The sequence below is a fragment of the Galleria mellonella genome, unplaced genomic scaffold (genome assembly GCF_026898425.1).
Source record: "Galleria mellonella isolate WM207_F2 unplaced genomic scaffold, CSIRO_AGI_GalMel_v1 utg57, whole genome shotgun sequence".
NCBI classification, from domain to species: Eukaryota; Metazoa; Arthropoda; class Insecta; order Lepidoptera; family Pyralidae; genus Galleria; species Galleria mellonella.
Window position 1 is genome coordinate 2,784,575 of NW_026442119.1, and position 144,179 is coordinate 2,928,753.

At 32.2% G+C, this 144,179-nt stretch overlaps 8 protein-coding genes across 14 annotated transcripts in view; 5 read left to right on the plus strand and 3 right to left on the minus strand.

Moving 5' to 3' along the window:
- Positions 1-1,207: 1,207 nt before the first annotated feature.
- Positions 1,208-5,806, plus strand: LOC113509685 (sialomucin core protein 24). The gene is made up of 3 exons (XM_026893080.3): positions 1,208-1,437; positions 3,069-3,543; positions 4,174-5,806. Exons 1-3 carry the CDS (start codon positions 1,368-1,370, stop codon positions 4,289-4,291), a joined length of 663 nt encoding a protein of 220 aa, XP_026748881.1. The 5' UTR covers positions 1,208-1,367; the 3' UTR covers positions 4,292-5,806.
- Positions 5,807-6,153: 347 nt separating this feature from the next.
- LOC113509661 (crossover junction endonuclease MUS81) lies at positions 6,154-9,657 on the minus strand. The gene is made up of 3 exons (XM_026893045.3): positions 8,357-9,657; positions 7,565-7,991; positions 6,154-7,017 (listed from the first exon to the last, which is right to left on the minus strand). The coding sequence occupies exons 1-3, from the start codon at positions 9,394-9,396 to the stop codon at positions 6,679-6,681; spliced, it is 1,806 nt and encodes a 601-aa protein (XP_026748846.2). The 5' UTR covers positions 9,397-9,657; the 3' UTR covers positions 6,154-6,678.
- A 985-nt stretch (positions 9,658-10,642) lies between these two features.
- LOC113509666 (RNA polymerase-associated protein CTR9 homolog) lies at positions 10,643-27,868 on the plus strand. The gene is made up of 17 exons (XM_026893056.3): positions 10,643-10,808; positions 10,889-10,987; positions 12,533-12,772; positions 13,333-13,601; positions 13,700-13,895; positions 14,071-14,298; positions 14,524-14,730; positions 16,103-16,257; positions 16,437-16,607; positions 17,160-17,374; positions 20,525-20,682; positions 21,224-21,352; positions 23,480-23,998; positions 25,762-25,967; positions 26,332-26,449; positions 26,650-26,945; positions 27,267-27,868. Exons 1-17 carry the CDS (start codon positions 10,773-10,775, stop codon positions 27,751-27,753), a joined length of 3,729 nt encoding a protein of 1,242 aa, XP_026748857.2. The 5' UTR covers positions 10,643-10,772; the 3' UTR covers positions 27,754-27,868.
- Positions 27,869-30,492: 2,624 nt separating this feature from the next.
- LOC113509763 (solute carrier family 35 member F1-like) lies at positions 30,493-36,862 on the minus strand. The gene is made up of 5 exons (XM_026893175.3): positions 36,671-36,862; positions 35,937-36,184; positions 35,344-35,711; positions 34,832-34,986; positions 30,493-34,335 (listed from the first exon to the last, which is right to left on the minus strand). Exons 2-5 carry the CDS (start codon positions 35,986-35,988, stop codon positions 34,164-34,166), a joined length of 747 nt encoding a protein of 248 aa, XP_026748976.2. The 5' UTR covers positions 35,989-36,184; positions 36,671-36,862; the 3' UTR covers positions 30,493-34,163.
- Positions 36,863-38,324: 1,462 nt separating this feature from the next.
- Positions 38,325-40,433, plus strand: LOC113509758 (THO complex subunit 7 homolog). The gene is made up of 3 exons (XM_026893170.3): positions 38,325-38,495; positions 38,576-38,699; positions 39,896-40,433. The coding sequence occupies exons 1-3, from the start codon at positions 38,486-38,488 to the stop codon at positions 40,368-40,370; spliced, it is 609 nt and encodes a 202-aa protein (XP_026748971.1). The 5' UTR covers positions 38,325-38,485; the 3' UTR covers positions 40,371-40,433.
- A 1,092-nt stretch (positions 40,434-41,525) lies between these two features.
- Positions 41,526-95,095, plus strand: LOC113509640 (5'-3' exonuclease PLD3-like). Of its 7 annotated transcripts, none has more exons than XM_052899292.1 (11): positions 41,526-41,870; positions 68,550-68,662; positions 69,303-69,464; positions 70,163-70,340; positions 70,778-70,912; positions 70,991-71,113; positions 71,643-71,711; positions 77,766-77,897; positions 90,340-90,479; positions 92,324-92,489; positions 93,159-95,095. In XM_052899292.1, exons 1-11 carry the CDS (start codon positions 41,604-41,606, stop codon positions 93,432-93,434), a joined length of 1,761 nt encoding a protein of 586 aa, XP_052755252.1. In that variant the 5' UTR covers positions 41,526-41,603; the 3' UTR covers positions 93,435-95,095. The 7 variants fall into 7 exon arrangements, with proteins under 7 accessions (XP_052755252.1, XP_026748813.1, XP_052755256.1 ...); XM_026893012.3 differs by having other exon boundaries at positions 41,527-41,870; positions 69,300-69,464; XM_052899296.1 differs by lacking the exon at positions 41,526-41,870 and adding an exon at positions 43,291-43,422 and having other exon boundaries at positions 69,300-69,464.
- A 214-nt stretch (positions 95,096-95,309) lies between these two features.
- Positions 95,310-120,167, minus strand: LOC113509580 (structural maintenance of chromosomes protein 3). The gene is made up of 23 exons (XM_026892924.3): positions 120,035-120,167; positions 119,789-119,903; positions 119,145-119,284; positions 118,277-118,435; positions 117,901-118,026; positions 117,402-117,569; positions 117,027-117,118; positions 116,787-116,940; positions 116,399-116,628; positions 115,750-115,959; positions 114,546-114,645; positions 114,297-114,443; positions 113,670-113,828; positions 112,772-112,930; positions 112,109-112,320; positions 111,093-111,255; positions 110,189-110,352; positions 109,432-109,639; positions 108,832-109,008; positions 108,119-108,255; positions 102,420-102,600; positions 97,557-97,739; positions 95,310-96,983 (listed from the first exon to the last, which is right to left on the minus strand). The coding sequence occupies exons 1-23, from the start codon at positions 120,047-120,049 to the stop codon at positions 96,771-96,773; spliced, it is 3,612 nt and encodes a 1,203-aa protein (XP_026748725.1). The 5' UTR covers positions 120,050-120,167; the 3' UTR covers positions 95,310-96,770.
- Positions 120,168-130,006: 9,839 nt separating this feature from the next.
- The window catches only part of LOC113509658 (organic cation transporter protein-like), a 17,420-nt gene continuing 3,247 nt past the window's right edge, over positions 130,007-144,179 (plus strand). Inside the window, exons 1-5 of the mRNA XM_026893041.3 lie at positions 130,007-130,312; positions 139,224-139,434; positions 141,929-142,029; positions 143,410-143,561; positions 144,129-144,179. The exon at positions 144,129-144,179 is cut by the window's right edge and continues 576 nt beyond it. Coding sequence (XP_026748842.1) covers positions 130,149-130,312; positions 139,224-139,434; positions 141,929-142,029; positions 143,410-143,561; positions 144,129-144,179 — 679 coding nt within the window. The 5' untranslated portion in view covers positions 130,007-130,148. The remainder of the gene's footprint in view (positions 130,313-139,223; positions 139,435-141,928; positions 142,030-143,409; positions 143,562-144,128) is intronic.

The window sequence follows — 144,179 nt, forward strand, 5'->3', positions numbered from 1 at the left end:
CTGAGGCGATTGGAATACAAAACAAAATATGATATCAAGATTATGGTCACGTTACGTGGCTGAAAGACACCCTGGCGAGAGGTGTATTACCACTCACCGGCAAGACCGATTTCTGCAAATTGCCGCGAGAATGCAACCAAATGTTACGGCCATGCACTTAGTTAAAAAAAGAATTATAGAATCTTTTATAGAAGCATTTGTATGGAGATACTCTATCTATATAATCTAAACTTAAAGTATATTTTTTAATTTGTAATTTACGCCACTTCAGTTGTTTAATTGTCATTTTATGTTTATTTAATGTTTCTGGTGCAATAAAGCGTTAAATGAATATGTGTTATTATTCATACTGTTAATATCTTTACTCATTTAATGCCATTTAATAATTTAATTCTATTTTAATATTTATCAAACTCAAGGCATGCTGTGGTTGCCTATAAATGTAAGAACAGTTAGATCTAATCTACCAGTGTATTGTATTGCAATGATTTGCTGTGTCTTATGTTAGTAATCCTATAAAGAAATAATTAAATCACTATCATTGATCCAATCCATGACATATTTAGGGGGGAAAGGGATTGTTAGTAATGGAGACTAAGAATCCCATTGCTAGCAATATACCCAACCAGGTCGACCTCCTCGCGATTCCCCCTGGAAACTATCATGATTAATTCCGGATGAATTCATCGTGATAGGCTAACTGGCCTGTTTTCATCCTCATAGATCACCTGTCACTGGTGGCCGGCAGCGTATCCCGTTAGCGCAGGCGGGGTTACCACTCCATTTTCATCCAATAAAAAAAAATCCATGACATATTATAATGCAAATAGGTAGGTAAGTAAATAGCTAGCAAAGATTTCTTGTTCTTAGGTAGATAGATACATGTAGATACAATATTCTTAATCTATGGTAAATACCAAGTCAATGTTTTTAATTTACCACAATATAGATTACAGTTACAATATTAAATTGAATACTTCCAATTGGATTGGATTGGAAAAAAAGATTTCGGAATAGAATTGGGAATCTTTGGTTCTTAGGGGATACCTTACTCACCACAGTCTAAAAAGAAAGTAACTGTCAATGTCAAAACGTCATTATTCCAGACAAATTATCTTTTTGAAGACTAGGCAGCATGGTCTCCGACCTTAGCCTGTTCCAAACGGAACAAACGTACTAAAAAAAAAAAAAGAAAAACAAAACGTCACTATTTTTCAATTTGCAATAGTCGAGTCGTTCGTTCTTAGTCGATTTTTATTCTACGTTTGTTTGCTTCCTTTTGTCTTGTAGATTATTGAAAAAATAATTAAAATTATTCTATAATATTTTAATTTTTTGCTATAAGATACACAAAGAATCGACCAAACATGAAGAAAGTTTTATTTGTCTGTTTGATATCTTTAGCAATATGTCTGAGCCAAGCGGAAGTTCAAGAAGGTACGTAGCTAAAAACAATCGAGCATCCATGAATTTATTGCGTTTAAATAGAATTTTCTTACCATTGCTTATACTTCTTTCAATATATCTGTAATAAAAGTATAATGCAGTACTTGAAATTAAAGATCGTAATTATAATTTTCTAATATTGCTCTGAAATATGTAATATTACAATCATATTTTAATTAAAAAGCCCTTGTCGCGAAGCTGACCTCGGGTCAACATTGCATCGCATTATCTCGTCAATATATGACACGTTCAAGATATATGGACTTTATAAAGCATCCATTTCATCCAATTCAGTTTTCAAATTAATCATATACCTACTTAACTGTATGGGAAAGTACCTAACAGAAAAGAAAATTACATTATCCAACAGTATGTTTGATTAACATACCTGACACCTGTTCTTGATTTTTAAGTAATTTCAAAAAGGAACAGGTTCTCTGTTTGAAAGTTTCTTGTGTAAATGTGTGCACATTGATCCCATATCAATTTAGTCACAATTATAACTAAATACTTGTTAATAAACATTTTTTTAGATAGGAATTTTATTTGTTACTATTTTATACCTTAGCAATTGAACTAATGGTCATGAAATTTAATATGCTCATAGTATTATGATGAAAAAAGACATAGAATACTTTATCTACTTATTACTTTATCTTGGTTACACATGTATAACTTCAAATAAAATTTGCATCTTTAATATTAGTTATATTTTCTTTGGAAAACATATATTATTCTTAAATCTAAAAAAAATATACATACATTATACACATCTCTTTGATACAGATATTAATAACTATTTTGATGAATTAATTTATTATAGACATAGTTCATGTCTACAGGCGGGGCTTCCCATCATTCAAAATATAAATAAAAAATGTGTATAATGCATTCTATAATCATATTATATTTATACAAAACATATTTTATTCATGCCTATATGAAACTTTTAAACTGTTTAAGACATTTTAGTAAGGCTGTGATTTTGGCGTGTGTGAAAGTACTGCAATAATATTCTTTAAAATTTTAAAATTAACAAATAGCTTGTAAACTTTATTTTATTTTTAATATACTTTTGGCTGAGATATTTATATTAATAATAATTTTGCTATAGATTTTATTCCATACTATTCATGCCATATTATTGAATTTATGCCAACTTCCATTACATTTATTGTGATTAATTTTAAAAAATATATTTTTACCAAAATAAAAAGTAGTTTCTCAGGGATCATATACCATTCTAAAAAAATTTTCAAAATCAGATCAATAGTACCGGAGATTATCCCCAAACATTAAAACTTATAAACTACCTCTTTATAATATTAGTATAGATATTAAAGGTTTAATTGAGATGGTACAGTTAGGAACTATTGGAAGAAAACACTGCCCAGGGCCTCTGGACAAATAGCAATAGATAGAATTTGTCTATGGAATTAACATTACTAGTTAGTTCATAGGTTGGAATGAGACATCCGATGCTGCTTCCTCATTCTATCTCACAAACTCGCTAGCAATGTCGATTCCATCGGTGAATTCGCTTGCCACTTGTCTAGAGGGTGAGGAGCAAGATAGCATGAATTATAGAATATTTCTAAACATTATATTGTACCTGCTTACAGGGACTCAGGCAAAACCAGTAAGTGACACAACCACAGGTTCTAATGTTGTGATACCTAAAAATCAGACTGTACAAACTCCAGTACCTGCAACCAATGAGACAACTACCCAAATTAGCACTGATAAGAGTCAGATAGCACCAGCCCAAACACCACAGGGTGTACCACAAAACCCACCATCAGCTACGAACAAAACAGAGGAGAAACCTGCAAAATCAGGCGATATAGAAAATAATACATCTCCAGACAAAAAGAAAATTGACCAAAATGTACCACAGACTGAAACTAAATCAAGTGACATTAATAAACCTAATAATGAGACGACACCAAACAAAATACCAACCAGTGAGACCACAAACAAGACTGTAAGCAGTAGCACCCCTGTTCCTGAACATACATCTACCAAAAAAAATGACACCCAACCCGAAATTACGACAAAGCCTACTAGCACTGATAACCATGTTCTTCAAGCCAGAGGGTAAGTAACTAATTTACATATTTGAATAGACAATAGGGCCTATTGTACAGAAGTTACAGAAGTGACATTTTTTATGATAAACATGTATAAAATACTATTGCTGACACCATGATAGTAGGGTCATAACAATAGCGTTCATTTCTATAGGCCTTCCTTATATGTGTAAATGAAACACTAAGAATTTCCTGGAATTCCAATTCAAGAATGGAGATTGAAGAAAACGGTTTTTATATGAATATAAATAATACAGGAAATAACATATACCTACAGGGGAGTATGTTTTGAGAATAAATACATATAACTGCCTGATAAAATAAGTAAGCGCTAGTATATTCAAGACTTGTTTCTTACAAGGTCAATCTCCATTATTACAAAAACAATCGAATTTTTAACTTGTGCTTACAAAAGTACTTCTTATGATCTATTAAAATCTTAATATCTTTATTTATAACATTAGGAAATCCAGCGTTATCTCTTCATGCTCATGGAATTTCCAAAAACCAATGCTTATAATTTATTCTGTGTGTGATTTATCAGTGAAATATTTACTAAATATTTTAGGTTAAAGAATTTAAAAGCAACATTTATATGTAATACAAAAATTTGTAATTTTAACCCTTATTTTTCTAGCTTTGACGGCCCCAGCTTCTTTGGAGGCATCATACTAACCCTCGGACTGCTAGCCATCGGCTTCATGGGATTCAAGTACTATAAAAATCAAACTGAAAGAAATTATCATACTCTGTAAGAATATTTTAAGTTTCACTTCAACCCTCTAATTACATGCAACTTGAGTTAAAATTGATTTCTCTTTTCTTCAGTGCACTTAGATCTGAATTTTTATTTTGATTTGTTTTTTTTTTTGTGCACTTAGATCTGAATTTTTACTATTTTAAAATAAGGACAGGGTTTACAAGATACTCTAGTTGAGACAACTTGATATAAATCCATTTTAATATGGTGACGGCTGATATAGTTTGTAAATTTACTATCTACACGAATTTATTCTCATTTTTTAATATTTGGTAGATTTTATGTTAGTATAATCGAGCATTTATATCACAGATTTCACGTGTTTTAATGTTATCTCTGTACTATAAGATCTTAAGATGGTTCCACTCACCAAGTCAAGCTAGGATGTCTCACATGGACTCAGATAAATTGACAACATCTTATACTCCGCTTGAATAACGAGGGTCCAGATTTATGTTATTGGCACCTATGGTAAAATATATTAAAAATTGTGATCTGTAAATTATGATTGACTTTATAATTAATTGTAGAGCAACTATTTAGTTTTTCTTTTTTTCTATTATGGCAATTGTGCAATTTAGTTTTTAGTGTTGCAGATTAAAAACTGTGCCATCTATTGATTTCAATATTTCTGTCTTTCGTTTTGATGTTATAACACTAGACAGTTTGAATGCGCACTGAATCTTTAAAACAATGTATGTAGTCATAAGTATATATAATAATTATTAAGTGTTAATATATAAGGCAACGCAATGTGATGATGAAAATAAGGGTCTAAAAATAATAGTACCTACATTGTTGTGGCACAATTAAGAAAATTAATTAACAGTAATCTTATCATTGCTTGCATATAACATGCAAGATTTAAATATTTATTATGGCAACATTTTTACATATGCCAGCCAAAATTAAAAGAAATTATTATTAATAGAATAAAATTATTATAAAATGAGTGATGGAACAAATAACAATGCTAAAGAAATAAATAGTTATATTCAATATTTCTTCAGGAATAAATTATAATGCCATTATATCCAATGCTGCAAACTGACAACTCAAGTGTTAATGTTATACCTTTATATGAAAACTCATAAGTTTTTATACAAAAAAGTCCAAAATTAAATCACTCGATAAGATACAATTTTTATCACCTTTTAATTTGACGCTGGCAGAAATGATCGCAAAAATAACTAATATATTGGTATATGACGGCATATGTGTAAAATGTTGTTTGAAAATCACGAAATTTTCGATATACAAACATACTGTTACTTTTTTGTGCTACAACAATGCTTTATGTTTTGTTTTATTTTCTTTTGTATAGTAAATTTGCATGCCAATTTGTAAACTGGGGAAAGTTGATTCCATCCTAAAGTGCTCTTAAATCTGAACTATATAATGGATAAGTATTCAAAAGGGTTTACAAGCCACTATTAAGATTTTCCTGTCATCTATAGTTACTGCTGCTCTTATGTCACTCGATGGTTATGTTAATAAAGGTAAATACCGAGACATTCTTTTATTTATCCAATTACCTACTAAAAAGAATACAAATTAAGGGGCCTGCAAAGCAAGCGAAAATTCTAGGCGTACTTTTTTCTTCACACGTTACATGACCCATAGACTTAGTGACGAGGGCATTATACTATGGTACTACAGACCACACCTGTGCTGCACAAACATATTTAAAATATATATAACGAAACTAGAGGTATGAATTTCGTGCAACTTAGGTTCTTTTGCTTTAATAGTGAAATTGGAAATTTTGAATCAAAATAAAATCGATTTTCGTCATATTAGGTAATAGATGTAGGTATTCATTCTATCAACTATATGATCATTAAATAAAAAATAATGACAAACCAATATAATTATTATACTTGTTACTTATATATAACATTAAATAATATACAGCATTAATTGTCTATTATCAAACATAATATAGGAATATTATTAAAACATGAAAAACATATTTCTCAAATTATTGAATGATAAAAAATTTTTGAAGTGAACGGAACTTCACCTGCACTTTTTATATCATGCCGAAACCAATGCTCTAAAGGTACCACTTAGTCTTCACTCAATATTTGGCCCAGAACCATTCCTTGGTAATCAATGGGGAAGGACTATGTTCAGCAGTGGACAGATATTAGCTGATATGATGATGATTATGACGTTAATTTTTACTATTTTTGCAACTTTAATGCCATACAAATTCAGAATATGTAGTGTACACATTCATAAAACATGCTACTAGTGTAACCATTTCCTTGTCTTGTTTTTGTGATTTCATTGGCAGTCTACAATATGTAGTATATATATACATCATGATCTAAATAGACACTAATATTACAGATCAAATAATACTATCACCCATAATTACTATAATGTAAATTTGTCAGAAAACAATTGATAAATAGACTTGCTCACTACAGGTCCCACTTTTCGACCTTGATCACCATATTTCAAATCGGCAAGTAAAATTTCTGCCTCCTTCTCTTCATAATTCTGATAGGTCTTCATCAGTAATGCAGGTGTACTATAAACATTAGTTATAGCTATTGCTTTCTCCACAGAAATCCCTTTTAACTGTAATAGTAACTTTATAAACGTTTCTTTTACAGTAAGTGGTTTTGTTTTTGATGAGGTGACATTGAAATATTGATATGTCATCAGATTTTCATTTGAAGGTTCATTGCTGCTTCCTTTTAAATGTTTATTCTGAAATTAAAGTGATAATTTTGTAGCTTATCTTTTATTTACTAATATAATAAAATTATGACTAGACAATGTCTTAAACCTTTCAGAGAAAAGGGATTGTTAGTAATGAATTCTAACAATCCCATTCTAGCAATATACTCTATCAGGTCGACCTCCGTATGGTTCCCTCTGGAAACCATAGTGATATATTTCTGTTAGATTCATCACAATAGACTACCTGACCTGCTGTCATCTTCACCTGTCATCTCTCACTGGTGCCCTATCAGTATATACTGATAACGCAGGCAGGGTTAGTATTCCATTTTCATCCATTAAAAAAAAACTTAAATCTATGTGATATCACTTATCTTGATAAGCCATGTAGAAGCATATGAAGTACGAGGCAAGAAGCTAGTCTAAATTATACCTGTTTAATTGTATGTAAGCAATAATTTATAGAACTTGTAAAACATTTTAGAGCAAGTTATAATAATTTTACTATTAATATGTAAGTGGAATCAATATGAAATATTCTAGGTATAAAACTATACAACTCTCAAATGATTACCTTATACTCTATAGTCAATCTTTTAGTCATCATAGCTAAGAATCTAGCTGAATTGCTTAATGAATCAGTAATGTGAACTTTGAAATCATCCTGCACCCTTGTGTTTGACAAAGCCTGCATCAAAGAGTGTATTGGTAGACCTACATGTTTGTTTTTGCCATAATTCTCCACCATATAAACTACATTCTTTATGCCACATTTTCTTAATCTAAATTTCTGTTCATGGAACCTTCCATCCTTTATACTTGCTCCCAGATCATCCATTCTTTTCCGTTCTATGACATATGGAAGCACAAGTTCATGTTCTTTATTAATGTTACTCCTGGCTATCCATGTAAAGTCACCTACTTTCAAACTTCTATATTCATGTTTAAGATCTGGATATTTATTAAACTGGGCCACTGTAGGATCATTTTTCTTTGTCACCCTGAAAATATTTTCTTTTATTTGGTATTTTCATATGAGTTTTAAATATAGACAAAAGTACTATTGTTTTTAACATGTTTTAACTTCTTAAAAGCTTTCTTCAAAGCCATACAAAGTACTTATATAAAATAAGAATGCTATTGTGAATCACACAGAAAAAGTCACTATCCACCTTAATTTAATTTTCTGCTGCAATACAGCAAAAACTCTATCGATCTCTTGTTAAGCTCTTAATCTTTGATATATCAGAGATCTTATAATGAATATTTAGAAGCAAAACACCTTATGGACTTAGACACGCATGAGCATAATTATGAATATTACAATATATTTATAATGACATTATTAAGAAACTAAAATACATACCCTCCAGTTTCATTTTTATCAATTAACAATATAATATCAAAAGTTCCTGGTAGCATCTCAATATACACAGTGTCATTTACATCTGTGTTATTGTCTGGGGATTTATTATTCAATAGTCCTTGACTTGACTGACAATTAGTTAAGGATGGTTCATCAACTGTATCTAGATCTATGATCCTAGATTCAATATCAGTATTAGAACTAGTGACCATATCATTAAAAATTATATCATTCACTGTAGGCTTGTCTACTGAATCCTTCAATAACTCTTCAGCTAAAGAAATTCCCTCCTTAGTTAACATGTACTCCATTTTTTTATTCGTACTTTTCAACACATAACCCTTACTAACCAATCTCCTAATGTTCGTCCAAGCTGTGTAAAATGTGTCTGGCTTTGGTCTAATAAATGATTCTTCACTATATTTTTGGGCCTTATCAATTAGCATCTCCTTTGTTAGTGATGGTTTCTCAGGATTTTCTTGACTATTTTCTAATAATGCTAACAAAATAGCATAACCTCCTGATCTGTAAGCTGGTTTATACACCTTTTGTTTACACTTTTTTAATGCATTTGTGGGTGCTAATAAATTGCTTGATACTTTATTTGACAACAAATCAGTTGAAGAACAATTTCCTTTTTTGATAGAATTTACTTGTAAACATATTGGAATTTTATTTTGTATGTGACTATTCAGTGGTTGATTTTTATTGATAAATACAGAACTATGCTTAGACTGATTACTTTGTATTCTTCCTGGCGCACTTTCCGCGTTTTCGCTATTATTACTCAGATAAACTGCTAATCGTCTATCTAAAAATATACACAGCTTTTTTTCGAAACCTTTTAGAATAGCACATTCTGCTCCAGTTTGCAGCGGCAAAGGGTACTTTGATATTGAGTCTAAAGCTTCCTTTAGCATAGGTTCTAATTTGCTTTTCTTTTCTTTTGCTTCTTCATACAGTTCTTCAAGCCAATGTTGAAACAGGGGATTTGGTCGTGTACGCTTATATGTAATCCTTTTACCTGTTATATTGTTCATATTTTTTATATTTATACAAATATTTTTATAAACTGTAATATATGCCGCCGACTGATAACTCAGAGTACTCGCTGAAAACTATCTATCACTATTTATTTAGTGGTGGTAGTATAGTGGTGACAAGTAAGAACCTACTTCAAAGCAATTACGTCGTATTATCTAATACTAAAATTTAGTAAAAATCTGAAAAATAAATGTTTGTAAACATAATTTAAAAACTTCAATATCCCGTGACATTTTCACTGTAACATTTTTTTTTAAGTACGTTTGTTCCGTTGTGTGACAGGCTAAGGTCGGAGACCATGCTGCCTAGTCTTCAATATGATAATTTGTCTGAAATTGAGTTTTTCTAATGTTTTTTTAAATTTTGAACGCTTCAATTATTCAGTCATAGTTTTCAATATTTCATTTGTCAGATCCGGTAAGTACATTTTCATAAATTTCTTTTTTGAATTTTATTAAACCAGTGGATTTAAGTTGTAAATGTAAGTAAGAAAATCGAATAAAAAATAAGTAATTAAAAAAATTCATTGTCTTGCTTTCAATAAAAGTATTCTTATAACTCTTTGAATGTTGTAGTAATATAAGTGAAAATAGCTTTGAAACATAAAGGAAATCTTAAGAGATGCGGGATTGAGCGCAGGATATTCTCGAGTTTTTTGATGATAATTTGAAGTTCGTCAAACTTCGTTGGATAACACATTCAGAGCAATAAAAAAATAGGTGATGTAGTTTCACTGTAACATTATGTGCCAGTTACAGACAGTCGTTGTCTAAATCTAAGAACAAGGAATTACATAGAAGGAATGATAAAATAAAAGCTTTAAATCATGTGGTTGCCTCCTTTCTTCTTATGCAAATATACAAGCTAGTGTATAGAAAATGTTTGATATGTCAATTATTTGTCAATAACAAATTTTACATTACTAGATTATATATTCGACACTGTTTATGTAGAAAGTATGCAAGCAGGTTGTCTCTGAATTTGATAGGGTTATACGATCAATAAAAAAAAAAAAAAAAAAAAAAAAAAAAATACAAAAAAAAAAGAAAAAGAAACTGACATATCTTGATGAAATTTTACTTCTACGGACTACTCAAAATGAATGTGTTTATGTCTATCCCTCTCTAACTCATTGGTAATGACGTAAATCCAAAGAGCAACACACTATGTGAATTATGCATTACATCTATTCTATTCTGAAATCTTTGGTCTATTTTCTTTAGTCTCTGTAATCTGTACTTATACTATATTTCTCTTTGATATTAGCGTTGCTCGTGGTCGGTTGTTTTTATTTTGTGCTTTATTTAATTTCATTAAAATGACTTATAATTTGAACTTATGATATAATTGTTGAAGTGAATAAACTATCAAAATGTCGCTCGAAATTCCGTTAATGAGTACAGATGAGGTAATTACTTTTTGCGTTGAAGAATTATGTCCATAGTGATAGACTGTCTTAGTGGAATTATAATTTAATTTTTTTCCTAGGTGATTGAGCTAGATCCTGATCAATTGCCCTCTGGAGATGAAGTCCTCGGCATATTACAACAGGAAAGATCTCAACTTAATGTTTGGATCAATGTCGCGGTAAGTATACTAACTATTCATTTTATGATATAATCTCTAGTCGTAATTTCACTGGCTCAATGGCCATAGGTTTACGATTTCAAATCATAAATTAATGGACATTTATACTAATCAAGTAACGTAAAATAATAATCTGGCTGATAATTGTAGGTAATGACCAATGAATCTGAAACTAGGTGGTTCTATATGTAACTATTCAATATTCTTTTTTTTTGTTTTATATCACTGAGGTGGCAAACAAGTATATGGCCCACTTGATCGTAAGCAGTTACCATAGCCTATGAATGCCTTCAATACCAGGGCTACACATATTGACGACATATTGAACAATTCCTCTGAGCTAAATCTTTCTTAAGACTTAAGGGTTCGATACCACTTGTAAGCCTGGGATCATCAACAATTCTCATAGCTTGTTGTTGCACTGTGTTTTCTTCTTCATATCGTGGCTGAGGCATGTGATTACGATTTGTAGTCTGTGCCACCACCTATACTATTTTGTGCTTTGTAGATTGAATTTCATTTGACAATGTGTCTGAAGAACTTTAAGTATCTGTCTACAAACTGTAGACAACTAATATGTCCTAAATATATGATATTACAAAATAAAATATGCTAGGTAGGTTAAATCAGTTTATGTTATATTAATGTGTTATAACTGTATGTAATGTACTTTTACTTAAAGTACTTTTGTACCAGTCATTTTTTTTTTGTAATGTGGTCAATAAAGCATAAATAAAATAAAAATAAAATAAAATGTAAAGTCTACCTATATTAGTACACTTTATAATTTAACAAAGTCTTCTTCTGTTGATTCTTACGACACCCACAGGAAAGGAAAGGGTGGTCTATTCTATGCCGGGATCACACAACTGGTTTGATTTTTGGGGGAAAGGATTGTTAATAATAGATTCTATCAGCCCCATTGCCAACAATATACCCTGTAGGTTGACCTCCAGGCAGTTCCCCCTGGAAACCATCGTAGTTAACTCTTGTTGTAACTTCACGATGGGTCAATTGACCTGCCTTCATCCTCACCTATCATCTATCACTGGTGCCCTGCACATAACGATAGCGCAGTTAGAGTTGCCACTCCATTTTCACTCATTATAAAAAATTGTTTTAATTTGTGTATTAGTTGCTACCAGATTATACATATCCATTTTTTTAAACATGATTATGATGATTAAGAAATACCTCAATACTGTAATAATTTATCTCCAATAAATATATTTTTTATAGTTATTTTATATTCTCTTATATTATATATTGTCTTATTATATATTGTCGATAGGTTTTATTCCTTTAGATATTTTGTTATATCGTCATAATCGTAGAATACTGACGAATCTAACAAATATTACATATATAGATCCGTCAGTATTTTTCGACTATGACGATATATTCTAGGAGCCATTTCGAAAATACTGACTCCATCTCAGTCAGACTTTCTCAAAATTTTCTATAAATGATCAATTATAAAAGAATTAAGACCCATTTACAAGACCCATAAATACTAATGGTGTTCGTGTATAAATTTTATTTTAGCTTGCATATTATAAACAAAAGAAAATCGATGACTTTCTTAAAATATTGGAGGCGTCCCGAGTGGACGCCAACATCGACTATCGAGACTTTGAAAGGGATCAAATGCGAGCCCTCGACATGCTGGCCGCATATTATGTTCAGGAGGCGAACAAAGAGAAATCAAAAGATAAAAAGAAGGAATTGTTTACAAAAGCTACACTCTTATATACAATGGCAGACAAAATCATCATGTATGATCAGGTAATTTGTTTTTTTTTTTATATTTATAGTATAACTAAAGGCATTACACATATTGTATTCCAGATCAAATGTACTTTTTATTTACATAAATTACCATAACTGCTCAACTAATTTTAATGTAATATTGTAAATTTGTATTGTTCAACTTGAGAGATTGGATAATATTAATCTCATTGTATTGACTGTAAATGACACTCATTATTTTTGATAGAGTATAACATTGTTACCTGGTTCAGCTAGTTAATAGTACATGTTTATTATATGTATTATTAACTGATTTACAAATATTAAATATTGTACAAATAGTATATAACTAAAATATATGTCTAAATAAAATATTTTATTTGTACAGGACAAGATAAAATAAATATTATAAAAAACCAAGATACGCTAGTTTGTTGTCTCACAATGTAATTTTGTGTAATCTTATTATAAATATAATAATAATAAATAAATTCTTTAATAAAGGCAACCAGGGCCCACAAAATTTTAACAATATTAATTTGTTTTATGTTTAAAACATGCCAGACACTGACCTAAATAATTCCAATATGTTTTAGAACCATCTTCTCGGTCGAGCATATTTTTGTTTACTTGAAGGTGACAAAATGGAACAGGCAGATGCACAGTTCAACTTTGTGCTCAATCAGTCGCCAAATAATGTCCCCTCATTGCTTGGAAAAGCGTGCATAGCCTTTAATCGCAAAGATTACAGAGGTGCCCTCGCTTTCTACAAGAAGGCTCTTCGAACAAATCCCGATAGCCCTGCCGCTCTCAGATTAGGCATGGGACATTGTTTTATGAAATTAAACAACCAAGAAAAAGCTAGGTAAGTTAATCCTGTATTTGATAGTTTTTTAGCCTTTATAATTCTTACATGTATACTTATTTATACAAAGCAAAATATATTTTTATTTATTTTTTCAGAATGGCATTTGAGAGAGCCCTGCAGTTAGATCCACAATGTGTTGGAGCCCTTGTAGGCCTCTCAATTTTAAAACTCAATCTACAAGAAAATGAGTCAAACAAGATAGCAGTTATCATGTTGTCGAAAGCATATGCTATCGATCCCAAGAATCCTATGGTTTTAAATCACTTAGCTAATCATTTCTTCTTCAAAAAGGTGAGTTGAATTTTGAGTTGGTTTTAATTCCATTTAAGATGTTTTGTAAACAAATTTGGCATGTCATTATTAGAAATTATTTTTTCTACTAATATACAGAAAAATCCATAATATTAAATAATAATGCTTAATCGATTGTACATATAATGAGGAAATTGTTTTTTTGTGTTACTAGGACTACAGCAAAGTTCAACATCTCGCTTTACACGCGTTCCACAACACGGAAAACGAGGCGATGCGCGCCGAGAGTTGTCACCACCTCGCGCGAGCGTTTCACGCGCAGGGCGATTGCGATCAGGCTTTCCAGTATTACTATCAGGCCACACAGTTTGCGCCGCCCAACTTCGTGCTGCCACACTATGGGCTCGGCCAGATGTATATTTATAGAGGAGATACAGAAAATGTAAGGACATTAAATATCTTTGTTCACAAAAATCACAGATTTTTTTTGACTTGTAACAAGTTTTTGACAGTCCATAAATCTCCTTCTTACACATGCATGACTAATTCGATATTCGCAAAATTTTATGCAAGGGTTGCTTTCTATTTGTAAAACGGAAAAAAACAAACAACATATTGGTTATACACCATTATACTGTGTTAATATTTAAATTTTATATATTTGTAGGCCGCGCAGTGCTTCGAAAAGGTTCTAAAAGCCCAGCCCGGTAACTATGAGACCATGAAGATCCTTGGCTCTCTATACGCCAATTCACCGTCTCAGTCGAAACGAGATATTGCTCGGCAACATCTTAAGAAAGTAACCGAACAGTTTCCTGACGACGTAGAAGCGTGGATCGAGTTAGCCCAGATATTAGAACAGAATGATTTACAGGTATTACAAGTTGTATTTATTTATTGTAGCATAATAATTACTTATTTATTTGAAAAAAAAAAATCCATCTATGAATTTGATTAATATTTGGTCAGAGAATAGTAGCAGTTTTGATCGAACAGAACTATTAGCCGTTTTTATACTTTTCTGTGGAACTTCATTATATCGTACGTTTTTATCGTCACGATACAATGGGGTAGCAAAATGTATCTATTTGTATAGAGACGTTTTTAAGTATTCCATACAATATAAATGTAGTCGTGCACAATCACGGCACTGCCGTAATCTATCCGTGGCGGACGTAGGCCCTCCTATAAGATTGTCGCAGCAATTCTGCGCGTGTATTTTTTTTTTTATGGGTGAAAATGGTATGGTAACTCCGCCTGCGCTAACGGGATACGCTGGCGGAGCACCAGTGAAGGGTGATAGATGAGAATGAAAACAGGCCAGTTAGCCCATCATGATGAATTCATCAGGAATTAACCATGATAGTTTCCAGGGAGAACCGCGAGGAGGTCGACCTGGTTGGGTATATTGCTAGCAATGGGATTCTCAGTCTCCATTACTAACAATCCCTTTCCCCCCTCTGCGCGTGTATTATGTCTATGTGTGTATGCATGTGCCTGACTGCGCTGCTCTTCAGATTATAATTTTTAACGTGCACGTTTTACGGCGATATCTTAAAACATCTAGGCTCCCTGTAAGGTCGTGGCGGCAATTGCGCGACTAGTATATATGTACAAAAACATTAAGTATGTGTAACTGAGGCGATGTTCCCAGGTACGTGTTCACACTGCTTCCTCCTAGGGGGATTCCCATAAATTTAAACACAGCTATATGGTTAATTTTAAGGCAAAATTACAGCAAAATCGGTTAAGATGAATTAGTTTTAATTTAGATTGCAAGATTTTTATCTAAACAAATAAACAAATATACATGAAAATTAAATCAACATATAATAATAAAAAAAAAGGCTGAAATATCGTGGAACTGCATGATAATAACTTGGACGTTGACGATAAATCGTGCACGATAAAGAATAAAAACGCCCATTGTACCGTGACGATAAAAACGTACGATATCGTGAAGTTCCACGGAAAAGTATAAAAACGCCCAATAAATGCATTGTCATGTTGTGGTTAATAAAATATGATCAACTTGAGAATTTCATATACCTGAACGATCTCATCCTGTTGTGAATCAATTCGGATAATAATTTTTAATCGAAAGAGTTACTCCCAATGCTTTTTCTAGCATAAAATATTAATCAGTTGACTCATGAAAAATTTGTCAAATTGCCTCTTTTTTTTAATTTTATGATTATTTTATAAGTTTGATAAGTTCTTAAAATAACAAATTTGTACAATTCTAGGGTTCCTTAAATGCTTATAGTACTGCAATGAAGATATTGAAAGAAAAAGTAAACGCTGATATTCCAGCGGAAATTTTGAACAATGTCGCCGCCTTGCATTATCGGCTCGGGAATCTGCATGAAGCTAAAAAATATCTGGAGGAGGCTTTAGAAAGGTATGGTTATAATGAATTATGAATATCTTTTTATATATATTATATATGTATTTTAACATTTATATATATTATTTGTAGCCAATAAACCATTGTTAGCCATTTATGTTGACAAACACACATTCATACATCTCTAAAAAGAGTCTTAAGTTATATTTTTCATTATTGAAACTTATTTGCAGAGAAAAAGCTGATGCGGAAACACTTGACGCCCAGTATTACAACTCTATAGCAGTTACAACCATGTATAATTTGGCACGATTGAATGAAGCACTCTGTGTATACAATAAAGCTGAGAAGCTATATAAGGATATATTAAAAGAGCATCCGAACTACGTCGACTGTTATTTAAGGTATTTTCAGATTCTTGTCTAACATTTAATTATTTTAGATCTTTAACTTAAACTTAAAAAATATAATATTAAAGCGTAGTGTTATAGTAATTAAAATAGAAATTTACTGTGAAAGTGTTGCATTATTTTTTCCGCTATTTTTGGCTATTTGAAAGGATATCTGGTTGATATTATATATTGAAGGACAGTCATGCTGACACAGAGTAATACGATAAATAGTTAACAACGAAATTATAAAACTATTATTCTAAAATCTTAGTTTATGTCGCCGCATAGATAAGAATAAAAAAATAATTAATGAGTTAATCGGGAGTAGCAATTGTACACAAAATGTAATCAAATTTCAATCAACCATCTTGGCATTATTTAGTAATAAATTTCCAACCTTTATAAATTTTCGTATAAAAGCAAATTATACTATTATCTATTGTAGCTTGTTTACATAATTAAAATTTTTAAGGAGGTAATTTAAACCTATGCGAGGAGAGACATAAAACTTTTATTATTAATATCTATATTTACATATACTATATTACCTTCTTATCGTTAAAGGCTAGGTTGTATGGCTCGTGATAAGGGTCAGATATATGAAGCGTCTGACTGGTTCAAAGAAGCACTCAAAGTGAACACAGAACATCCAGATACTTGGTCACTCTTAGGGAATCTCCATCTGGCTCAGCAGGAATGGGGACCAGGGCAGAAGAAATTTGAAAGAATTCTCCAAATATCCTCTACATCAAACGACGCCTACTCACTGATCGCTCTCGGTAAGTAATTCATTGAAATCTTAAATGGGCTTACCATATTTACTACTGGTACATATTTACTACTGGGTACTATTTTCCAACGACTTAAGTCATATAGGAATGTTAATTTGGTTGGTGATCTTAATATAGACATATCTCCATCGAGTAAGGATCAATTTTCGACTGATTATTTAGAACTAATTTCTTATTATGGCCTTCTTCCAGGATATTCTTCACCTACTCATAAACTAACCTGTATAGATCATTTCTTGATAAAATCAAGATATCCAGTAAAAACACTTATTATTCAGTCTACTATAACAGACCATTTTGCAATTTTAGGTTCTGTTTGTATGGAGAAACTAATATACAAACAGAATTATTTTTATAAAACTAATGAAGAAGGGCTTGCTAGTGCTCTAAAAAAAATAGATTTTACTCTAATTTATTCCACTAATGATCCAAATACAGCAGCTTCATATTTAATTAAACAAATCCAGTTAGCCTTATCTAATAATACCAAACTAAGTATCTCTTCTCGTAGACGAAGTGTTATTAAACCTGGGATTACTCCTGGCATGTTAAAATGCATGTGCAATAGGGATCGGCTACATAAAAAACTAAGAAAAGCGCCTGATGATGCTATATTACAGGTCACTTATAAAAGGTACCGTAATTTTTGTAACACTATAATAAAAAAGGCTAAAATATTATATGAAAAACAAGAGCTTCGGAAGGCTGGAAACAACGTCAAGCAAGTATGGAATGTCATGAAAAATATCGTCAATATCAATAAAACCAATTCTATAGCAACTGACCTACTTTGCTCTCAAAACAATCCTCAAGAGAGCATAGATAATATTAACCAATTCTTTGCTAACACTGGAAAGAAATTAGCAGAAACATCTTGCACTTCAAGTAAAGCAAATAGAAATAGACATGAATCGTCTACTCTAGATTCCTTTGTACTGGTTGAAACTGATGAGCTTGAGGTGGCTCGACTCATTGACTCTCTTCGTAATAACTGTGCAACTGGATGGGATGGTATTTCTGTAGGACTACTAAAAAAATATAAAGATATTATCATTTCACCGCTTACTCATATTTGCAACCTCAGCTTAAAATCCGGTATATTTCCCGACGTTTTCAAAAAAGCTATTGTTCATCCAATACATAAAACGGGAGATCGTAGTTGTGTAAATAATTATAGACCAATTTCGATACTTAGTTCCATGTCCAAAATTTTAGAACGTATTATAAATTATAGATTAACAAGTTATCTTGTGTCTAAAAATATCTTATCTCCGAACCAATTTGGTTTCAGAAAAAATGTTTCTTCCAGTGATGCCATTCATGAATTGGTTGATTATGTGGTTGCAGGTCTTGACGATAATAAAAAATGTTTAGCAATATACCTTGATTTGGCTAAAGCATTTGATACCGTTTCGATACCTTTATTAGTTGATAAACTCGAAAATATTGGTATACGGGATGCGCAACTATCCTTATTTAGATCCTACCTTATAGGTCGTTCTCAATGTGTAAAAATTGGCACTCTTACTAGTTCCTACCAACCTGTCACTTATGGAGTTCCTCAGGGGAGCATACTGGGTCCAAGTTTATTTTTGATTTACATTAATAATTTGTGTGACCTAGAACTCGAATATGGTAGAATTTTATCTTATGCAGATGATACTGTATTAGTGTTTACATCTAATAACTGGTCCGCTGCCTTTGAGATAGCTCAGAAAGGATTTAACTGTGTTTGTGGGTGGCTTAATGATAATTTGTTAACTCTTAACCTTAATAAAACTAAATTCATGACTTTTACAATACGTAATTCTACTCAACCACCACCAAATAAATATAAAATTGTTTTCAACGAGGGGTATGACGGGTCTTCTTCGGTTCCCAGGGTATTTTGCTTGGATAGCACGAGTTCAATTAGATATCTTGGTATAACCTTAGATCAAAATCTATCTTTTAAACCTTATATTGAAATCTTATCTACTAGATTACGTAAACTTATCTATATATTTAAACAATTGCGTCTTTCTGCTGATACACACATAATCCGGTTGGTTTATTTTACATTATGTCAATCCATTTTGAACTATGGCATCTCTATTTGGGGTGGTGCTACCAAATCGCACTTCATAAAAATTGAACGCGCACAAAGAGCGGTACTTAAAGTCTGTTATTTTAAACCACTATTATATCCCACAAAAGAATTGTATAAAATCTCAAATGTTCTTACTGTTAGACAATTATTTATTCTATCAGTAGTTTTGAAGCAACACAAACTGACTAATTTCGATCCTTTTATGATAAAGCGTAATCATCTTGTAATTAAAAGTACTGTTTGTAAGAAATCCTTCTGCCAAAGATTTTTCTCTTATCTTGCCCCCTTTCTGTATAATAAATTGCATAATGTAATTTCTATATATGCTCTAACTTATTACAAGTGCAAAACTTCAGTTAAAAATTGGCTCCAAAAACAAAATTATGATAAAACAGAAGATCTTTTAAAACAGATAATCTAAGATATATGAATATAAAACCACTTACATACACGCACACGCACACAATCACACATGCGCACATACACATATACATACATTGACTCACACACCGAACAAACTCATATATAGTCACACGTTCAGATACAAATACACATACATAACATACACTCTATAACATAAACTCGTGTCACACTTTTTTACTTATATTTTAATGCATTCTTATTTACCCTAGCATATAATTTGTTTTTGTTTTAATGTTATACATACCGAAAGCTATTTATTTTGTATACGCGCTGTATCTGAATTTTTTATGTACTCACCATCACCTTTTTTTTTTGTGAAAGTTTTTATTTGTATAATTTGTACTGTTCGAGGTAAGGGTCCTGGTGACTTGTAATACAGGTTTAATACCTAGTACAGGCACCAGCTCCCACAAATAATATTGTTAAAATGTTTTGCAAGTTATAGATGTTAAGTCCTTAATTGTTTGTGGTGAGAAATATAATAAATAATAAATAAATAAATATTTGGAAATCTGTTGGGAATCAAAATGCAGTGGTATCAAAGTGCTGGGATTTAATGATTAAGTATATTAAAAATATGTTATTAAAATATTATCTTTCCATTTTGATATATTTAAAATCTGTAGGTAATGTTTGGCTTCAAACGCTACACCAGCCATGCCGCGAGAAAGATAGAGAAAAGAGGCATCAAGAACGTGCACTGGCCATGTACAAACAAGTGCTCAAAAATGACCCGAAAAATATATGGGCAGCTAATGGCATTGGTTGTGTTTTAGCTCACAAGGTATGTGTACTTTCCAAGCAATCGAAGTGTAATGTGTTGTGAGAATTGAGACATTTCTAAAAATAGGAAAACATATTTCCATCATTATGTCAGTGAACATTATTAACAAGATGCAAGTATGGATGCTAATCCAAAATTTATTCAAATTGAAGAAAAAATGTCTTCGAATTTTGTCTTTATTGTTGAAACAAAATAGTTTCAGAATTCAATATTTGTAATTCAAAGTCAGATTTGGAAATATTGAATATTTATTCATAGACAACTTTAATTAAAAAGTTACATATTTTTTACGCAAGTTGTGTGAACACCTCAATAACCTAAACTTGAGAATTCCATTTACACAAGAATATGTACACAAAAAAACTGCATTATCGCAATATTATAATCTTATATATTCCACGAATATAACCCACTATGAATATAATAATCCTGTATTATACAATCACTTTCCTATTTTAAAATTTTCATCCTTAGAATTTAAGATTTAGTAATTTACTAACATCATTGCAAATTAATTTTTTATGAAATGTGTCTTATACAGGGTTGTATAAATGAAGCTCGCGATATATTTGCGCAAGTACGCGAGGCCACGGCCGACTTCCCCGAAGTTTGGATGAACATCGCGCACATCTACGTCGAGCAGAAACAGTACATCAACGCAATACAAATGGTGAGCTAATTAATAACACTATATTGTCATATACCTATGTTGCACAATCCATTTTGCGCCAATGAAATGTGTAATTAATTCAGTGAAGGGGTTTCATCTGTTATATTTTGTAACACTAAATAGTTGCTAACTTGACTTACATTAACTATTTTATTTTTTATCATATAATTTGAATTGGTAATCAAGTTCGTCAACTTATTTGTTGGTCTGATGATAAATGTTTAGTCGCTATAGATATAATAGGTATATATATATATATATATATATATATATATATATATATATATATACACCTCTTAGAATGGCAAACAAGCTGACGACCCACCTGATGGAAAGTGGTAACCGTCGCCTATAGACATGAGTAATACCATGGACATAACAGAGTATACTGTTTCGCCCATGAATTGCCATTCCTGAGACGTGGTTGCCGCGATCCGTCGGGCCCCAAACTGGAAAAATCCGGTGATCGACAGATTGCAGCACTACTGGTTAAAGACGTTCTCGGCCAGCCATGCGACCTTAACCGTGCAATTCCAAAGTGCCCTCGAAAACAGGGCGCTCCCGAACTTCCTTACAACCGGAATCACTCATTTAGCTCCCAAGACGGACGATACCGCGGATCCATCTAAATATCGCCCCATCACTTGTCTTACAACAATATACGACGTTAATATCCATTCTAAGCGTTAAGATCTCTCGTCATGCGTACGAAAATAAGTTCCTATCTAACGCTTAGAACGGATGCAGTGGCGGTAGCCGCGGATCGAAAGAGCTGCTCCTCATTGATGCTGTCTCTGGCCACGTGGTTAAGCAGAACCGTCGAAATTTCTCCGCCGCCTGGATAGATTATAAAAAGGTGTTCGATTCCGTGCCCATTCATGGCTCCGGAGGATACTCGATCTGTACAAGATCGACGATACAGTTCGAGTGTTCTTGGAGGCATGCATGGGGCAGTGGACGACGATCCTGACTATCCAAAGTGAGCGATTGACGGATACCGCTGACCGGATTGAGATCAAGAGGGTAATATTCCAGGGCGATTGTTTGAGTCCACTTAAGTTTTGCCTGTCTCTGAATTCTCTCACTGGAGAATTCAGGGACTGAATTTCAATATCGGAGAGGAGGTACACGAGTATCTCACCTTCTGTACATGGATGACTTGAAACTACTAGCTCCGAGCGTCGAACGCCTGACGGAGCTGCTAAATATCGTAAATTATTATAGAAGCTCTGTTAGGATGGCTCTCGGAATAGACAAGTGCGCGGTTCTCCATTTGCAGAGGGAACGGGTCACTCAAACTGAAGTGACCGTCACAGATCCCTCTAATATCAAAACCCTCTCCGAGGCTAAAACATACCGGTATCTGGGCATGTCACAAAACATCGGTGTGAGGGAGACGGATATGAAACCGTCAGTCCGCGAAGAATTTTTTACGCGCATTACAAGAATACTGAAAAGTTCCTTGTCGGGCGCCAATAAAATCCGAGCTTATAACGGCTGGGTCATACTCGTACTCCTTTACACTTTTGGCGTGCTCAGATGGTCTCAAACCGATCTCGAAACCCTGGATTGGATATTCCCTTTATAGAATGCATCACTCAAAATCGTCAGTCATGAGGCTGTATATATTGCGAAAGGCTGGTGGTTGAGGCTTATTAAGCGTTAAAACCATGCACAACCGTGAGATTGACAACTTCAGGAAATATTTTCTACAAAAAAGAGACGAGGGTTTGCATAGAGAGGTCATAGAATGTGACAAAGGATTCACCCTTCTTTCTCTGGCTAAAGAGGACTGGCAAAAACCCGAAGTCCAGGGTACCTCTCAGTGAGAGGGCGTATGGAAAGAGAAGGAGTTGTACGGAAGGTTCTTCAAAGCCCTTCACGGGCCATACGTCAACACGAAGACCTCCGTCCACTGGCTACAGTCCGGTGATCTCTTCGAAGAGACCGAGGGTTTTGTCTGTGCAATACAGGATCAGGTGGTTAAGAAGAGCAATTACCGAAAGCACATTCTGAAGGATGGCATTGAGGACATCTGTTGGGCATGTCGCCATCCCGGAAAGTCACTCCAGACATGTGCTTTCTGGTTGAGTGAGCGAGTAGTAACGCTTGACGGTGGTATTGCAGTACGAGAACTGCATCCGCAAGTTCCGCATGCACCATGACGTGGAGTGGCTGACGTGGGTGGCGCGCGCGCAGGCGCTGGCGGGGCGCGCGCGCGCAGCGCGGGCGGCGCTGCTGCGCGCGCGCCGCGTGGCGCCGCACGACTCCGCGCTGCTGTACAACGCCGCGCTGGCGCTGCGCCGCCTCGCCGCGCACGTGCTCAAGGACGAGCGCGCCGAGCTGCGCGCCGTGCTGCGCGCCGTGCACGAGCTGCAGCTCTCGCACAAGTACTTCCTGCGCCTGGCCGCCGCCGACGCGGCCGCGTCCGCGCCCGGCGCCGCGCCGCCGCCCGCCGGCGCGCCCGCCGACGGCGCCGAGCGCGCGCGCTACGAGCCGGCGGCGGCGGCGGCCGAGGCGCGCACGTGCGCCGACCTGCTGTCGCAGGCGCAGTGGCACGTGGCGCGCGCGCGCCGCCAACACGACGAGGAGCTCACGCTGCGCGACCGCCAGCGCGAGCAGCGCGAGGCCTTCCGCCGCCAACAGGTACGTTTTGTGTTACACCACTACAGCGGCCCATCTCAATACAACCACTTGAAAAATATATTAGGTACATTGCATTTTAATATTATTATAATCGTGTTGGGTAAAGAGAAGGGAGAAGGACAACCCTGGTTCCCGTAGTCCTCGCGTGTAGGTCTTCTTATACGGGTCATTCTTTTTTTAACCTACATGTTGTTAAAATTTTTACTTAAATTTCCAAAAAAATTATAACGCTTTCTAATCAAATGTTATATGTTTTGTGATAGCTGAATATCTATTCTATCTGAAAAAGTTGTTGGCCGCGAAGTTTACAAATTTTTGTAAGATTTTCAAGGCCTTAAAGATGGATTGGACTAATAATTGTACACCTTCGTCACAATATCTTTTATTTTTTATTTTTTTGTATCAAATAGTTTAACTCAGATAGCTTGCAAATTATTTGTTATAATAATAATCAAATGGTTCTTTTAGAAAACTTACAAAGCAATACTTCCGTATGTAATAATAAATAATAATATATTTTTAATCTTATACCACTCTGTCACAATTGCAACTAGTTTGAAGTATATTTTTGCTATAATTCAATTTTAACCACTTCTAGCACAGAAATATTAATGTCGTAGACTATATTATAGTTAACTATTTTTAATGTAATTTTTCCGAAATTGTACTATTCATAACAAAATATAAAAATGGCCATATAAATTTTAAAACCAGGAGACATTGTCGTGACAGAGTGGTAGAATATCTGACAGAGTTGTTATTCTATCAAATATCAGGTTGTATTTTGGAATAAAACTAGTTTTAAATGTATTTATTTAGAATCTTTTATTACTTCTTTAGCATAATTAAATATTTAACAGTCTTCAGCTTTCTTAAAACCAAAATACATACTAATTAGTATAATTAAATTATAAGACTTTTAACTGTTTGTCTGTCTGTTTGTTTCCTTTCTTCTTTTATTTCCTTGTTGTCATTTTCTCTTCATCTTACGATGTTCTCTCACGGTTATGTCAGCCACAAGTTTCTTACGAGTATGATATCTCGAGATGGTTCTGGCTCTGGGGGTTTTGCTTAGAATTTCACACGTTCTCTCTGTAATATTTTGATTTTATAGTCACCAGTTGCTACATTTTAGTAAGGGGCTGGATATTGTTTACCCTGTCAAAAAAAAGGTAAAGGTCTAATTACATTTTGTGGTTTGTACTCTGTGGTTTTCGATTGGTTAGTATTTTCCAGTTTTTATTAAAAGCTATTTGAAGTTGATATCGGACTTGAAAGTCAATAATTACCAAGCTTCATTTGTTTTTTATTCCGTGTCATTGCTTCAGGACTAGCCTTTTGCCATATATGCCAGTTTTGTGTGTCAAGTTATTATAACTATTTGTTCCGTATGAATTTATGTTTTCTCAAATTTTTTGGTTGTAGGGTTATTTCGATTACCTCAGCTTCAGGTAAAGTCAAAAGCTCTCTGAATGAGTATGATCTGGGTCTGTTTAAGAACATTCCTCTGTGAAATATTTCCTGAGCGACGTTAGGTTTTGGGTCACTCGTTTCCTTATTTTGTGTAGTTAATACATTAGTGCGAGACTCCTCCGCATCCGTGGGGCAGCGTGAGCTCTGTTCCGAAAAACATTGTTCAGAGAAGGATTTTCCACAAAGTTTAGTACCCTCCTGGGGTATGTTTGTTTTGAATTCCTTCGATTAAGATTATATTTACTAAATCGCATAAATGTTTAGAATTCATACGGGTATGGTTTTTATAGGAAGAAGAGAGGCGTCGCCGCGAAGAGGAACAGCAAAAGAGCACAGTGGAAATGCTGCAAAAACGGCAGGAATACAAGGAGAAGACGAAGAACGCCCTCCTATTCGCGGAAATGCCATCAGAACCGAAGCCCAAGGGCCGCGGCCGCCGTCGCGACGAGTACGTCTCTGACTCGCCCAGCGACAGCGAAGCGCCCAGGGAGGAAGGGTACGTACGAGTATCTATTTTTTTTTTTTAATTGGCAAATGCTGTGTCCTTTATGCCACCAATAAACAGGAATATTTGATTGAATAGTTTGAATTGGCAGCCCTTGTTGTTCTTAACAGTTTGTATGGGAAACAGAAAAACGGAGATTTACTTTTTTTGGGCAATTTTGCAATTTTTTTAGGAACCTTCCTCTAACTGAAACAAATATTTAAAAAAAAATTAGCTGAATTGGTCCAGTTATTCTCAAGTTTTATGCTTAGGTAAATGAAAAAATAAAAATTTTAATTAAACTTATGACTGAAATTTTATTAGATTTTTGTAGTAAAACAAAGTTTTAACATAATTTTATTATGAAAATTTCCAGAGAATCGAAAGTTCGAAAACGAAAACGCGAGCCCAAAGAAAACAGGAAGGGACGATCGCGTAAACGTCGAACCTCAGGCAGCGAAAGTGACCCGCCGCGGAAGAAGGGCCGCAAAAAGGTAACTAGTGTTCTAATACTTACTAACAACTTATTAACGTTTCACTGCTACCTCTCTCTTTATTAGAAAATATAGCCTACTAAAGCCATACTAGTAGTCCGCGTCGGCTCTTTCTTTTTCCGTAAGACCATGTTTCCATGTGATATTTGAGTTACCATGATTCCTAGTAGCGGATAATATATAAACATCTAATATTTCAGGGCGAAAAAGGTATTGGACGTCGCGAAAAAGCCAAAGCGGCCGAGGAGAAGCTTAGCGCGAAACAACGCGCCAAGATCGTCTCGAAGGAGACCATATCAACGTCGGAGTCTGACTCAGATCACGATCGCAAAAACCGCAGCCGCAGCCGTAGCCGTAGCCGCAGCCGTAGCCGTAGCGGTAGTCGCAGCCGCAGCCGCAGCCACAGCCGCAGTCGCAGCGGCAGTGGTAGCCGCAGTCGCAGTCCGCCCACTAACAAAGGCCGCAAGAGGATCATTTCGGCTTCAGACAGCGATGGGTAAATATCATTCAATATAAGAACTGTATTTTATATATTAAAAAAATATATCCAGGACTGATGGATCACAATGAAAATAACATATAATTGTTAACTGAACACTTTCATTTTTAAAAATGAGCACAACAAAATATACATTTGCACTCAGTTGGTTGATATTCAGTAAGAGAGCAAACTTCATTCAGTGATCCGTTCCACTCTGTCTCCATCCAGAAATCCTACATACATACAAAAATTGTATAATTAATATGAATTAAATTTATATGAGTAAATAAATAGTTTATTGTATTACATTAACTAAGCATAACTTTAACATTTCAGGGCAAACCGGAAGTCGCTATCCAAAAGCCGTTCCCGGTCTCGTTCTAAAAGTGGATCTCGAGCTGGCTCGCGATCCAAAAGTGGGTCTCGGGCTCGTTCCCGTTCTAAAAGCGGTTCTCCTGCTAGATCACGATCCAAAAGCGGATCTCGATCCCGGTCGCGCTCAAAGAGCAAATCTCGATCCCGGTCGCGCTCAAAGAGCAAATCTCGATCCCGGTCGCGCTCAAAGAGCAAATCTCGATCCCGGTCGCGCTCAAAGAGCAAATCTCGATCCCGGTCGCGCTCAAAGAGCAAATCTCGTTCCCGCTCTCGCTCTAAATCGGATTCTCGATCACGCTCTCGATCCAAAAGCGGATCACGTTCCAAAAGCCGCTCGCGCAGCAAGTCAGGTTCTCGATCCCGATCTGGCTCAAGATCTCGCTCCGGTTCCCGGCCTGACACACCTGTCTCAGCAAAATCAGTATCCGCCAGCGAAGACGAAGCATAAGTTCTGTATATTAATTATCTACTCATGTAGTTTCTTTTAATTTTTATTTAAGGTACATTAATATTGTAATAATATTTTATCTAGCCTGCAATTATTAATAAATATATAAAGTGCATTTTCATTTTTTATTTTTACGGTGTAATCTCCTAATTTGTATTATCGCTGTATTATACAGTCACAACATTAAAGCAGCTATTCTATGCTCCTTATGAACATCTTTTTATGTATAGATTACATTTTTTCAGGAGAGGCAGAACTGTAGTAGAGGTCACGCCGGTCACGTTTGCATATGACGTTTCCTATATATTTGTATGGGGAGAAGTGCTTTTATATTTCGTCGTATGTTTAAATTGTCACGTTCTCTATTCAGTCGGTCGTATTCGTGGACCATGTCGTCCTTGTTTTCACTCGGGTCGCTGTGGTCACATGTAACACAATAAAGTAAAAAAAAAAAATTACGCCCCGGGCAAATTGTCTGCTATCCGTAGACGAGGCTCATATTACAACGAGCATAATTTATATTTAATTGACATTTTGTCCGCTACCGTCATCTACTGGGACCTTTTTTCTTATCGAAATTAAACTATTCCATGTATATATAGGAGCTAACGATACATATAAAGAAAATATTAAAATCGGTTTTAAATATTGGCAAGAATTAACATTGTGTCATGGGATTTTTATACAGGTTGTCCGGTAATGAATGGATAGCCTTGAAGCGTCTTATAGTTAAACTTATGACCGTCCTAAAAAAAATATGAAACAAAATAAGTAAGTAGTACCTTTGTTATCTTTATTTTGAAGAAAAGTAATTTTTTTCTATCTTATTTTACTGTCCTGATCACTATGACCAGAAATGAATGAATCCTATTGGTTTTTTATTGTTTTATTATAATACAATAACTGTGCTGATAGATAAAAAGTGAATAGTATGACTAGCTATTGCAGTTTTTTTTTTTTTAATATGAAAGCTAATTTATTTTTGAAAAATATGCAAAAAAAAATATTTTTTAAAGTTCAAACCTCTAGGGTATAAAAAAATTTATGATTACATGGGTGACCAATAATTTTAAAATAATGTCTGTTTCAAGTAGATTTTACAATGGTACAATTCATGACTGTATCTATCATAAATAATGACTTATTGCTATTAATGTAGAAAAGGAGAAAATTTGACTAAATAACAAAATTTGTAATATGGGAACATTTTTTAAATTGAAATGTATCTCATCATTGGGGAATAATAAAAAACAACATTTAATATTCAAAATAATTTATTTTACATAAATTTACAATAAATGCTCAAATTGTTTTCCTCTCACTCATGCATGCCCTGCATCTTCGGATAAATGCTCTTCTGAGCAGTCTTGTGTACCGTCGCTCGTTTATTTTCGATGCGGCTGCTCTGACACGACTGCGTAATTCGTCCAAAGACTGTATAGGCTTACGGTACACTTCTTCTTTGAGGCAGCCCCAGTAAAAAAAATCAAATGGATTTAAATCCGATGAACGTGGAGACCATTTTTTACGCTTTAGGTATTAGCATAAAAATGGAGTTATTTTTTTTACAATAACAGAGCATTCTGAAGACGTTAAAATTTTTTTTAATAATATTGATTTTTTTCAAATTTCTCTTAAAATCAACCTCTTTGATGGCAAAAAAAAATTTTTTAGATATTTTTTTTCATTAAAAAAAATTAATAAAAATCGAAATACTGTTGTGAAAAACAAAGAATTTGAAGCTTCGAGGAACTATGAAAAACAAATTGCAGTGCTTTTAATTTTTCAGGGATTTTAGGGGACACTTTGGGATTGAAAAAAAAAACCGATGATATCCTAAGGTCATCAATTTTATACAGGTATACCAAGTTATCCAAATATCCTTAATTATGCAAATTTTTGTCTTTTTTAAGTCGGTTTACAATTAAAAAAAATTGTTTTTCGTCAAAAGCCATTCGCAGCATCTTTTAAAGAATCGTGTTTCTAAAACCCTCCTTCGATTTCCTATACGATCATTATTTCCAGAGTTATTTATTGTTAAAGTTAAAAACTACTTTTTTGTTTTGGCTGACGTTAACTCAGCGGCATATTATATATTATTGTACAGGCTTTTTGATTACGTTAAAAAGTATTAAATTTTCTAAAAGAGCTATTGTAAGAAACAATGAAAAAAAAATTTTTAAGTCCGTAGTCCTTTTTTTAGATTAAAAAAAAATTGAAAATTTTGATTAGGTAGTTTTCTTAGAATTACTCCAGACCCAAACATGATAAAAAATATTCACGGTCATGTTTGAAAACTAGACACTTGGAGCTACAATTTGCTTTTTTTTTGCTGTACGATCATTTTCCTCGGAGCTATATATATATATATATAGCTATATAGCTCGTTGAAAATCACTCAAAAATTTTATTTTTTTTATATCCCCTAATTTTCGTGACTAGTGTATACCGTTAGCGCTGGCTGGGTTATCATTCCATTATTATCTATTAAAAAAAAGACAAGTTATAATCGTATTTTAGTTGATCGGGTATTAAAAAAAATGTAACAGTAATAAAAACTAAATTGTTAAAATGTTGTATATTTACCAAATTTTAAAATACATGTTAGATAAATTTTCGAAGACACTCATTATTCAGTAGATATACGTAACTGAATTGCGGTACAGTTAGATATATTCATAAACGACATAAATATTTCGTTAACAAACTTGACCTCGTGTACAAACAACAACACAAATGTTTTTTGTATTTGTTGTTTGTTTATTTATGTATTTTGACTTTTTTACAATTCATTAGTTAATAGTGTTATTGTTTGTAGGTCGAATGAAAAAAAATCACGATTTAGTAGTTATAAAATTTATGTTGCTTGTATGAGTATATATATCTGTACCATTTATTTATTACGAGCTCACTGCAACATCAAAAACAGAAATATAAAAAAGGTCCAAAAATCGCAACTATTTCAAATAATGATAGATGTTAGCATTTTTTAACCCATTTAGAGAATATTTAGGTACGCTTCCAACTTTATAGATATATTTCAAAATTATTATAAAATTGTTCGATTTATCTATTAAGCTTTAGCACTAAATATATATTTTTTTCTATTAATAAATTTTAAAATGGGAGTTTATTCTCGTAATAACGTATATATTTATATAAACGAGCCTCGTGAAAAAATTTATCGACTTTCATAATATGTATATTATAAAAATGTAATAGGCCTTATTGAAAATCAGCTTTTCATAGAAATGCAACGTTTCTATAATAATTATAATACCACCTAACATATCTTTATCATTATAACACAAATTAACACAACCTTATCACATTTATAAAACAAATCATTTTCTACTATGCGGAATATTAGCTTCCTGTAAAACAAAATATAAAATATATGTTACATATTTAGTTTTAACAATTAAAATTGGGGGGTTCATCTAATGGACTGTCAAATATATTATTTCAAATATCTTATTATTAATAATTGAGCATTTTAAATGTAAAATCTCTGCATTAAATTAACGAAAGCTAGAGATATCAACTTGAGATCAATAAATTCTTGGTAAAGCAAATAACAACAGTATTTGATGAGGAACGAAATCACAGCTTTAAAAATAACTATTATATAGTATTTATGAGATTGACCTGAAGAATAAAAACTAGTAGAGTGGTCTGTACAAATGATCAATACTAAGTAATTAAATCTATTTTCTAAGTTGTCATGCATTTTTAATGACAGAAAAAATTTAGCAATCGGTTCGATTTTTGGATTGCTATTCTTTAAACCTATAATCTTTAAAATATGGTACTTTAACGTACTAGTAATATAGTTTCAGTCGGCCTAAGGAACTATTGATAACAGGGGGCGCCACCATCACATGAGTAGTAGTAGTAGTAATAGTGTAGTGATCTAGTAAACTTGAATACGACGCCACTATTTTCACCCTACGATAAATTTGCCAATTCTGGATAGATTTTATTCGCAATCAATAAAGTTACTAGTACTTCCGTTTTGATACGGTATAAATTTTTAACAAGACAAATGTAGCTATTTAATTTAATAAAAGTTTATCAGTCCTCAGGTCAATGTCATTAATATTAATATTATATATAAATTTACAAAGCTATAATAGGTAAACGTTCTAAGTCTTTATAACTAATTCTTAAACAATTCCAATACATTTCTCTCATAGATACTATTTTAAAATTTCATACAAATCTTGCTAAACCGTATTATTATTTTGTTAAAAATTTCGAGTAAAAATTCGAGTATGTGGCAGTTTCCGTTATAGCAATTAATCAGTTATAATAATGGGATACATAATCAATCATTCGATTATCAGTGATTATTTATGTGGCCGTGTGGCAACGACTGGCAAACCCCCTCCCCTCGCCCCTAGAGAGGTTTATGTTCAGCAGTGGACAGTTAGTCTGATAATGATGATGATGATGATGATTTACGTTGGTGTATTATTAGAATATTATGGTAGACCGCTTCCAGTCCTCTTCCACTCCATTTTGACATGTACTTTCAGTTGGAAATAGACAAGAAAATCATATAATGTTTATGAAATATAGTTATTATTTACAAAATTGAAATTTTGAATGAAAGCAATGACCATCAACATACGAGTTCAGAATAAACAACCAATCCTTGACATTACCATAAAACAGCACATGTCTAGTAATTAATTGTTATTTTATTTTATGTTCACTAAGAATAATTTGTTAGTGTCACGTTCATTTATAAAAATTAATGTCCAACACTTTTATATTAACTAACAGTGCCCATTTTATCATGTTCGATTCTGTGAAATTGACTTACTCATCTATATAACATTGTCTTGGTAACTCCTTATGGACTTCCACAATACGGGTTCGCCTAGTGTGGGGTCCAATATACTCATATTATGTGTTCCTTTTTTAAATAAATAAATTTATTTTATTTAGTATTTTGTCCTTTTTCTCTTTTCGTTTAAGAGTTACCTCTTGTCGGTGCAACTAATTCATGCATCTTCTTCCAGCCAGTTCTATCCCAGGCCATATCCTTGACCTCTCTATACGACATGACACCTAGTGTCCTTATTAAATTAAATTTTCAATTCGTAAAAAAGTAACAGTTTTGAGCAAGTTTTATACCAGTCAATTTTACAAACTTACCATTTTCTTTAATTGCACCCAGTATTATAACTGATCAATTAGTTACAAGACCTAAAGGTCGATTATTATCTAAATATATATCAGATAGTTATATTGAACAATGTTATCATTTAGAATGGTAAAAAATTATTGCAACGTACGCTGTGAATTGTGCACTATTAATATGAAATACCGATTACTATTAATGACTAGAATTCATTTAGTTTTTACATGTAAACATGATAAAACATGCCGTAGTGTACTTAGTACCTATATACTTTTATATGTATACAGAATGGAATCGAAATCCTCAGCATCTTTTACGGTAACGTTTTACTAGAGAAATGGAACTTTTTTTTTAAAAAAAACTAAGGTCGTAAAATGACCAAAAATTTTTGTGCTTCCCATACGAATTTAACAGCCAATCGTGCTGTATTAGTATAGAAAAAATATTTTAGTTCATTGATAGTGTTTTATAAATTTCCTTTAAAAAGATGGTGATGGCTTCGATTTCATCCCGAACCACCTTACGATTTTATATCTATTTTCAATATAATTTTACTAACAACCATAAAACCTATTCAACTAAAAACATTTTACTATGTTTAATTCGCTATATTTTTTAATAAATCTTATTTATTAGTTTTTTGCCTACTTATTAATGATTCTATTCATTCCTAACAAGAGTGCAAGTGATGTTATTACATAATAATATTTATTCAATTCATATAATTTTATATACATTCGTCACTTTTGTACAAGTTAGTAAAGTAACTTTTTTAATTATAGATGAGTATCGGGTATTTGAAAACTCGTTTTTTCATTGAATAATTAAATTTTAGCAGCACCTAATATCTTTAAAAAGATGTTACAACAAAAATATTTTAAATACATATTCTATATGCAATTTTCGATAAACAATGTTATTATATCTAAAAGCCACTACTGTATTGTGACGTTAATTTGCTTGTTTATTATTTTTCATTAATTTTATTAACGAATAAAAACAACTGACTTACAAAATGAAATTTTTAGAACAAAATACAAATACCTGATAATACAATATTACTAATAACATTTATTTCCCACAGTAATCAAATACCCTAAGGTTGGGTGTAAATGCTAGTGTGTTGATCATGTATGGCCACCATAATGAATCATATACAAATTCAGTGTTTAGAAACAATAACCTAATTACTTGTTAATAAGTCTTATAATAATGTATAAACAAGTGTATAATAGAGTAGCTTAAGCGAAACTGTGTTACACTAACAAGGGTCCTTAATATTTTGCGTACCATTCGAGTGACCATATGCAATTGTACCATTGGGAACATTGTTCTGTGGTCCACCTAAGAATGATGTGAATGTTGTGTCCCTACTCATTGGTGGTTCTAGGCCCTCTATAGGTATGCAGTCCAGTGTGGGGACTGTGTACTCCCTGTGAAATAAAAATATTTCCATTAGAGTAAAATAAATATGTTCACGATTGTAATGCCTTATGGGGTAATACAGAAGCATTAATTCTAGATTATTAATAGTATTTAATGTTAACACATTTCTACTCTCAATGTCACCATTGTTTGAAAGAAGAATAGAGGGTAACTCTATTTGATTAATCCATCCTTAAGTAGTGTAAGCGAGATGGAAGATACGTAAAAAGTTAACAGTGCAAATTTATTGGCAATTGAACAGTGTTAATGACGCAATTTCTACGTTAAAAATATAAAAATCACGATGTTCCTTTACACTGATTCCTGATATCACTCAATCGATTTTAATGAAGTTTTTTTTTAAATGTGTGTTGTTTGTTTCAACTTGAGAGAGGGGACAGTTTTATCACAATAACAGAAAATAGACCCGGTAGGTGGCAGTATGGGACAAAATAACATTTTCCGGGTCAGTCAGTTTAAATATTAGTTTCTTATTTGACTCACATCGAAACATTGTCTTGTGACTGCACAGAGTCGTTGACAAGTTGTGGCAATCTTTCCGGCTGCTGCAGCGGCGGCGGCGGGGTCGTTGGCCGCGCGCTGAATAAGAACACGCCTACCATTGCCAGTAGGTAGGACAAGAAGTATAGCGCGTGGAACTGTAAACAAAAAAAAATATTTGAAAATACTTTTATAACGATAATCCTGTAATTGGGAATCTTTAAATATACTTAAATGTTCATGGAAATCTTAAAATATTTGAGAAAAGTAATAAATTTTTGGAACTTGGTTGAAACCAAACATTATCAATTTAAATTTACAACTCTTTAGTGATGGTGAAAACCACTAATAGACCAAAATTCATCCAACTGACAGTGGTAGGCTATTAGGAATTATTCTTCTCTGTATTATGTTTAAGCTCTTTTGTTACTGTACTTATTTTTAGCTATATGTCTAGATACTTATTACAGATACATTATTTTACATTTAATATACAAGAGTATTAAAAATCTCACCTTAAATTGAAATATATACATTCCAGCAATAAGAGTATAATAATCGGCTGATAAAAATGACAGATGCAATATTATAGATCCTGCATCTCGCAGCATAAAGCTCTGCAGTATTTGAAATATTATTTGCACTATGCAGTAGCTACCCAACTGCAGGATCGTATCTAACTCGTACCAGTTGAATATCATCAGTTCACTGAACTCTAAGAAGAATGTCTGAGTGCATGACACCACACTGCCGATCAGACCGAGTAAAGCCAGGTAATCTGAGCATGAATGAATTTTGAGCATCATCTCTTGTAATACTGTAACCATTGCAAATAGCAAGGATCCTCCGAGACACAGCATGTCACCAACTAATTGGTTTTTACCTGTAAACATAATAATCTATAAATATCTCTTAAAAATATTAATAATCACAAAAACTTATTTATCTTTGTGGTCTAGTACACTTTTAAGGCAGTGTTCCTTATACCTCAACAATTCTGATTTCATCATATAGTTCTGAAATATTAAAAACTTGCAAGATATTTTGACACAGTATTACCAATATTATATACAAATTACAATAAAGTTGCATTACAAATCAGACATACCATCGGTAGGTGCACCTTCAACATCAGCCCACACTACACATACGACTGCCATGAGTCCCAGCGTGGCGCCAGCAACATGTGCCACCCCCAGCCTCTGGCCACGCCATGCACCACCCACTAGAGCTGCACCAACACCGCTGCATGCAAGCAGCTGTCAGCTAAGAACTGAAGTGAATCGCTGTGACATGACTAGGAGCCAGCTGGCTTCCACATCCAGTGTACATGCAATGAGAACTATCCACCATCTCCTAAAACAGATGTAATATAAATATTATTACCCAAAATTTTTAGTTAGATGTTTGAAATGGGTGTTAAATAAAGCAAATCTCATTTAAAGGTACCCATTTTAATAACAAAAAAACTATGTTTATTACTAAATAAAAAAAGGTATAATGTATAATTTGGTATGTATAAAAGTGTATAAGAGATTGGAGGAATATCGTACAAAAAAAATTGATACAAATATTATTAACAAATTAATTTAGTGGAAACACATTTTTACAAAATTGTAAAATTTTCATTAATGTGACTATAATATAATGATTAACTGGGATAAAAAGTATGGTATATCTTTTTTATTAATTCTATATTTAAAAATATAGATAAGGCTATCATTACATTAAGAGCCGATTATGAATGCTGTTATTCTTCATGCTATAGTGCTCTATTTACTTTAGAATAGTGTAGGTATCATTGATAGTTTTAAAACTGTACAGGTAAAACAAATAACTTACTTTGTCAATTTTTTTACTCCATTACATAGTAACATCGGTGTAAACAAAATAAACAGCGTTAAATATGGGACAACAAGCTGCCCGGTAATTGGGAACTGCCATGTAGCGCTCTGTAGTAACGTAGTCAAAATGCATTTTCCACTCAGAAGAAGAGACAGTACTTGACCTAAGAGTATGCTCCGCCACACTTTCCTAAAAGGAAAACAAATTTAACATAACACATTGTATCTTCATAATGTAGCAGATCTAACAAAAACATGAGAATACTAGCCATCGCCCAAGCTCTGAAAAGTACGCTTCGACTTTATCACTGAAAGTTACTTCCTCCATAGTTCTAGTATTAATTTTTAATAAATTAAGGATAAATTAATGACAAAATAGTAAATTTTTTATAATAACTTAATTAAGAATATGTCATATTTCCCAAGACGGAGAGCTAGGGAAAATCTGGGAAAAGTGAAAAACAACATTTTTTTTTTTTTTTTTTAGTACGTTTGTTCCGTTTGGAACAGGCTAAGGTCGGAGACCATGCTGCCTAGTCTTCAAAAAGATAAATTGTCTGGAATACAACATTTTATTATTGACAGTTTTGACAAATCGCATCGTAATTGTCTTTGCGACCACAGAGTATGTAATATCACTATGTGATAAGATTTGGCAGTGGCCTTACATCTACGAACTGGAAAATAAAAAACAAGTTTCCTTTTCAAAGCAACAATGAAATGAAATAAATGAATATTTGTAGTGTTGTACTACTATCTATGTATATATGTTTTAATCCAATCAATATCGACTGTTCTCATTAAAAAACTTAGCTATTTCATAAAAGAAAATTTTCTAATTTTATGAAAGACGTCTATAATAAAACGAGTACATACGTTTAATTATTTTATTTTAATCTAATCGAATCATATAATGAAAGAAATATATAAATTGTATATCAAATTGTCTACTTTAAACATTGACTACAAAAATCAATATGAAAACTTGTGTTTATTATCTACTAGTGTATATTAGGAAATTCAGATCTCAATATTGTACAAAATAATAAATAAATAAAAATGTATTTAAGAATAATTAAAACAAAAATATTTGTTTTATTTTTGTTAAAAAAATGTTCATCAGAATTTGATATAAAATGTATATATTTCTTTTATTACATAATTCGCGTTTCTATTATCAAACTATAGTATAATTATAATCCTAATCGGTTCCATTTTAAACATCAGGCTGGCCAACGTAATGAGAAAAAAAAAGGATTTTTGTGTAGATTGGTAAGATATTCCTGATCAAGTCGTTTTACGTGACTTGTATGAAGTGTGCTCTTTTATTCTTTGGTTATGTGCTCTTTGTAGATAGGCACCTGGCTACTTACATTTACTACGTTATTTATGAGTTGGTACTACCCTCATATAGTCAAATCCAAAAATGAATCTATGTATCCACCTAAATGTACCAATATTACGGAAGATATGAATATTAATACACAATTATTTATGATAGGCTTTTAACCAAAGTGTTGACATCGATGTGTATCATAAATATTATATATTTTAAAATTTAATGAACTAGTTACATACATTTTATACAAATGTGTTTTCATTTGAATTGTCTCTCTAGCGTCTATATTTTTATCTTTGGTACCCATCAACATAATTAAAAAATATATATATTTCTTTATGGTTGTTTGTATATTTTGTAAAAGACGATAATGAGAGAACAAGATATTTAAAATTTTTGGATTTATTCCATCCAATTAAGTATTAAGTGATTTTTGTAGTTTTCACGTAATTTTGTTTTTATAAACGATTAAATATGGCTGATGGTAAATCTGTGATATTTCTAGTTCACTGCTGCTTGTATGCAAAAATTACTTTTACAACTACATATATTTAATATTTGCAGAGGATGTCATTCGCAGACGACTTCTCATTGATGGAGATGGAACAGGTGATGACAGAAGGCTGAATGTATTATTAAAAACATTAATAAAATGGTGTAACAGTTCCGATGAAAAACCGGAGGAGAGGTTAGTTTTTAATTATAATTTAATAATTTATAAGGCTGTGTACTATCTCCGACACTGTTTCTTCTGCATATCAATGATATGTTACAGATCAGTGATATTCATTGTTATGCAGACGACAGTACAGGAGATGCATTATACACCGGTCATGCAAAGATCTCGCGGGCACATACCGATGAGCTCCGGAACAGACTTGTGTCTGAAATCGAAACTTCACTCGATAAAGTTTCGATCTGGGGTGAACGCAATCTTGTTCACTTTAACCCTAAGAAGACACAAGTCTGCGCGTTCACTGCAAAAAAGACACCGTTTGTCGTATCTCCTCACTTTCAGGGCACTTCCCTTGATAATAAGTCGAGTCTGGGGATTCTTGGCGTCGATATATCTAGCGACGTCCAGTTTTGCGGTCATCTGGAGGAAAAAGCTAAGATAGCTTCCAAAAAGTTGGGGGTGCTCAATAGGGTGAGACGGTATTTCACGCCAGAAAACACACACACATGGCACACACATGGAATACTGTTCTCACCTGTGGGTAGGAGCGCCACAGTACCAACTCCTTCCATTAGACCGCATTCAAAGTCGGGCAGCTCGAATTGTTGACGATCGGCGTCTTACTGTCCGGCTCGACCCACTGAAACTGTGTAGAGATGTTGCATCTCTGTGCATCTTCTACCGAATTTATCATCGGGAGTGCTCTGAAGAATTGTTCGGATTGATACCTGCTGCAGATTTTCACCATCGTACAACCCGCCATAAACTAAAATTTCATCCCAACCATCTGGACGAGTGGCGGTCCTTCACCGTGCGTTTTTCAAGGCACTTTCTCCCACGCACAACCACTCTTTGGAATCAACTTCCAGCAGCAGTATTTCCGAACCGATACGACAACATAACCTTCAAGAAAAGAGCATATTCCTTTTTAAAAGGCCGGCAGCACACCTGCAATGCCGTAGGTGTTGTGAGTGATTATGGGCGGCGGTAGTCACTTACCATCAGGTGAGCCGCATGTTCGTTTGCCCCCTGTGTTGTAAAAAAAAAAAAAATTTTCGATGAGAACCCTATGTTTTACACAAAAAAATCTATCATTTATTAGATAGAAAAAAATATTAACTTGATCTATGTCAAATCGACTAATTTAATTATTGATAATTCTAATATGTTTAAAATAGTGTCTTAATATTTTATTTTTATGTTTACAGTAAGTCTACCCATGATCGAATGTTAGCTCAGCTTGCTCAGTGCGAATTTGCCGTCACAAAATCACAACTAGCGTCAGACATGATGGCTGCAGAATTGAACAGTTATGAATCACTATCAAAGATACTCGAAACAGGAATAGAAGTGGCCAAAAAAAATATTGAGAAGAGCAAAGCTGATTTGGCACAAGCGAAAACTGTTCGTAAGAATAGAATAGAGTATGATGTATTGGCTAAAGTTATAAGTGAACAACCTGACAGAAAAGAGACATTGGAAAGGTTGGGTACATTAAAAACAGAGTTAAGTAGTCTTGAAGCGACTAAGCAGCAAGTGGAGAGTCGCTTGTCTCTAAGAAAGAAACAGTTTCATGTATTAGTGACTTCAATACATCAGCTTCAGGCGTTGTTGGATGAACCTGATGACACAGACTCAGTATCAATATCTGATGATATAGAAATGAAAGATGACATGAATTGATGCATTGTCAATATAGTGCTAATTGTAATTTTTTATAACATTAAATTTAATAAGTACAATAAAGTATTTTACTTCAAATACTATTAAATTGCCCCTGTATAAGTAAGACAGGACCTGACAGTGGGTATATTGCTAGCAATGGAGTCATTACTCCCTTTTATTTCTTTTTCTTTAGTATAATTTCTTCATTCTTAAGGGGTTATACACAAGCTTTCCTTATTCTCTATTTAAAGTACCTTCGTACCGTGTCAGGTAGTCCTTCACGCGGACCCGTCACGAAAAAGCCTCATTGTTTCAGCCTCGTTTTCATTCTTCACTGGTGCCTCACTAGCGTATTTGATAGCAGAGAAAGGATTACTGTTATTTATTATGTATTAAAAAAAAGCTGCTGACCAATGTTGCTAGTTGTTTTTTGTCATTGTTGCTAGTGTGGTAATGTCAATTATAAAAAAAAATATTTCGAGTCTAGCTATACATTTGTTATCGCTGAACAAACCTCATCTACTAAATTATGAGGCATCATGCATTATTGTCATTGCGTGTTCTATGTTAAAATCCCTAGATATACGCGTGTTACATCTAATGTCTCTTTCAAAAGTCAATAGAACTCTTATAATTTATTAATAAATCCACCTGCGGGACGTACAATCAGGTAAAAAATTAAGGAATACAATAATATTAAGTATATTTTTTTAATACTTAAACTATTTTTTTTTTATTTGAGGACACGTTCTTATAATATCTAAATAAACGGTTAAAAAAAGTTTTTAGGCATTTCATGAAAGTCAATTAGATATAGAGAGCTCAATATCGAAAAAGCATAAAAACATTTAAGTAACCAAAATGTTGGTTTTCTTGGATAATTATATATCCCAATAGAAAATCGCTTAATTTAGTTAATATTTTACATTGAGATCTATGATGAGGATATAATAATTATGTCGATGACAATAATGTCATACTTCATGATTTATCTTATTCCAAATTGCCGCGACACTTGCCACAGCTAGGCAAAATTCGTGATTTATTTGAATAATTTTTACATTAATAAATTCCATTCCGACTTTATTCCCCAGTAGTACATAGTCGAAAAATAAACTTCGCGCAAGTCCACACTGAACCTCGTGAAAGCTGCTATTACCACTATACAGTCGCCCCGGTGCTCAATCGCACGTCTCGACGTCTGTTCAAAACGTGACTCCGAAACACGTTTTCTTGTTTTTATAAAAGAAAATGCCATCGTGGTGGGACTATTTACATATTAAACGACAGTACAACAACAAACGAAACCTCGAGGAGGGCTTGTTTCAGATCGCGTCGCAGACTTGTAATATTTTGGTGAAAGTCAACAATACAAATAATATTAATTTGACAAGAAACAACAGAAGTGATGAATATGGCTGCGCTGGACCCCCTCCAAAAGAGAAAAGCTCTATGCAGATATGTGTCCCGAAGTTTAGGAAAAACTCTATAACTTCAGGATGTAACCCCGGATTATCCGTGAGTAATAGTTTATAAAGTTACTCCTTAGTATAAATAATACTTTTTTTCCAAATTTGTAACAAAGAAACTTATTTGTTAAAAATTTGGAAACGAAGATTGATCTTTTTTACAATAAAAAATTTCCTACGTAAGTTTATTCGTACATTCAAAAATAATATTAAACATTATTGAAAATTTTAAGGGATTAGTGTAAATACATTTTAAATATTTTTCTAAAATATAAAAATTTATTGCATCTGGGATTAATCATTCATTATCTAATAAAACATCTTAAATATTTTGAATTTGGAAAGCATTTTGTTTTTTAACTTCTTGGGAATAAAAACTGAGAATCTCGCTCTTGGCAAAATCTTTGGTATAACAAATATGACCTGAATTCAGATTACCTAATTACCAAATTCAGAATATATTATATTTAAGATCAAAATGTCAATTTTAGGATCCAGAGGAAATATAATAGGTATTTCATTATTTATACAAATAATTTATAAGTGGAAGTTTTGCGCCTAAATTGAAATTTTTTGTGTCTTTGGTAGTTTATCTTGCTCTAGTTTTTAATACCGCAATGCACCGAATCTTACGTAGCTGTACATCCGGTAGAGTTTATAAAATTTCACGCACTATGAACTTGTAAAATTCATTGTCTCTTAAATTAATGGAAACAAAAAACAAAGTGTTTCAACAACAGAATTATGATTTAGCTAAAATTCTACAAAATCTGAGTTTGATATTGATAAAATTAGTACGAGACTGACATTAGCATTTAAATAAAAAAAAAAAAACATAAATTTCGTTGCGCTTTAGCCAAATATGGAATGAAATAAATAGTGTATTTATTTATTTAAACTCTGTCTGTTATTAAAGTCGGTTGGAAAGAAGACTTAAAATTAAAGGGATTGGTTAACAGCGTGCAATTCTGGGTTACGGTCCTCATGGTTGTAGGATAAATAGGCCACTATACGAATAGGTAAATTATATAATATAAAAGGTTGGCGACGATCAGAGCAGTCCTAACTTTAGAGATTGCTGTTTGGAAAAGGGCCTAGTGCCCGTTTCGAACTAGTCTCTGTGGGTGCGAATCCTTGATGGATTTTTTTCGTCATCAAAAGAAACTCTGGACGCCGTTAATATTTTGCTTGGAGGCACCTCAGTAAAAGATGGAGATCTCGTTTATTTTCCTCGCCAGGGAAGAGGGGGAAGTAGCCGTCGTCAAAAATTTGTCCAGGGACGCCAGTAGAATTAGGCAGGCCCTGAATTTAAATAAGAATCAGTTTTAACAAACTTTACAATAACAACATTAAAATGTTTTAAGCCGCGCAACACTTTTGACGCGTTTGAATTTTTTATAATCTATAACATTCGTCCCTGTCTTGTCTTCACCATAAAAGATATATAGTGGAGCATGTGCAGTCGTGCAGTTCACATTCATTGTTCATTGGCAATAAACGACCAATACAGTGCAAATATGTACATTTAATCATAAATATTTTTTATCCGTTACATTTGTAGGGAGTGAAATTTTTTCAAGCTGTTTCAACTTGAGTTTCAGGTAGGCGGTAATTTCTTACATTTAAATTTAGAACAGGCAGTTCTTTTTCTTTTTAAATGATTATTTTATAATAGTGAAGTGACAATTATAGTATATCGATTTTACTAGAGGAAGACATCGCTTCGCGGCCAGCAGACGCTGTGGGCTTGCCGTTTGACCCTGCCCCAGTATTGTTATGTTGTTTCGTGTTTGACATCTAAATATTAAGTAAACGATCGATTCGGGAGTACTGACATAATTATACATATGTACATATATACACAGATAATGATTTAAATCAATTCAGACAAGATGTATGAATGTAAAAAATGATATGAGTAAAAGAAGAGGTACTCAAAGTATTACAGAGCAAGGCTGATACAGGACTTAAAAAATAAAACAAACACTAAATATTAAGTGGATTACAACGCATTAGTGAAAACCGCATTCAAATTGGTTGAACCGTTTCTGAGACTAGCGTGCACAAACGTAAACAAAAAAAACGAAATATTTAAAAATCCTTGTTTTGGGTCCTATTGCGTTTATAAATCCCCTCTATAATAGTTTTTCTTATATATCTTCCATGTACAGACAGCGATCAGTTTACAATTTTATTATACTATGTATTGATGATTGATTTAGTAGAAATCAAAACCTACTCCTTTAAACTCGTTTTCCTAAAAGCAAGTGGCTGTATGCTTGTTTACACAATTTTTGATTTGTGATCGAAAATTTGAAAGAACTTACACTTTTCTCCTTATCTTCATAGTTTGTGAAGCGAAAAGTCTAATATAATAAATACAATATATAAAAATATATAGAAATATTATAAGAAATATTTCTAAGTATATAACAGGAAATAATTTTTTCGCCTAAAAACAAAGATTATGTTATGTACGGGTGTATGTTGGTGTGTATGTTCAATTTGCACTTAACTGGTTTTTTTTCGATAGTTATTTAAAAAACTGATTTTTAATGATCATAAATCTAGAACTAAAAATTCATATAATTTTTATTGCAATAAATGTTAATATTAGTGATATAGTATTTGTATTTATAAAAATACACGTAAAAATTTTTTTTCCTTTTAATATAGATAATAAGAGAATATTGTCATTGAAGACTTTTTTAAATTTAATATCTGTATTAGTTCAAGGTAAAACAAAATTACTCATTATCTAGATTATACCTGATTGGAAAATAAAGGGGAAAGAAAGTTGTTAGTAAGGGGATGGTAGTCTCCATTGCTAGCAATATACACTGTTAGGTTGATCTCCACCCGGTCCCCTTTGCTCGCGGTCTTATCGTGACGAATTTACTACAGGTTGTTTTGTTTCGTAGTTAATCTTTAGTAACTTCCTTACGATGGGACAATTGAGCTGTTTTCGTTGGGGGGAGGAAGGGATTGTTAGTAATGGGGAGGTTAGTTCCCATCGCTATCAATATATCTTATTAGATCAACCTCCTCGAGGTTCCTCCTGGAAAGCATCGTGACTAATTTATCGTTAAATTCGTTACGATGGGCTAACTGACCTGCTTTTTCATCCTCACCAATCATCCCTCACTGGTGCCCCGCCAGTGTATACTGATAGCGCAGACGGGGACGCAGACTATACCATTCCATTAGGTATCATCCATCAAAAAAAAAAGGTGTTTTCGTCGTCATTTTCTATTGGGGTTCCACTATTATACATTGTTAGCATAGGCACGTGCACCATTTTATCTTCATCTATAAAAAAAAAATAGGAAAAGGTACACTTAGGGACTTTAAATAGTAAAAAAAATATTCATCATAGTCTTGTAATAGCACGAAACGAGCAGTCGATATCGAAATCGCACCCTACTTATGTGTGGCCTAGTTTTGTGGCCAGCGCCGCATTTAGCACGCCCCTGCGATACCTTCACAATATTATGGCAGAAGTAAATTTGCTTTAAGTAAAGAAATGTCATAACACACTAGACTATAAAATGCGTAGTGGCCTAATCGACTTAAGAATTATACTAAAAAGTAAGACTAATGTAAAATATTTTATATCTTCTTAGCTTAGATTATAAAGTGTAGTATGTTATACTAAGTCTATGGTTTTTACGGAAGCGTGCAGAAATGTGGCATTATTAGAATTACCTATCTGAATTTTTATTATAGGTGTGTATATAGACACACCGCACAGACAATCACCAAAAATATTGCTCTTTTTATTTTATAGTTATTTTAATTATTATTTTCACGTACCCTCAAATGGGTTAAACCTGAAAATCAGTGTTTTGTTCCTTGAACAATGTTCCACGCTGAGCTTTGACCTTTTTGTATTGCTGCAGATCACACATAATAACACAATTTTATAAATCTTATGTTGTTTTATGTATTATCTATTCTTATGAACATGTTGTGTGTGATTAGTAACAAACAAATAAACGATATATCTATCTATCTATGTATCTATCTGTGAATAAAAAAAAAAGTAATTTGATCAATTTTCAATAAATATTTTTGATTGATTATTTTGAAAGTAGTCTTATAGCAAACTAATATAATCGTAGATAAGTTGCTTATGAATATATCACTAAAAAAAATTTGTACCTAGGTACTTTATATTTTGCTTCTGAATTTTTCAAATATATTTTTGTCAAAATACAAATGTTCACTAATAGTTAAGTAAGTATCTTCTTGCACAACTAAGATTACACTTAGCTATTGGAGCGCTTTTTAAATAAGTCAATTTATATGATGAAAATTGTCAATTCTTAACTTAACTTTCATTAAAATCTGTTCAGCCGTTTAAGCGTGATGGAGTCACAAACTATATTTCTAATGGTAGTTGCTTTTAAGTTAATTATTTTGCTGTAGGTACTCGTAGATAACTTACTTGCCTCTATATTTAAAACAAGTTATGAGTATTTTTCATTTTCATCAGAATCAATCTTAATTTACTGGATTTTTATTACTGTTTTTATTTACAAGTTAGATGGATGGATAGTTAGATGGATTATATTCCTAGAGTTATCATCTGTCTGAGTTTTCCCGAATTTATTCTCGTTCGAAGGGTGTTTGTTGAGTATTTTATGCATTTTTATAACACGAAAAATAAAGAAATTGAAGGTTTTTTTGATGGGTGAAAATGGTATGGTAACCCCGCCTGCGTTAATGGGATACGCTGGCGGAGCACCAATGAAGGGTGATAGATGAGAATGAAAACAGGCCAGTTAGCCCAGAATGATCATCAGGAATTAACCATGATAGTTTTCAGAGGGAACCGCGAGGAGGTCGACCTGGTTGGGTATATTGCTAACAATAGGATTCTCAGTCTCCATTACTAACAATCCCTTTCCCCCCCCAAAAATTGAAGGTTCACATCGTAGAAAATGGTAAGCGTCGGCTACAAATAGTAACATCGGTGGTAACTCTTATATGAGCTGCTTCAGAGGTTTGAAATTATAGAGACGAGATTCATTGCTACATTTCATTCCTCAAACCGAAAGTTAGTGAACCATAACTGTTTGGTATCAGAAACAAAGTCTTGAGTTTTCTTCTCTTCTTCAGTGTACTGGGTTTTGTTTCCTGGTTCGTTTCTTACATTATAGTGAGAATGATAAAGAATACTGATGCAGTAATTTATTACTTTTCCGAGAACGGGAGCTCGATTGGTCTAACTCAAATTTTACGCTCTATATTGGTATCCACCATATCGTATCAAGATTATAATGATATGGGGTGATGTCCATAGCCCTTTATGGGGTGATACCTACTTTGGTGAGTCACACAAAATATAATAGTAATTATTATTACAAAAACAATATTTTCCTAAAATTTTATGATTATATCATATATCTACTAATAATTTGTGGACACGTTTGCTTTCGACCTTGGCATTGTAAAAATTCAATGATAGTCTAATATTTAATACAATAAGGCAAGGTCGATAAATAAATTTGGATTATGAAACATTTAATCGATGAATAGATATGTATTATAATCATTTTAATGGCGGTATAATTTGTATAGCCACGGTAGAATGTTTTCTTTGCGTGCCCATTAATTTTTGGTTCGCTGTCACACCTAAACGGCTTAACGATTAACCCCGTTTCTTTGAAAAGCAAATCACTTATTCTATCTGTCTATGTAGGCACCTAGACATTCTTGTAAGTAAATTGTATTTCGTTTCAAGTAAAGTGAAGGTCTCGATTCAACGGTCTTTTTCATGTATGTTCTGACATTTGTAAACTACGTTGAAGAGAGAAACGGTACATTATGCCTTTTCCATTTCTAATGAAGTTTAGATTTTTCTTATTCGTCTTGTTTAGAAAAAATCTAGACATGTTTTTTATCGAAACAACTGCGTATAAAATGTACAATTCGCTAGACCATGATACAAAGGAGTTTATATGCTACGACGGAGGCCCCAAAAGAGGATTCAAACTTATAAATATTGTTTTCGCCTTAAACATTATATAACTGATCATATAGGCGTTATTATTGTGAGCAGACATAGGATTTTTATTAAGGATCAGTATATTTGAATAACATAAAAATACTACAATATTGCTTTCGATTAGCTTCATCGATATGTACGAGTAGTTTTGGTTCAATTTGTAAATATGTAATCGATTTTTCAAGCATTTATTGGAGGCGCCAAATATGCTGAAATGTCTGTCTACTTAGGTATGTAAATAGGGTGACAATGAAATATTATGGTGGCAATGAGCTGGACTGGCAATGGAAATTGGAAAGTTGCTTATCATTTGTCATATTGTTCCTATGCTTTTGTCCGATGGAATCAAATGCAATATCTACGTATGAAAGCTTGAATTTTTTAATAAAATTATTTTGAAAACATACATACTCCTTGGCAGTCTATGGGAAAGACTATTTGTCCAGCAAGCGTAGCTGTCTTTTTATCGAAAATTGAAATGAAGTTTCTATCTATTGTTCAATAAATCGACTATTATACCTATTTGATATATTTCGATTCGAAATTTTCGACAAAATTTCATGGCATCACGTCAAATACAATTGAATATTTTTTGAAATAGATTAAAAAAGACAAAACCCTTTTTAATAACTATTTGTCATATTCAACGTTAGTGTCGTTTATAGATTAAGTATAGTATATGCTATTAGTATTTTTATTTAATGTAATAAGTACCGTTTAATTTATGTGTAATTAGATCGAAAAAGCTCGACTAGTTTCGGAATCAATTCGTGATCCTTAGTCATGAGTGACTGTGACGTGAGCACGAGTCTGACCGAGTGCCTCGACTCTTTGAGCGAGTCGAGTTTTTCTCGATCTTATTACACGTAAGTTAAACCAGTAGTTTTTTTCTTATTGAAAATTTTAATTTAATTATATTATTAAGATACTCTAATGGTTGACCTTTGTTCATAATGATTGACCTTTGTTCATAATGATTGACATTAAGATATACATATCAACAGGTGTGCTTAATAACCTCATTAATACAACGAACAGTGCCGCCCACCAAAATATTATCAAAAATGAACAAATGCCACTGCTTCAGTTGTTTCGTACACCTGACGCGAGACTATGTTGTTTTGATCTTAATAAAACAATACCGGCTTGTACCTAAACATATTAGTGGAAGGTCGGTGTGATTTATTATTGACTAGAGATCCGGTTCGGCTTCGCACGAGTAGATAGAATTTTCGAAACAAAAATAGAGCCTACGTTACTCGTTGATAATGTAGATTTCTGTTGATGAAACAATTTTTATAATCTGTTGAATTTTTGAGTTTAACCATGACAAACAAACATTTCATTACAAAAAAAAAATTGGAATATGTTTAATTTTTAATGGCATTTAAAAAGTAGACGGTTCCCAATTCGTCTGTATTTTCTGTAGCGGTATACAATTCTGTATGGATTTAAATAATTCTGTAATACTATTATAATAAATATGATATATTCTAAAAATATTTGGATGTTAGTAATCAAATTTATATAACTGAACGGACATAAAATTTTGCTACACAGACAGAACATATTCTGATTAATTAATTTATAATTTTTTTACGCAGTGGAGACACGGAATATAGCTACTGTTACCAATAAGTCTGATTCTCGACTATGTACTTATATCATATTTATGTATAGTATTTGTATGTAAATCCTTGCCTTTGATTTCTATGAATTCGTAGGCGTCCTGTACTAACAAACATTAAACTTTTATTCGCCGATAAAATTTCCCTTTGTGTAGGCCGTGTACTTGCAAAATTTTGAATTAAAATGTACGTCGAGAATTCGTCACTTTTTGGACTTATAAGCATAGGAAGACGTGGAAAACAAAGGGAAATTTTATCCTTCAACAAATTGTTTCTCGTCTGCGCAGACCTATATTTACGAGCTATGTATAAGTCACAATCGAAGGCACGAATTTATTCTTTAATTCTTTTTGTAGCCATCAGTAAACAGTAGGTTTTGACTTTTTTTTTTTAACTTAGAATGGCAAACAAACTGACGGCCCACCTGATGGAAAGTGGTAACCGTCACCTATGGACATGAGCAGTACCATGGACATAACAGAGTATACTGTTTCGCCCATGATACCCCCCCATGCGTTGCCATTCCTGAGGACTCAGGTGTTATTCCTCTGTACCCAGAAAATTCACACCATATCCCATCCTTCAAACCGAAACACAGCCATGCAATCACAACTGCTTCACGGTTGAAACACGAATGGGGTAGAGGTACCCAAGCAATCGACTTTTATACAAAGTCTCCCTCTGGTAATGACATAGTGACATAGTCTGTTTATAAAATATGTATGTTCCAAAATATAAAAGAATAATAGAGTCTAAAAATACTTTATCTAAGTGCCTTCACGGACGGAGACATACGTAAAATCTGCACTTTACGGCTAACAACATAATGTACAATGTGGAGAATGTCTCGTGGCAAGACTACGTAACGACTACACATCACGTTGCAATGTGGGATGAGGTCGGATAGCCATCAAAAAGTCTGAATGTGAGTGGCGTAGATAAACATAGATTCTAACTTAAATTGGAAATAGTAGTAATGTAGAATCTGTTATATTTATAAATGTATAAAATAAATGTAACAGTACTGAATATATTGTAACATACATACATTTGTAAACATATGTACTTGAGTGTCTTGTGATCGCATATCCGCATTGTACTTTTCCTTTTCTGCGCAAACCAATTCTGTACTTTTGAAAGAATAAGAAACCTGTTATTACCCTTAATATTTTAAATACTAGCCTGTAAATATTAACTGTAACGCCGTTGGTTTCTGATAAATAAATAGAAAACAATATTATGTGATTTTTTCAAAAATAAGGCATTAAGATAGCTATACTAATTTTGTAAAATATCGTAAATAATCAACTTTAATAGAGGCTAATGGAAATGTTACTAAGTTTTGTTGAAATTATTACACAACATTCAATTAAACTATATTCAATTTGTATTAATATTGGACATCAGCAGACTGATTCTTATTTGGGTCAGATATTCGTTTACTTTCACAGATTTCTTTAGTGGCGTAGCTATAAAGTAAGGGTTTCTCTCGCAAAATGACAACGAGCAGGTACTAGTGGGAACCCAGGGAGCACTAGACGCCCTCTCAAAAACACGATTCTATTAAAATAATTAATAATATTAATAATAAATAAATAAATAAATAAATAATAATTAATAATATTATTAATTATTTATTAATAATTATATGATTAATATTCTATTATAATAATTAATTCTATTAATTTTTTTTGTATTATAAATGTGAATGTAAGTTTGTTTATCATTTGTTGTTATAGCATTAACGATTCAAGTAATCATAATAAAATTTGCTGTACACATAGTATTTGGTGTGGTAAAGGACTTTTTATAGCGATCGGGCAATATCAGAATTGAAGAAAGCACTCCGTGTTCTAAATTCAAACTTTTTCAATCAAATGTATCTGTCTACAAATGAACAAAACATATCTGTTTATTCTGTTTATTATTCGTGATTTTCATTCAGTTTAAACGTACTTGAACCTATTTACAATAAGCTGATGTTTCTTGAAATTGAACATCAAGAAACGCAAACAAAAACAACGGGTTATTTTTAAACATAACATAATTGGAATGAATATTATGAAGGCCGCTAAAATAAGTAGAACGAATATTATTTTATTTTTAAATTGAATGTCGAATGCATACTTTTTATAACATAGAGAAAAATACTAACGGAATTGTTGAAAAAACGCAAAACAAAACAACGCGCAGTTGCAGGTCACCTTGTACATTTATAATGCTATAATAAATACGTAGTTGTAGATGTAGGGTGAAACAAACGAACGGAACATGAAAGGGTTTCTACCTTAGATAACTATAAATACTTTATTATTTCTAAAATGCGAAGTAAAAAAAGAAATGGAATTTTACTCAAAGAAAATATTTTTATGTAGTCACAGTTTTAACAGAGCGGAATACCGAGTTAAGTAAAAATAAAAAAGAAATACATCTCAAAAAAGGCTGTATCTTATATTTAAAGAGTACCATGAAATTTTACATGTTTGTAAACATTGATTCTATTGAACTTCTGGAAGATATACTTATCTTGTTATTATATATAGATAGATAGATACTCTTTATTGTTTCTTCCAAAAGATTACAATAGTAAACTTATTATAGATACAAACAATTATAAGAAATAATTACAGTAAGAAAACAATGAGCGACCTTATTGCTAAAAGCGATCTCTTCCAGGCAATCTTTGGACAAAGAGGAGTAATTATAAACAATTTGATCAAAGGCATGATGAAAATTAGGTATATCATATTATTATTAAATATATATACATACATATATATAAACATATACACAAATACATTGAAATATATAAATACTACTCACATGTGTACGTAAAACACAAAGTTATAAAATTTTTAGATATCTGAAGAAATAAATATGTACTAACCAAACAAACAAACAAATTAATATTATTAAAATATATATACACTTATATACGACTACTTCTAGCCAATAAACATGTATTTTTTGAATGACTGAATTTTGAGACATTTCGATAACGTAAACTGTTTCAAAAGTAATTTGCATTTACAAGATGGTTTAACGTACAAACTTTTGCAAGCGAATTTATTTCATTTAAAAGTTTCTTGTTTGTCTCTTTACCCGTTACTCTAAAATGGGAATTTATATTGAAGCAATCGTCACATGCATTGTTTCATTTATCAACATCTTCGTTTCAACAGAAATTATTCATCATCGATGAATAAATAAATGAATACGATGTATGAGTAAAATTTGTCAAATACGCCTCAAGTTTTTGGGATGCTTCTAAATATTCTGATTAAATTTAGTTATTGAACATACATATATCTTAAAATATCTATGTCAAAATCTGTGTAAATATAAAATGTCTTTTTTATCGATACCATATAAGACATAAATTGGGATAATAATAATATATAAAGCCCTGCAGAAACATAAAAACCATATCGTAAATTTTCTTTCTAGCATGCGTTAACCTTTGACATTTGACCTATGTCTTGTTGTAGTGGTAGCATGTTAAGCATACCTACTTATTCTATGGTGGTACTCATGTCATTGAACATATCTATGCATCGAAATTTCAAGAAAAATCTGGAAAATATAAAATAAAAGCTTGGAAAAATATTGTTTATTATTTGTAATTGAGGTTGTTCTGATTAAATATTTCTATTAGAATTCAACACAGTATATTCTGTTATGTCCATAGTCATATTCATATCTATAGGCGACGGTTGCCACTTTACAATACTTGGACCGTTAGCTTCGTTTGTCATTTTAAGTTGTAAAAAAAATTTTCTCAGACATTGCTTTATGTTCATTAATTTTAATGTTTTATTAGAGTCCCGATTTTGTAAAGATTCTCGGCTATACTTTGCGTTCTACCGAAGTTTTCTACAGAGAGTACACTACGAGATTTTTTAAAAAGTGTGTATTACGGTTTTTTTAGGGTTGGCAATGCACGCGTGATTATTTCGAGTGTTGCAAGCGTGTATAGGCTACAGAGAGCTACGTTTACAATAAGACGAGCTGTATGCCTGTTTGCTACCTTTGTGGTATAAAAAAATAATAGGATGAATGTTTACTTGAATAATATGCTATTTAATTTATTAATTCATTGCTAGGACGAGGTCGTAGTGTAGGGTAAAAAAAGTCAGTTTCAAATGCCGCGCTAGAAACTTTTTGTGCTGGAAACGACCGCAGTACGATACAATGGACTTTTAACGCAGTCAGTCACGCGATCTTGTGGCATATTGTCAACAGTTCGATTGAAATGTCGATTGAATTGTGTCAAATCGAGTGATTCATCGTATGGCACATAGTATTGTGATGTTTATCGGCAATACTTGTGATTGTTGAATGTGAACGTGAATTGTTCTGTTCTGACCTTATACAATATAATTGTATACAAAATTTAAACGCGGTTTGCGGTGTAGGTATTAATTAATTATTTTAACAACAAGTTAAATTGGTTTAAACACTTGTAAAGCATACAATTGAATTCGAATGTGAAAGTGTACAAATTGTGGTCAGTGCTCTCGAATTTCGTAGTAATTACTTGTTAAAAAGTATATTTTGCTTTACAAAAAAACAATAGAATAATGACTTTAATCGAGAATACACACAGACCGATGAATAATAAAGGTTTTGTATACACATTAAATTATATATATAATTATAAGTGTTTGGATTAATAACGTGGATTCGTGTATCCATAAATAAAATTTGCTTCTCAAGAAATACTCTTTTGGTTCAAAAACGAAAAACGGCAATCATAGAAACATTCATATGAGACTAACATAAATGATATATTTCGATTGTGCAAAGAATCATGCAAATCGGCACAGAATTGGTGGTGGAATCACTTAACATACCCACAACAATTTCAGACGATATAATACTGTCGGTTGATAAACCGGCTTAAAAAATAATTTCAAATAGGTTGTTTTTTTATGTTTCATAACTTCGTCAATTGTGAACTGATTTGGGAAATTCTTTTTTTATCTGAAAACATATGCTTATTGATTGCTCCCACAGAAATTTTATCAAAATTGATTCAGTAGTTTAATTTTTAAATCAAAATAACTGTTTTTGTCACATTTGTAGTCGGTTTATTATTGTGGAGCACAATTTAATTATTTTAAAATGAAACACTTTGCTAGCGTCATATATTTATTAAATAGCACTGAATAATAATAATAATAATAGATTTATTTTCTCTTCACAATTCATGACAGTGAGATACAATGAGACATGAGTAATCAAATTATAAATATAATTGTGAGAGATTGGTGCCTGAGATAGGTATAAGAATACCTGTATTACAGGTTACCAAATAAAGAGACTCCGAGCATAGCCCTCTTCATAGCTCGCCGGATCGAGCTCGGAGTCTTGCGTGATAGAATCGGAAACGAGGATATCCGCAAAAAAATAAAATAAAATAATCGACATAGCCCGAAGGATAAGCAAGCTGAAGTGGCAATGGGCTGGTCACATTGCTACGCTTGGCAGGCGGGTTGGCAATCGTAGTTGTTGCGGTCCTTCCCTTGATTATTACATTCCCTTAGTCGCCTTCTACGACACCTACGATAAATGAAGAGGTGGCTTGTTCTATGCCGGGACTATATTAATTGAGAATATTATAAATAAATTAATCTTATGCTTCTATTGTGCTACGCCGTGGAAAGCTACGAATATTAAATCAAGATTAACTCGACACAATACTACTATTGGATAATAATTTCATTCAATAGAAACACACTATTATAAAGGTATTATAATTTGACTCTCAGACTGCGTTAGTTTACAATGAACAAAAGAATAAAAAATTAAGAGGCTTAAATTAATCCATATATGCGTATTAAATAAATTGAAGAGGTTTCTTAAAACAATTATTAATTTAAAAGTATTCGTATTATGTTACTTCAATTACTTAGACTGTAAAATAAGTCTTGAGTAAGTATAAAAAGTATAGAATACGGGGGAAAGGGATTGTTAGTAATGGGGTCAAATAAGCCCATCACTAGCAATATACCCTGTCAGGTCGACCTCCACGTAGTTCCCCCTGGAAATCATCGTGGTTAATTCTAGTTGAATTTGTTAGGAAGGGCTAACTGACCTGCTTTCATCCTCATCTGTCATTTCTCACTGGAGCCTCGCCAATGTATACCAATAGCGCAGTAAAGAGGTTTCTTCAGGGTCGGCAACGCGCGCGTAATACCTCTGGTATAGCGCAGGCAGGGTTACCATACCTTTATCACCCATTAAAAAAATATGTATAGAATTAAATTATAAAAAACATTTAAACATTTAAAATTAATTAAAGATTAATATGAAACTAATTTTTATCTTTATTGATTTGAAAGTTTAATTTTTTATACTCGTATATAAGACAGTGACAGCTACGACGTAGTGTCGTAGCGCTACGCCGTAGCTGTTGCACTCTACAAGAGTTACTTATTTATTTAGACAGATTTAAAATACTTAACATCATATTCATCAAATCAGCCATTAACTATTTACTGCTGAACAAAGGTCTCCCCCATAAAGGTGAGTTTTACCAGTAGTTGTCACGCTTAGCAGGCGGATTGGTAACTGTAATTAGCCATTGACGATGTTTTAAGAGGACGCTGCTGCCCATCACTCGATCATTAAGTTCCCTTAGTCACCTCTTATGACACCCACGAGAAAGGGCTCGCCCATTCTATGCAAAGGACCACACGGCAATTTAAATATTAGGTACTTATCATATAATTATGTATTATAATTATTAACTATTAACAATGCTTAAGTTATATATGAACACAAAGATAATAGAAAGTTAAGTAGGTATGTATAAATATATTACACATGACTTCATTATGTATGAAATTTATGTAACATATGTTATTATAAACTGTACGCTAATAATAAAATATCCCTAAGAATGATATAATATTTTTCTTAGGTAACACACTATTGTCAACAACTGTAATTGGTTATTGATTTTCCGGGATTCTCAATTCGGAATCAATTTGTCAAACTTTATATAAGCTTATGTAACATTGTAATACTATATATCTGCGTTTATTTTCGTTTTTAATATATAAGGTAAAATATATTTAATGTACTATGTCTATATTTGAAGGGATTACACAATGCTTCTAGTTCAACATAATTGCTATCATACTAATAATATACTGAAGGAAAGTTTATAAAATGAATATTGATGCCGGAAAGGATAAATATATTAATAGGCATTTAGTGAAATTGACCAGTTTCTAAAATAATTAAAGATTCTGCCCCATAAAAAAAACCGACTATAATTATAAAAAAAAAAACAATTATTTGGTGTAAAAATTAAAGTACTGAACCGACTTTGATAAAATTTCCATGGGATCAATCTATAAGTACGTTTTTTCAGTTATAAAATATTTTTTTTAAATAGATTTAGCACTGACGGAATTAACTTCCTTTCTGATGTCGGTCGAAAAATAAATTCGTAACGAACTTATTTTTTACATTGATTCAATTTCAAATTTCCCCTACTTTATTTAAAATAAAATATAAGAATATAATTAATTATACTATATATATTCTATTTATGAAACTGTTCGATGAAACTGAAGATTTATTATTAGTAGTATCTTAGGTTATGACTGCCATTTTGAAATAACTCATCCATTCCATACATTCACAAATTACACAGTCAAGATTTCATTTACAAAATATTATTTGGACAAATTAAATTATTACTGTATTAGTACCTTAACTTTTATTGTTTCTTTTTTATATAATTTTGTGTCATTATGCCGTATAGGGAAGAGCACTGCTTATCCTAAAGTACAGGATTTACCTATTTAGGGAGCAGAGTTTTACCTATATTTAAAATGTAATATTTATTTTGAAATAAATTATTATTATTATTATTATCTATGCTATTTCATCCTTTGGAAATAGATATATATTTGTGGCGTTTGGAGTTGAAACTCTGCGTCCATGGGGCCCCGAGGCGATGAATCTTTTCAAAGAGATTTTACGCCGGCTGGTGAAAACCTCTGGTGACCAGAAGGCTGACCTATACTTTGGTCAACGCATTTCCATTGCTATTCAGCATGGAAATGCAGCAAGTATCCTAGGCACCATACCAGCTGGTAGTGATCTCAAAGAATTTTTTTATCTTTAAATATTTTTTTAATTACCTGTTTGATATTATTTTGCAAAAATTTAATTTGTAAAAATACGTCATTCCACAATTCAGTATTTTCTTTAATTTACATACTTATTACGTTTGCTACGGGATCACTTTCAGATTTATTCTGGCGTTCTTTTTATGCCACCTGAGCAATATTTTTATCTTGCTTTCACTTTTTTATTTTAAGTTAATTACATTCTGTCGGAACGGAACTCTATTTGCGCATATTAATCGCATTTACCTTTTATTACGTCGTATTTTGCTCGCACTAATTCTTAATAACGGCGATGCGGGGTTATAACAATTTCCTTCACGCATTCATTGCAAAATTCAAGGTTATACGTTATTTGGGTACGGACTCGAGGCCGCGATGTTTCGGACTCTATTTGCCTAATTTTGTTATTACACATATCACCATGGTAACCTGTCCAGTACATTTTGTCCGTTTGCCCACTGTTTTCTTTGACAATATTTAAATTTCACAGTGACCTTGGGTACACTGTGCCTACCTACATTTCACAAAGACCACTCGTACACCCGTGTGATCTCAGATAGCGTCGAATCCATGAATATTTTAGAGTACCTAAGTCGTAACAAAACAAAGGACAGCCGTTTGGTGAATTTCATTATTGTTATTCCCGAGGGTACAAGAGTTTCAGATAAACGTTTACTTTGTACGTTCTGCTTATTGTAACCTTGTTATTTACAAAATATTCTATATTGTATTTTCTCTAGAAATTTACTTTAACGTAGGTAGTATGTTATTATTTATTGATTTTTTAATGCAACTTAGAATGATAAACAAGTTAGCAGCCCATCAGATGGATAGTGGTAACCGTCGCCTATAAACACAAACAATATTGGACATAGCAGAGTATACTGTGTTACCAATACCCTTCAAGCGTTGCTATTCCTGAAAAATTGGAGACTATGTACAAAAGTCGTTTGCTTGGGCATTTCTGTCCCATTCGTGTTTCTACCGTGAAGTAGTTGTGTTTGCATGGCTGTGTTTCGGTTTGAAGGGTGGAATATCGCAGTGAATTTACAGGATACAAAGGAATAATATCTGAGTCCTCAGAAATGGCAACATATTTATCATGGGCGAAACAGTATACTCTGTAATGCCCATAGTACTGCTCATGTTTATAGGCGGCAGTTACCACTTTTCATCAGGTGGGCCGTCAACTAGTTCGCCATTCTAAGATACATAAAAAAACTATGGTGTCATTCCTCTGTACCCTGTACTTTCATCGCCATATCCCATACTTTAAACTGTAACACAACCATGCAAACACAACTGCAGGCACGGCGGAAACACGAATGGAACAGAGATACCTAAGCAGACGACTTTTGTATAAAGTCTCCCTCTGGTATAATGCAGAACAAAAAAAGACACAAGTCTGCGCGTAGTCAACGCCTTACTGTCCGACTCGACCCACTGAAACTGCGCAGAGATGTTGCATCTCTGTGCATCTTCTACCGAATTTATCATGGGGAGTGTTCTGAGGAATTGTTCGGATTGATACCTGCTGCTGATTTTCACCACCGTACAACCCGCCACAAACTAAAGTTTCATCCCAATCATCTGGACGAGTGGCGGTCTTCCAGCGTGCGTTTTTCAAGGCGCTTTCTTCCACGCACAACCATTCTTTGGAATCAACTTCCAGCAGCAGTATTTCCGAACCGATACGACAACATAACCTTCAAGAAAAGAGTATATTCCTTTTTAAAAGGCCGGCAGCACACCTGCAATGCCGCTGGTGTTGTGGGTGATCATGGGCGGCGGTAGTCACTTACCATCAGGTGAGCCGCATGCTCGTTTGCCCCCTGTGTTGTAAAAAAAAAAAAAAAAAAAAAAAAGAACGAGGGCATAAAATGAAATTTATTGCATTCTCGCACGAATATTAGTTGTATTAAGAATATTAAGGCCATCCCTGCATAGTAGTTTAGAAATCGAGACAGGCATTTTCCAATCGATACTCAGTCATTTCAAGTGAAATGTTTATCTACTGAGCACGACACGCAAAGTTGATGACCTTTACTGAAATTGTCCTGGTTGACAACTAATTGCGTGGTAACAAATTGTGAAGTTGATTTTCAATTGATTTTAGCTGCTGACACCATTAATGCACCATAGTTTATGGAGACTATAGTACTTTAGTAAGTAAATAAGATTGTAGTGAAACTTGTAAAATATATTCTAAAATTTTCAGAAATAAGTGCAAGGTTATTCCTAAATCCATATGTGTATTGAGTCCCACGAGAATGGAAGCTGAATGGATAAATTTATTTAAATTACTGTTTTGTTTAAATTTATATTTCAAATTCTATCTGTTTGTGTGTATATAGCGAAAAATACGTTTATTTAGTTATCTCATTTGATTATTTTGAAACGTATACGTTATTATCATTGATATGATTCATAAAAGAAATGAATTATTTCTACATAATTTTAATGAAATTTCAGCCTAATAAATGTATGGATATTTAGATTTATTTCCATTGAAATATTTTTATTAATAAGTTTTTTTTTATGAAGCAAAAGAAACTAAATTTGAAGTCCTTGTAGATGATAAGGACCAACATTATGCGTAGGTACTCTTACTGGATACCTAGTTGCAATTAATAGTAACAAAAACATTATAGGAAACCTAGAATTTCCCCAGATATCGTGTATACTGGCTATTACTTAATAAATTAATTAGTCCCTAGCCGCCTATTCTATCTGGAATGGCGTTTTTAATAAAAATGCTCTGTCCTTTTCTTTCTTGAATTGATTAAAGTGGTTTACACGAATTTCCTATTAGATGGTGCGGTATACTGCGTGTGATTGCAAGTCCTATGTTCGTGATACCTTAATGGATTAGCTACTTGTATTAGAACGTTTCACGAAACGAGGTACATGCGGTTTCCCAATATTTTTTTGTATTTAGATAGTGTCTATATGAAGGTTTATGTTTGAGTTGGCTAAATTTATGATTTGAATCTTATTTACATATACATAAAAGCGATACTGCAAGTACTTAATAGATAGATAGATACATCATTTATTTGATTGCTACAAAACACATGTATACCTACTGAGCGACCGTGGGCCCTCTTTTTATGAGTAGAGACACTATAAAACGGCCAATTGAATGACCTGTAAAAAGGTTAAAGTTTGAAATTCATCTGTTGTATGTTTTCTACGAAAATCAACACCAAATTGGAAGCTACGCACATCAATCATAATAAAACATACAGCATCAATCAATTAATTATACTGCAGATTATTTAGGTAGATACGTATACTTACAATAGATCATTAGATGAAATCACCAGGATTTGTATAGCAAGTTCATTACTACATTTCATATATATATATATATATCTCAACAGATTATTAGAATATGTCAACAGATTGCAAATTATTCCCCAATCTTGAAAGAACTTGAAATCTTGTATTAATTTTGTCAATATTTAAGGTTTTTTTTTTTTGTATTAAATTAAATTTTAATAATCATTAGGCCACATTGTCTATAAATTTTGCAATCTTTATATTCACTATATTATATTAAAAAAGGTGTCAATATTTGCGTAAAAATCTATTACTTTTATCTTCCCCATAGTAATTATTCTTTATTTACAGTTATAGAACTTTAGTTACGTACTTATCAATATAGACCGTCCAACAACCTAAAAGGTCAACGCCCAAATACGTACCTATTTTACCTACATAACGTATGATAACGTGTTTGTATTTGGTTAAACGATCTTTGCTATTATGGAATTGTATTTTTTATACCACTAGAGTGGTAAACAAACATATAAACCGTCAGATGATAAACAGTTTCTTTAGCCTATGGTCGATCGTGAAGAAACCTTATACACTTTTTTTTAAAGAACTATATACTGTAGTTTCTAGGCTAAAACCTCGGCAGGGAGCTCATTCCACAGCTTGAGCGTTCGGAAGAAACTCCTGTGAAACTGCACTGTACGCGACCATTTAGGTTATAGTGTGTAAAGTTAAATTCTCTACCAATAGCGAGCATTGTGACGACAAAAAATGGTTGTGGACATCACTTCAAACAATTCTTCAGAATACCTTACATTGTACAAGTGGTTTCACCTTAGATTTAAGGGTAACGCCTGTGAGTTTGAGATCGCCGACAATTCTTATAGGCCGGTTAAGAGACCAAGTTGGTATCCAGGTGATCCGAACCACAATTGTAAGCAGTACTCGATGAGAGGCTGGAATAGCGAATTTTGTACAATGAATGCAATATTATTACGTTTTAAATTTCTTCTGAGATAATAAAGTTCCTATTTTACGGGCTATATATTTTTTATCTTCGTCACGAAGATCAATTTAATTGGATACTTATCCTTATTGGATTATGGCTCTTTATTTCAACTTTCCTTTTTATTGCTGTATCTGGTTGTGGTTCCATGGATAAGTAATATAAATTATATTTTTATTACTTATCCATGGATTTTATTAACCACTTGATAGGTTAGTTAATTTTAACAAAGCTTAAAAATTTTGTTTGCGGTATTATGTAAAATGACTATGTTTACGGCATCGTAGATACGAAACTCGTACATTCGATCATCGTAGATTTTTTTTAAACGAAATTTACAGGAAGATCATAATTTAAGTATGTATATATATAAAAAGGCAGACTTACAGAGTCAACAGTTAATTTCCGGTCCTGTCTATTGATTGGATTTTCCGATGGTAAAATATTCGTAGAATTCCATCAAATGAATATTATTGGATGAGATTCGATGATAAAAGATTTCGTATTGATTCCTCAGTGGGTATCTAAGAATATAATCTTATGTAAATTGTTTAGCATCAACAAGTAGGCGTAGACAATTTAAAATAAATAAATAAATAACTTGTTAGATGTTATCTAGTTCTAAATTAAGCACAGTTGGTGCAATGGGTACTAAATGATTGATATACATAAATTACTTTTTTTTTCCGTAAATACAAGAGCATAAAACATGCCCAGACTAATACAAATATACAGAGTGCAAATACTTGTATTGGCCCGGAATCGAATCTGCAACTAATGAAAGGCGATTCCGCCCATGAAAAAAACAAGTACGAAGTATTAATGTTTTATTTTGTGGTTAAACCGTTACATCACCAAGGTTCTCCGTAAAATTTGAACAGGTATTTCTATGTTACATATTTATTCTTTATTGACCGCATTACAAAAAAAATGTCTAGTACAAAAGGCGGACTCTGGCAAAACAGAAATGTAATTATGCGGTGAAAAATTAAAAATGGTTGTAGATAAATAATTACACGTACGTATCCATATTGTATTACCACAGGCATATTAATTTTCCAGGATGCGAGCGATCCGTAAAATATGTTTGAATGTATATACATATGTAAATTTTTTAGGAGGCCAGGTCCTTTATGAACCGTTTATGCGTAACGTTCAAAGTAATCAATATACGAGTAATTTAGCCCACATATCATACCATAATATCATAAAATTAAAATACTCCTAACCCAAATGAAAATAGAAAAAGTTAAGACCAAGTTAATAAAGCACCAATTTACCATTAGGTACACTTAGTCTTTCCTTAGCGAAGTGTAATGTGTTTCGAACATTTAGGAAAACGGCATTTTGTAAGAAAAAAGGGCCTCCTATAGAAAACAATAGGTACTATAAATTTTTTATTTACTACATCGTCGTTATATATATTTTATCATTCCTATAACTTAAGACAAATATTTTGACATTCGATATTTCTATTTGTTTCGACTATGCATTCATCGTCATCGTCATCATATCAGTCTTCAACTGTCCACTTCTGAACAGAGGCTTCCCTTACAATGGGGTTTTGCTAGTTGTTGCCTCGTTTGGCAGGCGGGTTGGCAACCTTAGTTAAGCTTTAATGATATTTCAAGAGGAACGTTGCTGCCTATCTCTCGACCGTTGAGTTCACTACGCACTGCTAAGATCTAAATGAGCATATACCTGAAATATATAATCTTCATTTCTTGTACAATCATATAAAAACTAGATGAATTTCTAAACATGGTTGTGTTCACTTCAAATAATAATCTGTAATATAATAAACAATAACTCACCTTATATTTATTATCTACTGTAGATAACTTAGTTATCTGAGCAATAACGCAGGAGCAGTTATCTGATAATATGTATTTAACATAAAAATAATATTTGATTTTCACTTAGATATTTATATATTTAATTATATTTATTATGGTTATCTCGATAAATATTCATAATAAAGTTTCGTACAAAATTCTCTGTTTTTTTCACATGAATTGTCGAGATTGTAGATATTTACTAAGTATAATGACTACAATATATACATACATATAATAGTATATATTGTGGTCGGTTGGGTAGTACCCGTGGGTGCCGATGTTCAAAGAGGGCAGCACAAGAGCCATGCACTAGTAAAGCCTATTAAATTTGGCAGTGACTTTTTACAAAATATTGGGACTGTGACACAACGAGACTGGTCATTTTTCTTTGTTGATTTTATCGTCGTCGGGGGCGTTGTTATTAGTTTATCGTTTGTAAACGTGCTAGGTGGACTGAGGCACTAAGGTAGACCCTGGTGATGCGATTGCATCACAAAGTATGAACCGATTTTGATAATTCTTTTTGTAAACGATATTGCTCCCATAACACTGAAAAAAAGAACGCGATAAATGTCAACTTTTAATCACTTCAGTTTTTGTTTGCGGGTTAATAAAACTGTTTGATTTTTTACCTTTCTAGATTTATTTTATTTGATTTCCGTATTTCTTCCTATTTATTTTCGTTTATGTTAAAATGTTGTTCAGTTCAAAGTCAATGTCATTATAAAGCTTTCAGTGATATTAAATGGGTACCAACCGACTTGTATAACATTGTTGTATTTATTGCCATTTACCAAGCCGTGTTACTGCAAAGCTTTGTTGCCTGCGATCACGACGCCATGTTCGTTACAGAAAAACCGCGCCAGTGAACTTAATGACTCGAATAGGAGCCACGATATTTTGTATAAAATCACAACCAAAAATTTGTTACAGTATAATATAAACAGTTGACGAGCTAACACGACACGGTGGAATATTCAAATAGGGTGTATTTCATTCTAGTCACATATTTTCGTATCATTATAGTTAATAAAAATAATAATCCTGATATACATATTGGTGTAACAGTGAATAAACACGCAAGGCTTTTCAAGTGTTCGGCAAGTTTTGCTGCGAAAGTGACGGTAAGGATTGTTTTTCTAATAGAAACCGCGTTATTAAATGTGTCTAGTAACTGTGAAACATATAATACTCCATACCAAGCCGCCTGGCCAGAAATATTTTTATAACAATGTTATGATATGCATTTAGGAAATTAAAATCATTTCAACCAACTTCAAAAAGAAGAAGGTACTTAATTCCATTATATTTTTGTTTGTTTATTACTTAACTCAGTTATAAACAGATTTGAAAAAAATCTGTTCTTATTTGAAAAGAGGTATATACCTACAGATTAATCATATAGAAATTTTACCAAACTCAGTTTAGTAGTTTAGTTTTTAAATCAAAGTAACTTTTGGTTTGGTTTGCTACAATTGAAGTTAGTTTTTTTTTGTGGAACACAATCCTAAATACGTATATGTAAATGTATATCTTATATTATTATATGGATATGAATATTAAAAATTCGATTTTTGAAATTCAATTTGAGAATTAAAAAAATTCTATCTAATAATCTAGTTTATTATAATTATAAAAAGTCAGTAGGGATTTACGAGTATTATATTGATTGGGGGCTAGCGGCTTCATTTTTTCAAATTACCTTTTAAAGTGGATTGTCACACGGTCCTCATAGACATCACCGTGGTTAATTTCTAATGAATTCGTGACGATAGTTCACGTCTGACCTAACTTCATCTTCACCTGCTATTCCTTATTATTTTTTTAATGAAGAGACCATCGCCTGCGTCATCGGTATAAATTGGTGGGGTATTTGCAAGGGATGACAGATAAGGATGAAGTCAGGTTAGTGGATCTATAGTGGCTAATTTATTAGAAATATAACCTCAACGTCTTCCAGGAAGATCGACCTAATCTCATCCCTTTTATTACAAATACATCTGCCAGAATTAGTAGTAATGGGGCCGCTAATCCCCATTACTGACAATGCCCTCGCTGCTTTAGGGTTAACATCACGTGCCGTGTAATTACAAGTTTAAAAAAGCCATGCTTTGTACAGTTTAAATTGCACATGCATAATGCGGCATGGGGCCGACGTCATTTGCTTTGCAGTAATATTTTTGCTACTAATGCGCCTGCACGGCTCGTAAAAGGAACTCCAGGATTACGAAAATGCAGTTTTATACATGTTTTAATGGTGGTTGTATTTCAAGTTCATTAAGTGAGAACTGCCTTGGAAAGTGTTCACTTCCAGTAACTCGTAATAAGATTAATATACGTCTGGATAAATGGTTAGTTTTATAGATATTTATATTAATAATATATAAAAAGTATTTTGAATATTTTTTATTACTTTTCTTTAATTGAATTACTGGCCAGTGATTTATATGAACCTATTTGAATATAATTTGCGGTTAGTACAAATATCTATTATTTTCTTAATTTAATATAATAATAATTTCTGTTAAAGATGTTGTAGAATTATTTTTATTAAAGTCGCATAAAAAATAATTTAAGTAACATTATTGAAGTACGGCATTCACGAACAGTTGTTTCGACTGCATCGGAAAAAGTGAAAACATTATCAGAGGATCTAGTGTATATATTAGCGTATCTCAGGTTATTAACATCTTGTAAAAGTCATCTGGTATCTTTATCATAATATATTAGTGACCCACTTTTGGTTTGCATGTTTTTTTTTTTAATAAAGAACAGCCTATGTAGCTTTCCATAGGTGAAAGAATCTTAAAGTCCATTAAGTAATTTTTAAGTTTATTCATTACAAACAAAAAATCGAATATTTCTTTTTTATTACTAGTTTAGATTTATTATTTATCAAATACGTACATACCGGGAGCGTAGTGATGTAGTTTTATAATAACAGTGTTCATTTCATAGTCGTGAATAATTACAGGAAATTAGAGTAAGTGATTAATGATACATAAGTGGTACCTACGTTATACTTGTGAAAAGTCTAAATAAATATATTTACGACTGTAATCTTTGATAGGGTACTCAGAGACGTTGAGTGTTATCGTTATAATGAAGAAAAGATTTGAGTAATTACTTTTTATTTCATCGGTATAATTTAACGCATAAAAATGAGATAGGTAGTATTAAAAAGCTTTATCAATTCTAATTTTCATTAACATATAATGGTGTTTAATTAATGATAAGCTCTCTGTATCTTAATTGACTTTTCAAAATTAGCACTTCAATTGAGAAATCAAGTAATTACTACCTACAATTGATTTTTTTTTAGTACGTTTGTTTCGTTATGGAACAGGCTAAGGTCGGAGACCATGCTGCCTAGTCTTCACTATGATAATTTGTCTGGAATTTTCAATTGATTTTAAGTCAATGATGACACGTGAGTTTGTTATTATTGACAATCTGTTTTTTTTACAAACCTCTAACAAAGCAACGTTGGCATATTGGATATTTTTTTCGCGATTTCGGGTAAAATGTTAATGATCGCAAAATTTTAAAGAAGTGAAATTATTGTAGAAATTTTTGGAAAAAAGCAAAATGAGCTTGAAAAATTTAAGCAATTTTTTTGAAAAATTTTGATAATTGTTTTAGTACTTGTAAAGTATATAAGACACTAAAATACAATAAAGATACATAAGAAGAAAAAAATAGAATCAAAAGAGATTATTTTTCTTAGTTTATCGCTTTATTGTATATGGCAAAATGTAGTAAAAAACGTTACAAGCTGTGATTGGGTAAAATTTCCGTAAATCGTATTGATTTAGAAAAACACATATTTTGTTTAGGTAAAAATTAAAATAGTCATCTGGCAACCTTGGACAAAATGGCGAACTAGTTATTAGTCTCCCTAATCTGTGCTCTCATATAGGTACTCTATGTTAGTGGTCATTGACATTTGTCTTTTGTTATTGTTTATTCTATTGTTTTTTTTTCTTTTTTAATGAATTAACTTGAGATAATTGTAACTAAAAGAATATTAATACCTATATTTTTTTAATCAATATGGGTTACCTTGTAAAAACTTTTAAGTATTTGCTTGAAAGATTTAAGGTTAGTACATTATATTAAAAACCTAGAATTAACTCGCTAAGTAACAAAGAAATTATAGTAAAAGTTCTCCACTGACTTAAGATTTGCTTTGTTCTGTTTAAGTAAGTAATAGTACTTAATGGCAATTATGAAAAAAATATACGATTATACTAATCTTGTTCTGGAATTATAAATAACTTTCTGGTTCATATGTATTTTATTATTAATTAATTGATAGGTATAAAAGAGATTAATTAATTGGTTGCTATTTATGTATTTGCAACTCAAAGAAATTAAAATTCAAAACAATCAAATTTAAAAAGGAGGGGACTCTCAGTTTGGTTATATTTTTAATGTTTGTTACCTAATATTTAAATTAGTTATAAACCGACTTACAATATTCTTTATCTGAAAGTATATACTTACAGGTTCATCCCATAAAATTTTTATCAAACTTAGTTCAATAGTTTAGTTTTGAAACCAAAGTAACTGGTTTTGCTACATTTGAAGTTGTGGAAATCGTGGAATGCAATCTAATTATTGTGTATTTTTGAGATATTTTTGGCAATTTTGAATTAGTTTAAGTAGGTATAAATGAAAGAGTTTTCTTCTGTTGGTCTTATTCCCATATTAATTTTGTTGAAATTGAATTATATTTATGGGGAAACTTAATGACAAATAACAATTGGTTTTAGGTATATTTATGAGACATATCTGATGAAAACTTATATTTTTTTTAGACTGTATTAGAATCTGGGAGTGTGGGGAACGCTTCATCATCTGATGAAGAGTTGGAGCAGTGGGAGCAGATATTTATGATGAGAGATGAGAATGGAAACAGTTATAATGACAAGTGAGTATAAACATATAAAAATGCTTAAATTCATTTACACAGATTTAAATTCAATACATATGTACATTCTATAATTGTATTATGTCTCAATCATGAAATATAATAATATATAACACTTTTAGTTTCTTAATGTATAATGTTATATATTCTTTATAATTACAAACCTTTACAAATATTATGAATGTAAAAGTGAGTTTCAATGTTGGTGCTTTAATTTCTTAACCAATATCATGACTATTTTAAATTAAACTTGATATAAATAGTCTTTATTTTCATGTATATACCCATAGTTTACATTCATTAGTGTAATTTTTATGAATTACAATTTCTACATTATAGAAACATTAATTAATAAATTATTATTATAATTTTATTGTAAATTTCTTGATCATCAGGTATGCAGTATGAAATACTGTCTTAACAATATAATTACTTATTTTCATTAATTTTTCATGAAAATAAAGCTTCATTAGCTTTGATATCCCTATAGTGCATATTAAATTAATACAGAACTTTTTTATTCTATTTATATATTTTATACACTATTATTTTGATATAAAGACATACAAAGATTGTTTAATACATGTATAAAAAGAAAGATGTATAATCTATTAACTGTCATGGTTTATTTTGCCAGAAGAAAAAAAAGAAGTATATGGTGTCGACCATCCTGTATTCCAGTATCGATAGTAATAGTCCTGATTGTGTTGGTTGTGTTGGTACCACTGCTTGATCAGCCTAACGTGGTGCCCACGACACCACCAATGGCTCCTGTTAGCTTACATTGCTCAGATGAGTGTAGGTCAGTATTAGAATAAAATAGAAATAATTCTTAATTAAAAAATAAAATATTATAAATACTTCTAAATTATCCATTTTTTTATGATAGTGTTGCTGGATTCAGAATGTTGTTGTCTATTGGAAAGATTCTTCAAAAAATTTTACAGTTTTTTAACCAACTTCAAAAAGGTTTTTATTTAATATGTGCATCTTAATAATCATAATATTGCTAATTGTTTTTATGAATTTGTTTTGTAAATCAAGGAACTAAGTATGGTCACAGGCAAATTTTATTTATGTTTCAAGTATTTTTTTGTAAACAATATTAAATGATTATAAATTTGATGCTAATAGAATAAAGTAAAATAGAAATAGAATGAAATAATATTATTCTACTTTTATTATTTAGTATTAAAAAATATCTGTACATAGAATTTACAATTATAAATATTATGAACAAACAACTACAACTAATAACAACCTATAACTAATACTCGCGCTTTATAATAGTGATAATAACAACACAAACAAACACCATTTCGGAGTTAGTTGAAAAATTAATTAATTTTCCTTGAACTCTGTCCTATGTCATATTAAAACTAGTTGTCATTAATGTTAGTTCGTAATAAATCATTTTCCCTTCATGCTTGTTTATTCATGCTGATAAAGCTTAACGATTTCGAAAGTCATAAAATTAATTATCATTATTTTACGTTTTAGGTTATCATTAGTAGAAAGTATACCGGAAGGTCATATGTACCCTCCTAATATAACACATCTAGCCACAAAGAATGTGTGGCTAGATTTAATTGATGAAGCTCAAACGACTATTGAAATAGCGTCTTACTATTGGTCTCTTAGATTTAATGAAGAATATCCTTATAATTCCTCTATAGAGGTAAGTTAATGAAATTGGTATAATTGTAGGTGATTTTTTTAAATTGCATTATCAGAATTTTGCCTAGAAATTTATGTATATATATATTCCCAAGGAGGGTTGACATCAGGCAGGCAGTCGGTAGTAAAACTAAGAGCTAAAACCTTGGGTAATATGGATAAAAACATATTACATTCATCCCAAAATTTATATAATTGGGATAAGGGTAGGAAAATGATGATGATGATATATATAAAAAGCAGAAAATAAAAGCATTCCATATCACAAGGAGTGATGGTTGTAACTGATTGAAGGGGTGATGGTCCTATTATGTTGTATATATGGTTCTATGGTATTAAAATGGTAGTTCATTTAAATGCTTCTACATTCCTTATAGAAGCTGAATACTTATTCTATATCTGTTGCGAATCTGTTTTAAATTATAATATTTTTTCCAGGGAGAACAAGTGTTCCAAGCTTTATACGCTGCTGGGTCTAAAAGAAATATTAATTTAAAAATTGCTCAAAATTGGCCCACTAAGTTATACCCTAATATAGATACTGAATATTTAGTTAAGAAGAAAGCTGCCCAGGTTTGTGCTGCTGACTTATCATGATTTTTTTTTTTTATAATTATTATTTGTTTTTGTTATATTTTTTACTGTTTGCAGGTGAGGAGTTTAAACTTCTCCAAATTGCTAGGAAATGGACTGTTACACACGAAGTTCTGGATTATTGATAGAACACATTTCTACATCGGCAGTGCTAATATGGATTGGCGATCACTCACACAGGTAGAAAGAAGTTTCAAGTGTTTTACCATATAATACTCGTTTATAAGCGATATTACGCGATTTAGGGAACACCATTTTTTGTTAAAAATTCTCCTATGTAAAATTTTCTAGTACAGCAATATTTACTGTATTACATGAATCGATTTTCATAGACGTTATCACTGGATTTCTTCGCTCTTTGTTACATCATATGCCACAGTGAGTAAGCGAATGAGTGCAGTAAACCAAATCTATTGATATTATATACTTATGAAACTTAAAAAAAAACTTAACAAAAGCCTAAGGAACAATGGGTTGAAATAGGGAAATACTTATTAAAAATAAAAACTTACATTATTATTTTAATAATTTAACTTCGCTTCTTTTATCTTTTGTGGTTACATAAAAGATATATAGTATATAATGATATATAGCAAGTGAATGGGTCAACGGATGGATTAGAGTAACCCTGAATAAATGCCTGCTAATTTAGTATTTTTTGGAAGAAGAAATTCATGATTATTTGGCTAATAGTGGATTTTATTTCTAGGTGAAAGAGCTCGGTATAGTCGCCTACAACTGTACCTGTCTCGCCAAAGACTTGGGGAAGGTGTTTGATGTAAGTATAATACGAGTCGCATACTAGGAGGAGGGGCAGAGTGGGGGGACAATGGGTGAAATTTGGTTGACACACAAATTGATTTTTTCCATTTGAAAATATTTAATAGAGTTTGACACTTCACTCCTGCCTCCCCATATCCATTATTAAATAAATCGTTCATTTTGCATGTAGCATGACATTCCAACTGACTTAGAAAAATTTTCCCCTAAAAACACGAGGCCTAATCTATACATATAATAAAACTGTAGAGGTCGAATGTCTGTACATAGACAAAAAAAAAAGACGTTAAAAACCGAGTTAGGGGGATGTTAGAAGTGAAATATCACACCTAGATTTTTTTCTAATTTTTTGTTTCTCTGTCTATTTACGGGCTAATCTTCGAAACTGTTGGACCGATTTAAAGAAATTTTGAATGATGGTACCTTACATCCCCAGTCAATATTTTAGATACTTTTAGTTACGGAAATTTAAAGAGTTGCGGTGGGATAGTTAAAAAACTAGTAACTTATACAGCTTAGTTCACAACCTATTTAAGTAGTCATTTTGACCTAAGGCAAAGAGTGAGAACGACACGTCATTTGTTAATTTTGGTCCTAACTACATCGATACATATAAACCTGTGAAAATTTCAAACTTACCTTCTGGCTTCCGCCATACAAGTTGCATATATTCTGCAGTTCATCCTTCTATTTGGAAGGAGAAGAATTTAATTAAATTATTTAGATTCTTTGTTTTATTCTTTTTTTTTTGTGACTTAGAATGGCAAGCAAGCTGACGGCCCACCCGTTGGAAAGTGATAATAATCGCCAATACATATATCGTTGTTAGTTGGTGGGAAACAGCGTCCCTCTTAAAACATACTTAACTGCGGTTTTTAACCCGTCTGCCAAGCGTGACAACTACTGCCATAAACTAGGAGAGGCCTATGTTCAGCAGTGGACAGTTAACGGCTGCAGTGATGTGTGATGATGGTGTTATGCCTTCGTGGTCTTTAATTTCATTACCATATTTCACCCTTCAAACTGAAACACAGTCACATCTGCTTCACGGGAGAAAGACGGACATGACATCAGGAGATCATCAACCTTGGTATTGTTAGTAATACGGATTAGCAGTTTCATTGCTAGCAATATACTTTATCAGGTCGACTTCCACGTGGAAACTATCGTACTGAATTCTAGGTGTATTCATCACGATAGGCTAACTGACCTGCTTTTTCATTCTAACCTATCATCTCTCACTGGTGCCCCGCCAGTGTATACCGTTAGCGCAGGCGGGGTTACCAGTCCATTATCGTCCATAAAAAAACATTCGATATTTTGAACGGTCTTCCTTTAGTAATCTTACTACCTATTAAGGTACTCCCTACGTAGGTAAATATGGTATTTATATATTGTGTTACTTTGAATTGAAGTTGCTTACATTGTTATTTTGTAACATAATTGCGCAATTTCAATATCGTGTTTGTCACGGACGCTGTCGCATGTTGACAGCGCATTAGACGTTTTTAAAATAACATTTTTATTTGTTGAAAATGTTGGAATTATAACCGTAATAAATAAAGACAATAAGCTTGACAGAAATTAAAGCATCTTAAAAAATAAATTGGCATTAATAAAAATTGGTAATAAAATTGATATTCTTGGGGAAATCAGCGTACAGTCATACAAATAAGTTTAGACCGTAATGAAGGAAGCTTACTTGCAGTAGTTAACAATAAATGCCTAATATGAATAGCGATTCAGATGACACTATGAGATATTATATACATATATATATGAGGTTGCGGAATGATCTTTTTGCCGAGGTTTTCCCTAGAGACTGGAGCAAAAAGGGCATATTTTAAGGTTTTTTAAGGGTCGGCAATGCGCATGAGACATCCCTAGTGTTACAGGCGTCTATAGGCCCCGTAACCCCGTTTCACATCAGACGTGCCGTATGCTTGTTTGCTACCGTAGTAGTATAAAAATACACCGAAATTAATTGCATTTTACATTCCATGGCTACATGTTTACGATCTGCCATATCGTTTCAACAGTCATTGCCAGAACAAGGACTGGTAGAACGCGAGGGGAAACCTTGTGAAATGGCGACACGTTTATTTTTAGCTTTCTAACTAATGCATGCAATGCAATTAAATTTGCATGTCACAAACTTCTTTGTTTATTAAATAATCGATAATGCTTAATCTTTTCGTGTGATGACGGAGTAAGAATAAATTTGTCATAATTTTAAATTTATCCTCTTTCTACACGCGCGAAGTCGAAGCGGATCGCTAGTAATTATATAATATGCTCCAACTATATCTAATGGCTTGAGCATCTTACTATTTTTTTTATGGGCGGAAACGGAATGGTAGCCCCGCTTGTGCTGTTGGTACATATATATTGACGGGGCATCTGTAGGTGAGGATGAAAGCAGGTCAGATATCCTATTGTGACGAATTCAAGAATTAACCATTATGGTCTCCTTATAGGTCGACTTTATAGGGCGGGTATATTGCTAGCAACGGGATTATTAGTAATGGGGCCTTCGATACTAACAGTCCCCTTCCCAATTCACCAGTAGATGGAATGACTATATCGTCATAGTCGTAGAATACTGACAGATCTGACAAATATTACATATAAAGATCTGTCAGTATTCTACGACTATGACGATATGTTATTTATAAGAAGTAGACTTACACAGATGGTTCCCAATGGTTCATCGTGGCAGTCAATAGGGGAAACTACTCATGATGTAGTTTTATTAATTGAATTATCCGCCCTTTATACTCGAATTGAAAAATCATGAGGGTTCATTCATAAAATCAAGCATACTGTTTGCTTGATTGTAAGCTGTATTCGTAGGCTATGGCCTATGGCCTGCTACTAGAGGGAGACTTTGTACAAAACTCGTTTGCTTGTCCCATTCGTGTTTCAACCGTAAAACAGTTGTGTTTACATGGCTGTGTTTCGGTTTGAAGGGTGGGATATGGCGTGAATTTACAGGGTACAGAGGAATAACACCTGAGTCTTCAAGAATGGCAACGTATGGGAAGTATCATGGGTGAGACAGTGTGCTCTGTTGTGTCTGTTGCTGCTCATGTCTATAGGCGACGGTTACCACTTTCCATCAGGTGGACCATCAGCTAGTTTGCCGTTCTGGCTTATATTAAAAAAAAAATCAATTATCACACGAAGGTACCTCCAAATACATTCTCCCTTATTCTTAAAAACTAAGACGTTCTACAATCCTACTTTAACTATTACAGTATTTTGTTAAATTGAGAAATTTGTGTAAATGAAAAGGACAAAACACAAGAACAAGGACAAGACAAAACAATAGCTAAAATATGTTTATGAGTGGATTGACGTTTTATGATTAATTACCAAATTAAGTAGTGTCTAACTACACTCTTTACTCCGCTATGAAACTGGTGTGAAGATAGGTAGCCTATATAAAGTATTAAGTAGTGTCTAACTACACTGTATATAAAGTACTTACATTGCTTTCGACTGAATCGGAAATGCGTAGCGTTGTCGTTTAAAAAATAACAGAGAAAGAAGGGTGACTCAAGTCATTTCAGATTTGTTTAGTCAATGTCAACAAATTATGGAAGGTGGAGCTTTATATATTATTTTCATGAAAACCCCATAAAGGAATGCTTTCTCCCACTTAGTTCCGAAATGTTTATCATGGTGCTTGTCACGTTGATTACTGTTTAGAAGTCGGGGTGTTTTGTTATGGTATTTCAGTAATGTTATTTGTGTTAACATTATGGTGATGCATCGTAGGGTTGACCTAATTACAATACGTATTAATATTTTTAATGAAAAAGTGAGTTTTTTGTTGCTTTAAGGTCTTAACTAATGACTATGAAGTTTTTTATACACGTACTATATGGGACAGAGAAGGCTACTTTTTATCTCGGTCACTAAACATCCGGGACATATTTATTGACCGTTCCATGTCATAAAATTAACTAGGTAGTAATAAATGTAGTTAAATTATTTGTTGTAACCGTTGTGCTGAGCTACAAGCTATAAAGTTCATAATAATCACTCAGGAATATAACTAAGTCGTTCGTGTAACGTTATTGCGTCATAGTTTATCAAAACAATTGTTGATTTTATGTAAATATAATAATAATTTTAGAGACGGGTACATAATTTTACATATGAATCCTAACTGTTGTTATATAAATACGTACTATTTCTATGACGACATCATCTGTTAAGTGTCTAATGCTGATTGTAGACCTCCCCCTTGGGCAGGTTTTGCCAATAGTTGTTACGTGTGGCAGGCGGATTGGCAACCGCAGTTAGGCTTTGGTGATGTTTTTAGAGGGACGCTGTTGTTCATTTCTCGACCGTTAATTTCCTAAGTTCTCTTATGACATCCACGGGAAAGGAAGGGGTGGCCTATTCAATGCCGAGACCACACAGCTCTATTTACCTTTCTGCTCAAAATAATGTACTTAATGATTATTTAGTAATGTAGGTCTCAATGTCTGAATATAAACAATATAGTTATTGGAAATATGTTTCAATGCCAAAACCCTCAAGCCCTCCCTCTTTGTCTGAGTTAAACAAAGCCTTTCTTAAGAACTGCACATTGTGTGTAATAGTGACAAATCGGTCAAGTGTGTATATTATTATTAGGTATTATGCGATGTTATAGAATTAAAGTTAAAAAATGATTATGGATGTTTTTATATAAAGTCGAATTGTAACGCATACCACATTGTTAATTTTAGAATGAATTAATATTATGCATTAAAATTAGGGACGAAATTAATTTACAATATAAAGGCCACTTTCAAAAATTACAATTTTTTACATAATTTTTTTTTTGTAGTCAAAAGTCATAGTAGTTCTCAGTGAAAGATTCTTTGCATTTATTTTAATCGAAATAACAAAAAAGTAACTTATTATTTTCCCTAAAACGAAAAAAATCTTGATATTAATGAATTTTTCTTTTTTTAGGATTTTCTTTTTTTTTTAAATCACTAGTTTCCATTCATTTCATTCAACAACATGTTGTAACTCCTATATTAATGTATGCGGTAACATCACCCTGTACGGCTGTGGAAATCTTAAACCAAGTTTTCCTTTGTTGCTTGAAACTGGCACAGGGTTGCACCAAACTCCTACGTTCAGTTCAGTAAAGCTAACACGGCTCATTGTTGTAATATAAACGAGCTTCTTGCAAGTCAACTTGTTACTTAATCATATACGTAGAAGTTTATTTCTTAGAATAGCTACTGGGTTGTGGCGCAGTATATGTAGAATTTTAATGACAATAGACTATTCTTTTTTCAATTCTGTATTCTCAATTCTCTATTCGATTTTTTTTATTCTGAATTAGGTTATTATTATTATATTAACCGTTAACTGTCCACTGCTGAACATAGGCCTCCTCTATAAGGGGAGGGAAGTGAGTTGCGAGTAGTTGCCACGCGTGGCAGGCGGATTGGCAACCGCGGTTAGGCTTTGATGACGTTTTAAGAGGGACGCTGCTGCCCATCCTTTTATCATTAACTTAGTCGTCTCTTACGACGCCCACGAGAAAGGAAAAGCTAGTCCATTCTATGCCGGGACCACATAGTAATAAAACTGTTTATAGTATTTTTTGTTTTGTTTGTTTGTAGTCTTTTGTAATTCATATATATTATATTTTTCCTATATATAAAAATATGTAATATATCCACTATCTCCAATATTTTGAAAGTCGTCAATATATTTCTTGGTGGGTTGTCTTTCACTTCGTTTACCTTTATTGTGTTGCCTCGTTGACGTTAGTAATATTGATTTTTTCATTTCAATTGATTTTTATTTATTTATTTAATACTTTATTGTACACACTAATTATACATAAAAATATGACAGGCGTAATCAAATGTACAAAGGCAAGCTTAACTCTAAAAAAGTCCTCTTTCAGCAACACCTAAAGTGAAAAGGAGTGTCAATGTGTAATTTATGATATTCAATGTGTAATTTATGATATGTAGGTACGTGTAATTTTAATATTTCTTTTTAATCTATTTCTGATTTAATGTTTTCATAGGTGTATTGGAGCCTCGGGGCTCCTGATGCAGTTGTTCCGGACAGCTGGCCGGCTGAGCTGAGCACCGACATCAACATGGAACATCCCATCAACATCACGGATGGATCTCACAACTACGATGTCTTTATTACCGTGAGTACTATTATGTACCTATTATTGGATTCTTGTAAACTTTTCAAATTTAGTTTAACTTGTAATTATAGGGACTGGAGGTATTATTATATTATATTATTACACCTTGGTGTTTAGGAGAGGTAAAGGGGGTGTTCAAGTATTACGTAACGCAATTTTTAAAGATTTTTTACTCTCCCTCTCCCATGTAACGCGTCGTAATATTTTTCTGTACCCCACTCTCCTCTCTAAACGTTACGTACCACTCAAGTGGCCATTTTTATCTAAAAGTCACAACATTAATGAATAGTCAACGGAAACAAAATAAAAATAACATTCAATCCAGTGTAGGGATCTCCCGTGAAACATAAGGAAAAGAGATGCCAACTTGGAAAATTTCAATATCTTGTTTTTTACTTAAATAAAAAAAAAAAACAATGTTACGTAACGCGTTGGTACGCAACGTTACGTTTTACAAGACTCCCGATCGATATTTAGTTTGTAAAAAGACATACATTGTTGTATATCTTTTTTTTAATATATAAGTATATTGTTATATATGTATATGTTTTTTCCGGTATTTTGATTACCGGTAGAGTGGCCCAGTATAGATTAATAGCGCAGGCGGTGTAACCAATCCATTTTCATCCATTTGAAAAAGGCGAAAAACGTGAACGCCCAGAATTTAATTATTACTTTTTCCTTAATTGTTGTTTCAATTAATCGAATCGACCACTCTATCTTGTCAATTAATTGTTATTTTAATTGATCGAGCGACCGCTCTATTTTGTCAATCGAATTGAAGTGTAATTTTTGTTATTACGTACGTACACCGGCGTCAATAATTTTGTTATTACTTACTTCTATTAATTGTTATTCAATTGTTGTATCGATCGCTTTGTTTTGTCAGTCAAAAATTCTAGTTATTTCCATATAAAGGGTTTAGTACACTGAATACGATATGCTGCTTTAACTTGACGGTAGTTTTGTACAAATACATATTTAAGTCGTTTGCTTGAGTACCTATTTCTCTGCACTTAAATAAATAATAAAAAAATAAAAATAACTTTTATTCAAGTAAACTTAATAATAAGCATTTTTGAATAGTCATTTATTATGAATCTACAATTCAGAATGCAATTTCAGCTGAGAAGCACGAGCAAGAAACACAGCTGTTGCTTTTTTCAAATAAGAGTTAACTGTACAATAAAAAAACTATGACTGGATAAAATGACTATTACAAACTTCGTATTAATAAAAGAATGAAAAAGCTATAACGCTATAATCAATCACAGTATTCTTGATAGATCAGACCAGTTTCTGGCGTCTGTGTCGCACAGTAGTAGCATGCATGGCTGTGTTTTGGTTAGAAGGTGGAATATAGCTGTGTTTTGGTTTGAAAGATGGAATATGGCCGTGTATGGAAATCTAATAATTTTGTCCTCGGGAATAAGGTGTAACGTGGGTTTCGCGGTGCATTTTGCTATGTCCAAACTATTCATGTCTGTCTATAGGCGACGATCACTTTCTTCAATTGGGTTCTTAGCTCATTTTTATCTAATAAACCGTGTAAGTACGTCCTCGTGTTTATATGAACTCTACGATGGCAAAATTAGTTGGCAGTTAAAAGTAAACCCATAACTGTGGTCGTTAAAGCCAGACGTCGGAACGGTTTTAAATTGCCAATAACATGAGAGTGCTAGCTAGCTACCCTAGCCTTTCCATTTAATGCTTTTATGGTAGCTTCATCCGTTAACCTTGGGAATGCGCTGACTCAGCTGTCGACGGCAAAGCGAATAAAAGGTCTTGTTTATTTCTTGCCATCGATCAAAAGGTGTATATATCTTTCAAGTTGGATTTTATGTTAAAAAAAAAATAAGACCATAATTTGTCTACAAGAGACGTGGAATGTTTCTGGAACCGGTGTTATTTATAACGCAATTGGTGTAGAGTTGGCTAGGATATTTAATTTGACACATAATTTGTTTTTATTATCTGCCGACGTAAAAGGTGTGTTTTATGTATGTATTAGAAACCCTTTTTTATGGCGCTGTAGCTTCTAAACGGATGAATCAATTTTAATGATGGTTTCTTAATTGATTGCTGATTTAATGGATGGCCGTATCGTTTTGTAGAAATTAGGCTATCTTTAGCGTTTAGTATAAAATGCTCTATTTTGAATGTAACAGTTGGATCGTAAAGTTTGAACTTAGATGGTTTGTACATGTAAAGGCAACTACAAAACGTTGACGAATATTATTTTCCTTTATATAAGACTTGTACTTGCACAATACATATGTATTGTAGCATATAATGGGAGTCTAATTAAGACCGAATGAAAATAAAGGACGAGGATTACCTTTCATTGGATTTAAAATTCTCCGCAGTAAGGTAAATATAACAAGGAGTTTTGTCCACGAACAAAATACACATCGCGCTATTATTATGCTGAGTCGCTTTTTTGGTATTCGAGTCTTTTAGAACTCATTAAAAAAAGACTTGAATCCTGATTCGAGTCTGAGGACTCAAAGTAGTACTCGAGTACTTACCCTGTAGTCGAATACTTTTTTTTTTATTAATTTCTAAAGTCCAGTTTCGTGTACATAAACGTTCAGTACGTAATTTAATATTTTTTCTTTGACAATTAATGAAAATGTGAAAAAGATATTGAAACAGAAAAACATGATAAACACACAAGTAGTATTCGAGTACCCTAAAAATACTCGAAATTTGTTTTCGAGTTCTGTATATTTAGGACTCGAGTACCTGACTGAGTACGTAGTAGGTATTTGAGTCAGCCTGACTCGGCATTTGTCTATTTCGCGCAGGCCATAATGTCCAGTATGATGGATTCGAATTTATTAGATTCGACAGTGTATTAAAATTTTAAAACAGGTACTTTACTGCTTGTATCAGATTTATTTGATAACATCAATAAGATTATAAGGGCTTTGAGTGTTCGGAATTCACAAAGGACCAATAAGTCTTCCTTTCTTTAAGTGTCTGAAAGGTATTAATTACTGAAACGTGAGAGTTATTAGCTGACGATTATACAGAAAAGGCCAGCACCTGGTACAAAGAATTTGATGTAATTTATAAAGCGGATATTATACGTAGGTATTGGGATGGATCGTGTTCCCTACGCTGTATTGATTATGGAAATTTATATTGTTACGAATATAATTAAGGGGCGTTTATTTAAGGCTTTTAGCTGGAAATATGTTATTAACAAATATATTTCAAAAACTGAAACGAGGATTTTCCCAAGGTTAATTTAAAAAAAAAAAAACTGAAATATTACTGATATACTCAATATAGCGTAATAATAACAGAAATACATTTTCTATCTTGTATTTACCCGATTATCGTATAGTAACGAGTAATTTTTCACTTAGTTTTATTAAGTTGGCAACATTTTGGCGGTTCTTTAAATAGACTTTGGTAAGACCAATCAAAAAGACAGGATGTATTTCAAGATGATCACAGTTAGTGTACGGCCGTTTTAATTATATAATTCGCATATTAATCTTGTATTTTTTATAATAAAGTGAAATTCTGTACAGTATTATATTAAATACAATATTATATTATATACAAATATTGAGTTCTTCGAATAAAACTTTACGGTAAAGTTGTAAAAGAACTTCTCTTTTGTTCTTATTTAATATTGAGACAAAGTTTGTATTCCTATTCTTGCAACTTGTCGCCGTTTTCTTTGAAGCAATAAAAAAGTTAGCGTTATCAAAATTGTCGCTTCAAAGATCAGATAAACGTATAAGCTAAGTAGCTACATTATACATATTTTATACGTATTTATATAAATATACTAGCGGCCCGTCCCGGCTTTGCACGGGTGGAAATTTTTACAATATTTTACATTTCTGTATTTCTGCACTTACCTAGCTACCTATTTCATAGATGTACCTGCCTCCACCTGGCCCTCTTCCGCATCGCTAAAATAGGTACGAATAACATGTACAAAGTGACAGCGTTATTTTTTCTATTTCTATGAATGATTAAATTCGTAATTTTTCTATTGAATGAAATAGCCGATTTCAGCAATGTGTTTAAAAATATAAACATCGCAATAATTATCGCTGACAATTTGCTTTAATCAAAGCACGTCCAAAATGATATGACCGCAGGAATGACATAACAACATGCTTGTACTGTCAACACTGAAAAGTTTCAATTTGACAGCACAATCCCCATCTTAAAAAATTATATATATAAGGATGCAGAGTGACTGACTGACTGACACCTATATCAACATAGAATTTTAGATTTAGGGTCATAGTTAAAAACAAAATCTACGAGAAATCAAGCGCGCGAAGTCGTAGACAAAAGTTAGTACAGTAATAATAACTTTATTGCATAACCATGATTGCAACAAACTCAGCGCTAGAAATTATAGTAAAAGTAGATACGAATTCATTTGTACATTTGGATTAGCTTAAACATCTGCATCTGAACTAGGTTATAAAATCTATATCTCAAACAACAGCGCTCAACCCTTATTAAATACTATATTAGCTCAGCAAAATTTTTAGTACTGCATATAGAATGTTGACTTTATATAAAGTTATATTCAAACAATAATCAAATATATTCAAATGTATATCTATCCTATATTGGTAAAGTTCTGACTTATGCCATCTTATGCTTTTTAGATTGGATACATCTGTGACGATGCGCGCCGAATATTGAAATATACCTCGCAATTGTATTGTTCTGCTTAGAAATGAAAAAGTTTTATTACAACTACAATACAAAACTGAAGATCGGCTTGTATCTTTTGAAAGAAATATTAAGGTGGAGTGTAGACTAAATGAGCGAATCTCCGTTCTTCATATTTGTTTGTTCGAGCGACAACCGCCACTAAAACCACATTTACGAAGGTTCCTTGTATAAGAAAAAAGGTTCCTTACTTTTTAAAATTACTAAACGGCTTTGTTTCTTACTTCTTGGTGCCTTAACGGTATAATCAATAGTTATATAGATATAGGATACTTTTTATCTTGGTCAATCAATATATGCGTATAAAATAACTTGGGTCAAAAATTAGCGAAAATATTTGCGAAGTAAGAGCGCAAAAAAGTTCATAAATTTATATATAAATTTATTGATTTTGATTATAAGATAAATACCAGTCACGATTATTAGATTAATTTTTACTCCAATAATTTCACTAAATACCTGTCCATTACAGTAAAAGCTTTTTAAATGTCAGCTGTTACATCCCATTATGCTATAAAACAAAAAGTATAGCTAATTCTCGCGAAGTACCTTAATATATTTCGACCTTTTATTTTCCTTTGGGGAAAGTTGTTCAGTTTAACGAATATCACTAGGTTTTGTATTGATACAAACATTTTATATAGACTATAAAGATCATAAAAAAAAAACGTTTAGACGTGGGGGTCTACCATGAAATGAAAATCCGAATTTTCCGACTTAAATTCGTGTTTTTGTTCATACCGAAAACGTCGTAACACCTGTCTATCGTCTGTGTCTCTAAAATCCAGATTCTCAGTTTGGGTGCTGAACGGTTACACACTAGGCTCCGAGTAGTGATTTATTAATTTGCCTGAATATGTCTCGTTTAGAGTTGAAACACGTGTCGCAAAATGGAAGGTTGTAGAACTTCTCGTAATAATAATAGTAATTAATCTTCGAGTGTTGGCAGTCGCACGCATGCTAATGGTAGCGGAATTAAACAAAATTATTCTAATCAAATAACCAGTAATTAACATTCGTTTATTATAATAAATGTGATAGTGAATTTGTTTGTTTGTTACCTCTTAGCGCCTTAACAGCTTTAACCAATTACTATGAAATTTTAGGCTATGAAATATAGACTACTTTTTACTCTTGTCATTATACATATTCTGGTCACGCGAATGAAATTGCAGGTGAAAATTAGTGTTTAAATAAAACAAAGTCTATTTCATTTAAATAAAAGGTATTTAAAATAAGAAATTTTGTTGTAATACGGATTTTGGCACATAAAATTACAAATAAAAATTATTACATTATTGGACCAATTTTTAAACAATTAGAGTTTTATTAAACACTGTTTAGATAGGAGGTACTGTTTTAAACTGTTTTTTATAGTAAGACCCCAATAGTCTACAGTCTGTATAACCAACACGAATTTACGTATCAAGGTCAGAATTACGTTCGAGGTTAAACAGACCAAATTGTAGGCTCAACTAACGACAGGGGGGTGGAACTGTACAAATACACGATGAGTGTTGTATTGTGATGTGACGGGAGGCGATTATACACGTCGGATATCTCTATTTTATTGTTTATAGTTGGTATTAAATGTTAAATTCATATATTATTATGTATCTATATTTGTATTATATACAGTAGAATCTCGATAATCAGAATCAAATAAAACCAGCGGTGTTTCCTATAATTGAAAATCCGGATAATTCATTTTAAAGTCAGATCAAACGAAATTACATAAGTTATTTAGACAATATAAAAAATTACGAGCTAGGATAATGGACTATCCAATTTACCTACATATTTACCCAATTAATACATAATACTATATTTTTAAATCGGTAATTAGAGCCGTGAGAGAAGAATAAGTCCGGATTATCGAATATCCGGATAAACGAAATTCTACTGTATATTTATTTATATTTTGACCTGTTATATGACTACAGGGAAGATCAAATGATATACTAAACAATAATCTGTTAATATGATGATGAGGTCTCTCTATTTTATACTTCGTGCTCGGCTCCATGTCTTCCCAATTGAGATCACTAGATTTATATTAGATACATGTGTAATTACGTATTATTAATTCTTTTGCATTTTAACAAAATATTGTTTTGTTATTGTCGATTAATATTTATCAATTAATGTTGAGAAATATTTGAAAGCGACTGGACTAAATATTAATTTGTGGAGTAAAGATTGTTCAATAAATAAACCATAAAATGAATAAAAAAAATATGTAAGTAAAAACGAGACTGAAGAAACAGTAGCTATTTGATAAAATTGTCCCTACCATCAATAATGACCGGATATAATTATGTCATTGGAAAGCTCTTTTCATGACTCATTTATAGAATGGCGGCCAACCTTAAATCGTTGCGGGGAAAAATTACGGCTAAAAGAAATCAGTGAGGAAAATGAAATAAAATCGTTAAAAATGTGCTTACATTTACAATATAATTTATTTTTATTTTTATAGACCTGTTACTCACTGAACAAGGGAGGTCCTTTTGTTCCAAATGTTCACTGTACATTAGGTGGATCGTCCGCTCCTTTGGGTTCAAATAAAAAGAATGGTGTTATTGGAATGCAATGTGGTGAAGGAGTGCCTTTGGTTACATCAGATTAATTAGTTTTGTTAATGATGCTTACCATTGCCGGAGAGTTGGATGGAATATGAAATGGCAAAGTATTAATATAGGCAAAACTCGAACTCGTGAAATGTAGTCTAAAAACCTTTTAAAAATCTTATGAAATATAAAAATATTAATGAATTCACTTAGTCGCTAATAATAGTATAGAGAATATGCTATTAAAGAACGGTGTCTAAATATATTTTAAATATCACCTTCGGCTAATGAATATAGAAGGAAAGCTGAGTTTAGTTTTGTCTTGGATAAATTTATACATAGTGAATAAGATATGTGGTTTGTGGTAGTATGGAGTTATGGTGGTATGTTTTATAAAAGATAAATATTCCGATACTTCTGCTTACCATGGCGGGAATTATCAAAGAGGGATGATAACTAGACATAAGTTTCCCTAATAGACGAAACATACTTTTTGTGTTTGATAGAGCAAAAATATAGTACGCCATAGGCCTGTTAAGAGGTTTTTTTTTTATTTAATGGGTGATAATGGAATGGTAACCCTGCCTGAGCTATCGGTATACACTGGCGGAGCACCAGTGAGGGATGATAGGTGACGATGAAAGCAGGTCAGTTAGCCGTGACAAATTGCACTAGAATTAACCACAATGGTTTTCCACGGGGAACACATGGAGGTTAACCTGATAGGGTATATTGCTAGCAATGGGTTAGTTAGACCTCATTACTAACACCCTCTCCCTGTTAAAGGTGTGCCAGATGAGCCGTACCAACCTCAGAATATCATGTATATATGATTGATGAGAGATATATATTTACCTTTTTTAAAGGGCCTGGCCCACTCTGGACAATAATCTTAAATATGTCAATGTAGTGTGCAGTACTTTTTTTTAATATTTAGGACAGCGTACGAAGGGAGTAGAAAAATACACCAAAATATACAGGCGTAAGTAAAGGATCACTTGAAAGATTGTGTCCCACAAAAAAGAAAACCGACTTAATTGTGATTAAACCAGTTATTTTGTTAAAAAAATCAATTTTGATTGATTTAGTATATTATTGATAATAGATAATACACATTCGTTTCTTTATATCCAGTTGAATGAGACGTAAAACAATTTAATACTCGTAATAACACCAAATTTGTATTTTTAAATATCATTCTTGGAATTTTAAATTATTTATCATCTCTTTACATATATTATTACTTTGATTGACAGTTTCTGACGCTACCTATGTAATTTACAAAACTTAAGAATAGTGATAAATAGACTTTCAAATAAATCGACCACATAATTACTAGTTTGAAGGCGAAAATAACGATGGTACAAAAGTGTAAGCTTATTCGACAAATGGCGGCGTGAAATTGGAACAAACGCGCATAAAACGTTTATTGTAAAGTCATTAATGGTTTAGTAATGGCTTACGTGGTAATAGTCAGTATTTTTTTCGGTAATGGCATGTGATGTATAAGTTTTTCCATAAAAATGACATAGTTTAATTAAATTCTCGAAAAATCGTAATTTACGCTCGTAAAATAATACCTCCCTGTTATATCTAGTCATTATAATTTCATCAGGTGGGCTGACAAATACTTTGACGACCGACCATTGTTTGATATAAATTGCAACCCACGGTCTTTACCGCATAATGCCTACATATATACGTATTTTCTTTGTCCATAATGTATTCCTACTATAGAATTCCAATCCTTCAAATCTATTAGGAAATAAACAATCATCTTTACAAAGATTTAAAATACTAACTTTTTCAACTAACTTTAATGTAGGAGGAATTTTTTTGTTACCTCATAACTCCGTCGTTTATGAATCGATTTGGTTTTTAAATCAACTGATTGGGCCACGATTGAAATCGGTTTTTTTTTTGTGAAACACAATCTCAAATTATTGTTTGATTATTTAAATCTCAAAGACAGTTCTCACTGTTTCAGATGTTTTCTGGTCCCTGTTGAATTGATTTCACCCCTTCCTACCACAGTAAAGGGACCATTCGAAAAATTTTTTACATTCAATACATAAACAAGTCTACGAGGGCCTACGAGCCATATGAAATTACTACCTACTAGTAAAATCTTATCTGTGTTATTATAAAAGCCAAATTCAATTGGTGTACCAATATATGACAGGATTAACTCAAAAGGGTAGCAAAAGGCTTATAAAAGTTTTTATGCATACAGCTTCGCTGGACTATATAGCATAGCCGACTTTTGACCTTTGCCACCTAGCCTATTAGCCTTTTATGGTTATTGCAAGGGTGTATTTTATGTCATGTCGGACATTTTTTAGATACCGTAGAGTAAAGGCATTGTATTGATTATGATTGCCGTAGAAATAACACTTATCTGCGCTGAGTTTCTTAGATATAGACATGTAATATTCTAAAAAAAAACAACTAACACGTTGATGAAATAGTTTTATAAGTTAGTACCTAGCTGTCGAGGGAAAGAGATTATTAGTACGGGGGCGGGTTCAAAAGCCCCCATTTCTTGCATTATACTCTATTAAGCCGACCTCCACATGGTGCCTCCCCTTAAAAACCTCACGATTAATTTTTGTTGAATTTGTCACGATAGCCCAATTGATCTGCTTCCCCCTCGCCTTATCACAATTCACAGGTACTTCGCCAGAATAAAAATAAAAAAATCAAGGTAGGTGTTTATTTAATATCCATATGCTCGTATGATGAACAAATATGTTAATTTGAAATTTATTATTTTACATTAGATACTTTTAGAATAATAATAACTTTAATATTTTAATATAATAACTACCGGTTTAACTTAAGTATAATTTAATCGAAAAACTTCGACTAGTTTTAGAATCAACCAGGACCTTTAGTCTTAGGCGGTTGTAAAATAAGTACGAGCCTAAGTTTAATATGTTAATAAAATTTTTATTTATTCTGATCTTTGTAATAGATATATCATCAAAATAATTTCAATTTTTTATACAAACGGTCTGCACAAAATTAAACAGGGAAATCGATTTTGTTTGTTCTTATTTAATAATAGTTCAAGCTGTTTCCAATAATGCTCGTGTCACGCTTGTCACCCACTCAATGAAGGCAGAAACAATGGAACATTAAACACCTATCGTTATGTTGTGTTTGATTCAAACAAGGCCTCCTTCGTCTCCTCCACATTCATCAATTTAAATATTATGAGCTCGCCGTTTACGGGTATTTTTAACTTGGCCCATTTTAATATGTCACCTATTTAGTCAATTTTAAAAAAAATATTAACTAGTTTTTCCCCGTAACTTCGTCTGCATGACCGCGATACGTTGATTGACCGCAATAAAAGGTAGCTTATTTCCTTCTCTATTTCAAATACTTCGTGTATACAATATTTCATTGATTGAGCCGTTAGTACGTAACAAGCAAACACACCTTCACATTTATAATATTAGTAAGAATAGTGAGTTTTCTGCATTTGTATGCATACAATCGGATTATTTGTATACTTGTATGGGAATGTCAAGTGTTATAAATGTCCTGAAAATGGACACATAACTGATGAATAACATATTTATTTATTTACACTTTATTGCATCATTTATAAAAATAATAAATGCAAGTAATTTTAATGATTAATTTTAATAATTGGTACTCTAATATTAATCAGCACCGACATTAAATTGTTATTGATTGGTTTTTTAACACACTATTATAATTTTGTTATTATTAGCTGAATAAATAGAAAAAGTAGTAAAGGTGTAAAGTCACTTATATGTATGCATTAAATGTAATGTATCTTATACCCAATAATAATTTTGCATGCTTTAGACTATAAGGCGAAGTATAAATGGTACTTCACAATAGATCAATATCTGTAAAAAACAATGTACTGGCAAATAAACAAATCTAATCTAATCTAATGAGAAGCAACACAAATTGCGGCCTTATCGCTAAGCAATCTCTTCCAGCCAACCTTTGGGTAGAGGATATTAAGTAAAAAGACCAAGGGTAGGTGGCGCACTATTATATAGATACTAATATTACAAACATATATACAAAATTATATGTATACATACACATTATGTGTTTGACCAGAAATAATAAAGCACGCCGTTTTTTTTGGTATTGCAAAAAATAACTGAAACATTTTATTTGTTGTTATTCACGTACATCCCGACGAATAGTGTCTAAATGTGTTTTATGATAAAAGTTCATTCGACAGAAATAAAAAAAAATCTCTCGAAATATCTAAACTTATAGGATCTTACATACAGATGCAACAGTATTATGTATATAACCCCTATGTACAGAATACACGGAAAGTTACGTCCAAGAAAGTACGTTGGAAGGCGCCATAATTCGTGATGTTTATCTGTTTTACTGTGTCAAGGTCATGGCCAGTTGTGGGGTGACTAATCGTAAGGCGTCCACCTATTTGTTGACATTATAAATATCGATTGGGATTGTGACACGTGCCTCATTTTCAGATTTCTTATCTATCATCACGCTAGGCGCCACTTCCTATATTAGGTAGACAGAGAGAATTGTTAACAAAGCCCTTAATTCTAACATTTTGTACTCCACACGAGCTACAAGTTTATTGAAAGTTTAAAACTGTAACTATAAAATTATTTTTTACTTTACTTCAAATTTATTCATATTAGTAGCAGTTGTGTTTGCATGGCTGTGTTTCGGTTTGAAGAGTGGGATAAGGCAGCGAATTTACAGGGTATAGAGGCATAACATCTTAGTTCTTAGGAATAGCAACGCATGGGAAGGAAGAGGGAGCGTCATGGGCGAAACAGTATATTCTGTTATGTCCATGGCACTGTTTATGTGTATAGGCGACGTGACCGTTGTCACTTCCCATCACGTAGGCCGTCAGCTTGTTTGTCATTCTAAGTTGCAATAAAAATTAATAGTTTTGAAGCTACACTTTATCATTTTAATTCAAAATATATATTTTATCTAGACGTAATGACAATTTAAAATTGTTCAATAATTTTCGAAAATTGGTAGATCATTCCGAGCTTGCCACATTTGGCTAAATTTCGATATGAACGCTCTTAAGTATATAAATGTCTAGTTTCTTTTATAAGAAAAAAAAAAAACAAATATGTATGTAAATTGTTTCTATCTCGCAGAGTTCCCCGCCACCATTCTGCCCGGCCGGCCGTACGAATGATGACGCCGCCATCGTATCTATCATCGAGTCTGCTGAGGAGTTTGTATACATATCCGTGATGGACTACGCGCCTGCACTCGAGTTCACACCTAAATTGAAGTGAGTCAGTTACTACTTATTTGCAGTATACCATGTCAGTTTAATGTCCAAGTCTAATGGGAATCATTGCGGTTTATTTCTGATGAATTCGGCACGATGATGGGTCAACAGACCTGGCTTCATTATTACCTATCATTCCTCACAGGTACTCCGCCTGCATATACCGATAATGCAATGATGGAGGATAATGGAGTTGCCTTTTTATCACAAAAAAATAATGTTTCCATTTTGCAAATTCGTAGTGCTTCGAAGGTTCGAAGGGAGGATATTGACTGCCAAACCCTTCCTACGAATGGAAAGTATGCCACTATATCTGTTAGTGATTACTATTACTAAGAGGTATAAAGGCATAATACTTTAGTTTTCAGGAATAACAATGAATAATTTTTGGAGGAAAATGTAAAGAGTATCTATTTTTCTATCTATCTAAGTTACTTTGTTCATGTTTATAATAGGTACTGTGTTCATGTCTAAATATAGATGACAGAGAAATGGTAAATTTCACATTAGATGAGCCACCAGCTTATTTGTCATAAGTCGTATAAAAATATATATTTATGTGGGTATACAGAGACTTACAGAGTTTTAGGAAAATCACTATAATCCAATTTAACCACAGAATATTTACGCATCCATCTGTGACAAAATCTATCTCTATTTTTATAACAAAAAAGTCTATCGATCACCGAGGGATTTTGGGTCGGGGTAGTAAATCGCTCTTTACGACGCAAATTACTCTCTTTATTCTTTATTTATTCCCTGTATTTAATAACTATTTATGGATAAATAAAGAAATTAAGACTTATTATTTAATTTGCTTTGTTTTTTATTTTATTAGAGGGAGACTTTGTACAAAAGTTGTTTGCTTGGGTACCTCTGTCCCATTCGTGTTTCAATCGTAAAGCAGTTGTGTTTGCATGGCTGTGTTTCGGTTTGAAGGGTGGGATATGGTGTGAATTTACAGGGTACAGAGGAATAACATCTGAGTCCTCAGGAATGGCAACGCATGGGGGGTATCATGGGTGAAACAGTATACTCTGTTATGTCCATGGTACTGCTCATGTCTATAGGCGACGGTTACCACTTTCTATCAGGTGGACCATCAGCTTGTTTGCCATTCTAAGTTGTATAAAAAAAAAAATTCTTCAGTACAAAATATGTGTACAAGACGGACTTAATGTTAAAAGCACTCTTCCAGTCAACTTTAGGAAAGTGTTAGAATATTCGAATGCGGTACTAGTATTAATTGAGATACATATATGCTAAAATTTACATAAACACACAAATACATATAAATAAGAAATATGTTTATAAAAGATGTGTTTATATATAAGATCAGAAGAGTAGATAATATTTACTGCTCGGATGAAATTAAAAAAAGTAAAATTGTAAGTGAACATTAACCTTTCTTATTTATATCTATTTCATGTTATTGTTACGTCGTAAATGTAGTTTACGGATCAAATAATAACAACAATCCCTTAAAAATCCCTCGCATTCGCAGGTCTTAGTATACATAATTACCAAAGAGAGTGTAATATTTTTTACATATTACCAGTGTTGTTTACCCAAACGTGTAATGACCTAGTAGTAGGATAAAGTTCGCCTATTGTACTTATAATCTCTTTCCATGTTAGAACTTTTCATTGTACAATAAAATGTATCTATTTATACTAATAAACCGTAAGAATCCCTGAAACTATCAGTTGGAGTAAAAAAATATTATTGAATTTGATAACTTATTTTTTGGAAGGTTAGTAAATCTATTCAATGTCACGTTACGACCATGGGTGAAACTGTGGGATATAGCTAGTAATAAAAATAAATCGAGTATCAATTTCTAGGTTCTGGCCAAAGATCGACGACGCAATCCGCAAAGCGGCCCTGGAGCACAAGGTGAAGGTGAAGATGCTGATCAGCTGGTGGAAGCACTCGCGACCTTCGGAAGACTATTTCCTGCGCTCGCTCACTGCGCTCTCCAAGTCGTATCCGAGGGTCGATATACAAGTGGTTAGTATATATATATAATGCCAGTTTTTGGTCGCAAATATGACCACGTGACCGGGATAAAAATAAGCCTATGTCCTTCTTTACGCCAATGAACTAATTATAATGAAATGAAATATTTCAGATGAAGAAAGATATAGGCTAAGTAATAAATATATATTTAATAAAATATTTTCATAAAATTGATTCTATGGCACCATTATGTAATTTTTTAAATGAAGATTTCAATTTGTAATTACAGAGGCTTTAAATTTATTTTAAATTTAGTTTATAGTGGCCCATAATATGGTACACATACATTTACACATATTATGCATAAAAATTGTGTATATCGTCATTATGTTACTTTTTTTAGTATTTCTATAATTTTTGTGTATTTTTTTGAATAATGCCACAGAATCTCTCCCAACGTCTATATAGACAAGGCCCATTCTTTTTTTTTAAGTATTTTTTTTTTATTTTAAGGGCTTTTACCTTCTTCAGCTATATCGTATCCTGAACTGATTTCTCATATAAAGTTTTATCTTCTTTCCTTACTTACAAGAGATTAAAAGAGGAATTAATAGGTATCAATAATCTACAGAGATGTTACAAAATTTCTGACTTGAGTTCGGCTAATATAGATTGAATAAGATCAATATTTAAATTAATGTTTTGCTAACTATGTTTCAGAAACGGTTTATAGTACCCTCGTCGCCTGAACAAGACAAGATACCGTACGCTCGGGTCAACCACAATAAATATATGGTGACTGAACGTACTGCGTACATAGGCACCTCAAACTGGTCCGGCGATTACTTCACAGACACTGCCGGGGTCGCGTTTGTGTTGCAAGAGGACCCACATGGAACAATCCAGAATGTCTCTCAAGACATTAGAAGAGAACTACAAGAGGTATTCGAGAGGGATTGGACATCTCCATACGCGGTACCATTAATCAAGTTATAGCGTTACTATTTTTAATAAATCTGTAGGTAATTATAGTATAATAAATCTTGTAAAGCTGCCATTGAAACAGCTCCAGTGGACTTTAGATTTTAAGTATATGAACTTAAGAACTTACATTTGTGTATTGCATTGTTGCATTTTTCTATATACAAAAACTGACTTCATTATTGGTAAAAAAATTTATGGGACAACATTGAAATAAAGTATTTAAAAAGTCTAACTAAAATCGGTTCAAAATTAGTGGAGATATAGTGTAACAAAAAACATTCGAAATAAGAACCTGTTTGAAGTCGCTTTATAAAAATAGATTATTTTTATTTTTTGCTTTTTATATTTTATCTATTCCGAAATTTATTATGAATTTTTGTTTAAGGTTTCTTTTTCATAGACATTACTTTTATGTTTACTGTAATAATCTGATTGTCTTGTGTCTAAGATCGTCAATAATTTTATATACTCGAAATATAACTCGGAATTTAGTCCGTTTTAAGATTTCATGCCGTAAGGTATATTTTTAAATCTAGATATTTGATACTTTCCTGTGATCTTAAAATTTCATAGTTTCAAAAAGATGTAATATAACTAAATTTTAGTGAATTTCTATGAAATATAGAAGTATTAGTAGAATGCTAAAGATATAGATAATACTGTGCTTTAGTATGACAGTGTGCCTTCAAACTTTAAACTGTATGGTCTGGAAGATTGAGTGTATGAATTTAGATTTTTATATCTTCCTAGTATTAACTATGTACTTTCTAGATATTTAAAATATAACTACTTATGTCTACTATGAAATAAAACTATTTGTTTGTTACATAGTTCTAAATATGCGTGTGAAGTTTTGTCCTATGAATTTAATATGTATATTTTCTCAAATTATTAAAAATGCAGACAAAATCACAATGACAGTAAAAAAGTCATAAGATTTTAAACATAATACAATGTAATTATAAATAATACATATCAGTATTTATTTTTATGTAAAATGACTATTTTTTAAATATACTATATAAATTATATATAATAGATAATAAAAAAAATAATGTACTAAATAAAATAATTAATATAATAATTTTACACGATATGTAAAAACGAGATGCGATATAATACTGATTACTATTGGAATTATACTCTTAATGCTGATCTCTTACTTTCAATGGTAGTTTTTTATTTTATAAACTCAAATATAGGGGCAGTAACCATAAGTTACTACCCTTCCCCCTTTGCCCTTGATAAATAGCAAACGGTATCATCGTTGAAGTTCTAATTCCGCGTAAGTCAATGTTCTATACATTACAGGAGTTCCTAGAACTTAAAGATTTTTATTTTTGTTTGTATTCTATCAAATTTATTGTATTTTAGCTTAAATACAAGAAAGTTGTTTAAAATCAAGCATTCTGTTAGTCCGCACTGCTCTCGATTAAAATAAAAACATGAACATCGTAAAAAGTTACTTACGCGAATTAGAATTTCCACGAAGTTATTATCGTTGTCTGTAACTCTGGATTCGTAAACGAGGCCTTTAGTATTTTTTGTTATTATTATGACAATCATATGGATTGTACCTATTGTTAGTGTAGTCTTGAAAGCAATATGATTTTCGTGTGGTGATCAAGTTATCGTGTGATATATTGTGTAAATAAATACTTTTGACTTCATAATTTGGTAATATTATTACTTCCCAGCAATTGCTAAAATATTGCTTTTATATTCCTTGTACTTTCAAATACCATCAGACTTTAGAAATGTGTGATTTTCTATAATTATAGTTGTACAAAAATATTACAGAGGATCCTTTGAATCAAGTTTTCGAATATAAATTGGCTCGAGCTGTGACAACAGTAAATTACATGCAAATAAAATGAAACTACGTCAATTATAAAAGTTATTTTAATGCTATCAAATTATGTCATGTCAGCACCACTTCGAACAACAAGTAATTTCGATACCCAAACCGAATACAAATAATTATGAATAACTATAAGGGACACAAATTTGTAATAATTTATTTGATGTATAAATTCAGGTCACATTTTAGCCACTCCAAGCTGAATTTATTAAAGTTTGTTGTTAAAAGCGTCCGTGTCGGATTCATCCGACGTTTATTTACCTGCTTACTACATTAACACAGTAATAAAAACAGAGTATTTTTTAATGTGACAGAGCTACAAACGAGCATGCAATTCACTTGATCGTAAGTGATCACCGCAGCTCATGGACAATAACGACACCAGTTCAGTGGCTAATACATTACCGGCCTTTTAAAAAGGTATAAATAACAAAAATAACAAAGTTTACAATATTTTAGAATTACTTATATTATAGTCGGCAATATAAAAAAGTATAATATATATTTCGTTTAAAGTTAGGTAACGGTAAAATGTAGGAACGGTAACTACTGCAATATCGAGAGAACAAAAAGGCTAAACTACCTTTTACAAATGAGTTTTAAATATACCAAAATTTTACAATTTGTTACAATTAATCTGATTGACCACTGGGTTTTCTTCACCTACCAAAGACAGAGCAAGGGACTCCCGAGGTATAAAAATTACTATTGTTTCTTCAGAATTCGTTTTGCGTATCGAATATTTACTTAGTGACGCTGCTCACAATTCATATAAATATAGAAAACATTTATATTATTTTTCGTTCAACAATTTATATTTATATTTTTGTTTCTCCCAGAGATAGCTTTTAGTCACTAAAATTAAAGGTTTACTTTGGAAAATTCTAATGGATAACACATTTAATGTCATTAGATCTAGGTACAACAATGTGTTTATCATCTCGGTTTAGTTACAAGGTATGACGATTAAAAGTAAAGTAAAATAATCATAAATGTGATATGTTTCACACAGGTATGAAATTGAACACGTCATCTAAAATTACAATAGAAAAAAAAATATAGTACAATGTTTTTTAATTACTGGACCTCAAAGTAGGTAATAACAAATAAAAAAAATTCGAGATCCCATGGATCAATACTATTAAAAATAAAGTTTACTAATTACACATCTATGCTGTTCTTGTCTCACTCTAAGGTATTGCGTTGCGTACGCACATATTAAAAGTGAAATAGAAGTTGTGTTTTCGGTTTTTCTTTCTATTATAAAGTAGGTACATAGAGATAGATGTAGTAAACTAACTACAATAAATTTATTCATCAAAATGTCTTAACAAAATATAATTTAATTGTAAATTCCATAAAGTTAGGGTAATTTCCAAAGTAGTACAAACTAAGAATGTAATCAATCTTTAATGGAAATGTAAATTTTTGTTGCATATGCGAAATGTAACAATCCATAGCCGACTAAACGGTTCTTAGCTCTCAATTTACGCATGAGTAGCACTGTCTTCTACGAAGTCTCTCGCCTCCTCTTGCGTCACACATTCCACGTGTGACACTTTGTTCCTAAACTTGACGCCGTAGAATTTGTGCGCGTGCTCCAGTAACTCCGGCCTGAATGTAGTGGTGATGAACTGAGCAGACGATGACAGCTCGTGGATCATGTTTGCAATTGCTTTACGATGCTGCGCGTCCAGAGCCTGAAGAAAACGTGTTATTTAGTAACTGTAATTTTTAACATTATAGAATCCGATTAACAATGTTCACTAAATAAGGTGAATGTAACATATAATAAATTTTTACTGCAGGAAAATAACTCATTGCTAAAATATACGCATACCAAATCGCGGGTAAAATCTAGTCGACTGTAACTGTCAAAACCCATAATAAGAGAAATATACATATATTTTTATAATACAGGGACAAACAAGCATATGCCTCCCCTGACGATTAGTGATTACCGCCGTCTATGATCACCCGCAACACTAGAGGCATCGCAGGTGTGCTGCCGGTCTTTTAAAAAGGAATATGTTCTTTTCTTGAAGGTTACGTTGTCGTATCAGTTTGGAAATAATGCTGCTGGAAGTTGATTCCGAATCGTGGTTGTGCGTGGAAGAAAGCGCTTTGAAAACGGACGGTAGAGGCCATCACTCATCCAGATAGTTGGGATGGAATTTTAGTTTGTGGCGGGTTGTATGGTGATGCAAACAGCAGGTATATATCAAGAATTACTTTAATATGTATACATAAAGTATCTGAAATTATCGACCGACCTGATCGATTTCGTCGAACAAGTAGAACGGCGCGGGATCGCACTTCTGTATGGCGAATATGAGTGCGAGCGCGACCAGCGACTTCTGTCCACCAGACAACTGGTTCATCTCGCGCATGTCACCTTCGCCGCCCGTAAACGACACCTTGATGCCCACGCCTGTGAACTGGTCTGCGTTGGCGCGCTGAAAATATTCACAATAATAATATAAAAATATTAGAGAATAGGTCTTAAAGTATATTTCATACCATTAGATGGTTAGGGTGTCCAGAAAAAAATATTTATATGGCAGAACAACGTTTGCAGGATCAGTTAGTGTTTATATACATTTATAAATGTGTAGTAAAGTGCCTGATTATAAATAAAAATGTTTCCGAACCTTGTCACAATTATTGGTATTGTCAAGGGAGATTACAGAAAAAATGTAGATGCATTCGTAAGTGGAGAATTCATGTAAAAAATAAATGTTTAAGAAGTTCTTAAACATTTAGTTGGTTTTTATTATTTCGAATAAACACGTGTTTTTTTTATTTTATACCAAGAAGGTGGCAAAAGTATTCAACCCATCTGATGATGGTAAATGGTTATTGTAGTCTTGGACGTCTGCAACACTCAGGGTGTCACGTGCGCATTAGCGACCATTAAGAAACCTTAATATATACTTATAAAACCCCATACTGTAATTTACTACCTACCCCATACTGTAATGTACGCTAATTAGGTAAATTATTTTTCTAAAGTTAAAAATATTCACAAAAATATCATGTATAGATGCAATTCTCTGGATTTTCGATAATTAGAATGACTTATGGCAACAATTAGTCCTATTAATCAATCTACTGCATTTAATTTATCGCGTATAATTGAAGAAATTTAACTTTTTTGGGATATTTTACAATTATATCAATTAGTTCCACCAAAATAATATTAATTTTTATAAAAATAATATACGAAACGTTCTTTAAGAAATAGAAAAAAATAAGTGGCATTGGTCCGGTATTTTATCAAATTTCATAAATCATCTTATTCATACAAGTCAGTACCGTAGATTTCAAATTTATTTAGTAACATGCAAATCGGCGTTATATTGGGAAGGAAAACGAGGGCTTTATCGATGAGGGAAACTAGTAATAGGGCAAAATGGAGAAAATTTTCAAAAAGTCATTTACTAAACGCAACAGACTTTCAAAAATATTGGTTTAAGTAATTATTCATATAAAAATTAAGCTTGTAGTCAACATAAAATATGTGTCCACAATGAATCAATTGGATGAATATAATTTATTTGCATTATACACACAGAGATTAACAGAAAATAATTTTGTCTTCTACAAAACCGATTTCAGTTGTGGCTAAACCAGTTATTATATTTAACAATTAAACTACTCAACCGATTTTAATAAAATTTCTATGGGATCAACTTGTAAGTATAACCTTTCGAATAAAAAAAAATTTTTTTAACAATCAAAAAGAAGACAAACGAATTGAGAACTTAATCCTTTTTGTAGTCGATTGCAAATACAATATAAGTGTATATATAAGTTCAATAAAGCCGTCTTATTGCTGAAAGCAATATTGTTGCAAATTGCAAAATAAATGTAATGTGGTATGGATTGTTAATTAAACTGTTGAACGTTATCTAACCCATATAATGAGTCAAAGTCAACGAGTTGTAGTCCTCGTTTATGAACCTAGGTTTAGGTCACTTATAGACCAGTTTTCCTCAGTAAGTTATTTATGAAGGTTGGCCGAGTTATGATAGCAAATATACAAAAAGAAATAAATACATAATACAAAGATTAAATAGGGAAATGTAAACATTTTAAGGACGCACGATTTTTATCATTATTTTTACTTTATCATGGCATTGTTCAAAATGGATTTTCGTATGTATTTCCGTATTAATATCTTACTCTTAATAATAAAATTATAACTAGATGATGTGTGTACATAGAAAACATTTAAACAAATTATGTGAAGGGATTAATAGGAGAAGTAGAAACTAAAAAAAAAAAGGTTTTTAGAATATCAGTCGATCTGTATGTTTGTTCCGTAATTACATAAAAACTACTGCACCAAATTGGATACGATTTTCACAGTTATATTCCTAAAGCTCTAACATAAAAATTGGTATATTATGTAAAAGTGAGTTTGTTGTCTCTTGGTGCCTAAAAGGAACAACCAATCATGATGAAATTTGGTACACATATAGTATTTGGTCTGGAAAAAGATATACGAATAGGCTATATTTTACATCTTACTTATAAACTATGTTTGATATTTTGAACAATAAAATAATTTTTGAGTCAAAAAGAGTTTTACATATTTTATACATAGAAAATTGTCTCAGTGTGGAACTTATAAATATATATAATAATAGCAAGGCAATGGATGTTTGTATTTCACCAAAATGGCCCATACAAAGTAAATAATAATCTGAGCCTTATCTCAGTATGGAATATTGGTCAAGGGCATTTCAGCTATGATCTGATTTTTTGATATAATTATAGGGCGAGAGCAATAAAAAAAAAGTGTTTGCTAACTTATCGCAATTATCATAGGACAAGCGCAATACACGAGTTGAACCGAATATTTACCATAGATATCTAAATATAAAAAAAAAAAAACTGTACAGAAGTTATACTTTTTAACGAAATTTGATAAAATACGAACTACTTTATACCGCTTTTTCTACACTTAGGTTGTTTGTATATCAATAACCAAGAACAATTTAGCCATCCTTCATAGCGTTTAAAACAATTCGAATGGCTATATTTATGTCAAAGGGTAGTAACAATACGGGAACTCATTATGCAGTTTTGTCTATCAAAAAGCATTACGTTAAACAATGCACGTCATCACACATTGACATTGGAAATGGAATATTGATAAACAATGCTAGCATTGTAGAAATTGCTATAAATTAGAATTGTATAATTTATAGTAATGGAGAAGGGAATGTTAGTAATGCGGAGGTTAGTTCCTATATCAATATAACTTATCAGGTACCCCTTGGAAACTATCGTGACTAATTTATCATTGAATTCGTCACGATGGGCCAACTAACATGCCTTGCCATCCTCACCAATTATCATCCCTCTCTGGTGGCCCGTCAGTGTATATAAGCGCATCTGTGATAGCGCAGGCGGAGTTACCATTCCTTTATCATCCATTACAACCATAAAAAAAAAAACTATAGTAATTTCTTCTTATGTTTTTATAAGCGAATTACAAAAGAAAGACGTTCTCAATTTGTCAGTATTTTTTTATCTTCTGGGTGAAAATGGTATGGTAACCCCACCTGCGCTAACGGGATACGCGGGCGGAGCACCAGTGAAGGGTGATAGATGAGAATGAAAACAGGCCAGTTAGCCCATCATGATAAATTCATCAGGAATTAACCATGATAGTTTCCAGGGAGAACCGCGAGGACGTCGACCTGGTTAGGTATATTGCTAGCAATGGGATTCTCAGTCTCCATTACTAACAATCTCTTTCCCCCCAAATTTGACAGTACTTTATTACTAAGTTTTTCACCGCTACTTCGTACATATACCTAGTCAGAAGTAGAAAATCCAATGATGTAAGACCACTCATAGATGGCGGGTCAAAATAGAGTATATGTAGGACTTCAATTAAGGCGTTAAAACCGTATCCAATTTGGTGTAGTAGATTTTGCGTGATGCCGAAATTAACATATAGAAAAATAGAAAAAAATTATCAAGACTTCATATTTTTATTTCTTAAATAACTCCCTTGTACAGACATCTAAATACAATACTTTTATATTAGTAAGATGTAATGCTGTATATTCAATGATCATTGCAATTCTGAATCGATTTTTACAATTCTTTTTTGTAATCTATGGAGTTTGTACCCCTAAGTTAGTTCTATATTTATTTTGCCACGAACGGAGCAGATTTTTTCGTTAATAAGCAAAATCTTTCCGTAATTACACGATTCCGTATTCTAAATTTAAAAATTAGTAGGTCTATGGGACTTTATTAGCATTATTTTACGTATCAGGTATTATTATTGTTACGAGTCTGCGCCTCATTTTCATTATCGTACAATTATTTGGTTTTACTATCGGCTGTGTTTCCTTTTTATCCATACACTTTTCACCAAATATATTCTGTTAGGTTGTAATTACAACCTTTTGCAGGTCAATATGCATGCTTTTTTTATCGAACTATTTACATATGAATTGTAATTACTACTAATTGTCATTCTACTTTTACAAATTATTACTATTACCTTATATTATGTTTTTTATTTTAATAATTTAAAAATAAAACACAGAAGTAGTAAGAAGCAATTACATTGTATCAGTCGTCAACTGTCTGGACTGAATATAGCCTCCCTCCTCCACAAAGGGGGTTTGGCAACCGTAGTTTGGCTTTTGGTGATGTTTTAAGAGGGACCCTCCTGCTCATCCCTTGAGCATTGTTTCCTTGGTCGCCTCTTACGACACCCATGGGAAAGAAAGGGGTGGCCTATTCTATCTTTTTATTTCACGTTTTCTATATAAGAAACTACACACTATAAAAAATACCAATTTTAAAATTTTTAGCTTTTTTGGATCTCTTAGTAAAGAAAAAATAAATATTTCCAATTATTTCCATTTCAATACGTGCAGGCTAATAATATGTAAAACTATTCAAAATTTCAACTTGATACTTTAGTAATTACTGAGATATAGCGCTGTAACAAACGGACAAATGGAGAGAAGGACAGATCAAGTAGCACTATAAATGATCCTTTGCACATTTTTGGTACGGAACCCTAATAATGGACTCGTTAGGTGGTGGTAGGGGGAAAACAACATTTGCCGTGTCAGGTGGTTTATTATAAACTGACTTACGTCTGCGTTGACTTCTTGTCCGTCGTCTGTCGCCACTCTCATGATGAGACTGCCTCGACCTTGCGGGACTAATTTCTTGAAGACCTCCGTGAAATTCTTGCTTACTTGCTTGAAAGTGAACTGTATCGCTTCTAACTTTCTGTGTTCCAATGTTTCTATAAGTTCACGAATTTTCTCGCCACTGTTAAAAAAAAAATAATAAAAAAAAATATTATATTTATGTCTTATGTTTATATGGGATAATAACTTAGAATAAAAGAAAATGGTTGAAAAGATGTTGATCAAAGAAGCATATGGTTGGTTATGAAGCCTATGAACACCCCACACAAGCAGAATACTTGTTCTATATGTTATATCCAGCTTTGGACTTGTATTATATATAGTATGTACTGAATTTGTAAAACAAACCTTGTACTTTCTCATTTGAGTTCACCAAATGTCTTCTTGTGTGTCTTATAAGATTCATCATAATCATTTCAGCCATTAATATTCCCGAATTAAAAAAAAAAATGGTCTTCCTTCTAACATTTTATTAATTTCGAGGGAATCCTTAACATCGATATAATTCATGTCACTAGTTTAATGTGTATTTAAAGTGGTACAATATCTTAATCAATGGTGTCAAGTTCTTATATAGTAATTAGAAACAGATTCAAGCGTGATACAAGTATATACTAATGGCAGTTCAAAACAAAAGTATAAATAAGAAAACAGCACCGGCACGCATCAATTCGTTTAAAGCTGGCGCCCAACGATAACGGAAATTAAAGTAAAATGTATTTTCACATATTTCTATACGTATTGTCGCATACGTGTATAGGATATGCTAGAAGCGTAGAGACGACGGAATCAACGAATTATAACACGCGTATAATCAGCAGCTTCCAAGATATATTCAGCATATTAATAAGTGACAATTTCAACGATGTACAATCAAACTTGTCGATATCAGTACCGGAGGACGCTTATTTGAACATATCGCAATTGGCGAAAAAATATGGATATCCGTTTGAAGAACATACTGTTGTCACTGATGATGGTTATATTATAAATTTTCACCGAATACCGCACGGTAGAGATGGACAGAGAAACAATATTGTGGTGTTTTTAATGCACGGTATCATGGATTCATCGGACAGTTGGGTAATACAGGGCCCAGAGCAGGCCTTCAGTTACATATTAGCGGATCAGGGATTCGACGTTTGGATGGGAAACGCTAGAGGCAACAGACATTCTCCAAAGCATACGAAGCTGAATTCAACAGACCCGGCCTATTGGAAGTTCACATGGGAACAAATCGGAATGTACGACACGACAAAAATGATTGACTACATTTTAAACGTGACGGGTAATGAATATGTGTACTATATAGGACATTCGCAAGGTACTACATCGTTTTACGTGATGAATTCGCTGAGGCCTGAGTACAATGAGAAGGTAAAATTGATGTTTTCACTTGCACCCATAGCTTGGGTAAAGCACGTCAGATCTCCGATAATAAAAATGCTTTCTCCAGCGCAGAACATATTGAACTACCTTCTATTGACTTTTAATATATACGGGCCAAGCTCTGTGTTCTTCAACAAGGTTTCCGCGTATGTGTGCAGTATGTTAAGCATCAAATGTAAAGATTACTTAACGTTGATCGTAGGTGATGATTATAGGTCCATAAACAGCACGATGATGCCCATCATGTTAGGACACATGTTTAGTGGATCCTCTACGTTTCAATTTTTACATTATGGACAACTGTTACATTCGGGAAGATTCTGTCGCTACGATTATGGACCTGAGCAGAATTTAAAAACATATGGTGACACCTCGCCGCCTGATTATGATCTTAGCAAAATAACAGTGCCCGTTGCGTTATTTTATAGCGACAACGACTGGTTATCCGACCCTGCGGACGTGAGTACGTTGAAGAAACATTTGCCTAACGTGTTCATATATGAATTCCTTAAAGGTTATAATCATTTGGACTACTTATATGCACCTGATGTAAAGGAACTTGTATACTTTAAAATTATTGATCAGATATTAAAATTTGAAAATGGGGAGGAAGTGAATTTTATTCAGAACGATGAAGAAACCGTGGATTGAAATGTGCCTTATATTGAAATCAGTTACAGTTAGATTTTATATTATTAATAATGGCTCATTTCACGCAAAATCCGATTTTTATAATGTCGAGGTGAGCAAATATTAAGTTAAATATTTATTAATGTAACAATAATTTACTATGGTCAATACGTATCAAAGTGATCATGCCATATCATGAAAATCAAGTAAAATATATCAAATGAGTAAGAAACGTTTAAAGCGTAATCACGCTTTAAACGTTTCGTACGTTTCGTTCCTAATCAGGAACAAAAAATAAATCATAAATCAAAATCTTAGTGATTTGGTATTTGAGACCAAAATGGTGTTAACTTTTAAAGTTGGAACTTTGAAAAGTAAAATACAATTTTTTTTTTTGTAAGGCACAGGACGTAGATTGAAAATATGGATTCTATAAATTTATTTACGGGTAATCTTTACACATATTAACTTTACAAGTACAATGTAATTTCTTTTAAGACGATAAGCTTCTTGTTACATATTTCCTGTTGTCATATCATCTTATCATTGTGTAATTTCATTGAAACAAAGTAAATTATTAGATAAAAAATTCAAGGGTAGATACCATTATTCAAGTAACGATGCGGGTTTAAGCTATCCTCTCTCTATGTAATTAATTTATCTGTTTAAAATCTATTAGAATATAACAATACAAAACCCCAGTTGTCAACTTCAGAATATTTGTCTGTATGAATATATATTTCAGCCATTATCCATCCACTGTTAGACATAGGCGTCTCGAGACTGTCATAAGGAACCATCCTGAGCCACTTGCATCCACTGACGCCCTGCAATGCATTTGAGATCGTCACTCCGTCTAGTGGAGGGTCATCCTATAGGATGACCCTCCACTAGACGGAGTGACGCAGTATACTGCGTTTGTCCATACGGGATCGCCACTCAAAAACCTTTTTTCCCCATCGGTTGTTGGTTCTTTGCTATGTGACCAGCCGATTGCCACTTCAGCTTGCTTATCCTCCGGGCTTTGTCAAATGTTTGTCTGTATGAATGTTTATGTAAAAATCATAACTCTCTTTCTTGCTTCGCCATAGTCGGGTAAAAGCCACTACATCAAATTGAATGCGGCTTTCATAGTTGTTTTCCTGATGTAACTTAGACCAGGAATGTTGATATGTCTATGATGAATGTGTCATGTTGATACGCAATCTAGAATTGGTTACCGATTTTGGAAATGTACCCATACGAAGTCACGGTTGTTCGTTTACGCTAATCTTTGAAAAATCTTAACCAATTTAAAGAAAAAAAACGAGCCGGTACGTGGCAGTAGACAATGTTGACGAGGTCAGCTAGACTGTATTATATAAAAACTAGCTTTCACCTGGCGTCCACACTTGAAGGGTTATGTTTACAAATACTGGAGTAATAAGATATTTTTAAAAGACAAAATATAATTAATAACTATTACTTGATTTTGAGAACACTTGGCTTCCTTTTAATGTAATGGTTAGATATAGAAACATCGTATTGTATATTTAGATATTAAGAGCTGAAATGTTTCATATAATTTATTGTAAATTATTTTTAATTGAATGAATGAATTACGAAACTGTGAGATGTTACATATTTATTGTTCGACAATCCATATTTTACCATGATAGATAGACATGGTTAATATTGGTACTATTCCAATATCTATATATTGGATTATTTTGGATATTAATGGTGGAAACAAGGTCATTACACATTACCAGAGGGAGACTTTGTACAAAAGTCGATTGCTTGGGTACCTCTGTCCCATTCGTGTTTCCACCGTGAAGTAGTTGTGTTTGCATGGCTGTGGTTCGGTTTGAAGGGTGGGATATGGCGTGAATTTACAGGGTACAGAGGAATAAGATCTGAGTCCTCAGGAATGGCAACGCATGGGGGGTATCATGGACGAAACAAAATACTCTGTTATGTCCATGGTACTGCTCATGTCTATAGGCGGCGGTTACCACTTTCCATCAGGTGGGCCGTCAGCTTGTTTGCCATTTTAAGTTGTATAAAATATATATATATATATATATATATATATATATATATATATATATATATATATATATATATATATATATATATATATATATAAATTTTCCAGTTCCGAGATTGTACTGGTTGGATATTTATATTAATTTAAATGGGTTATTCATTTCGACATTAAATATTGGGTAACGGACATTTAAAATATTCGTTGTTATGTAACTAAAATATATAGATATTGCTATATATTATATACCCACCTCTAATGCGAGTAGAACGATTTACAAATAATAATGTAAATTAAGACAGTCGATTACACTTACATTAATGTTGTAAACAAATTAAGTTATTACGACAAAATATTCACCGAGTGTTTAATTTAATAATATTTCTAATTAACATGTCATGAATTAGATTAATTATTATTTGTAATTTCTTTATTTGTATGTTATTGTTAATTATGTTAAAATATAAAATATATTATTTCATTATTAGTTGAAAATATTTCTTTTTTTTTTATTAAGTTGCAACCGATCAGATTTTTATCTGTAAGGATTTACTTACAGATTAGTTCCATAGAAATTTTACCAAAATCAGTTTAATAGTTTAGTTTTTAAATCAAAACAACAAATTTTGCAACAACAGAAGTTGTTTTTTTTTTTTTGTGGAACATAATTATTTCTCTTGTGATAAATTGTTAATTTAAGAGTGACTACAGTATAAGGGTTTTTAAAAAGGGTATATTAAGGGTAGGCAATGCGCACATTACACCCCTAGTGTTGCAGGCGTCCATAGGCTACAGTAACCGTTTACTATCAGACGGGCTGTATACTTGTTTGCTACCTTGTAGTATACAATTTAATAGTGAAATTTGATTTATATATTTTTGTTTCTTTACTAATATAATAAAATTGTAACCAGACGATATCTGTACATGGGAGACATCTATCTATACTTATAATAAATCTGTAGAGAGGTCAATTCTGTACATGAATTATATTTCCAAAATAATTATCAGGGGATGATTAGTGATCGATACTGATGCCAAAAATGCAATCAGTAAAATTTTTGTCTGTCTGTCTGTATGTTCATTATAGAAACAAAAAGTACTCGACGGATTTTAACGAAACTTGGTACAATTATTCTTCATACTTCTGGGCAGGTTATAATATTTACTTTTCATCACGCTACGATCAATAGGAGCAGAGTAGTGAAGGGAAATGTGTCTGTTACATCAAAACCACTGAACCGTGAGGAAGGACATAGGCTACTTATTTTACGAAAAACGACGGAAACGCGGGCAACAGCTAGTTAAAAGTAAATGGTGGATTTTATTAATAAGACCAATAGATATCAGTACAAGATATTTTAGAAATTTTATCTGTCTGCTTGTATGTTTAAAAAAACTACGGTAACAAATTAGATATGGTTTTCAATTGTGTCCCTGAAGGTCTAACTTCAAAACTGATGTATGTATGTCTTATCTTGATACACTATCTCAGAAGTATTGTATTTAAAAAAAAAATCTGAAATCCACGTATGAAGTAGTGGGCAAAAAGTTAGTTATGAATAAGTCTTTATAAACAGATGAAAAACATTACCCAATGTCGAGTTCTTCTTTCCGTTTGTAAAGTTTCTCCTTTTGTTCTGAGAAGCTGATGAACTGGTCCAACGCTTTCTTGTTCACGTGGTTGTACTTCTTCAGGTGCTGATTGGCTTTTTCCAGTTCTTTGAATAGCTATATAAAATTATAATGCTATTATTAAAAACTGCAATATAGAATATTCGTAGTAGCGCCATTTGTAATAACCCTTTTAGTGCCATTGATTTTTACTCATATTTACTTAAAAATACCAAAGAAATCTTTGTCGTGTTGATGTCATTTACCCTTGTCTCTAAAAAAACTGTCTCCTCCGAAAATTATCAAATTTTAATATTTTTTTTAAGCAAGCTAAACAGCGACTGATTTCACGAGTGCTATGACGCTCGTGGCACTTTTAGTTGCAATGCTCACGAGCGCGATGGCATTTAGCATTAGACTAGCCGTGTGCTTGTTGCCACCATAGTAGTATAAAAAAGTGTGTCTGTAATGTAACTGTACCTATTTAAATCCTTACTAAAATTACAAATGTAAAAGTGAGTTTGTTCTCATGTTTATTACTTGTTAGCGATCACTATGAAATTAGGTATACACGTTCTATATAGGATAGAAAAGCTTACTTTTTATTTAGGTCATGCGAACGATGTGTGAATGATATATGTAGTTGTTTCTTTAACTTTCAATAATGGACTCTATTAAAAAGTACATAGTCACCTGTTTCAACGACATCTTTTGATATTTGGAATGAAGTTCGGGCGCGTTAGGCAGTGTCCCCAGTGCCGCAATCTTGTCTAGAGATTCCTGTATTTTCTCTTGTAGCAACACCTCTTTAGATGCCATCTTCTCTAATCCTTTAGCATCTTCTTCCATCTTGTCTTGAGCTTCTTTTTCCTAAAAAAGTTTTTAAAAATTAAAAACAACTATAAACATATTCATGCTTAATTATTCTTTTAAATCGTTTCACGCGTAAATTTTGGGGTTCTTCGAAGAGGGCGGGAATATTTCTTTACGGTTTGCAGTGCATGATATTCTTAAATGTAGATTTTAGACTTCTTTCTGGTGATGGAAAACATCTATAATAAACAAAATCAAGCTAAATGTCGGCGGTAAATTCGTTCCTTGTAATATTAGGTTATAATATTCTCAGCAAAATATAGGTATGTCAAATATTTCCCTACATCGACAATTGATTACCCCATTAGGGATTGTAGTCATAGAATATTTATTTATTTATACAAATTTATAGTTTAAATATTAATGAATTAATTATTATTACTGTACTTGTATTATTGAAGCAGTTATAGAATATCTTACTTTATTCCTCCACTTGTCCAACTCTAGTTTGAGCGCCTTTTCATTCTTGACTGCGGCCTGCACCTTGCGTTCTACTTCTTCCAACTCCTTGTTGATCTGCCGGATGCGTTTTTCAGCCGCTGCCAGGTCCGCTTTGCTGTTAGCGAGCCGCCGTTTGCGATCCTCTACCGATATCTCTTGTAAGGCTTGAACTAATTCGTCTTTACGTCTATTAAAATAATAGCATATTATATAAATAGGAATGAAAAATTGTATATGTAATAGGTGTACAATTTTTCTGGATAATAAATATAAATTAATATAATTAAGAGGAAAGATTTGATTTTTTTTGTTTGTAATGGAGGTAGAAATACTTAACAGATTTTAAAAATTATTTCACCCATAGAATGTTAATTTAGCAGTGAGTAAAAATGGGCTGTATTTTATAAAAAGAAACTGCGATTTTTTGACACAACATTTGACTTGACTACCTGCTGCTTGATATGTACACTGCGGAATATAATGAGATCAAGTCTTTAAAATTATTATTCGATGCACCAATCAATTACATTTAGGATTATATATATATATATATATATATATATATATATATATATATATATATATATATATATATATATATATATATATATATATATATATATATATATGCATTTGCATAATTATTTAATGCAATTTATTATTCCTTGATATAAATAAAGAACTATTTAATAAGATTATACAATTAAGAATAGTACGCCTGTTTAATATTTATTACCTTATTAAGTTGTTAGTGAGCAAGTTTTCCAGTTTGTTCTTGGTAGCTTCAAGGTTCATCCTAGCGCTGAACGCCTCTTTATTCTCCTGTGTTAGTCGCCGTATGGCGTCGTTCAATTCATCCACTTTGCCTTGATCAGCAGTCGACAGTTGCTCCATCAGTTCCTACAATAACACACAAGGTGTAAATGTCTAATTGGTCAAAACATAAAACAGAAAATTCAGACAAATTATGGCAGCATTTCATTCTTGAAAATGTGACATGGTAAAATAAACAATTTTTTAACTTTTAAAGATTTTCACTTTTTACTAATATATTTAACATAAGAATGAATCGTTATGCGAGATAATGGTAGGGCATTGACTTTGTGATTGTAATAATATGTCGACTTTTAAAACTCTTGTTTTATACGAAAATTTTTGTCGTAGCATGCCAGATGACACTTTTACATGCCCGCAAAAGCAAAAATTGAGTGACAATAAATTTTATTAAAAAATGATTCTCCATTGCTTGGCATCAATTAAATAAAAATACGAATTTAAACGAAATTCAAAATCTTAGGCTGGGATTCGAGTCCGGGATCCATGGATTGCAGTCAAGCGTTGATAGCCCTTAGATCGAGAGTTGTTACAGATCGGCTAATATCGTAAGATTATTGTTGTTTTTTAAGTATGCAATTTCTTTTTATAGATATTGAATGAGAGATGAATTCATCATAGAATAAATTAGTATACCGATGGTATTCAACTATCACTAATGTATTTACTTTCCCTAAGGAGCATGGATCCATATATATTAAATTTCACACAAATTGTGTAGTCACATGAACTATTCAGTAAGAAATCTTCTGGTTTATATAAATCATATAAATATGTATATAAATATATTAATTTTGATTCATTACCTGATGTAGTTCAGATTCCAGACCCTCCTTAGTTGCTTGCATGGCCTCTAAACTTGAACGGCATTGAGCTAAAGACCGTTCCTTCGGCCCTCTGAAGCGTTCTATGGACGCCAACTCTTCTTTCATTAGACGAATATCTGCTTTCACTTTGTCAAATATATCCCTGAAATAAGATTATTTCTTATTGTAATAAAAGAGTAAGCAGTAAGGGTTATTAGTTATAATTTTTTTTTATATTGTAATATTATTTTTTAATAACTCTTCAAAAAGTGACTTTTTCTGTGTGTGCAGAACATATGTAATCACTACTACATAGTATAAAACAAAGTCGCTGTTTGTCTGTCCCTATATATGCTTAGATCTTTAAAACAGGTTTTGAAACGTTTTTTTTAAGGTTTATATATGTAATACATGCATAATATTGTAGAGAAACACTGATAAATTTAGAGATTTCTAATGTGATGTCATAAATAAACAAATTTTTTTCGCGCCTAATTGCGAACGCTGGCTGAACCCCACGAGATAAATCAAAATAATGTACTACAGTATTGTACACCTTAAAAAAATTAACAAAAAAGTCCGTGATGGCATATGTCTATCTCATAAGGATAACCCACAATAATCATTTTTTATCCTTTACATAATACGGGGAAAAATGGCTTATTTACGAAGTGATTTTAAGCAATACACTATTAATTTTTATTCAATTAAGTACCTTAAATACATTGTCCATTTAATATAGATCAACATGAGCGCTTACAGCATGTAATTTAAATTAATATTTCCGAAGATATTACAGATTTAAATGCAGGGACATAGCGGTGCGGAATTGCACCCGTGCGAAGCCGGGGCGGGTCGCTAGTTTGAAATAAAAGGAATCCTATATATATGTATGTATACCAAACTTATATAATTAGGATTTATTCAATAGTTAAATTTATTTACAATATAATTCATAAAAAAAAATTGTGATTAACTACTTAATAAATTCTTCAAATGAAAATGTATAAACTCACTTTGCTTTCCCCTGCTTAGTTTCCGTTCTCTGCATCTCTGAGACAATACTGTTAATGCTGGTCTCAGTTTTGCCTAACTCTTGCCTGAGCGTATTCAACTCTTGTTCTAGGGTAGTGATCTGCTCCATAAGCTCGGAACGAGTCTTTTGCATCTCCAAACGCGACCGGGATTGGTTAAAGTAACCACCTGTGAGGGAGCCTTTTGATGATACCTACAAATAAAAAATCACATAATTTTAGGTTTTGTAAGCTAACAATTTGCTTGACTTTATATTAATTTGCAGTTTATTTCCACATATAATCTTAAATTTGTAAATTCTACTTTTTGAAATGAGCGACATCTGAAATTATTTTCCAAATTCAAATGCTCATATTCATTCAACCAGAAAAGCAATAGTTGACAAATGCCTCTAATTAAGTTAAAAAATGACTATGAAATGTTCTAAAAGGTTAATTTTAGAAAAAGGCAAACTGGTGTAACTATTACAAAATAGGATTTTAAACAAATATACACATAGTCGAAACTGTTGGGATCAGAAATATTATATTTTGCACAGGATTTTTCACATTTGTGTTTTATTTAAAAAGATTATAGATATTATTTAATAAATAAAAGAAATAATATTTTAAAAAGAAGTAGTTTATAAAATTCTGATAAGTTACCTGATCTCCTTCAAGAGTAACACAATCCAGATGAAATTGTTTGCCGAGCTCTGTTGCACATTCCAAGTTCCTGCAGATGAGTGTCTTTCCAAATATATACTTCATAGCTTTGGCATACTTAGGGTCGTACTTCAGTTTTTGTACCATAGCTATTGCATTCTGTAATTATTTTTTCATTGTTAAAAAAAAAAAAAAAAACAATACACAAGTTAAATTAAATTATCCTAATATTTTAAAACAAACGTTTGATAAAATTATTTATAACACCATCTTAATTAAAAATGGATTATTCTTAAGTAGAAACGGATTTTAAAGAAAGTACCAACACATTAATTCTAAATTATTTTTATTCTAATTCAGACAGACATTTGACACTCTTAACACACAGGCTTGTGGGTTAAAGTTTGTATATTTTTACTTTTAAACAGTAGGTACTTTCATTCAAATATTTGGCCTGTAATGACTGGTCAATCATTATGTTCGGGTTTTTTTTTTTTAGATTTTGAGGTAGTAGATATTTTCATATTACAAGAAATTTAAAAAAAAAAAACATTTATTTATTTAAATCAACTAGGCAAACATTGTTTCACAGTATAATTTAGTATATTTTAAATATAATTGAAAATTACAAAACATAACAAAAAGCAAATCAACACAATAAATACAAACTCTATACTGTTAATTGGCCCTAGCGATAAGGCCTTTTGTATATTTATGTCTATATTTTGATCTGTACTTTATGCTAATATATTCCATTTGAGTTTTCTAATTATTATTGTATAATTTTATGTTTTTGGTGTAATAAAAAGTTAAATAAATAAATATTTTCAGAAAGATAACCCCGTGAAAGTTTAGTTAGTTATGGCCTAAATAAAAACTTATTGAAATATATACTTACATTGTCATTAGGATATACCATGTCGCGTACTTGCAAACGGTTCAGTGGCATAAATGTAACCTCGCCGGGGAGGCTCTGTCGGTTCATCTCCTTCAATATCTTCGTGCCCACTGTGTCGGACTCGACTATGTGATGGAACAATCTATTGCCAGCTGTAACCTGTTTATAAATGGCTGCCATCAATATCAATGGAATTTAATATTTTGACATATAAACAGTACTGAGCATTAACTGTTAAATTTTAATACATATGCATTTAAAATATTTTTTATAATGAGTGCCTCTCTTATTCTGTTTAAACTTTATAGAATCCTTACTAATGTAAATAGTAAAATGGGATTTTTTGTCACTCTTTAGCATTATAATAGTTTATTTCAATAGTCATATAATGATGTATACATAAATAAAATTATATTTGAGAGGGAAGTCATAAGTTTTTTTAATCAATATTTCTCGTCATGTGGTGAAATGTAAACTAGTACTTTAATATTAAAAAGGCTTATAATAATATAAAAATATTATAAGTAATACGATTTCGACAGTACACACTTTTGATTAAAAGAATAATTAAAATCGGTGCACTACTGATGGAGCACACATGCAAAATTAGTTCTAAATACCATTTACCTCAACCGCAGTATAAATAGTCTTGTCACAGGTAAAATTCTCAATGACAGGGCCATAATACTGTGTAGCTATTTTTGCCCACTCGCCACCCCTCTCTTGGAATGTTTCTAATACTTTTCGTACACTGTCTCTTCCATTCAAAATTGGCTGTAAGGAAAAAAAAATGGAAACAATTACAAATCAAAGCACTAATAAAAATTAGTAAAGCGCGAATGGAACTGGCCGATTTCATGTTCTAATTTACTTTACCTTTCCAGCCATAGAGCGGAGTGCTTGATCGGCTTTAGCCAAGTCTTCCTTTAATGACGACAAATTCTGCGTCAATGTAGTTTCTTTACGCCATAGTTCACTGTGAAAATATGTTCGCGACTATAATGCTGGTTGGCTTAAACAGTGGATATTGATTTGACAGCTGCAATCAATGGCATGGTAACTACTGGCAAACTCTCCTTAAGGGGGAAGCTTATGTTCAGTAGTGGACAATTAAAGGCTGATATGATGTCGATGAATCAACGGTAATAAACGTTATTAGAAACTACTTTTTAAATATTGTGGTCATTAAATGCGAAGATACGGTGTACTCTCCTGAATCAATTTGAATCGTCCATTTCTAAAATATATCAATTTGACAATAAATTTATAGATAGACACTTGAGACTTTTGTTATACAAATGATAATAATGTTGTATAAATAGGCATGCAGACTAATTCCATATTTTATGGTTTAATTTATTATTTATTTGTTCTCAGATGAAACATTATCACATTTAAATATTGATACTCGTGTAGATTTATATATGTCAATATCATTATTCTATGTCACAGAAATACAACAAAGCTATTTATTTTAGAAAAGGTCAATTAACAAGTTTGCAACATGTGCGACCTTGTATTGTACATGTAGACAGTATACAAGATAATGTAAACCTTTAAAACATATCTTTGTTTAGTTGAGTATTATAAGTAGCTTGTAAATATTTTTCTCTGAATGAAGATGGAGCCTTTTTCATTAAGGGGCAATTATGGGGCCATAAGAAGCATAACACATAAATGCAAAAGAAGGAAAACTCGAAATAAAATGCGTTTTTACGTCTACTGGCTTGAGTGGTAATAGTAGGCTATATTCACATTACAAGAATTGACCAGAGCCTTGGAGTTGGCCTTGTAACACAAATAGTTTTTTTTTTTATGTTAATCACAATGGCCCACCTGATGAAAAGTAGAAACCGTTACTTATAAAATATAGAAAGGGGTGAAATGAAATATTTTATTTAGCTATGTCTCGTTACGTTAGGTACCTACAGGCAGGCAGATAGGTGAAAAACTTAGAAAATCTGTAATATTATATATGTATACATCATTAGGATAATCTATAAGATTTTATACGTATGTGATTGGAACTTATTATGAAATGGCATTTTTCTGTTTTCTTGTAAATATAGGTCATACTCACTTTCTAGCACTTTGTTCTTGGTCCTTTCTCTTCTTGCATTCATAATACTGCTTATTATGTTCGTCAATAGCTACTCGCTGCCTTTCCATCTCTTTCGTCATCTCTTCTATTCTCTTCTCCAGTTCCGTCAGTTTGGTAGCATCACGCCGAAGATCGTCACGTAGTTTAGTCTCATGGTCCTTTTTGTCTTTTATTTGCTTGTTTAGAGACCTAAAAAATTGTTAATATAGAAACAACATATTATACAATATTTAAACATACTTGTCGTAGTATTCATATATAAAATATATATAAATACTTATAAAATTAAATATTTATTTCATTTAATTTTGTTATGCGTAAATGAAAATTATGTCCAATTTGGGTGCATTAGTAAAAAATTTATTGATTATAAAATATTATCCTCCCTTATTCAAATTTAGAATGGAACAAAACATGGACACAAACACAACGACAAAAGAAAACATATGGTAAGAGATTTCATTTACGGGTTACAAACGCTTATGTTATAAACATCATGAGTTACAATACTCAATGGATTCAAAGCTATGTTTTACAATTTATATCAAAACACAGCACTCGCATAGACTTTTTACAAAGTTTCCTTTGATATAACTACTATGAATTTACAAAAAATACAGGTACTTACTTCAACTCCTTTTCAATCCAACGATCTCGATCTTGTTTTGAAGTGAACTGTGTCCCTCTGCCTTGTTTCGCATAAAGCTCTTGCCTTTTCTGCTGATTCAACGCCAGTGCTCTTGTGCACTCTTCTTCACGAGCTTTCATTTCTTCGTATTTTGGCTTGAGTTCTTCTAACTCGCGTTCTTTTTCAGCAATCTGTTGTCTCAAGCGTCCTAACTCGGTTTCTGCACGTTCCTATAATTTTTTTTTTTGTGTTACCATTACAGTCATAATTTTAGCACCCTTCTATCTGTTAGGTGTTAATAGATTTATAAATTACGATTTTAAATATTCTGTATCATAGAGAAATTAATGGATGGATTATCCATTCATTAATTTCCTTACATAAATACCTTCGATTTATTATCTCCGTCAACATCATCTGTCAAGTCTTTGATACCCAGCTCAAGTTTGGTCTTTTCTCTTAACAACTGCTGTTGTTCTGTAGATAAAATGTCCTTCTCTTCTCTTGCAGCTGCTACGTCTTTGCGAGCTTCTTTTAATTTCCTATATAGACGATTTATTTTATGTATTTATTTATGAGACAGATTTTTTGTTTTAATAAAAATAGAATACAATATATATTAATATACCTGTTAGCTTCCCTGACATGGTCTTGAGCTTCTCTAACCATATCAGCATAATGTTGTTGTTCCTTGCCACTGTTTGAGCGCATTTTTTCCAACTAAAAGAAAATTAAAATTTTTGGTAATGAGCCGCAGAAAAAAATTAAAGAAATTAAACTACAGTATACCATAATTACTGTAACACTGATAGAATACATATGTATTCTATCAGAAGATAGAAATTTTTTTCGTTAGTTTTATTAAGTGCTTTTTCTACGCTCAGTGTTACCAATTATTCTATTCATATTGCATTGTAAGATATTTTAATAATATTTGAATTATATTTTAAAAATACAATATGTATTTACAAACAATTGTTTTTACAACAGCAATTTTATGTACCTCTTCAAGTTTCTTTTTGTTTTCTCTGTGTTCTGTGTCATGTATTATGAATTCGAGCACTCGCCGAGCGCGGTCCCATTTTTGATATTCCTTTAATTCTTCTTTCTCCTCTTCCAATGTCTTTAAACGCTCTTCAATTGTTTGTAAGAATTCATTGATTTTCTCCACCTAGAATGAAAAGGATATTGACAATGATAAACTATATCATCAACATGTCAGTCTTTAAGTGTCCACTGCTGAACATAACACCCCAAGAGGGAGGCCTTTGGAGGGTTTTGCCAGTAGTTGCCATGCTTTGCAGGTGGATTGACAACTGCAGTTAGACTTTTAGATGTTTTAAGAGGGACGCTATTGCCCATCTCTTGTCTTCCCTTAGTCACCTCTTGCAACACTCATGGGAAAGGGGTGGCCTAGTCTACGCTAGGACCACATGGATAAACTATATACACAACTTAACATTTGACAATGGTATTAGCCAATATATAATTCCAGTGAATACCTTTCCAACTGTTTCTTTGAGTATTGTAACTGATTCTTCTCTTCTCTCATCATATACTCGGGTTCCAGCCACTTCTCTTAATAATTTTAATCTGTGTGAATCAGGTGCTATTGCCATTTGGTTAATCTGTAAAACAATATTGAAAAATCTGTGTTCACTTGTCTATGACTAGGAAATCAATGTTAATTTGTACTTGATAAATCTAAGCCTGTTCTTACAGAAAAAAAATACAAATATTATTTATTGCAATTATTTATTAAATTTAAAAAGACCTGTAATAAATGATTTTTAATATATTTTTATTTTTACATAAAATGGTAATAGCATAAAATATGTAACATTTAATCATATTATTGTATTGTTAAGCAGTACAAACCTTTCCCTGTTTCACAATGTAGTATGGATTTGAATTAGATAAGCCAGCACTTTCTAACAGATTGAGGACTTCAGAACGCGGCACCACCTTTTTATTAAGGAAAAACTGGTCCTTTTTTGATCCAATGACTCGTCGGAGGAAAATTTCATCTTTCTCAATCTGCAAACATATATAACTGTTATAAGACAGTTATTTAAGCTATTAGACCTCTATCTATTATATAAACATGTATACTGTATTTTTTCATTTGGGTGTAAATGGAATGGTACCCTGCCAGCGCTATCGATATACACCGACGAGGCACCAGTGGAAGATGATAGGTGAGAATGAATGCAGGTCAGTCGGCCCACCATGATGGATTCGACAAGAATTAACCATAATGGTTTCCAGGGGAAACCACATGGAGGTCGACCTGAGAGGGTATATTGGCAATGTGACTATTAGACCTCATTACTAACAATCTCTTTCCCCCTGTATACTGTATTTAATGTAATATTGTAAAATAAGAAGAGTAAAATTTTATCAATCAATTCTAGTTCAGTTCACTTTAAAACTTCCTTATGTCTTGATATTTGACTTTGACAAATTGTAAAGTTGTTATTGGTAGATTTAGAAATTAAATAATAAGTATGATCTTTGAACAGAAATAAAAATGTGAATAAAAAACTTTAAAAAAATTTAGAACATATTCAAATTACAATTAAATACAGTGTAAATATGTATACTAATTTGTCATAAAAACTATTACAGAAACATAACTGACAATAAAATAATTGATGGCTAATATTGAATGGTAACAAGAATATATATAATCATCGACACAACATTAAATTAGACATATAATTATATACCTATTTAGAGTACTTACAGGAATCCTATTATCAGAATTGTCAAAAATTATTTCCACAAAGGCTGATATCACCCTGGGGCCAGTGCCCTCATGGAGCAGTGCCAACCTTTGCTCAGGTCTGAGGTGGGAGAATTCATCACTCAATACAAACTGTATAGCTGAAAATATATGAATAGGAGTATTAGTAAAATGTTTATTTCTTATTTATCATATATACAGAAAACACAACTAACAGATGAATCTACTTCCAGTTGAAATGCTTAGTTTAGAATCATTAATATTTGGATTCATTATATAGGAGGTCCTGAATAAAGTAAGCAAATACTGAAAAATGTATTATGGGTAAAATCATTCATTACTATAAGTATGTACAATCAGTTTTTGGTGACATTTGACATAAAAATAGAAAAAAAAGGAAATAAAAACAAACAGCGTTAGTTTATCCAATAGTGAGACTTGTGGACATCTGCATAGCCTACAGTACACCAGACATAGGGAAGATGGTGGTAAATACTCAGAAGTGGAACAAAATTCATAAACAGTATGTGTGAGATATGACCTACCTACATAGATGCACTAAGTGTAACTGTGCTACATTAATATCAAGCACAATTAAAACAGAATCGGGAATAAAACTTATACTTAATGGTTATGATACTTACCATGAAAAAAATTACTTTTGCCAGAACCATTGCGTCCAACCACCACGTTGTGGCGTTTATCAAACGGTTCCACGACAATTTGTTCGCGGTAACTCTTAAATCCCTGAATAATTACCTGTAAAAACAATAACATTTTCTAAGTACGTTTACTAATTTTACTATAGGTAAACATTGACTGTGTACAACTATAATAAGACTTATACGCGATTCAACAAGTAATATAACATAAAACATAAGTAAATTTACCTGTTTTATATGCATTTTCACTGAATTATTTGTAAAAATGTAAGATTATTTACGACAAACTCTGACCGCCATTTCTTCTAGCTGTCAATTGTAGACCTACGCCACTTCGATCAAAAACATGAAATGTATTTAATCAGATAATTGAATTAGAACATTTACAATATACAAAAGCTAAATTCTTACAGTTCCTGTCAACATAGATATTTTATACAGAGTCATCTTATAAATATTTGATATATATAATAAATATATATTCATATTATTATAATACGAATATTTATTAATTTAAAATATTATAATTTTTGAAGTTCTAAGGTTACATAGAATTATTTTTTAGTTTATCAGAGTAGTGACGGTCCTTAAATAATCAATGCTTCCTTACTCTATGGTCAACTGTCACGAAAGGTTAGCGTTCTAGCCTAAATGACCTAAAAACATTCGATTCTGAAATCTTTTTAAAAAATTCCAATTTCCAATGTTGGCAGCAAAGATTTCGATGTTCTTAGGTGATCATCAACAGATTTATATTGGTTATTTTTTTACAAATTTTAGCGAAATTTTGAGGAAAATAAAATAGATGTGTAGAAAATATTAATTCCATGGCCCAACTTAGATTCTTTTTTCTGTATTGAGAACGAGACTTGTAAGATTATACTGTCTATAAAATTTAAAGCAGTTGTTAATGATGATGTGGATCGCAGAATAATTACAATTGTTTTCAAACACTGTTCCCATTATAACTCGCAATATTAATTTTTCTTCTAGTGCTTCTTTCACCCTTTGGTAAAAATAATTTGTTCTTCCCTTTTCGAAAATCTTAGTAAACTCGGGCGATTTTAGACTTGGATCTAAAATCTCCCGCTTCTAGTGAGAACTTACTAGTGAGCAGCGGCCTCAAGGTCGAGGAAGCGGGCCTTCTTTATTTACAATAATAATCTCTTGACTCCCTTTCGCTCCGGACACAGCGCTTTTGCAGCGCTACTTAAAGTTACCGATGACATTTATTTTGGTTTGGAAGATAAGATAGTCATCATTCTTATATTTTTTTGTACTTTTTTAAAGTTTTCAACATAGTTGATGGTAATATATTGTTATCTATCCTACAATATTACAGGTTCTCACCCTCTGTGCTGGAATTGTTCTCCTCTTATTTGCGTGGACGCCTGCAGACAGTCCATGTTGAACGTGAACTCTCTGATTCGTTTGATTTGTCTACTGGCGTTCCATAGGGGGGAAATATTTTCTCCTTTAATGTTTTTTTTTATTTAATTAGAAGATGTCTGTACATAGAATCTATTTAAGAAAAAAATATATGAGGAGGTCTTCATAAGAGTATCTAATAGAAACTAAAACAGTAATTTTTAGAAATTTTGTTCGTCTCTCTATCTGTATATTAGTTCTGGTTAATACCGGTTGATAACGTGATCGTAAAAACTACTCCACTAAATTGGATGCAGTTTTTATCGTTGTATTCCTGAAGTTCAAATTTCAAATCTAGTATAAGCTTTATTCTTAGATTATATAGGTAGAGTGTCTCCTTACAACTGCTTCGAGAAAAAAAAAAATTTTTTTTCATATAGTTTTGCGTGATAATTGCTTATGAGTGATTACTTTATAATTTCTATATTCATTTTATCTTACCAATTCTGCAGCTTTTAATGCATAAGAACTCATTTTATTTATTAAATAATTAAATATAGATACGCCATGATATATTGTGTGCGTAAGTGTAAAGAACATTATTAAAAAAAAAACGAATCAGCTAATTTGATAATTAGCTGAAAAAAGTTTTGAGGCTCAGTGCTCTATCTATATAATATAAGGCTTTATCTTTATACGCTATCTAGAAGTAGTATAAGTCGAGTATAGACATACATGGCACATCTCTACATACGTTGCCTTAAGTGTTTATTTCATTATATTTTTCGCAAGATACACATGATGTCAAATTAATAACAAACATACAAACATCTATACATATTTTTACATTTATAATACTAATAGGAAGTAGGATCTCTAATTTTATTGCTTATTTTAACCTCTCATAATATACAGACTTTTTGACCCTTACGAAGGAGAGCATAATAAAAAAACAATAAAAAACTGCCATGAACTCGATCAAAACCTCGACCGATGACGAAAAGCAACTATCATCATTGCCACGGTTCGCATTTATTTGTGATATTTTTAGAACTTCAATGTTTTAATTTATAAAAGTACAGAATATATTTTTAGGATAATAATTTCTGATGTGAGTCGGACTCGTGCAAAGAGGGTCCTGTACAAATTAGAGCTGAAAAAAATAATTCGTGGTTGTCATATAACTACAAATTTACGATTTTTAAATTACTTTTGTGCTGTACGACATTACTTCTTGCTAAATTTTATGATTCTAGATTAACGGGAAATATTTAGGTAATAGGTTTTGATTCTTTTGTAAATGTTAAAATATAAACGGTTGTATCTTTTGATTGCGTCGACTTAGAAGTTTGATTTTTTTACAGCTTCAAGTTATTGCAGACTTGAGTATTTGAGATTAATTGTAGCTTGATTTCCCCACGCATTTTTGTGAAAAAGGGTTTGACTAGAAGGATGAAAAGATGGACAGACAGACGGATAACATAGTGCTCCTATAAGGGTTCTGTTTTTCCTTTTGAGGCACGAAACTAAAAATACAGAAAATATTCTTATAACTATAATTTCTGAAGGATTAGTAAGAGACTGGTCGATTTATAACGATAACGATCTCCGTGACTGGTGGTGGACACGGTGCTTTGCGTAAATGAGGTCTCGGAGTCGATTCTCAGCCGGGCCAATTTAGTAAATAAACTTTTCTGAATTGATTTGAGTCTAGGTAGGTATTTTGGGATCCGCCTACGAATTTTCTTTTTTATACAACTTAGGATGGCTAACAAACTGACGACCCACCTGATGGAAAGTGGTAACCCTCGCCTATAGACATGAGCAGTATCATGGACATAACAGAGCATACTGTTTCGCCCATGATACCCCCCATGCTTTGCCATTCCTGAGGACTCAGGTTTTATTCCTCTGTACCCTGTAAATTTACGCCATATCCCACCTTATTATCCAAACCGAAACACAGCCATGCAAACACAACTGCTTTACGGTTGAAACACGAATGGGACAGAGGTATCCAAGCAATCGACTTTTGTACAAAGTCTCCCTCTGGTATATATTCTATGCCTGCTTCAATATAGTACAGGGTGGCTTAGCTTGAGGACCAGGCAATTGGTGTAATTTTATAGCAATTATTATTATTATTTATTACAATTACTATTGTGATGAATCATTAAACATGACATTTCGCGAAGAAATTGTACTTAAATCGTACTTAACTTTGAGTCTTATATTATTTCGCAATCTATATACCTATCTTCGTCTCGCAGGTGAAGTCGTAAATAAAGGCTAGTTGTAGATAAAACAAAGACGGAATACTAGGAAGTGCTTGGAAGAAACGAGAAAACAAAACGGTAGCATATATGCTTCTATCATTTTAGTACAAATCCTTCAATATCATTGTATTTATCTGATAACCTACTTTGCATAGGAATTAAAGTTATTACATTTGTTATTGTATATTGTAATTATTATTCAATGCTATGGCATATTTTATGATACTATTAGTTCATACTTATACGAATTCGATGAAACATTGAGTATCTAAAAAGTCGATCAATTAACTGACTGTTAATAACAATTAGTTTTTTTATACTAAGGTTTCTTTAAGGTCGACAACGCGCACGTGACGCCCCTAGTGTTACAGGCGTCCATAGGCTACAGTAACTCTTTACCGTCAGACGGGCTGATTGCTTATTCTGTCAGTTTCGTGCTATAAAAAAAAAAACGGTTTTCGTGATAAAAATCACAATCATGAATTATATGATTTATATAAATTTATGCATTCCGGAAAGCACGCCATTTTTTAAAAAGAAAAGGCTGTTTGTGTCGAAGCATTACTATGGATACACTTTATTTATATGTTATTGATCTAAGATGATATCATGATCATGACCTAGGCGCTAAATAGTAGTCGCGAAAAATACAATTTCAGTGTGTTTATTTATCTTAAATTATGAAGTAAGTACATTATACTAAGTTATGGGTTTTAATGTAATTGGAGATCGAGATATGTGAAATAAATAAATACGTACTTATGCATATTGAGACAAAATGCATTTTGAGACCAATTAAATTATTAACATTATTTAATAATTTTAATTACGCCGTGAGGTTCCGGCATAGAATGGGCCATCCCTTCCATAGTCCAGAGATTGGTAGTAGCGTCCCTCTTAAAATATAATCAAAGCTTAACTGTGGTTAACAATCCGCCTACTAAGGCTGGCAACTACTGGCAAAACCCCTCCAGTAGAAGAAGCCCTATGTTCAGCAGTGGTCAATTAACGGCTGACATGATCATGATGATTCAAATTACGGCGGCAAGCAATTTTGTTGAGATCTAAAAAGTGGAAGATTGTATTTTTCTAAAACTATGTACTTAAGTGTTATTTTATAACAATTTTTTTTTTTTTATTTATGGTCATCAATTTCTCTAAAAAGTTAAAATTAATAAATATCGATATAAAATACCATTAAATAATTAAATATATATAAAACATTATGCTTATTGCAATTCATCGGGAGGTAATCTGAGGATGTGTATGGGTTCATATTTGTATCTGCCCCCGGAAACTACGCTGTCACTATTCTAACTCACATCCTTCTACATAGTGAAATTGCCTCCCTTCCTCTGAATTTGTTTAAAAATCCGCTTGTCTAGTGTGGTGATTTAAACCCTCCATTAATGTATGGTTTCGAGTGTGAAAAGCACAGAATTACACATATTGGAAGACATCGGCGAAGACCTATATGCAGCAGTGAATGCTGGCTGTATGTAAGATGAGTTCTGGCGTAATTCAAATGATTTTATTTGGCGTGTTTGATTAATCTTGAAATAAATAGTAGTAATATCTATTTATTCTATAGATATCTATAAGTATGTATTTTAAATATTATTTATAAAAATAAATTTTTGTTCTTCGAAATCAGTTGCTAATTTCATTAATACCTATGTGGTTGTAGAATTTGTTCTTAGAAACACTTTGGTGGTAATAACAAACACAAACTGAGAACATATGAAATCGATGGAAAAATATTAAAATTAAAAATTGGCATTACCTATACCTGTCTACACAGAACTACACATTAACTAGTTGAAATAATTTGTATGTTTTCATTTTGTCACTTCGTGATTTTCCTGTTTATTTTTACTGTATTGTCTATGGTATATTCCATAGTTTTACGGATAGAGTGATCCAAAGTGAAAGTACTTATTTTGCGATACCGTCTTACTTTCACACGTCGTCATCTATACCGGTCTGTTTCATCGAACTTGACTGACATACTAGCATGTATTTAAAATACTTATCCATTCTTAGTGTACCTAAATATTTATTTACATATGAGTATTAGCCAGATTTACTCACAAATATATTCGCTACTACTTGTACTCGCGGCTGTGCTTGTGTGAATCAGCAAGTATATAAAGTATCTTATGTATTGGGATATAACATAATCGTGTACTAAATTTCATTCAAATCTATTCAGCCTATTGAGCGCGATTGAGTAGCAAATATTCTAACATATACACATCTAAATATCTTTATAAAAATTTCATACTTATAACATTGGTAGGATTCTAAACTTTACATAGGGTAGTCGGAAGTATTTTGTCCTTGAGATCGGTTATTTGGCTTTTTAATTGAATAAAAAAAAATTGTCTATTGATAATGTCTTATTCCTAAGAAAATGTGACAACAATATTTTTTTTTTTGTATAATTTGACTGGACTTCTTCGTTAATTCTTAACCAATTTTGATAACTGTCCGTTAGGTTTTAAAAAATTGAAGTACTTAATTTCAATCGATCTTAAAATAGAGGTCAAGGCCCTCATTTGTATTTTTTTTTTTGTGTTCATGTCACAATTTTAGGGGATAAAACTTTATTTTATTATTACGGATTAGTTATGATGTTGACCTACGAGTATTCTTTATATTGGTCGTTTTAGTATTCAAAATGGTGACTGATAATAAAGTTTTATGACTCTAGTGTAGGTCATTGTAAAATCATTGGTCTGCTTTTGCCACGAAGAACAGAATTGTTTCGGTTTGAATAATAAATTAACTGGTGCAGTCTCCGACAAGTGTACATTTACGTAGTACGTTATACTACTAGTATAGTAATATATTATCTGTGGCTATACTAAGTCTATAAGTATACAAGTAGATAGTAGATGTGAATTGAAGAAAAAACCGCAACTACATGACTTCGCGTGTCAGTGTTCGGCCCTATTAAGTTCAATAAACAGAAATTTATTCCAATTAAACGATTTCCAAAATTTTTTTTATTATAGCACGACATGTGACCATATTATCCTAAGCGAAAGCAGAGACAATATGGTCTATGAATACGTTTAACCGAAAGGGAAGTATTTTTTCAGGCTACATTTGAAGGATCCGAGGTTATAAAATGAAGAAAATAATATAAGAGTAATGTCGACAAATGTTTTAAAAATAAACAGAAATAGAATTCTAGATGATTTTTTCGAAAAGATTTACGAGAGGGCATTTATTGTAAATAAACAGTTGTTTATTTACAATAAATGCCCTCTCGTAAATCTTTTCGTTTTAGTTAGCTAACTATTGCAATACTAAAGTAGATCAGGAGTAACACGCTAGAGGAGAACTAGTAGTGTCCGTCTCTATCAGTGCTAATGAACAAAAGACTCAACACTAGTCCATAGAATTCGGAACCATGATATGCTCTAGGCGACATGGATATATAATGGTGAATTGATCATTGAATCTGATCATTTTTAGGAACAGCAAAGAAGTTAATGACCCTAATAACTGCTTTGCTGTTCCTAAAAAATAATATTGTGTTCCAAAAAACCGACTTCAATTATGGAAAAATCTGTTATTTTGTTTTAAAAACTAAACTACTAAATCGATTATGTTAAATTTTTATGGTGTTAATCTGTAAGTGTTTTTTTATACAACTTAGAATTGCAAAAAAGCTGACGGCCCACCTGATGGAAAGTGGTAACCGTCGCATATAGACATGAGCAGTACCATGGATATAACAGAGTATACTGTTTCACCCATGATACCCCCCTTGTGTTGCCATTCCTGAGGACTCAGGTGTCATTCCTCTGTACTCTGTAAATTCACGCTATATCCCACCCTTCAAACTGTAACACAGCCATGCAAACACAACTACTTCACGGTTGAAACACGAATGAGACAGAGGTACCCAAGTAAACGACTTTTGTACAAAGTCTCTCTAGTAAAAGTATATTTTATCAGATAAAAAAGACCTCTTTTTTTGTTATCGGTTGAAAAACCAGTTGTTTTGAGTTGAACGTACGCCATTGTTAGGTGACTAGAATCTATGTGTGTATATTTAATATCTATTTATAAATTTGGCAAAGATGCTCATGCATGCATATACTTTTTCGCTGTTCAAATCTTTTTTTTGAAATCATATGTTCTCGTATGTGTATGTTATTATATAGCTATTTAGTAATATAATAATGTGAACATCGAAAATTGTTTTTGGTCTTATTAAAATGTCCTATACGAGAAGAGAGTCAAAGAATACTTTCTCATTTACTTAAAGTGTCGGTGCAATCTTTATTATATCCGAATGCTATGGTCTTACGTGTCCTAAGGATTAACTATACATGATACAAAAAAATAATTTAAATAAATCATAAGATCTACCTAACTTAAACTCTTGGAAATCATGAGATCTACCTAATTTAAATTTTCGAATATAATTAACAAGAATTTAATTTTTAGTGTAGTATTGACCTTAATATTATTATAACTGGGATGCAAAATATTTGTGTATTAATTCCTTTCTTTCCGTAAGTAAGTAAAGTAGACAAAACCTTATCTGAGAAAAGAGTTCAGGGTATGATAGGTGTGATATATTTAAAGAAGGTAAAACTCTTTAAAATAAAGAAAAATAAAATCATTTTTCGTGATCAGCAAATATTTTTAATCGGTGAGTGGAACAGTAAACCTTCCTGTTTTACCTATGTATACGGAGTACTTGTAAGGGCTTATGTTTATCATCCCTGGCTGGTACTCATTTGAGTATAAAGGGATCATGGGTCAATAGGTAGCCAAGCGTTATAAATGATGGTGTCCATGAAGAGTCGCCTGAAGGTTAATTTGATAATGTGAAACGTGCAAAGAGGACGTTAATTCCTCTTATTAAAAACTTTCTCGTAATCAGCAATTAAAAATATTATTTTGTAATTCTATATACTATCACAAATTTTTTTTTGCAAAGGTGGCAAACAAGCATGTAGCCCATCTGATGGTATACAGTCACTGTAGTCCTTTGACGCTTGCAACACCAGAAATGTCACGTGCGCGCTAACAACCCTAAAGGAACCTTAATACGCCTTTTTTGAAGAGTCCCATACGATAAATCTGTAGGGAAAACTTTGGTAGGAAGCTCATTCTACAATCTTAGCATTCACAAGGGGAATCCTTACTTACCCTACTTACCTTACAAAGACAAGCGGTAATAAAAGTGGCTGTGGATATTGTGTGTACAGGAGGTGACTGCGATCCTTTAAGTAATATCTGAGATGTTGAAGGAGGTGACTAAATGAAACAAGTACGAGATATCAGTAGATCAGATAAGAAAAGAAAAACTTAAAATAAATTTCAATACTAAGCCGTTTGACCTATAAGTGACGGTCACCACTTTCTATCAAGTGGGCTATCAGCTTGTTTGCCATTCTATGTTGCATAAAAAAGCTTGTGTAATATACATTTCAGACCAGCTTGTCTTATTTCAGCTATGCTTTGATAATGTTAATAATTCAATCATTTTACTTCTACTATTTTTCGTTTCAAGTACTAAAATGGATAAAAATCATTGAGTACAGTTACCATAAAAAAAAAAAAACCGATATTTGAGAGCCGAACGAAACATGATTTTGATGTTAAAATAACATAATAAATACTTAAGAATGTTACAATATCTTTTGCACTTTATGGTAGGATTTAAGACGGACAAATTTTAAGCTTCTTTTATTTTGGATATGAACGAAAGCACAGAATTGGGTGTGTCATTTTGGAATTTGTTTTCATGGTAAACCTATCGGGTATTTTATTATGTAGTTCTAGAATACAGCACAAAATTGTCATCATTAATATCCACTCCAAGGACATGTGGCGAATATTAATGGCCTTCTTCAATATAATTATTATACATTTCCTATTAACATCATATATAAATGTTTAATATGTAAATATATGTATATCCGAGTATGATATAGGTCAGAAAAAATTGCTATTTTGATAAAAAATACAATGGTTTGGATCTAATAAACACTTAGATCCAAACCATTGTATTTTTTATTACATAATAAATGTGAATGTTTGTGAGTATGGTTGTTTGTCACTCGTTTACACAAAAAATACTGAGTGCATTTAAATATAATTTGGTACACGGATAAGTTATATTATACTAACTCGAAACATTTATTAATTTATTCATTAAAAATAATTATAACATTATAACAGCAAAAGCCAAATCAATGTTATAAGTCTAGTGTGCTAACATACAAAGTTATAATAAATGTATTTAACCCGACTCTAGATATTTCTGAGCCGCTTCTATATACATAGGAAACTTTATACAAATGAAACACGCAGGAAAAGCCGCCGCGTACAGTTAATTTAAAAATAAACATAAAAAAAAACTGTAAGTACATGTATGATTATTTTTAACAGTACCGGTAATAGATGCCAAAATGTACGTAAATGTGATTATTTGCATATATCTAATTTTTTCCCATGTGTGTCGTCACCTAAGGTTGTCACAGTGTGAACGTTGCTTATGTCCATTTTATGGCACGCGCGTTGTCTGATTAGTATATTTAGTATTATAGTGGCGGCCAGACGGCCTCCTTTAAAATCTAGTATTATTAAAATAATAATTATTACGATAGTTAATAAAACTCCAACTGTATTATACATTATTATTATTATAAATAATTTAAATAAAAAAAATGACTGTGATTAATGTAGCAAAAGTGCAAGGTGATATATATAAACAAATTGAAAAATTTGGTCGTTACCAATTGTTCCAATATTTTTTGATATGCATACCTTTATTCATGGTGTCTATGGCTCATGTTAATTATGTGTTTGTTGCTGAAGAAGTTGATTATAGGTGAGAAGATTTTTTTTTTTTTAATTTAGCAATGTGATGTCAAGCAAAAAATAGTTTATCACATCGTAGGGTGCTATATAGTTACTCAAGTATTTTAAGTTTATGTATTTCTAGCAGTAGCCTGCAGCTTTGCTCGCGTAAATAAATATTTAAAGTATCCTATGTATAAACATATAATCTACCCGTGTACCAAATTTTATCCAGATTTGTTCAGCCGCTTAAATCTGATTGAGTAACAAACAACTAAAGATCTTTAAAAACTTTCACATTTATAATATTACTGACTTTAGCTCGTAGGTTTGTTGACATCATCATCATCATATCAGCTTTTAACTGTCCACTGCTGAACATAAGCGGGGGAACATATCTAGGAAGGTTGGGTGGTTTTGCCAGTTGTTTCCACGCTTGGCAGGCGTACTGGCAACCGCAATTAGGCTTTGGAGATGTTTTAAGAGGGATGCTGTTGCGTATCTCTCGCCCTCTCTTAGTCGCCTCTTAGTGTCAACCCACGGGAAAGGATGGGGTGGCCTATTCTATGCCGGGATCACACGAGTGTGTCGACATGAAACAATATAATTATAAAGTATTCTATTTATTGCTTTCGGATATAACTTACCTGTGTACCAAATTTTATTCAAATTCGATCAACCATTTAAGCGTGATTGAGTAACGAATATTCATCCACACGTCCTGATAAACTTTCGCATTTAAAATAGTAATAAGATTAATGGAATAGTAGGATTGGTATAATAGTGTGTGTACATACAAACATTATCAATAATACAACGTATTCACCATAAAATAGTGGACGGCTCGTGTTCATTGCATTGTGCAACCTAGTCGAAACGACGCGTGAATACATTAACCCTCCTAAGAATTATTTCACATATTACACATCGTCAGCGGGTTCTAAACTAAGCAGAGTTTGTATTGCGAGTAGCTACTAGATAAAAATACTTTTTTTTTTTAAATACATATACACGCATAATTATCCACAAATGTTTGTATTTTGCGAAGCTCGAACCTGCAATTAACGCATGAAATAGTATGATTAGACGAGCCAAACACAAATTAAATTTAAATAAAACCATAGAACAATTTGAATTATAATCACACACACACATACACACACTCGCGTACGACGTATCCTTACTACGTACTTGCTTACTAGTATAATTAAATTGTAATTAGAATTAAGAGAAATTGATAAGAGGTTTCCGACTTAAAACGTTTCGATATTTCATCTAGAATTGATTACCTGCCCTTACCTTTGTTCATGTTTATGCAATAATAATATTATGTAGGTACTACGTACAAATTCATACTTTAGCAACAATTTCGTCATTTACCAACATGGAGTGATCATTCCGATATTGACGATTATTGGTTCAGCTGTGTGTGGTTTATGATCGTGGACCTAATCCAGAGCTTGTGTTTGTTTTAGTAATCTATCTGGCTAGATTTAGGCAGTTGAATTCGGATTCGGTTTTGATAATCATTCAACTCCCAATTCGATCTCCTGGTTTTGTATAGAGACGTTGCGTCTCTTTGCTTTTTTATCGCATCAAAGGAAGTGCAGAGGAATTATTTGGAATAATATCAGCTGCTGACTTTCATAACCGAAGAACCTGTTACAAGCTATAGTTTTATTACATCTAAATAAGTGGCGGTCTTACATCGTATGAAACCAACTTTGAGCAGCAGTATTTTCGAACAGATACGTCCTTGTAACCATCAAAAAAGGGGGGGGGAAGGGATTGTTAGCAATGTTAGACGCCCCATTGCTAGCAATATGCCCTTTTACGTCGACCTCCACGTGGTTCCCCCTGGAAACCATCGGAAACAATTCTTGTTGAATTCGTCACGATGGGCTAACTGACCTGCTTCATCCTCACCTATCATCCTTCACTGGTGCCCCACCGGTGTATACCGATAGTGCAGGTGGGGTTACCATTCCATTATCACCCATTAAAAAAAACTTTCAAAGAAGAGCATATTCCTTCTTAAAAGGCTGGCAATGCATATTTATTTGATGTATTGGGTACCTATGAGCGGTGGTAATCATTTACCATTGGATAAACCGCATGCTCGTTTGTACCTACGTTATAAACGAAACTGCTGGGTATGGGCCTTGTCATAGAAGGAAATAGTAGAATTATTATCGTACTAGTCAGGCCTTTATTTTTTTGTACCACCGGCGTTTCTAAACAAATAAGACTTGAAGACCTTCAAGAAGAGAATGTATACCTTTTTAAAAGGCCAGCATAGCACAGGCAACTTTTCTGGTATTTTTTGTCTATGGGTTGTCTATGGTCTTTGCCACCCTTTACACACACACACATATATATATATATATATATATATATATATATATATATATATATATATATATATATATATATATATATATATATATATATATGTGTGTGTGTAAAATATATATATATATATATATATATATATATATATATATATATATATATATATATATAGTCCTTAATTTAAATAATTAATTAATTAATTGTAAGTTAAATTAAAGTAAGCTTAATTGTAAATATTTTTCATAACTGAGGATACCTGTAATGTTATTCATGTAATATGCGCTTTTGCACTCTGAAACAACTTTAATGCATCCCTTTTGAAGAATTTCTGCAGTTCCTAGTAATAACATAGGCAGGGAGCTCATTACATACACTGACTGTTAGCGGAAGGAAACTAAAATCATGACAGTGACGAAATTAATTGTAGCAAAAGATAAAGAAAAGTAATTATGTTATTCAAAGTATTTAGTTACCTAAGCATGTACTCGTATACTTTTGTAACAATTGGTTAATTTACATGTATTCTTTTGGCTCATTTCCAAAACGATGTGACTAACGTGACTCTTACATGTCTTTCAGAATGGATCTAATTTTATTTAAAAAGAATATTTTTGACGTATTCTACTCTCAAGTCTGAATCGATATCATGGTTAATTTAATTTTTACTTCATACTGATCATGTCAAAGAAGCTTACAATTTTTTCGTTAGAAAATGAATAACTGTTTACATGTAATTGTGCCTATAGGCATGTTTAACACTATGAATCAGTCACAGTGTAAACGCCGTCTGTCTCCGTTTGGAAAGCCTTAATAGATGTCTTCGTATATAACGAAGGTAACTTAGAAAAACATCAGAGGGAGATATCCTCACATGAGTAATATCTGGTAGTAGCATATAATCCTTCATATGTGCAGTAGCACATATGAAGTTATATCTTAATCTTTGAAGTACAAAGATTAAGATTTCTTGACACAAGAGGTATTATTAACTATTTTATTTTTCCCTTACTATGATATCTTTCAGATCGAACTAATGCATTTATTTCTACTTAAGAATATTATACAGAAGAATCATAAAAACTCTTACATATGTGACCTAACGTAATTTGATTGGATAGGAAGGTAAGGCAGGTCAACCTCTAAATAGCTCCTGGAAATTATTATGGTTAACGTTTCTTAAATTCGTCACAATGAGTTAACTTACTTAACTTCGTACTGTCATTTCATCCTATCATTCCATCTTCATCCAATCAAGAAGAAACTTAATTCGGTTTATACAGTTAATAAGATAATTTGTAATGTAAATGAAAACGAATCGGCAGGTATTTGAACACATGTCGTGCATTTTTGTTTTACCAAAATTAATTCACATTGAACTCACCTCTGCAAACGTCACGCTATTCTGAAAATAGATGTATGTAGGTAGGTATAGGCGGTAAATAGTAACGGTTATTATTTACACTCATAAATCTATATTTAGATGTAAATAAGATTATTTATAGATTATATATATATATATATATATATATAGATATTAGACCAGATGGTCTATTGTATGTAATTATAATACAAAATAAACACTGTATGCAAAATAGTTAATTATTATGTTGATTGATTTTATTATTCAATAAAGTTAAAAAAAAATATACAACTTGAAATGTCTAAGTGACGGATGTGGACTTAGTTTTTTAATGATTAAAGTCTTAAATAGATGGAATGGTGCAATCCATTTACAAGGGCGGGGTGCTAGTGAAGGATGAGTGATGAGGTTGAAGTTAGATGAGTTGGTCTATCGTAGCGAATTCTTTGGGAATTAAATACGATAGTTTCCAGGGAGTACCGCGCGAGGTAATTTATTCATTTAACACTTTATTGCACCAATATTCTAGGAATTGTTGAAGGTTTTTCAATAAGCATAGTGTATTACAAAAGTCAGTTTTATTGCTAAGCAATCTCTTCCAGACAACCTTTGAATAGAAGGAATTAAAGAATGAACGGGTAGGTGGCGCGTTAACATAAAATAAATGTAAAAATAAACATATGTAAATAAGCACAATTGCATTCATACGTAATTAATACGTTTTTCTAAAGAGAACAATAACGTAGTTGTTATGTATTCACGTTTATTTATACAGGTGTAACCTGGATGACAGACAAGCTTATTTCGATGAACTTAACGTAATGTATGTAACGTAACACGTGGAGAATTTTCTAAGCCCATAATGGTTAATATTATTATTATTTTATTTGAAATCTCACACCATAATTGGGGAGTTTCATAGAATTATTTGGAGTTTTTTTTTATGTAAACATATTTGTATACATACTTGATGCATGCCTGATTATCATATCAAGAATTTCTTGAATTAATATTATTAAAGCTGTCTATAAAACATAGTTTTTACAAGACGGACCCATACCACAAGATAGGTATTTAATAACGCCTATTTCACACTTACATATCAATAATTTATATCGATTTAAATTTTAAATTTTGTATGATGAATCTAATTAAGTAAACTATAATAATTTACCTGGGTTATCAGCCGTGAATATAATAAATAAGTAATAATATGAAATAGTAAGAAGTCATACCAAATAAGATGTTCTGCTTCTTCAAAGATATTAGTACATAGAACATTATCAATACATGATTATGTTCTAGGTACGTAAGCTCCAGAAATCCATATTAAGCCCCTTATTTATAAAAACTAAAACTTTTTACAAATCTATTTTAATATTACACTGTATTGTCACTTTTTTTCCAAATTGGGAATTTAATTCAAAAGAAAGAGACAAAACAGTTCTATAGCTAAAATAGGTTTATGAGAATTTTTTTTTATACAACCTAGAATGGCAAACAAGCTGACGGCCCACCTGATGGAAAGTGGTAACCCTCGCCTATAGACATGAGCAGTACCATGGACATAACAGAGTATACTGTTGCGCCCATGATACCCCCCATGCGTTGCCATTCCTGAGGACTCAGATGTTATTCCTCTGTACTCAGTAAATTCACGCCATATCCCACCCTTCAAACCGAAATACAGCTATGCAAACACAACTGCTTCACGGTTGAAACACGAATGGTACCAAAGCAATCGACTTTTGTACAAAGTCTCGATTTGTCGAGTTTCAGTCGAGATTTGACCTTTTTATGAATAAGAGGGTAAGTTTATAGTCGACGATTACCTTTTACTATCAGGTGGACCGTCAGATTATTTGCCATTCTAAATTGCATAAGAATAATAGCAATTGCTATTTCACGGAAGAATATAAAATAAAACTTAATTATCAGAAAACGGACCTTTTAATTTCGTGTGCGTAGAGACAACAAATTAGAAGAATTTAAATCGATGCTCATTGTACGAGTTCTCATTGTTAACAAGCTTTGAACAAGTATTGTCTTGTGTGTGTAGATACAGATGGTCTTATAAAGAAATGATTTTTATTACAATAGCCATAGAGTGTTGCTTAAAAACAAATACAATAGTTAAATAGAAGGATACGTCATGAACAATATTGGTGTTGGAAACTGACATCTAGCTAGTATGTTCAATTTAAGTAGATACAAGTGGTACAATGTGATGTCAATTGTTGTTCAATTTCCTGAATGCTAACTACTTTGAATGCTGAAAAGCTATTAGCTATACCTGGTACTACCATGACATTAATAGATAGGTAATTTATTGCCTCCTCTAAACATAAGAATAAGAATTCTAAATATAAAGATTTATTTTCATGATACCTGGTTGATTTTGGGTGTTTTCTTTAAACATTCAATATCAAAAAATATACACGAACGGTTTGTTTCTGGCAAATCTATTTTATATTATCAAGGTATGATTATGCACAAAGAAAAAGTGTATATATGTGTAAACTTAATCACCCTTCACTGATGCACCACCAGCGTATCCCGTTAGCACAGGCGGGGTTACCATACCATTTTCACCTATTAAAAAAACTTATATATTTATAGGCATATATGTAATTTAAAAGGGAAACTTTTTAAATTAAGAACGTACAAACGAGTCACAAATTCTTACAACTCTAAAATTTGGTAGAAAGTATGCGAAATCATATGACGTCCGAATTACAAATTCCTTCGACTGCAAGATTAATTTGGTAGAAAATTTTAGAGAAATTAAATTAAGTCTTGTATGTCAGATACGAAGTTGGCGTGGGGGGAAGAGATTCTTAGTAATAATAATCTACGGACATATTGTTTGCAATACACCATGTTAAATCAATCTTCACGCAATACCACTTGGCATCGTGATTAATTCTTAATGAACTTCTGTTTCGTTAATAAAAATAATATATACAAAAAATTGGTTAAATTCGTTGCCTTTGTCGTTTAGTAAGCAGGAAGCTTATACAACTAGATTGCAACATATACCTACTTGTCTCTAAAGTACAAATAGTTATTTTAGTCGCTTAAATATTTAATTGCAGCTCTTGTAATTCTAGTTGGGAGAGCCTCAGACTAGTTGGTAGAGTTTCATGTTTTTTATAGAACTTAAAATGGCGAATAAATTTATGGTTCGAACCTTTATGACTAATTCCAAATGAGAGGGGATAAGGGATTGTTAGTAACGGAGACTGAGAATCCCATTGTTAGCAATATACCCAACCAGGTCGACCTCCTCGCAGTTCCCCCTGGAAACTCTCATGGTTAATTCCTGATAAATTCATCACGTTGGGCTAACTGGCCTGTTTTCATTCTCATCTATCACCCTTCACTGGTGCTCCACCAGCGTGCCCCGTTAGCGCAGGCGGGGTTACCATACCATTTTCACCCACCAAAAAAAAAAAAAATTCCAAATAAATTCATCACGATAGGATTTCTTATCCATTATTCTATATTGGAGTCCGCATGATAACATAATTGATTTTTATCCATTATAGAAAAGAATTTCTAACTTAGTTGGCTATTTTTTTTTTTTGTAAATTAAAGTCGTCTAGCAGGTACTATATATACAGAAAATATTCTTAACTGTAGCATATTAATGCAAGTCCAGTCCAGTCCAGTCCAGTCAATAGGTATAATGACCTTTAAATACAGATAATCCAATAATTATATAATTCATTGAAAGTAGCTAAACTGCGTAATGTTATTTCTAGAAATTTTATTACGTCAGATCTTCTTTTTGCATAATTCTATACATACATAATGTAACACGAGATACATACGATGACATCTTTTGCTGACTTAAACTAGTATATTAACGGTACTCCTGACAGCAGTTTTTTTGAATGGGTGATAATGGAATGGTAACCCCACCCGCGCTATCGGTGTACACCGGCGGGGCACCAATGAAGGATGATAGGTGAGGATTAAGTAGGTCAGTTAGCCCATCGTGACGAATTCAACAAGAATTGTTCACGATGGTTTCTAGGGAGAATCACGTGGAAGTCGATCTAATAGGGCATATTGTTAGCAATGGGGCTATCAAATTCTATTACTAAAAATAACTGAATCCGAAACTAGTCATACAACTTACTGGTTAACAGGCAGCAATAAGTATTTCGAATTTTTTACTTTACAATAGTTAAATGCCAGGAGATGTTTATTTTAAACTATTGAACTCCAGCATCATACGGTTTTTTTTTAATAAAATACAGCCCATGTTACTTGTTAATATATTATTAGCTTTCTACAAACGAAATAATTTTTAAAATAGGTTTAATATTTCTTGCGAATAAAAAGATCTGTTATTAGTCTGATATTAGTTTAAAAAAATTCTAATGTGTTTTTTTTTTAATTCTAACATTTCAAAAATTAGGTGTTTCTATTTAAAAGGTATATGATTTATAATTACTGTGTGGTCCCGGTATAGAATGGGCCACCCCCTCCTTTCTCGTGGGTGTCGTAAGAGGCAACTAAAAGAACTTAATGATCGAGGGATGGGCAGCAGCGTCTCTCTTAAAATATTACCAAAACCTAATTGTGGTTGCCAAGCCGCCTGTCAAGTGTGGCAACTACTGGCAAAACCCTCCTGGGGGAGGTCTATGTTAAACATTGGACAGTTAACGGCTGGTATGATTACTTAATATGTACTTTAACTGAACATGGAATGTGCTAATAGAGTATAAAAAACTTCTTTCTAACCTATTGTCAATAGATACAATATAATGTACTACCTATCATTCTTTCAATGGTCACATCTAAACAACAATGTGTCCCGAATGATTATGTAAACATTCGGAACATATCAAAGCCTTTCGCTTACTTTTGCTTTTTAATAGATAATGAAATGATATTCATGTTTGTACTGTCGGTGTATGTTAGCGAGTTGCCAATAAGGGATAATAGTGGAGAGGAAGTGGTGGTGGAGGCAGTCAGTCAACCCCTCGTGGTTTCCAAGAGCAACCGCGTGGAGGTCTATCTGACGTTAATATATTAATAACAATGGTACCGATAGTCCCCGTTTTTAACAGTTCATTCCCCCTTTTGCTGACTGGTCATTCCTTACTGTAGTGCCAGTATGGTGCTTGTTCTTAAACACGTGACAGTCACGGCAGGGCACGAGTTACACAGAGTGTATAGGCAACTGTTGATTGACATGGATTTTTTTCTTTTGTTGCAGATGTAAGGTTCCTGAATGCGAATCACTCGATCCCAGTGTTAAAACACCTCCTTGGTGGCCCGAAAATGTAGACGAGAAATGCTTTCGACCGGTAATAGACCCCGAAGCATTCAACTTAGGGAATCATACATGTTCCAATTCTACATTCGTCGAGTTATTGGAAGAATGTGACGAATGGATTTATGAGAATCACAACTCTATATTTTCCGAGGTAAAGTATTATACATTCTATCAAAAAAAAAGTTTTTAAAAATATTTGAATATAAATTATTTATTCAAATGTAACTTGGCGTACAGAGATAATTTCATTAATCTATACATATAAATAAAATTGGAGTGTCTGTTTGTAATATTGAAATAACCGTTTTTTACTACATGTATATGAATATATATATACGGTACATATATCAAAATAACATTTTTTTATTATTTTTGTCTGTCTGTCTGTTTGTTCCGGCTAATCTCTGAAATGGCTGGACCGATTTTGACAAGACTTTTATTAGCAGATAGCTGATGAAATAAGGAGTAACTTAGGCTATGTTTATTATAGAAAAAATCTTTTATTTTAGAAAAATAAAGTCATGTTGCAGTGTCCAGTACCGCGCGCAGTTTAAAAATAAAATTAAATTATGTAGGTATCATAATAAAAAAAAAACTAAAAAATTAAAGAATCGATATTAATGTAATCTTTGTGTGCAATAAAATATAAATAAATAAAATATTTAATAAATTTCCATGCACATTACAAGTTAGAATTTATTTACAATATATATTTAAAAAAAATGAAATTTTTATTATTGTGAATACCTAAAGAAGGCAAAACCTCTTAAAATAAAAAAAAAAGCCAATGGACGAATATGAAACGGGGACAAAAGTTTTGCTATGTAAAAGAATAATACGTAATTGTCGATGGAATTAATTACTATTTTAACTGTATGCCTAATCTCTAGTAGAATAATTAAATACTTAATCATTGTGTGTAGTTTCTACATTAATTAGATTCTCGATAATTCTCGTATTTCATAGTGCATTCAGCATGAAGCAAGTATGTACGTAGCACGTACCTATGTACGAATTAAAAATTGAGCAAATATTAATAAGTAAAGAAGCGATGTTATTAGCAAATAATTCTTAATTATAACTACATGATTTGCTGCTTAAATAATTATTTATCTAGTTATACGAAAACATTAAAATTTAGTTCCGTCTGTATTGAATAATGTTTACTTACATAAGTACTGTTTTTACAAGAATAATTATCATACTTTTATTTTGATAATTTATGTCTGTGATCCTTTCACTGACCCTTTGATATTCAATTAAACTCAATATCTCCGAGTTGACCCTTTTGACTTTTTAAACATGTATTATATTTACATTAAATTATATCGTTTTCATTTTGTTTTATATTCTAACTCAACAAATTATAAAAAGGACTAGATAGCAACAAAACACTGAAATATAGAAATGGATATATTATGAGCAATTAGACGAAAATCTTCACAACTCAGTATACTCAAACTAGAGTGAAATTAGAAAAGTTTGTTTCTTCAATTAGAATTGAATTGGGACCTCATCTGCGCAAAACTTGAAATGCCTGCCATTACACCATGTACTTGACGAAAGCAATGGCTATAAATATCTATGTATCCACAAACTGTTTTTGAAAGTAGTTTAAAAATCGTAATATGTCTTTAAAAGTATGTATAATATAAAGCATGTATAAAAAAGTATGTATAAAATAAAATGTAAAGCATGTAAAATGTAAATGGTTGACCATTCGTAACCGCAAAGACTTACGTATACTTTGCACACTGTTCTCTATCCTCAATGATCCTTCCTCTCCTACTTATTTGAAAGATAGATTTCAGTATCTCAAAGACTCCCATACCCTTAATCTTCGGTCATCTCATAATCTCCTCCTCATCACCCCGTCACATCATTCCGGATTTATGTCCAATTCTTTTACTGTCACCGCTATCAGCCTTTGGAATAAAATCCCTGTAGATCTACGCAGAGCATCAAGTAAAGATATTTTTAAAAGAAGACTTTTTAATTATTTGTTGAGTCAACAAAACCAGCGCTAGTTACAGGTCACTCAATAGTTATTATATCTCATAATGCTTATCGTTGTTTTAATTTATGTATATATATATATATATATATATATATATATATATATATATATATATATATATATATATATATATATATATATATATATATATATATATATGTATATATTTCATATGTATTAGTTTATCCATATATATTAAAAGTAATGTTTATGTATTATATGTGCATTTCTTATGTGTATTATATTTATATTGTGTATTGCCTTAATGTGTTACTATAATTGTCACATATTTTTCACCACATCTGCCCTTCATACGCTTTCTATTTTTACCCAATGGTTAGCTGGTAGAGAATGCCATATGGCATTAAGCTCGCCATTTGTACAAAATTTTATTGTGCAATAAAGAATAAATAAAATAATTAAATAAAAACGCCTTTCTTAAATCTTCTGTATTTATGAATAATGTATGCTTTTTTTTGATTTGATAGAGTTTATTTTCTTGTTGGTCATTTATAATTTTTCTCACTATTTAAGTCACTTTTCCCTATTATGGATAAAAAAAAACTCTAGATATATTCCACTATTGTGATGCAATCAACAAACTGCAACTGTGTAATTTTTTTTCTAGCTTAATCTAGGCTGCGAATCGTGGAAGGCTACATTAGTAGGCAGTGTACACAACGCAGGAATGATCCTATCCATGCTATTCACTGGTTGGGTCACTGACAAGTAAGTTTTATATTTTATAAACTTGAAACAAACCAGTCTATATATAATACTAATTTGAAAATTTTTATCTCCGACAAATCGAACATATATCTCTCAACGTATCTTATTTCAAGATTAAAATTCGTAATGGAAGGATTAGAAAATATTTTCAGATATGATAGGATCCCTTTAGTAATACTTTTACTAGTTACTTTTGCCAATCTTGATTTCTTGCGCAGACAGTGGACATATTAGAGAATAAGTTTCTAGAAACTATTGCAGTTTACAAATCCTATATTACAAATAAAATAAATTTGGTTAGCTTAAAACCGGTCATTTGACATTAAACAAGGTTTTATATTTATGCATGTAAGACGAGGACAGTGATTGGATTTTGCTGCCGTTATAATGGCTATGTATCCGTTATAATCGTAGGTAAAAGTTTATTATATTATAAGATAAATAATAAACAACATTGGACAAATAAAGCACATCTGGTTTTATGGGAAAAATAGAAAAATATGCGTTTACTTTATGTGAATGCATATACCATTATATCAGCTTTTAATAGTCGACTGCTGACCCTTGGAGGGTTTTGCCAATAGTCGCCACGTTTGGTAGGCGAATTGGCAACCGCAGTTATGCTTTAGCGATGTTTTAAGAGGAACGCTGCTGCTCATACCTCGCCCTACCTGAGTCTCTAGTAGTCTAGTCGTCTCTTACGACACCTACGGGAAAGGGTGGCCTATTCTATGCCGGGGCCACACGGCTAAAATGCATATATATTATATATAAAAAAAACTTAGAATAAACATGGGTAGTACCTACTCAATAATTATAATGACTATGTTGTTTGGGAATCGTACCCCGAAAGGTGAAGTAGTGTGTTTACTGCCACATTACCAAGGTTTCAGAATAAAAGGAATCGTTGATTTATTATAAAAATAAAAAATGTATATTACAGCTACAAATTTTACATTTGGTCCTTCGATATCCTATTTATAGGGGAGGTTTATGTCCAGCAGTGGAAGGATAATGGCTGAATTGAGGTTGATGATATGATTTTTATAGCTATTTGCAAATTGTTTTTATATTAAAAGTAAAAGTGCCCGTAACCGGCGAGCGTGTATGAAAAGATTGATGAATGTAGAGGAAACGAAAGACGTTTTTTTGAATCGAAGCATTTAGCGTTCCATTGTTTCTGCCTACCCAAATGGGAAACAGGCGTGACAGATATGTATGTATGTGTGTTTTTATAACTATTACGCTGTTATTTTTTGTAGTTGTTTTCCACTTATTTTTATTTACTATGCTTTTTTGCCTTCATGACCATACTATTGCATTTAAATGTATAAAAATAATTACCCATACGTACCAATAATATTATGGTGTGTATTTCAGACTCGGAAGAAAACCCACGTTAATAATTTGCTCAGTAGGAGGTTGCATCGGCGCTATTAAAATTTTTATAACAAGTTATTATACGTACCTAGTAGTGGAATTTTTAGAATCTGTCGTTTGTTCTGGACTTTATACGGTGGCTGTTGTATTATGTAAGTCAATTTATTAATTTAAATAAAACTATCAAATAAGTTCTCAGAGGTTATTAAGCTTTATCTACTGCTGCAGTCAAGCATAGTCACTGCGTTATGATTCGTATGATTTTATGTGCCCTATGTGCTATAGCCCTTCACCTTAAAAAACTATACCAGCAGAATGTAAAATCCATCAGGTACCCATTGAAGTTGAAACTGTGTACAAATTACTACAATGCAGATACTGCCACTTTTATATAATAAACAGATTTTGAGAAAAATGTATCTTCAATTTATAGCGAAAGTTCTACAAAATTTGTTGAAAATATAAAAAATAATGTTGCCAAAAGACTCAAGAGCTTAAACTTTGTTAACTCTAACTTGTTATTTTAATTAGTTTAAAATTATACATTATATTTAGTTACGAAAATGTTTTAAAATGGAAACATATATTTAAACTTGATAGATTAGATAGATTGATTAAGAATTAAGTACATAATTGCATTTTATAGTAAAATTTGGAGATAAAGATTATATTTCTGGCCAATAAACATTCTGTATCTTGATATGTTATTTAATTTTCAGTGATAGAGGTTGGCGGGGAATCAAAAAGAGTACTAGCAGGAGTTATATTTT

Excerpts from the sequence above, each read along its gene's own strand:
- LOC113509685 (XM_026893080.3), top strand. The coding sequence starts at position 1,368 with ATGAAGAAAGTTTTATTTGTCTGTTTGATATCTTTAGCAATATGTCTG. Across the intron at positions 1,438-3,068 it reads CCAAGCGGAAGTTCAAGAAG|GGACTCAGGCAAAACCAGTA; the intron begins GTACGTAGCTAA and ends ACCTGCTTACAG. Across the intron at positions 3,544-4,173 it reads CATGTTCTTCAAGCCAGAGG|CTTTGACGGCCCCAGCTTCT; the intron begins GTAAGTAACTAA and ends TTATTTTTCTAG.
- LOC113509661 (XM_026893045.3), bottom strand. The coding sequence starts at position 9,396 with ATGAACAATATAACAGGTAAAAGGATTACATATAAGCGTACACGACCA. Across the intron at positions 7,992-8,356 it reads GATAAAAATGAAACTGGAGG|GGTGACAAAGAAAAATGATC; the intron begins GTATGTATTTTA and ends AAATATTTTCAG. Across the intron at positions 7,018-7,564 it reads GATTGACTATAGAGTATAAG|AATAAACATTTAAAAGGAAG; the intron begins GTAATCATTTGA and ends CTTTAATTTCAG.
- LOC113509666 (XM_026893056.3), top strand. The coding sequence starts at position 10,773 with ATGTCGCTCGAAATTCCGTTAATGAGTACAGATGAG. Across the intron at positions 12,773-13,332 it reads AAATCATCATGTATGATCAG|AACCATCTTCTCGGTCGAGC; the intron begins GTAATTTGTTTT and ends AATATGTTTTAG. Across the intron at positions 16,258-16,436 it reads CTGGAGGAGGCTTTAGAAAG|AGAAAAAGCTGATGCGGAAA; the intron begins GTATGGTTATAA and ends ACTTATTTGCAG.
- LOC113509763 (XM_026893175.3), bottom strand. The coding sequence starts at position 35,988 with ATGGCAGTCGTATGTGTAGTGTGGGCTGATGTTGAAGGTGCACCTACC. Across the intron at positions 35,712-35,936 it reads TGAAGGTGCACCTACCGATG|GTAAAAACCAATTAGTTGGT; the intron begins GTATGTCTGATT and ends TTATGTTTACAG. Across the intron at positions 34,336-34,831 it reads TCACAAGACAATGTTTCGAT|GGAGTACACAGTCCCCACAC; the intron begins GTGAGTCAAATA and ends TTTATTTCACAG.
- LOC113509758 (XM_026893170.3), top strand. Across the intron at positions 38,700-39,895 it reads GATGAAAAACCGGAGGAGAG|TAAGTCTACCCATGATCGAA; the intron begins GTTAGTTTTTAA and ends TTATGTTTACAG.
- LOC113509640 (XM_026893012.3), top strand. The coding sequence starts at position 41,604 with ATGCCATCGTGGTGGGACTATTTACATATTAAACGACAGTACAACAAC. Across the intron at positions 70,913-70,990 it reads TTAAGAAGAAAGCTGCCCAG|GTGAGGAGTTTAAACTTCTC; the intron begins GTTTGTGCTGCT and ends TACTGTTTGCAG. Across the intron at positions 92,490-93,158 it reads CGAGGGTCGATATACAAGTG|AAACGGTTTATAGTACCCTC; the intron begins GTTAGTATATAT and ends ACTATGTTTCAG.
- LOC113509580 (XM_026892924.3), bottom strand. Across the intron at positions 114,646-115,749 it reads CAAGAACAAAGTGCTAGAAA|TGAACTATGGCGTAAAGAAA; the intron begins GTGAGTATGACC and ends ATATTTTCACAG. Across the intron at positions 111,256-112,108 it reads ACTAAGCAGGGGAAAGCAAA|GGATATATTTGACAAAGTGA; the intron begins GTGAGTTTATAC and ends ATCTTATTTCAG.